Source organism: Ursus americanus, chromosome 1 (genome assembly GCF_024610735.1).
Source record: "Ursus americanus isolate L20-20 chromosome 1, mUrsAme1.1.p, whole genome shotgun sequence".
NCBI lineage: Eukaryota > Metazoa > Chordata > Mammalia > Carnivora > Ursidae > Ursus > Ursus americanus.
Window position 1 is genome coordinate 62,811,694 of NC_142127.1, and position 121,121 is coordinate 62,932,814.

Here is a 121,121-nt window from a genome sequence, read left to right on the forward strand (position 1 = left end):
TGTAAGCTAAGCATGAGTGGAATGGTCATCTAAGCAAGGAACTTATGTATCCTGACTGGGTTCAGGAGAATTAAATGATATTAGAATTCTGAGCTAGACATCAATTTCTAGACATAGTGTATAGTGAATACCACGTATGTTGATTCGCAGTCACATTATTTTTTTTCCTTTCAACTGTTGTCTGTGTATCTGTTTCTTTCTTCTGCTAGGAAGTGTTGCTAAATGTATAATCTAACCCATTAACACAAATATAACTCAGGGGCTAATGTTAATTAAAAATGCACAGTCACAAGGAGGAGAGGTTGTGAAACAAGAGAGTTTATCACCACACAATCTTTTTAATGATTTTCCTGAGAAGACATAGACATGCTCAAGAGAAAATTAAAGATTCCAGAGACAACTATTCTAATTTGGAGCAAGACTAACTGAATTATAAATGCAAAATCAACCTTCAGAATTTAAATCAATTGTAGATGGAAAGATCCCTTCACTCTTCATCTGTTCATATTAACATCTACACAATTGAATTTGAAAAGGTCCTGTCTTAGACAGGTTTCTGAAAAGTGACCTGAGGAGGAATAAAAGAAATAGAATGAGTTTTTTATTGTTACAATGAATCATTCATCACATGCATGGCAACTTAAAGACACTGAGTTTTAAGGAATGTGCATTTGAAAATATCAAAACTAGACACATTTACTGTGGTTTGGTTTCTTGAATACAGCATTCTGACTACTTGCAAATTTCTTTCCTAAGGATAAAAATGTGGTCATCTTTGATAATGATGTTGATTTTTCTATTGATTTATATCATTATCGTTATGAGTGGGGACAAACTGTTTAAGGTATAAATCTTCATACAGTGGATTTGCTATGCTCTGATAGCAAAAAATCATTTGAGCATTTGTTTTGAATGTGTCTGAATTTCAAGTTCTTCTGAACTATTATTTGCCAACATCTATATGATTTTTTAAAACAATTCTAGGCCTTGATTTGAAGACCTGCCTATTCTGTCTTCCACGCAATGCTGTTGCAGTTATTTACAAAGTGTGGTCTCTGGACCAGTTGCATCAACTTCCCCTGGGAACCTATTCTAAATGCAAGTTCTCAGGTCCCCCCAGACTGGCTGAATCAGAAACTCTGGAGATGGGCCTCAGTCACCAGTGTTTTAACAAGCTCTACAGGGAATTCTGATGCATGCTCAGCTTTGAGAACCGCTGCTCTGATTTACGGCTTGTCACTACTTTGTGTATATTTCACCCCTTTGGCAGTAATGGTGAAACTTATGGATCTTTTTGTCAGAATGATATTTTTAAATATCGAAAACAAAATACATAGATTACTAAGGAAATAGGTCATATTGAAATTCCTTTTTCCAAATATTAAAAACAAATTTGTGGCACACTAATACATGTGCTTCTTTACCAACACATTTAACTAACAAGGTTCATGGGTGAGTCTATCATAGTTTTAAAATATTGGTGATCAAATATTGGTGACCAGATATCTGCAACAATCATGATGTAGTATGACTGTATCTATGATTTATACTGGTGACAAAGTCATAGATATTGCTAATACTATTGCAGTTTATTCCTATATTCATAATTGAAGGAGATATTGCATTTCAGCCAGCAGTTAATGAAAATACAAATATAAGTTTTCTGTGCATCTAAATTCATGGGTTCCCCTGAGTTCTATCTACAATCTCCTGGGGGAAAAGAAGCCTTGCAAGATGGGTGATTTGCAGCCCATCTGAAAAAATGCTTATCTTGTCAAGTGATAAATATGATACATTGTAAAACAACACAAGAGACAGGATGTGAATCAAATGTGTTCTGAAAGCCATAGAATAAATTGTTCTCCCCCAGGGCACCTCGTGGTCTAACACCTGTGACAGTGAAAGCATAAGCTGATCTCAATAGTTTACTGGAAATTACCAACAGTGTTACATATTTTCCTGCTTAATCATACAAAAACCTTTGTATTTTTTATAATTTAAAATTTTTTTCCATATGCTCTTTGCAGATCTTTACCTGTCACTTTGTGTATTAATTGACACCTCCTGCGATTCCTTAAAACCTCTTAGAAACAGCAATTTTTCAACTCTTCATGTTGTCACTGCTAGCCCCGTTTGAGGAAATGGATATTCAAGGAGCACATAAACAAGTCAAGGCCATGGAGCACAATTCAGGGCCCTGACTTCCACTGAGTTCCACATTTCTGGTTCTGCGTTCTGGCCTTGCTGGCATGGCTGCAGAGGGGCATGCAGCCAATGAGACCTGGCCTGGCCACCATTTGAGATAGCTGAGTGGTGGTATCAGTTGAATGAAAAGAACAAAAAGGGATTCTTTCTATTCCAGCCACTGATGACAGACTACTCAAACAGGAAATAATCAAAGTATAAAAGGATAAATCTACTTTCATCATGAGACAGAAGAGACAATAGACTGTCAGGAAAAGAACATGCCCGTATTGTGTAGATGGGACATTGTACAATAGCACTTTTTGCCAATTCCTTATTTTAGAAGCCATTATTTTAAAGTCTTGTCTTTACCTTTCAGATCATTTTTTTTTTTTTTGAGAGATTCTTCCCCACACCCTGATTCTTAAAGGACATTAAAAGGTCTTCCGAAGGGCTTTCTTATAACGCATTTTCTTTTATGTTGTTTCTTGTTGGTTTGCATAGATTGATACTGTTTCTAGTATCAAATACTGACACTGATTTCTAGTCTAACTTTTATAATTTGGAAACAAAGTGATATTAACACAAATTTTCGAAGGCTCAGTTTTATTAATTATCTGAGGATTACATTTGCCCTACTGATTCAAATATAGTTTTTAATAGATGAAGGAAAAAAGAACGAATATTTATTGAGTGCCTGCCATGCGCCAAATTCTCGCAATATAGAAGAAGCAGTGTAATATAGGGAAGGGGGTAACACATCCAGTTGGGCAGGTGGAGGAAGGAAAAGAAAGAGAAAGAAGAAAAGAAACATCTGCAGATGTTACAGCTATTCAGGAAGCCAGAGGCTGGCACAGAAGACACAGAGCAGAGGACAGTGTAGGAGGAACCCATGAGCATCTTAGTGACAGGAAAGGGTCTGCAATGCGGAGTGCTAAGTATTCTCCTTCAGCTTTTGCTATGGGTATAGAAATGTCTGTAGGCAGCTGCAGATGGAAAATTTAAGAAAGATGGAAGACAGGACAAATCTGTCTAATGTGGAACAGAACGGACTGCATTTTTAAAGGAGAAAGAGGAGGGACATCAGTGTTTTCTGTTAGTTTCTATTTATCGCACATAATATCTATATTTGGAGAGTTGAATAAAAGCAGAGAGAAAAAGTGACAGCTTCTGTGCAGGAGGGAGTGGGAGGATCTTTCAGTGAGGGGCTTCTCTCCAGAGAAAGAGCAACTGTCCCACAACTCTGATGCTTAATTCAGGGTTTGGGAATGCAGTCGATATGTATTATGTTAATGCCAGGAAATAAATAATTAAAACGATCTGCAGAACAACAGTGAAGCTGGTTTAAAAAATGTATCAGTGGAAGAAGCTTATGACTTCCGAAGGAATCCTATTGCAATTCCATTTAGCAAGTCAAAGATAAAGATTGTTAGTTCCTTTCAGGAGTGGCCGTGCTTGACAGGACCATGAGGCATAATATTCGATCAATAGAGTTATTAGAATAGCACTAGTAAAATCAGTTATTTTCATGGTTATTGCCAAGAAATATTGAATTGTGACTGATTGAAAATAGCAGATAAATGTGGGGTGTAGTACACATAATAAAAGCATGAAATAGATCTCTGGGAAAAACAAAAACAGTCTTAACCATTTAATAAGTACTTTTCAATGGGGGCAGGGAAGGTTTAGAGTAGAAGTGAATTAGAGAACATATAATTCATTATCCAAACCAAGAAATGTTTATCTAAGAAAATTGCCCAGGCTCTTCCCTAATATCTGTGGAGCCTGAGGCAAGAGTACAAATTGAAGCCCATATATTTGACATATCTCAAGTATTTAAAGGAAGCCAGAAAAATACTAAGTAGCTTTCTCTTCTATCTTAACAAATAAACATCCAAAACACCCAAGAACATTAGTTTCAAATTTAGACTTCTCAGAATTCTTAGAGTTTTGGGCAGGGACATACCGGTATTGGGTAAACTAGCCCCTGACCTGTCCATCCTCAGCTCCTCCTTGCAGTGGTGGGGCCTCCCATACAGATCTAAGTGCACCCTTCAGCCTGCATATCTGAATCTATCCACTTCTCAGTATAAAAAACAATCCTACAGCTACTCCTTGGACTAGGGATGGGCATAGAAGAAGCAAGATCCTTTATCAGAAAGGGAAATCCAGCCAAAAGACTTGTGTAGTTCCAGGGTATGAGCATAAGCAATTGGGGCTGGAAACTCTGGGTTCGAAAGGTGCCCAAGACATGGTTAGAGGGGGAGAATTAAGCTCTAGGTGGACCTGTTTTCTTGGCTCAGATAACTTCTAATCACATGGAAAGAGGTCAAGCTGGAATAAGGCCAGAGTTGGGGTCTCTAAAGTGCCAGGACAAGAACACAGCCCCTTTCTCATGGATCTGAGGCCAGCACTGCAGATACTAAACTGAAATGGACACCAGGACAACAAGCAATAAACCTAGATTCTTGAGAAAACTGGAATGTATCGTTAGTTAAATTTATGGAGCACATGCTGGAGTGCGAACTACAGTCTAGAAAAGTGTCCTGGGTATGTAGACCTGGTTCAAACAGGTGTTTTGTAAAAAGAGCTCTTTTATATTACTGAAGATATAGAGCATTCTTATGCAAACTTTGAGTAAGTAACACTAAAAATAAGAGACAGATACAGCTGGGCAAGCTTTCTGGACACAAAATCAAAAGGAGAAAAAATGACTGGCTGCATCCTTTACATGAGCATGAAGAAAAAAAGGTTAAAATGACCTAAATGAACTTTAAGGAGGGAAAGTTTTGAAGTTTGTGAGAAAACTGGATGTCTTATGAAGAAAGAAGATCAAGAAGACAGCCATCAGCAACTATCTGGACGTAGACTTATGCAATAAGATAACTTTTACACAACCCTGTTTCAGAAAAGGAAGCATTACCTGATTTACAGGAAAAGTGTAAATTTTATTTTTGTTTCTGTGCTTTGTTTGCTTTATTATGTGGTAATGAGCAGTACACAGAGAACTTCTGAGGAAACAATGGGAGTTAGGAATTGAATGTTCATGTCTCCCCTGCCCAATTAATATTGGAGCTCTAACCCTCAATGTGACTGTATTTGAAGACAGGGTCTCTAAAGAAGTAATTAAACTTAAACAAGGTCATAAAGGTGGGGCCCTGATCCAATATGATTTGTATCCCTGTAAGAAGAGATAGCAGATTGCTCACTCATTATCTCTCCACTTGCCCAAAAAAGTCAAGTGAGTACACAGCAAGATGGCAGCTGTCTACAAGCCTAGAAAAGAGGCTTCAGAATGAAACTTTGGTCTTGGTACCTTGCTGGTACCATGATCTAGGGCTTTCCAGCCTCCAGAACTATGAGAAATAAATTTCTGTTGATTAAACCTATGGTATTTTTATTATGGAGCCTGAACAGACAACATAAAGTAAATATCAAGAGACTGAGGATTCGATATACAAATATATTTCCAGAAAATTTTGGACAATAGTGGGATGAAATATAACATATAGCCTGAGCTAAGATAAAGAGGTCAAGGGAGGGATGCCTGGCTGGCTTGCAACTCTTGATGCAACTGTTAACCTCAGATTCATAAGTTCAAGCCCCACATGGGGCATGGAGCCTACTTAAAATAATAATAATAATAATAATAATAATAATAATAATTTTTTTTAATTTTAAAAAAGAAGTTAAAGGAAAGTTAAAAAATTTTGAAGGACAAAGTGAAATAAAAATATTTAAGAAACTTCTTAAAATAAAATTACATGACAAAAATATTTGAGCTTTCAGGAAACCAGAGAAATGACTTCTAACTGGGGTCTGAGAGAGGAGAATGTAGATGGAATTTAGAAACAACAGAATATCAATTCAACTTTGCTATAAATATAAGCTAAGGGGTTTACGTGGGGTTCAGGTGCTCCTAGATCATCCATAGGTCTGGTTCGGCATCCCTGAATCTATTAAATCAGTGAAATTATATGCAAAATCTTCTATGCTTATACTTGTAACGTGAAACAGACAATTGGCATCTCCACTCCTCACCCAAGCAAAAATTAATGAGGAGAATGGCTTTTTTCTACAGACTTCTGTACTTAGCAGGTGATCATTTCAACATTTTTGCTCTATTAAACCAAGATAGCATTTTGGAGACCAATGAGAATGAAAACACGTTGGTCCAAAACCTATGGGACACTGCAAAGGCAGTCTTAAGGAGAAAATACATAGCCATCCAAGCCTCACTCAAAAGAATAGAAAATTCTAAAATGCAGTTTTTATATTCTCACCTCAAGAAGCTGGAGCTGGAACAGAAGAACAGGCCTAACCCACACACAAGAAGGCAGTAGATCAAGATTAGAGCAGAGATCAATGAATTAGAAACCAGGAGCACAGTAGAGCAGATCAACAGAACTAGAAGCTGATTCTTTGAAAGAATAAATAAGATCAATAAGCCACTGGCAAGACTTATTCAAAAGAATAGAGAAAGGACCCAAATTAATAAAATTATGAATGAAAGGGGAGAGATCACGACCAACACCAATGAAATAGGAAGGATCATTAGAAACTTTATCAACAACTTTATGCCAATAAATTAAACAACCTAAAAGAAATGGATGCTTTCCTGGAAACCTATAAACTACCAAGACTGAAACAGGAAGAAATTGATTATTTAAACTATGAAGAGATTGAAGCAGAGATCAAAAACCTCCCCAAAAACGAGAGTCCAGGGCCTGACGGATTCCCCGGGGAATTCTACTAAACATTCAAAGAAGAAATAATACCTATTCTCCTGAAGCTGTTTCAAAAAATAGAAGCAGAAAGGAAAACTACAAAACTCATTCTACGAGGCCAGTATTTTACCTTGATTCCAAAACCAGGCAAAGACCCCATCAAAAAGGATAATTACAGACTGATATCCCTGATGAATATGGACACCAAAATTCTCAACAAGATCCTAGCTAATAGGATCCAACAGTACATTAAAAGGATTATCCATCATGACCAAGTGGGATTCATCCTGGGATGCAAGTGTGGTTCAACATTCACAAATGGATCAGTGTGATAGATTACATCAACAAGAAAAGAGTCAAGAACCATATGATCCTCTCAATTGATGCAGAAAAAGCATTTGGACAAAATACAGCATCCTTTCCTGATTAAAACCCTTCAGAGTGTAGGGATAGAGGGTACATTCCTCAGTTTCATAAAAGCCATCTATGAAAAGCCTATGGCAAATATCATTCTCAATGGGGAAAAGCTGAAAGCCTTTCCCTTAAGATCAGAAACACGACAAGGATGCCCACTCTCGCCATTATTATTCAACATAGTACTAGAAGTCCTTCCAACAGCAATAAGACAACAAAAAGGGGTAAAAGGTATTCAAATTGGCAAAGAAGAAGTCAAACCGTTTCTCTTCGCAGTTGACATGATACTCTATATGGAAAACCCAAAAGACTCCACCCCCAGATTACTAGAACTTATAGAGCAATTCAGTAATGTGGCAGGATACAAAATCAATGCTCAGAAATCAGTTGCATTTCTGCACACGAACAATGAGACTGAAGAAAGAGAAATTAGGGAATCGATTCCATTTACAATAGCACCAAAAATCATACGATACTTGGCATTAACTTATCCAAAGAGGTAAAGGATCTATATTCTAGAAACTACAGATCACTCTTGAAAGACATTGAGGAAGACACAAAAAGATGGAAAAACATTCCATGCTCTTGGATCGGAAGAATAAACATAGTTAAAATGTCTATGCTATCCAGAGCAATTTACACTTTCATGCCATCACGATCAGAATACCAATGACATTTTTCAAACAGCCCTTAAATTTATGTGGAACCAGAAAAGGTCCCGAATTGCCAAGGAATTGTTGAAAAGAAAAAACAAAGCTGGGGGCATCACGTTGCCTGATTTCAAGCTATACTACAAAGCTGTGATCACAAAGACAGCATGGTACTGGCACAAAAACAGACACATAGACCAATGGAACAGAATAGAGAACCCAGAAATGGACCCTCGGCTCTATGGGCAGCTAATCTTTGACAAAGCAGGAAAAAACATCCAGTGGAAAAAGACAGTCTCTTCAATAAATGGTTTTGGGAAAATTGGACAGCTATATGCAAACGAATGAAACTTGACCACTCTCTCACACCACACACAAAGATAAACTCCAAAAGGATGAAAGACCTCGATGTGATACAGGAATCCATCAAAATCATAGAGGAGAATATAGGCTGTAACCTCTTTGACATTGGCCACAGCAAATTTTTTCATAACGCATCTCCAAAGGCAAGAGAAACAAAAGAAAAAATGAACTTGTGGGACTTCACCAAGATAAAAACTTCTGCACAGCCAAAGAAACAGTCAAAAAAACTAAGAGGCAGCCCATGGAACGGGAAAAGATATTTGCAAATGACACTACAGATAAAAGATTGGTACCCAAGATCTACAAAGAACTTCTCAAACTCAATAAACAAGAAATAAATAATCAAATCAAAAAATGGGCAAAGATATGAACAGACACTTTTCCAATGAAGACATACAAATGGCTAACAGACACATGAAAAAATGTTCAAAATCATTAGCCATCAGGGAAATTCAAATCAAAACCACATGGAGATACCACCTTATGCCAATTAGACTAGCAAAAATTGACAAGACGAGAAACAACAAATATTGGAGAGGATATGGAGAAAGGGGATCCCTCTTACACTGTTGGTGGGAATGCAAGTTGGTACAGCCACTCTGGAAAACAGTATGGAGGTCCCTTAAAAAGTTAAAAATAGAGCTACCCTGTGATCCAGCAATTGCACTTCAGGGTATTTACCCCAAAGATACAGACGTAGCGAAGAGAAGTGCAATATGCACCCCAATGTTCATAGCAGCATTGTCCACAATAGCTAAATTGCGGAAGGAGCTGAGATGCCCTTCAACAGATGACTGGATTAAGAAGATGTGGTCCATATATACAATAGAATATTACTCAGCTGTCAGAAAGAATGATTACCCAACATTTGTAGCAACATGGACGGGACTGGAGGAAATTATGCTAAGTGAAATAAGTCAAGCAGAGAAAGACAATTATCATATCATTTCACTCATTTATGGAACATAAGAAATAGCAGGAAGATTGGTAGGAGAAGGAAGGGAAGAATGAAGGGAAGGTAAACAGAAGGGGGAATGAACTATGAGAGACTATGGACTCTGGGAAACAAACTGAAGGCTTCAGAGGGGGGTAGGGGGGTGGGGGATTGGGATAGGCCGGTGATGGGTATTAAGGAGAGCACATATTGCATGGAGAACTGGGTGTTATACGCAAATAATGAATCATGGAACACTACATCAAAAACTAATGATGTACTGTACAGTGACTAACATAACATAATAAAAAATTATTATTAAAAAAATGATAATAAAATAAAACCAGGATAGCAACCATACCAGTCATGTGACTTGTTAATAGCCCTTTTCTTATCCAGGGATGGCATGTTTTTCAAGAAGCGAAAGTGAGAAAAGAAAAGACTGAATGATTCTCTGGGTGATAATGTCATTTCACTCCCTATTTGGATTACCATTTTTGGCTCTGTCTCTAGCAAAATATTCAAAAGAGTGCTATACACACTTCTTCTCCCGCATTCTCTCCGTCCTTTTTTCATGTGTTGTTAACCACTGTTTCAACTGTTAGTTTACAAAATATGTCAAGGCTTATCTCCTTCCCTGTTGAGAGCTTTCATGACTATGAAACTTAGAATCATCACATCTGGTTTCAAAATAATTATCTACCCTTATTTTTATTTGGATCATAGTTACTTTACAATTTATTTAGGGGAAACTGACATCTTTATGGTGATCTTCCTATTCAAGAATATCAGGTGTCTTTCCATGATCTGATTGATATCTTCTGTTGCGATTGTTCATAGTGTTGAAATGTATTTCACTCATTTCTTATTTGTTCCTATATATTTTACCTTCTCTTGATGCTGCTATAAATTTGCTCCTTTTTTTTTAAACTGTACAATTCATTGGTTTTTAATATATTCAGAGCTGTGCAACAATTACCACAATTTTGGAACATTCTCATTACACCCAGAACAAACCCTGTATCCCTGAGCAACCAGCCCCCTTTATCTCTCAACCACCCAGCCTTAAAGAACTGCTTGTCTACTTTCTGTTTCCATAGATTAGTATATTCTGGACATTTCATGTAAGAATCACACAGTAAGTGGTTTTTTGATAACTGGCCTCTTTTACTTAGCATAATGTTTTCAAGGTTCATCCATGTGGTAGCATGCAGACTGTATTTACTTTATTCCATTTTATAGCCAAATAATACTCCATTGTATGCACATGGTACTTTTTATTTATCTGTTCGTTAGTTGATGGATATTTGGGTTATTATGAATAATGCTGCTATGAACACTTGTGTACAAGTTTTTTTTTTTTTTTAGATTTTATTTATTTATTTGACAGAGAGAGACAACCAGCGAGAGAGGGAACACAAGCAGGGGGAGTGGGAGAGGAAGAAGCAGGCTCCCAGCAGAGGAGCCTGATGTGGGGCTTGATCCCAGAATGCCCCGAGCCGAAGGCAGACGCTTAATGACTGCGCCACCCAGGCGCCCCTGTGTGTACAAGTTTTTATGTGGACATATGTTTTCAGTTCTTTTGAGGAAATTTGCTCCTTTTTATCCCACTGCAGCTTCTACCTGGTTGTTACAGGTTTATACGGGAAATACTGATCTGTGTACATTTACTCTGTGGGTTTCTACATTTCTGACTTCTCCTACTGCTTAGATTAGCATTTCAGGTGTGTCCATATCTATCATCTCTCTTTATATATATGTACACACATACAAGTATTTATTGTACTTATTGCATATGCATCAAATTGTTCTCTCATCATATAGGCAAGATATATGTTAGAGTCATTAAAGTGTCCTTTCTAATGCTAGAAAGTGTGTCCTTTGGGGTTATCTCTGCTTTTTTATTTTGAGCTATTTTACAGATATATTAGTTGCAGAAAAATGATGATGATGTACATTATTCTTGATCATAGAAATATACAGTTATTCAGTAGAATGCAACTGATTATTGCCCTAGGAATGGAGCATTGATTTATAAATTCATTTCAGCATTTTTTGTATTCTTCTATATGTGTGATATTTTGAATTCTTCCATGAATTGTTGTTAACATCTTGTCCCTTCATTAATGAATGAACTAAACAAAATCTTTGACAGGTTTTCATTTTATATTTGTGAATCATGATTATGTTCTTTTTTTAAAATTATCTTTAAATAGTTCCTTTCCTTCTTTTTCTTTCTGCTATTCAAAACAAAACTATACAGTGGAATATAATGAAAAGAGGAGAGAAATCCCTGTACATTTTCCTATTTCTTGTCATTCTTTCCCTTCTTTCAGCCTAGGAAGGAATTTGACTATGTTGTAGTTTATTTGGAGTTTTCGAGCTTGAAAAACAAATCCATAATTTTTTTTCAAATTCATAATTTTTAAAAAATTGGTTTGTGAGATGTTTTACTGGTCATTTGAAGATTTTAAAGAGGTTAATAGAGGTAGTCATTGATTTTAAGTAGTATTCCACTGACAGCTGTAAAGAATTATGTTTATAAATTATTCAGCACTTCAGTACACAAGTGAAAATCATCTTTAACTCATACCTTTAATATTTTCATACAGTCAAAAAATAAAGATATACATTAAGTAGACATAACATGACTTATTTTAATTGATCAGAATATTTTGTTTATGACATACAGATAAAAGAAATGGTGGTTTCCATTAGCTGTTTAAAACCAAAAGAAAATTAAAATAAGTTCACATTTTTAAAAAATTATAAGCAATAATTACAGCACTACACCTACCCCTAATTCTTTGTACACTGGATTACATTTGAGCAAACACCAAATTTCAGAATGGATATTTTACAAATAAATGCACTGGAAAAAAAAACTTTAGAAAATTAAAAAAGGACCGATTAGAATTTTTTTTAATTAAAATGTGACTTTCACAAGTACAGAAAAATAGCAGATCTACATTTAAGTTAGAAATTCCCCCAATTAGTTTTTAATTACCAAAAAAGTTCCCTTTTAAAAAGTACTGATTTTATCTTTTCTTCATAAGTAAGATATAAAGGAGATCTTAATTAGCATTTAAGCTTTAGAGAAGCCTAATATTGAAAAATATTACTCATAAAAAAATTTGGGTACAAAACTAACACTGAGTAATTATTGGATGCTTTCACCTGAAGACTGTGCAATAGATGATTCTTGGCTGGAAAGGAAACCTGATCTGAACTTAATATGTTAAAAGCACAATAAAAAAATACTGGGAAATTACAGTATAATTTTAATAAAATGCTCATGGAGAATTTGACATTTTCTACTGTCATTTATGGTTGAGACTTGACAGTTTGTCTGGAAGAATGAGGAAATATGTGAACAGTATCAAGCAAAGGATTTGAATCTGTGTCTTTGAATAATAAGTAGCTAAAAAGTGAGTTTATTTAAAGGGATTTTTGTATAATTTAGACAGTAGCAAGTCCAGAACAACCTGCATTCCTTCTTAAGACAGCTTGCTATAAAATCCGTAAATTTGAAACTAACTGTAAAACCCTTGCATGTATACAGATAAATTATAAATTTATTGACCAGACCTTTTAATATGTTAATTATTACTAATTATATAATTTTCCTAGACAATTTCAAATGACTTCTGAACTCACCATCTAGTGACAGCTTAAGAAAGAAGCTGTGATTACTAAGTTATTAGTTTAACCCATTTTAAACAAATTAACACACTAGAGAACACATACACATAGTGATTTCTCCTCCTCAAATTGACTTTTACTAATTGAAGGCATTTTCATTTTTCAGAAATTTAAGTGGAAAATAACATTAGGGAAACTGAATCCCATTTAAATGTCACTTTAATTCATTAGCAAGGCTTTCTTCCATCTTAATTTAATTACTCCCTAGACATTCTAACAACAGTTCTTCTCCACTGACATATTCAAATCTTTCACTGATTTTTAGTATCGTATTTTAAATAGTCTGGAACATTTCCAAAGCCATATATATTTATACAGTAAGAGTCAGAAAAGTAATATTTTTACTTGTGTAAAAACCATAAGAATGGCAGATTGACATTTATTACCGTAAGGACCCTTTAAAGTTTCTGGATTAGAATGCAAGTTCATCGTCAAAATAAAAGGAGAAATATGTCAAACATACCTATTATTACGTTATGACTCACCTAAGCTAATGTAGTAAAACAGTGGCCTTGAGTTTTTTTTAATAAATATTTTATATTGTATCATAGATATTTCTGTTCTCTTGGTTCTCAAACAAACTTCTGATGCTGGCATCTGGTTGTCTTTAAAATATTTACCAAATATAGAATTCCAGACTCTATTTTATTATAAAATCAGCCCAGACACAGTATCAGATATTAACAAGCATACATTGTTACATTATGTATTTGTTTTTTTAAAAACTTATCTAGATTATATGCACTTGATTTGAGACTATAAAATAGAATAAGAGTATTTACAAGCTTATTTTCACAAGAATTTTTTTTTTACAAACTTCCAAGAAAATAAGAAATCCTTCACTGATTTCCTTCATGTAAAATAATTGCTAATTTGTCTACACAGTAGAAATGGAAGGGGCAAAGTTTCTATTTACAGATACAGGGAAACTGATTCCCTCCCACTTGTGTAGTAAGATAGGAAAGTAGCTAACAAGGTGTTTGTAACATCAACCAAAATGTCTCGCTAATGATAGCAAAGTAGGATTGCACGTCCTACATTCTAGTCATCAAATCTCAAAAACAGATGTGACGTTGGACATAACTGTGATGTATCAGCCAATGAGTAGCCAACAGCAGTTCTGCTCAGTCACTTTTCTTGGAGAGAAAAGGGTAAGCCAACAGAAATAATTACTACTTTATCTAGTCCATTTGAAAGGGTAGATACAAAAAGGGCTAGAATACTTTACTGGGTAAAAAAAAAAAAAATCAAGCACACCAATGAATATGGGATAAAGATTTTAAAAACAAACAAATGAAAAACTAATTTTCCCACCGAGTCTGGAGGCCTTACCTAGCTCTCTTTAGTCAATAAGAGTAGAATTGTGCCCAATGTGTATATGAACTTTTACAGTTACTCATTTGTGAATTCACGCGGTAGTGTACTAGAGCTGATACATATCAGCCTGTAAGAGTTGATTGTATTCATATTTTCCCAATTTCACATTTAGTAATGTCAAATTGGTAACCTGAAATCAGCCATGGTGGGAATACACCACAGAAACTGGAAAACATTATAAATCAGGGGTTTTTTTCTCCTCAAGAGCTAGTTGTTAAACATTTCACAACACACTACTGAATCGATGTGAGGGTTTTCTTTGTGGCATTCAAGAAATTCATTGAATATTGAAGTCTTCTGGTCATAAAGTCATGGATCCAAGTCCCTTAGTTAGGAGTGGCACAAAATAGTTAAGCAGTACTCTCTCGATTATCAATCATATAACTTTTCTGGTTTTAAGACAACATTTTCAATATCATGGATGCTTTTTCCATTTAAGTGTTCACTAGGACAGTCATGACTGTAACCTGTACCATCACTGATTGTTGACACTGTGTAAGATGCGCTTCGAAGAGCATCTGTATGGGAAAAGCTGTTTCCAAATTGGATTTTATATTGATTCCAATTTCTTCTCAGAATTGCTTGAACCTGTCAATCAAAAAGAAACAGGACAAGAGCAAACCATTATCTGAAATAAAGATATTGTATTTAAAACTACAATAAAATAATTAATGTAAAACTTAAAAGAAACCAAAAGCATTGATGTTAATTAGTGAATAATATTGCTTTATTTTCTTAATTAAATTGGGAACATTAAGAATTTTATATTTAGGAAATTCATTGCATTACTCTTTACTCTTAGATCCCATTAATATTTTTTATGCTCTATCTTTGAAGCTTTAATAACGCATATGAATGTATTATTGTCAAATAAGTAGTTAATCCAGACCCCCACTTGAAGCTTGCATGTGTTACATTTAGTTTTATATCAATATCTTAATAATAGAATGAGAAGACAATGAGTGAGAGTACAAAAGAAGAGAGAAAAGAGATAAAAGAAAAAAGTTAGGGATACACGGACTATAAATCTTCATTATCATCATCAACAACAGCAGCAACTACTTATTTTTGAGTGATTATCATGCGCCACATATTGTGCTACATTCTGGAAAAAAAATTAAGGTTTTTGTCCGCCTGAAATTTACTACCCAGAGGGAAGAAAGTGTTGGACAGGTAATTACAAATGATACAAGCCTGTGAAAATGTTTAGGAATATCAGCACTCTACTTTTGTGTGTTTGGATCCCCCTCGGACTGGGTGAATTTGATATTTAATGACTTCCTTCTCTAGGGATAGAGATCACATCTGGTAGGCCAGGTGACTTTGGTTTAAATTGAACATGAGACACTAAGGTGATTTTCTTCATATTGAGTCAGTAAGTGGAAATGAGAATATTCAAAGACGTCTCCCACTTGGTAACCTGAATATTTCCTGGTGTCTGATGATTGGGCAGACCAGTGTGGGGCTGTCTGCTCCTACCTTATGAGGGTAGTAGCCACATCCCTGTGACCTAAGCTAGGTCTGTCCAAAACACATCTAGCTTTGAATTGTCTTCCCCAAGCTCTCTGCTGCTCATTGACGCGTTCTTTGATTGCTTCTTCAGAGACAATCTGAGCATCACTAAAAGCAATTTCCCAGTAATCCATGTACTGTTTCCAGTACTCATGCAATAATTGTCTGCCTTGCTACTAATTATATATAATTCCTCAACTTTTCATTCACTGTATTCATGTGTAAAAATTAATAATAAATTCTAAAATAGAGCTGGTTTATTAAAGTCTACATTCTTTTGTCTAATAGATCTAGAAAACTTCTCCAAATTAAGACCAATCTATAACTAATAAGTATTCCCTGGAACTCTTTTAATGAGAGAACCCTGTGGGATACTTCAAAGTCGTTAGAGTCTCCTGTACTCTGTCACTTAAAATGAACACAAAGTTTTACTGTCTCACTTTACATTTTAGCATGTAGAAAAACGGAAGATACAATACAAAGTCAATGGGTTTCTTTAGTTAGAATTCAAAATGAGTTATTAGAATTTCAGGTATTAATTATGTAATTAGAAATGCAATAAATGTGTTTTAAAAGTTGTATTTTTATGAAATTCAGACCTTCAGGACTTTCAAGCTTATTTATATATATTAACTGTATCTGAAGGGAATAATTTAAATTCTTGTAAATTTTCTTTGAAATAATGGCATTTATAGGACAACAAATACATTTATTTTGCAAAAAATTATATACTACTGCTTCCTTCATGGTTTAGTAATGTCTTTCTTAATTCTCCAAATAGCATGTTTAAAGTAATTTAAAATAATATCTGCATATGTAATATCTTCAAGAGCATAAGCAAATGACAAAAGGAATGGCTTTAGAGTGTGCTTTTAAAATAAATATTCAAAAATTTACACAAAAATGACTTTTGGCCAATTATCTAGGTATTTCTGATGGGAACTGTTTTTGATCCTGATTTTCTGCTAAATTTATTTCTCTTCACTTTGTTACTAAATGATGGGCTGACTGAATACATTTACTATATAGTTTCTGTTTGAAAGGAGAAATGGAATGTAACTTTCTACAGAAGATTCTACATAAATGTGAGGAAGCAGCTGACAAAAAGAAATATCTTAGCTGTGAATATAATACTTAAGTTCTTAAAAATGAAAGTTTAAATTCAGTTCCAACAGTCAAAATGACTTTTGAAATATGTGACTGCTCTTGAAATATCTGCTTTAGGGGTTCCTGGGTGGCTCAGTCGTTAAGCGTCTGCCTTCAGCTCAGGTCATGATCCCAGCATTCTGGGATTGAGCCAGCCCCGCATCGGGCTCCCTGCTCAGCAGGAAGCCTGCTTTTCCCTCTCCCACTCCCCCTGCTTGTGTTCTCTCTCTTGCTGCCTCTCTCTCTGTCAAATAAATAAAGTCTTAAAAAAAAAAAAAAGAAATATCTGCTTTGATTACAATCATCACCCTATTTCTTCCTTACAACTAAATCATCAGAAAAATCATGGAAGTTCAATTTTCTGAGCTGTGGGGACTTATTTACTGAAGTTAAAAATGAACCTAATTAAAGACCCATGGGCCTTGTAGGCATCTGTTTGTTTATGTTATTCTCTATAAGGATTTGTTTTTCATCTGCTTCCTCTAATACAGTATCATACCTGTTCAATAGAATATTAAAGTGGCCAGTCTTAATACACTTGTAATGAGAAAACTGCAATGGGGGTAGTAGCAAGGAAAATTGCCATTGGAAGGAAAGATAGTCTGATGTTATTAAAGATATGAAAATGTTTTTCATTGTTTTACACAATGACTGTCATACAAATAGTAAGGTCAACTGTTTTTAGAATGTAACATTACAACTTTATATGCCCATTAGCACTTAATAAGGAACCAACTCTATACTCCTTAACCTAAATTAATTTAAAAATAGTTAATAGAGCTTCATATAAAAATGCTACCTAGATCTCATTACAGAATATAGCTTTGGTTATTCTCAATAAATCTTTTTGTTTGCTTTATAAAAGTATCTCTCTCAGGTGTTGTTAGATTTACCCCTGAGGCTAAGGAGGGCCCTTCTGATAACGAGATCTCTAGTTTATACAAACAATCCACATTTTTGGCTGAGTGGGTTAGAGATGAGATGAATGTGGCCTGAGCATTTGTCACGCCACAATTATTGAATTAGTGAGAAGTTGCAAATAGGAATATTTTGGCTAAAAAAACATAAACAAAATGTGAGAGTCAAAAAAAAAAAAAAGAATAAAAAGGTAGAGACTAAGCTAACGGGAAGCTACTTGACCTCCTGTGGAAAGTAAGAAGGAAACTTAAGCCTGAGCAAATGATTTTAAGAACTACATGACATAGTTGGAACCACACAAAATGAATCTGGCAGCTGTGTCTTCATGATATGAGAGTGGGAAAAACTAAGAGGCCAAGAGACAAAAAAGGAGGGATTATAGCATTTCTCAAGATGAGAAATGAGTCATGCACAAATAGGGACTGTACCTTGAGAGATGAAGAAAAGGGGACACATATTGGAGATGTTGTAAAGAACCAAAGGATTTGGCAACAACTAGGCTCAAAAGATTTTGTATTATTGTAATTTTTTACTGCCAAAATTTTCTCAATTTTAGGACATGGCAGAAGATCAAGGTCTGTGTCTCTTGCTTACACAGAGAGAGTGCAACAAGAGTGTTAGGCATTAGTTTCGATATTCCCTGGGCAACCTTTCCAAATAAAAAGTCCAATTTGAGATTGACTCCAATATGATTAATGCTCCCATTTGTACATATATTTTTGAAAATGAATGATTTGACAGATCTAATAAGGAACCTATAATGTACTGGTAATGTACTAAGATTGGGGTATGGTGCTAAAAGCTTTATTTAGATCCCTAGCTTAAATTAATCTTTGTGAGACTTGTGTAAGGAACTTGCTTTTATTTCCCTTTAATAAGAGTAGACACAAAGACTCAAGGAGGTTCAGAATATTGACCAAAGTATTACAGCCAGGAAAGAAGTGGCATTTTTGGGGTTTACATGCATTGCTGTATCTGTGCTTTTATTCTACACTGCTTCCTATCACTAAATATTTTACTAGTGATTATGATTTGTACATTTAGAAGTTACCCTTTATAAAAATGAAATCTTTCTGCAGGTGGAGAAGTATTGTTCATATTGTATGTATGTTCTTTGGCATGTTTTCCATTTCTCTCTCATCTATATTTAATTGTAAAATCCTATATGGACAGCAAATAGGATTGTCTAATTCAGCTCATGCAATCATTAATTTCTAGAGGTACATAATAAATGCTGTTTGAATATTATTATCAAAACAAATGATTTATATATTCTTCCTCATTGTATTTTGCATCTGTACTTCTCCTTGACTTCAGAAAAAGTCACTCTTGTCCACTGTATGGCAGAAGACTCACGGAAGCACCACTTACAGATATGAAATACAGCCTACTATGTTTAACAGTTTTATACTCCATTATGAAGAAATAAATGAAATAAAAATTTTAAAAAATCAAACATTAAATTTCATTATATGCTAAGAGAAAGAAGTAAACTATTATTAAGCAAAGGAAAGCAATATTTTATAGTTTTATACATGTAGATGATTTCCAATGTTGATTTATTTTTTAGGAATAGTTCTCATAAAGCTACACGTACTGGTCCATATGTTTCCCATCTGAAGCTTTGTGATAAGCTTCACGTTACCAAGTATTTGAGTCTCACTCAGTTGCTCCCTGGATTTCTAAACTTTGTTGAATTTTCCAAAATTCTTCAACTGGTTAAAATTTGTCAAATAGATTAAAAACAGATAAAGAGCTAAATCAGTATAGCTCAAACCACTGAGCTATAAGACTATTCGTATGTATAAGAAATACAGTACCAGTTTCTAAAACACCTGAAACTTTCTAATTTGGAAAGCCTTGGATAAAAAATCTTGAATTATCCAAGAGCACATTGCCATGTTACAAATTACAGCACTCTGTTCTCCTAAGTTTTCTAACTTACTACATGTCCTCCCTGTATTGCAGAGTTTAATTTTTTAAAGTCTTTTTGTAACTACCATAAAGCTGTTTTCCAAGACCACATTGTGAGCTAGGCAAAACAAAAAACAGAGAAAGGGGGAAAATGAAAATGAGCCGATTTTATTTCCTATTAGAGTATATGTTTTATGAGGTTAAGGATTGCCTAGCACCAGACTTACTAGGATTAGTGCAAAAGGTAAGTCAAAGACTACATGAATAAAAGTCACTGATGGACTATTTTAAAGTGAGGCTGGATTTGCCCTACTCTTGAACTCCAGTATGACCCAAGCTTTTGGGAAGAAGAGTTGCACCCATGAAAAGAGATTCTACATTTTTTTTCCTGATCAAAATGGAATTTGAAGTAGTTGTTCCTAGGGAACGTATAATTGTGTTTCTTTTTAAGAAAAAGAAATATTGCAAATATAAAACGATAAAAGGAATAAAAACAATCACCATACCTCTCCATTAAAGAAACAGAAAATTGTAGAAACCAAAAGACCCTGTAAAAGAAAAACAGAATTTTCTGATTCCAAATGGAAAAGATACATTATTTGTAACCCACTTACTACATAGTCAAAACTAAACCAAAGCTATATGCAATTTAATACCAAATTTCACAAGCTGCCTTCCTGACACAAGAACACCATACCTGATAGTGCATAAGGATGTGCATGATGTAGTCATATATCTCCTCTGCAATCCTTCCTTCAGGTCGCCATGGAATCAGCACAAATTCAATGCCGAGTAATGGCACCAGGATAAGTGTAGCTCTCACAGCTTTCATGTAGAGATTGGATTCTGCCTGGTGAGTAACTTTTAACTTGGTAATGAGAACACGTACAATATTTAATAGGAAAAAAAGATTCACCTAAAAAAATAAAATGACATATTGAAAATTATTTTATATTTAATATTAAGAAGCATTATTGAAGGATCTTTGATTTTATGTCTTAGATTATTTTCAATGTACAGAATATATTCTACTGCAGAGAATATATGCCTAATATATTAATTTGTATTTCTAGAATTGTGATTTATTAATTTAACAAGAACATCAATGTTAATGGACTTCGGTTTTAGAAAAATAAAATTATGGTGGAATTATTGTGGAACACATTCAGCTAAGGAATATCTGAATGTTTTTGTCAATTCATTTTCTTATGCAGTTTTTTTTGAACTTTGCTATGGACCAAAAACTAAGTCTTTTGAACATTTTCAGCTCAAAAAAGGAAAGAATTGTTCATAACAAATGCTAATTTTTAAGTGTCTCCTCTGTATCACTGTCCATACTAGTACTTTCCAAATACATATTATACCATAATAACCATTTTCATCTTTTTGGTTTCTCTTTCCTGTGTTTCTTTTTGTAACAGTAATACTCACAACTCCCCAAGATAGTACCATAAGCTTTATCATTCAAGGAAGCTGATCACACACTTAAACCAGCTAATGTTCAACCTAGATCATCCTAGAGTTAAAACAATTTTGGCATCCCATGGGGCCTTCCGTTAATTACTTTCTGTAATTACATATTTACTGTGTGTTAAAAACTTTCCCCAAGAGAAGTCATTCTCTTTGAAAGGGACATATAAAACTCAAGAATGTAGTGTGGATAACTAAGTTATTCAGGAAACAGAGTTCTGCTTTAATACGTCTCTCTCTCTCTCTCTCTCTCTCGCACCTTGAATACCGCTTTCTTATCTTCATCCAAGTCAATGTCTTTTATGCTTGTCTATTTTTTCTGTGCTCATATTTTACACCTTCCATAAGATTGTGGCTATTAACTCCATAAGAGCCCTAAGGCTCTTATGTTATTATGTTATATTCTCTTTCCTTTTTCTTCACCCTAACTTCTAGCATCTGTGCTTTAACAATCTAAAACTTTTAAACTACATGCTGATAAGTAATTTATATCTGCTTACCTTAATAAATTGGAATAATAATGATAGCACCACATTTCATATAGAAAACAGTGAACAAATAACATACATATGCTGATTTAAAGCACGTGTTATGAAAATAACTGGGCCTAAAAATATTCCACTACTATTCTTAGAAAATCTAATGGAACATATGCTCCAAAGTTCACTATAATCCCGATGGAAACACGTCTATGAAAAGTAACATGGTTATAGACACAGGAATGTCTCTGCTAAAGACAAAAGCAGAATAAGCCATTTCAACAGGTGTAAGAATGAAAAATGACAAATCAACACATCAGCTGTTATTCCAACCATCCTATTATATTCCCTTTCTAAGCACCCATTGCTGTTTTTAAAGTTTTGACTAAATGGAAATTAGTACCAGCCCATGGAAGAAAATATAATAATGCCCTTTTATCTGCTTATAAATTTGGAATATAAAATATTTTATAATCTTTACATGCAAAAACCATAAATTATAAAATCAGTAGAAATGTTGCAGTTTAGATGCCCATTATATGAAAATTTCTAAATGCAAAGTGCTTTTCCAAAATGGCAAATCTGATTTAAAATGTGAAAGTAGGAACTAGAAAATCATCCTACTTTATTTTCTGCAAATACTTCCATTTAGTTTGAGTAAGAGTAGAATAATAATTTTAAATTTAGATGAACTATATCTGAATCTCATCTATCTTAGAGCAAAACTAGTTAAGGGGAAGAAAAGACACCTGTTTTTACTCCAATATTCATAAAGATCATGTAAGTGGTAGGCACAACAGGACATTTTCATATCGTGATACCACACTTGGGTCATGAAAGGAAGCAGTGTATCTCAGTACAGTGACTGAAAGAGAATTCCTAGAAGCCATTCCCAGACTAGAACAGCCAGCAACCACTTAACTATACACTGAACTGACTTAAAAATCTCTCACTAAACACAAATTAAATGTATCCTCTCTCAACTTCCCTTTGGCAAGATCTCAAAAGTGCTGTAGCCACTCGAATACCACCCTGCTCAAGAGGAAATGTGACAGGGGAAGTCTGAGTGGAAAGAAATGGATTGAGGTTGAAATATTTTATTTATAAAAGTTGTACTTAAGCGTGTGACCACATAAACAATTGCTAAGGCCCCTCCCAAGACCTTGGAATCAGCCATAACCAGTGAGAAGCCCTAGGACTTAAACAAAGACAGAACAATTTATCCTGTTAGAAAAATAGGCTCCTGCTCTTTTTTGAAAGAAAATGGAAAACCTTTTATGCAAATAATGTAGATTTTCACTTTCTTTCTTACACAGCAGCTTGATGGGTTGTATTTCTATGTGATAGAATATCAGCTGTAATTATAATCTCAGGCATTAATTGCATTCTGGTCTCTAATGCTCTGTGAAAAAAAGCATGTTAATGTGGATGACTTTATTTCCCCACTGAAACAATGTAAAAAAAGCACTGAATGTGACTTCTTTTTCTGTAACCACACTTAAAAATGTCCAATTGGTGTATTTGTATTAAGTGATGATCATTATAATAATGAAAAAACAGTTTAACCAATACTCTCTTTTTCCAAATTAAAGTTTTTTCTTTATTGGAATGTAACTCTTATTACCAAAATAGGTGTGTAGTTTTTCCCATTTGCCATTCCCTCTCACTAGATCTATCCTCTGCCCTTCTCTCTTCTGCTTTGTGTCCCAGAAAACTCTGAGGCACCTCGAAGCACTGCATTCATGCCCAGGCTTCTTGCTCTCTGACATTTGCTGCATTTGGCCAAAGGAAAGAACCAAGTAATCAGGGCATAGGAAGAGAGAAGTTTGAGTATTTCTTCCTCATTCTTCTTCCCTGCCAGGCTGTGATTTGGGCAGTGCCTGTGTTCCTCTACTCAGGGCCAGACCTCTTGCTGGGCCACACTTCCAAGCACGGGCCCAACTCCCGTAACACTGTTCTGTCCCCTCTTTAGGTCTAGAGCCATTAACAGCTTCCCACTGCAGGTCCCTGGTGCCTGGCCATTCCTTATGAATTAGCTCCTTTCCTCTTCCTGCCAACACCTCAAATTAACACCTTTATTAAACTCTCTTCAATTAAACACTGCAAAAATCTCATTATGTCCACCAGGATCCTGAAAGATACCATAGGCCAGATGATTCAGGAAATAAAGTTGAACTATGAACAATGATGAAACAAAGAAAGTTTTTGTTACGTACCAGTAAAGCAGCACAAATTGGACCATGAATAATGTAGAGGAGATGGGTATCAGAACTGATCCAGCAGCTTGGGGAAAAAAACAGCAAAATTACGTTGAAGATTTTCATTTTATCTAGTTCCAATAGAAATCAGAAAGAGAGATTATCTTACTTGTCATTGTAATATAAGCTTCTCGCAACAGCATGTATACAAGCAGGGATCAGTGGAAATCCTGTAAACAACAAACAAAAAGAAAATTAACAGACAACTTTTTCTGTAGATCAAATTCCTAAAATGTATCATAAAATATGAAACTCAGAGGTACTCTGGGAGCAAAAATAACTGGTCAGTATACGTTTAATGAGTAAATATCATCTGTATAGTCAAGCAATAAATATGGTAACTATTAGGTATTTATATATCCAGGGTTGTGTGTCTGTGTGTGTTTTCTTCTAATAGAAGTCATTTTTGAATCAGTGGACTTCAAAGCCTAAGTCCATAAACGTGCTGCCTAAGCCCCAAGGCTTAGAAGAATTCATATATATTTTCTATGATATAGAATTGGCCAATATTTATTTGGTAGATGGTCAGATGTGGGAAGAAGTTGAGACTGATCAAGTGAAGAAAAAGAGAGGAAGAGAGAGATGGTTTATATCTTAGATATTTTGTATGTTTTTAGTATTCTAAATCAGATCTTTCCAACATGAAATGAAGAAATGTTTTATAAAGGTAACCAATACTAAATATACTGAATATACTAAAGAGTGTGTGTGTGTACACACGTACCTTCATATATCTGTATCTATTGTCTGACTGAATAGGTAAGTAGATTGATATATGATAGGTAAATTTAATCTCAGTTACATTTCTGGAAACTAGTCCAATTGAATTCATTTTCAGCATTTTATATTTTGAATTATTCTAGTTGTTTTTAAAAATATGCTAGAGGTACAAATCAAGAAACAGACTCTTGATTACAGAGAACAAACTGATGATTACCAGAGGGGCAGTGGGTGGGGGGATGGGTGAAAGAGATGAGGGGGATTAAGGAGTGGAGTTGCCGTGATGAGCACAGGGTGATGTATGGAAGTGCTGAATTACTATATTGTACACCTGAAACTAATATAATCCTGTATATTAACTAACAGGAATTAAAATTAAAACTGAAAAGACAGAACAAAAAGAAAAGAAAACATGCTAGGAGTGTATCCTTATTTACTTTGTGAATAATACCATGTCAGGAGATTGTGTGGAAAAATGGATCTTTTGTGTGCCTTTATTCAATTACTGGTCCCTCTATTCTTAAGATAAAATGGTATTTTTTAAAAAACAAACTTTTTTTGAGTGGAATTTCAAAGCTGGCTAAGCCCAATGCCCTCATTTTGCGCAAAGGAAAAAAGAGATTTGAACAATATGAAGACTAGATCCCTAATTCATGATTCTAATTCTATCGTGTTAGCCACTGCATACTTAGCCAAGATACACACTGGAATATTAAACAGAAAAAAACCCAACAACATTGTGTTATTGACCTGTGACTACTGAAAACAATGAGTCAGTGGTTCTTTGTTTAAATATTTCAATTTACAGCAATAAGCAAAGGTTAATCACCTGATGTTGTTTAAGAATGATTAATATAAGTATATTTTTATTACCAAGGAGCTCTGCATCCTCTAAGACCTTTCTTAAATGGTGAGTCAGCAGACACGCATAATGGCACTTACCCCAGCCAAGAAAATAATACCATATCAAGTGTTGCTTCTCCGCAAACACAGCCACCACAATGAGTGTGTGTAGGTAAATGCCTTCACAAAGCATCCAAAAGTAGTTACAGCCCATCAGGTAAAGGTGAATGAACTGAGACACTTTACAACTAACCTGTGAGAAAAAAAAAAGAAAGCCATCAATATTTAGTTGTTTATGAATTCACATGTAAAGCAATAGTCTAGTTTAGATTAGTTATATAGAAACATGGAATGTTCTCTCCTCTACACAAAATCTTATATACTAATGATTCAGATTTGTAAAATGCGTCTGCATCCTGATCTGATGGTGCCTCTAAAGTTTTTAACCACTGACTCTAAATATTTATAATGGTATACCTCCCAGGAAATATGTAAATTCCAAATTTATTACAGTTAGTGGATGCGTATTTTCCAAATACGTTTTTTTTTCATGAAAAGTGGCCAATAATTGAAAGTCTTGCATAGTACTGCTACCAATGCAATTACTTAGTAAATAATAATCTAATGGGCCGATATTTTATATTATTCAAACAAAAGGTTGAGGATTTCATGTAAGTAAAAAGAAGACAAAGTTATGGTTTCCTTCCTCTTTTCCTGAGATCTCCACTTTCTCTTCTCTATTCTTAAAGTGATCAGAAGAGGAAGGTTCAAATACAGGGTAAAGTAAACATGAACGAGTAAGAGATATATTTTGCTCCCTTAGAAAGGAGAAAATAAATTTAAAATTCTCCCAGAAATATATGGACAATTACTCCCAACAGCTCCCAATTTCTAGTCTGGTCAATAAATATTTAGTGACTATTATCATTATTTTTGAAATAGGTATTTTTTTCACTAAAAAGAAAACTGGAAGGGAGGTACACTAGAAAATAAATATTGGGTTCTCATAGAATAGTAATCATGACATGTGCATATTAGTTAGCTTAAAATATTTTTAATGTGTTATTTTATTTAATCTTTAATTCTGTGTGGCATAATTTATCACTAGTCACATATTTTATAGATAGAAAACTTGAGTACTGGAGAAGTTAAGTGATTTGCTAATATTCATACAATATCAATCAAAGATATACCCTGAACCCAAGTCTTGTAACTCCAATTTTGTTTTCATGATTATACACATTGCCTTCTGCCTGTAGGATATTTATAAAACCTATTCTTCCATTAAATACATTGGCAGAATGCATAACATTAAACTTTAAATAAAGTATCTTGATGTCAAACATCACGTTAAATTAACAAAGTCTTCTCAAGGGTAAAAATGAGTTATTTGACTATATCATAAAGAAATAACAGACTTCAGCTTCAAATTTTTATCTGTTCTAGTTTTTAGACATGCATATCTAATTGGGCTTCTTACTCCTGATTTCACTTAAAAAATTTATCTATAAGTCAATATGATAAAAAGAACTTAAAACATGCTTCAGAAAAGTATTATTATGAAGGGCATTGCTGATATAAACAAACAAATTTTCCAAGAATAAATTAAAAATATATTACAGCTTGCAATTTGTACGTTAAATACAATATCCTTATATCTAAATGTTAGCTTTAGAATCTCTTGCTCTGCAGCTTCATGACAAAATTTCTAATCTCTTTGCTCTAGAGAAAGTCATTCTAAAGTGGTAGGTCATTGGCCAGTTTTGTTTTTTTTTTTATGTTGCTAATTCTATCCCAGTGTGTTTCCTCACCCAGTGACGTTAGAATGGAACATACACAAGATTAAGCAATCCGGATACACATGTGCAAACAATGCAGGGAATTTTAGGATTTTGGAAATTACCCTAAAACACACGTAAAACACACAGGAGAGTATTGTTTATTGACCCACTGAGTGAAAATTCCTTCCCTTCCATGATTTCAGTAACCAGATAACTTCATCTTTAAAAAACCACTTTATGTACACCATATATATATATATATACTACTCCACAAATCCATATCCAAAACTGTAGTATGGATACTATAAACATTATGAAAGCAGGTAATTTTAAATACTTGAAAATATGTTTGTTATTTATCCAGATACTTTAAACATAGCTCACATATGCATATAATTTGCATAAAATATATACATTTATGTAAGTAAATTTTAGTTTATGTTTTGAAATATGGCTTTTATATTATGATGGTCTCTGTGCTTATTTTTACCTATCTTTTGATACTCATCCTAAAAATTATGCTACCAGAAACAGACCCCAAAATACAGAGAACAAACTAGGTATGGTTACCAGGGATGGAGGGAAGGGGAGTGGGAGATGGGCAAATTGGGTTAAGGGGAGTGGGACATACAGGCTTCCAGTTTATGGAGTAAGTCATGGGAATGAAAGGTGCAGCATAGAAAATAAAGTCAGTGGTATTGTAATAGTGATGTACGGTAGGTGAGCATGGCATGTGGCATTGTTGAATCACTATGTTGCACACCTGAAACTAATGTAACATTCTGTGTCAACTATACTTCAGTAAAAAAAAATTTGAAAGAAAAACAAATTGTACTTCCGAAGGAATTATAAGGAAACAATTTATAAATATTTGCTGAGATACTGAGGACTTGGTAGAGTCCTTTAAAAGTTTCATGTTAAGAAACGTTAACATTACACAGGGGGTGTACAATTCATTTTCCCCTGGTTTTATTAACTATTTAAAGTCACCTGATCCCAAATATATAATTTAATTAAAATTTTTCTTCTTTCACGCCTTGTGTTTTCTAACTACATCTGTAGTTAGTTGCTTTGATTGATTTTTTAAATTCAATTGAGTAAATGTTACTTGTCATAAACCCTTATGTCCCACCAGCAGGAAGACTCTAGCCATAAAATGAGGCGAAGATATGTGTAACATATATAAATAATTGAAGCAAAGAAATGTATTCCTCCTTTTGATTTTCAACCTTTATAACTTGGGAAAGATTGAGATGTATTTACCTTTACAGATTAGAATATGGATACATATGCTCTCTAGATGCATATATATACATATATATATATATGTACTTATACGCATTTACATATATCAGAACCCCCGACCCCCTACCCTCCGCCACCACCTTTCACATTTCTTTCCCTCTAACCTCTTGAACCTAAGGGCACAACCTCATTTTACTTACAGGATTTGTGGCCACTAAGGCCTGGTTGTTGGCCACTGCAGTGAGATGAATGATTGTTACAATAGAGTTACAAACGAAAGAGAAAAATAGATTTTTGTGCAAGGTAATCCTTTGGCAGCTTAGGCTCCTAAAAGGTAAGAGAAACCAAATATTTTATTTTTATTAATAATCATTCGAATACATTCACAATTCATAGTAGCTGCTCCAAATCTGGAAGAATTACTTTTTTCTCCCCAAGATTGACTCATGATAAAATCTTAATTAGGGAAAACCTATAATTCTTTAAAAGAGAGACGAGCGAGTTGCTTCAGTACAGGTGGACATTCATAGGTATAGAAATTTGCCCATACAAGACTTCTACATAGATTTCTTCTGTGAATCTCTCAATATGATTAATATTTTAATTTATTCCAAAAATGTAGAAACTGAGATTCAGTGAAGTTAATTGATCAAAAAACCATGCAGCTAATTAATTTGAAAACTTTGGATTTGCCTGTCAGAATCTTACACAGATAATGCTCTTTTCATTATACCACATAGGTTGTTCTGTTTATATAGCCTGTTTATGATTGTTTATGGTTGTTCTATTTATAGAGCCTCTGTATGTTGATAGCAATTATGCAGACCAACCATGAGAAAGATAACATTGTATTCAGAATAGATAAATTGATAAAAATGTAGACTTAGCAGCCACTGATGTTTGTTCAGCTTTACTGAATTTTTTTTTCTAATTGGCCCGGCCATATGTAAGATATAAAAATATTAGCACCTTTGACTGGAGCTCCTCCTATATAAAACAAAATTAAAAGGACTGGCTATTTGGAATTCATATAGAAATAGGAAAAGTCATTATTAATGACAAGTAATGCCACTCCTCGGATTGTATCCACATCTACCCTACCAGATTATCCACATATTACTGCCCTACCAATGTTCAAAGACCAACTCAAGTTCTGTCTCTTTCATGAAGCATTTATTTGAATGCTTATGTGTAAAGTTTTAAACTAATAGAAAGGAATCCATTTGAAACGGAATACTAATATCAAAACAAAACACATATGTAGGAAGGCAGGAATGATTTCATTACAGAGACTTAAAAGTTCATTTTGTATTTTTGCAAAATTATGCAATTAATATGGTCAACCTAGATAATCCACCCTATTTAACACAGACTAATGACTTCTACTTTGGAAACTTCAAGATTTTAACTTAATTTTATCACTGTGTCTCCTTATCCTAAATAATCTGTGTGGCCAGAATATTATAGTTAGGCTGGAATGCCAAGGTTTTCTATATTTAAAAATGCAAAGTTTAAGCTATATTATCTCTGAAACTTCTTCCAGCTATAGATCTGTGGTTTTATATATAGCTGTAGTATTTTAAAGGATCTAGAAGTGAATTCAATACAAACCGTATTTACTGATTTTCTGTACATGCCTTCCACAGAATGGGTGCTGTGAGGGAAACTATGAAAGACTTCATTAATGAGATGGCTCTTGGATCAGTCACTGAGCATAAGATAGTCATATACGACAAGTATGTGAAGTGCAGCTGGAGTCCTTCAAAATAGAAATATCTCTGAGAGCTGCTAGTATTTTTGTATTAGAGAGTCTTTGATTTGACTTTGCAGTGTATGAGAGCAGTGAGAGGCAGGCAGGGATCAAACAGTATAGATGATATTCTGTAGAAAAGAAGAATCTTTGAAAGTTTTTTAACAGAGAAGTGGCGTGACTGCTGTTACTATTTAAGTAAAGTCAACTTCGATACAAAATGGCTCTGTTTTGATAAAATACTGCAGCAGTGGGGAGTGTTTTGTGTTCACTGTGAGTGAAGAAAATTAGTGAGTGTGAGAAGAGGTCTAGTCAAGAATTATCTTTTCAGACCATTTGTATCATGAATGGTTTATTTGGTTTTTTTGGGGGGTGGGGTAATTGATCACTCTTCCATGATGAACATTATGAACACATAAAATTTGTCCACATGGTCTTATTTTGAAATGCATTCCTTGAACTTATCTTCTGTCTATAGAGTGTCAACTCTTGTTTAGGGAAAAACTGCCTACCCCATGCAAATACACAATTTTTTTTTTCGTAACACAATTTGAATAACTCAGATACCATCGTGGGAAAAATAAAATAAAAAATGTTTTCTTCAGCTGGGCTATTTTGCCCTTTTCTGCTGAATGCACTAATATTTAGGTCCATTGGTTAAGACATATATATAAACAACAAAATTTCATAGTTTTCAAATTATGACCAAAATACTGGGAGGGTTTGCTTAGACAGCAATTAAGAAATGTTTGTAAAGAGTAAATTGGAACGAAGGAAAAACAAACACTAAAGAAGGCTTTTAAAAATAGCAATTCACGATAGAAGAGCCAAAAGATGAACTAAAGAACATAAAATGAATAGCATTTATATTATGACTGTTGGTGTTTGTAATATTCACATGTGCAAAGATTAAAAATAAGTAAAATGAAATGCTAACTGCAGTTAGTTGAAAATAATTTCAGTTTTCTTTGTGTACACTTAAACTTCCTTTTCTCCTCTATTAGAGTGTGTATTTCTGCTCCTCTCAGAATTCCCACTTTTCTGATGACTCTGCTCCCACCTCAATCTAGTTTGAAAGTTAAGGACTTAAAAATGAGCTGCTGGTATCTACTCTCCTCTAAAGATGTAGTTATCGAGAGTATACTAACAAAAAAAAAATGCTTCTTACTCTGTGATAAATGGATATACCACATCTTCCCCTTGGAGAGCCAAAATATGCCATATAATGGGCAAAATTTTGAAATAATAAAATGAAATCCTATTATAAATAAAATATTTAATATAAAAACCAAACAAATACTTAAGAGGATGCATGAAGTCATTTCAAAACAGAGATATAAAGCTTATTTTGAGTGTTACAAAATTATCTAAATAATATAGATAGATAATCTACCCTATATAATTCAAACATAGATAATCCACCCTATATAATTCAAACCAAATACTTCTGCTTAGGAAACCCTGATATTCAGTTTAGCTGTTCATATTGTAGTGTGGAACTGAACCACTGCAAAATAAATTAACTTTGTGTTGTGTAAATCTGTCCAATTATCTATAATATTAGCCTATGGCTATTGTTTTAGTTTCTTCCATTTCTTCCTCCAGGTTTTGTGCAACTTAAATGCAGACAGATGCTATCTGACATATGTTTTGTATCAATCTCTAACGGTAAAAATGCTCAAATTTTTCTAGTGATGCATATTGTTTTTCTCTAAACATATTCATTAATGCATGTAAGTTCATCAGTACGAATAAAATCAATTGATAAATGAAAACCAAAATATGTACCTGGTAAACACATTGGTTTGTTCAAATAAAACCCTGAAGGTATCCAGGTATTTTTTCAAATGTTAACCTGAAACCAGTTTCACCTACTCTAAGTTTTAAAATGTCTTTATCTTACTCAAAATATTAAAACAATTGTTTCATACACTTGGAGAAGGTTTTACAAAAAACTCTCTGCTTTCTTTATAAGTTATAATATCCCTTCCTATCTGAGCATAACCACAGAATAGAGAATGTGGTTCGTGGGTTTGGATTGTTTCCATTTCATATTTTTACATATAATTATTTTAGAATACTACTTCAATATGCACTTTGACAAGCAGAGTGATAGAGGCAGTTAATGTAAGCATGTCAACAATCCATTATTCTTTATGTGTAAGGTGCCTAAGACTTTCAGTTCTCTGTTGGAACAATTAGGAGTAGGTGGCATCCAGTCCTTACACATACTTCAAAGTGGGTTTTGAAACCTGGCCTGAGAGTGAATCTGGACTATGTTACCTCCTGACACTATGACTTTGGGCAAGTTATTTTAAAACTGTAATCCTTAGTTTCTGCATCTGTAAAATAGGGATAACAATGGTACTTCACAGGATTGGCTGTAAGGTGAAATGAGATTAATCTTGTCTAGTGTTTAGCATAATACCTCACCCATGTTAAGTTAGCTATTATTTTTTTGGCATAGTTATCATACGGCTGATTTTAGTCAAGTTCTCTAAGGATTGTCTCTCACAAGTAATAAAATAACATTAAGGTTCACCTTAGTAATCTAAAAGTGCCCATATTTTAAGTAATACAATGAAACAGTGAATTGCCATCTTTTTGTTACAAAGCAAAAGAATTTAGCATTGGAAAGACAATTTCCTGTGATGCAGAGCAATAAATCAAGCAAACTGAATTATCTCCCAAGGAATTTCATCCTTTCCAGGGTTGTCTCCAAATTACCACTTTCGTTATCATACAGGCCTCAAATATTAAAGATTTATGTATTTATTTATTTATTTACTTGAGAGAGAAAGTGCATGCATGCGTGCCTGTGGGAGGAGGGGCAGAGAGAGAGGAAGAGAGACTATCTCAAGCAGACTCCCCACTGAGCACGGAGCCCAGTGCAGGGCTCAGTCTCACCACTCTGAGATCATGCCCTGAGCCGAAATCCAGAGTAGGACACTTAACCGACTGTGCCACCCAGGTGCCCTGTTCAGGCCCCAAGCATTATGTTGCTCCGAAGTTCTGCCACAGCATGAACAAAATACTTGCCTTTGTTTCCCACATGGTTTTGACCTGAGGTAAAAATTTCCAAACTACTTTCACTCAATACTAATCCTGAGCAAAACTAGTAACTAAAAGAGGAAATACAAGCAATATAAGAACTGCCCAGCCTACAAAGTACTGCTTTTTTATGCTAGTGTATCTAATTTAATTTCCTAAGGCTCAGCTCTTTTCCCAAGAAAACACCAACCATATATCTGGGAGGAAAGCTCATGCCAATTGGAACACTGCCAGAAAAGCAGGCCGAAGGCAGTAAGTATATTAAAAGGAAAAGCAGTCCGGCTATCTTTTGTCTACTGAAGAGAATATAACTTCTATCAATAGCTCTTTTTTGGAGGTTTCTGGTGATCCATCTGGTCAGATTAGAAAGAGTACGAGAGTGTTTCAACCAAGGTGATCAATGAATGTCTTTCTGAAGGGAAATGGTTGCTCTTGCTCCATCACGTTCCCTTCTCCCTTGCCCACCTGTCAGGCAGGGTTCCTTATTTACGATAACATGTGAATATGGGCTGCATAAGGAACAGATGGGCACGTTTTGTGTGGCCAAATGGTTTTCTCTCATGTGTGAGCTGCCCCATGCAAGAGCGCTTCCTGGTCTTCTAATGGGCAGGAAGCAAGAGAAAATATAGGCTTTCTGAATGCCTGTGATTCTTACACTCCCCAAAAGTTTAGAGATAAAATTCATAATAGTAGCTGCCACCATTTATTGAGCTTTTAGAAAATCCCGGACACAGAGATAAGTACTTCACATTCATTATGTGATATAATAACCCCTTGAAGTGTCATTATCCTTTAATAAAATGGAAGCGAGTTGCTCCAGATCACAATCCTATTAAGTGATCTGGCGAATTTGAATGTTGAATTTTTAGAAAATATAAGGCTTTTGTTTAATATTTATTTAATCACATAACTATTTATTGATGCATAAGTAATATATTGTGCACTATTTCTAGATTTTGAGGAAACACTTCTGAATAATATAGATGTCATTCAAGTGACAATAGAGGGTAAATACATAAATTACATCGCATAATTCCTGATAGTGTTATATGCTTTTTAGAGATTAAAATAGAATTAAGAAATAGATAAAGCCTGTGGCCAGAGTGAGGGGAGACCCAAGATAGAACTGCAACAGAAGATAGGGGAGAAAAGCATTCCAAGCAGATTAAGAAGTTACTCTAAGTCAAAGTTTCAAAAAAAAAAAAAAATTACGCTTAGAGTTTTTACAGGGAACGAAGAACAACATGAATAAAGGCATAAGACAAGACTCCACATTGTTTTTTTTCTATTCTAAGATGAAGAAAATTAAAGAGCATAAATTACTAAAATACTTTTTGATTCTGAAGCTCATACTCATTTGTGTTACATTGTAATGTTCTATTAGCAAATGTTAGCAGCATACTATCCAGTTATTTCCAGTTTTTGTTTTTCCTAACTACTAAAAAATGCTACACTTTGGAGGTTTACTGTGGCTTTCTCCTAATATATAGTCATATCTGTGGGTACAGTCTAGCAAAATAAAATATGCCCACAAGAGTGGAAAACCAAATTGCTAAATATATTATGACTTTGAGGAGGGAAATGTTACATTATTTATGTTCTCTATTTCAAATCATGAAGTTTTAATCCATTCAAATGACCATAGTTTTAACCTCAAGCAATGGATCATTTGTTTTCTTAAAATGATTTGTCATTCTATTCCCATGAAAATTTTTATGCTTAAATAGCACTTATGTTTCAACCTGCTCAAGAAAAATAGATTACACTTATAAAGAAGTTGCATATCCATCAAAAATATTAACAGAAATGTGTGATCTTTAACATTCAGTTATAGCTTTAAATAATAAATTTGTTGTTTAAAGTAAGTCCAGAATCTTTAATTCAGTTATTTACTTTATATTTCCATACCTGGGACACTTCACCATAAACCAGTAATAGCAATTATATTATAGTGGAACTGGTTTTTATTAGAATAAACCCATTAGTTCTTGCACTACTCTCTCCTTATTCAAATCTGATACCCTAATGTGGAAATACAATGCTTTTATTATATAATTACAGTGAACATATTTAAAAAGCTTTCCAACCAAGACTCACATTACTGAATAGGAATGTTTTCAGTTCTCACCATGTGTAGTTTGAGGGGATGGATTTTTCAGCACATTGATCAAAATTTGTTAATTTGAAAATAGACGATGACCTCATAAAATATTACATGAAAATTATGGTTATTTAACCAATATTCAGTGTTAAGATGAAGGAAGCCTAGGATGCATAAAGCAGAATAAAATATGTCTTAGAATCATACTGCCTAACAAACTTACAATGAGTGAAATGCACCAAAGAATTGAGAAAGCCAGGATGATCCTGGATAGGAACTAAGAGCTATGTTATTCAGGGACCACTTGAGGACTCTTTCTGAACTCAGTCATTGTCAAACCTCTGATGGGGCAAATTTGCCAGATTTTAAAGAACTTAAGAAAGTGAAAGTTCCAGTTTGCCAAAAGAAAAACATCAGGATATGATTTGTGGAGTAAGACTTTTTGTTCTCCATGTTCCTATGTAGGATTTCTTTAAATAGTTAGCTTTGTTTAAAATAGATTTGAAGATTGAATCATGAACAGTTTTCAGGAGAAAAGTCATAGCTTAAAGAAGACAACCATACTTTGTTCTAGTCAAGAGTTATATGAAGAAACTGGAATTGAGATAAGTGTTCACAATATTGATTGAATATATTCAGATATGATCTAAGAAAAAAGGTGAGCTTTGGATCATTTGTTCTGAAAAGCAGAAATATAAGTATTAAAGGATTATTTTATTAAGGAAATTTAACCTATCAACTGGATAGATTTTTGCTGAATTTTATTTAGGACTTTATCTCAACTACCTAGAAATGATATCATTGTCTATATAGTTGCAAATGTGCAAGTTGGCTTTGAAATTACTTGGAGTCAGTGTCTGAAAGGTCAGCAAAATTAAGATGTCAAAAAATAAAAAGCACCATTTTTTTCCCCATACAAGTCAGATGTTATACGTGCTCTTTTATGTGCAGGAAGATGGAGCCCTTTATCTGGGTTGAAAGTAAGAGCAAGATTTGCTATGCTCTCAAGTTTTAAACAGTAATTAAAATATAATTTATAACTAATTCTGGTAAAGTTTATTTATTTTTTTTTATCTAAAGGGTTGTGCTTTGTTTTTCTAAGGATCATTATGAGTAAGAGTCATTGCCTCTCAGGGCTTGGCAAATCCCAAAGCTCTGTCTCTCTGTTCCCCTCCCTCTGGTTCCCTTTCTTTTTATCTCCCACTCTGACTCTTTCCTTTAATTAGCTCTAATATAAAACTGAAGTATATCTGGTAAATAGTGTTTTGAGTTCTCTGTTTCTAATTTAAAGCATGGATGAGTAGGAGACTTTTTCTTTTCTCTCTCTAAATAAAAATAACAAACAGCGCCCTAAATCAACTTTTTTGTTTGGTTCTTCGTTTTTATTAGGATGGGTCAGTAACCCTGAATTAACAGACAAACAAAAAATGTTACCTCTACCCAAAACTAATCAAGAATGACTGCAGTATGGGGAACTGGGTAAGAAAGCAGAAAAGAGATATCGGTAGCTTTTCAATGCACAATGCTTTTATGTGAAACATCAACTCCTACAGGATGTTTCCAGGTTGCTGGGAAGAAAGCTAAAATTTCTAGTGCTCTTGACTATTTGAACATGGTTCATTAACCATTCAATTCAGTATTTTCTGAGGTGGTCTTGGTCTTCCTTCAATCTAGCTACAGAGTATTCTATATTGTTTGACAGATTCTCCTACTGATTAGAATTTTAAGGAGTCTTGCTCTAATACCCTTCTTGGTTGATGGAGACAACAAAGGCCAGACAAACTCAAAGGACTTGTCCAAGGCCATAAATAAGTCATGGGAAAGTCAGTCTTAGAAATAAGCTTCCAAGGCACTTCATGTTTTTCATTCCTCAAAAATGTATTAAGTGCCTACTATGAGCAAGGCCTTGTGCTAAGCCCCGGAATGTGTTTAAAAAAAAAAAAAAAGCAGAAATGATTTGTACTAACACAGAACTTAACTTTGTGATATTCTTCCCATTACTTCCTGTTTAGTGGATAGTTGTTTTCAGTAAACAGTGGCTTTTACTTGTTTTGGTAGATAGTTTTGAGGACTATGTAGAAGTGTCTTAAAATCAAAGGCTATAAGTTCTTTAATATAGTTTAAAGTACTGAGTAAGCTAGATGGTACCTTGTAGGCATAAATGGTTTTATTATTTTTGACTAATTTATTTAACCATAATTTTTTTCTGATAAAATTATACTAATTTATTTATAAAATTTTTCATTCACTGTTTACTTATTTTTCTACATGAACATTATAACAATTTCATTATAAATGTGATACATATAAGACTAAAAATTGTGTTCTTTAATTTTGTTTTTAAAGTGACCACTGGTAGAGTGTGCCTATCAGGGCTAAATGTTTATATAAAAATATTTTAATGGACTAATAAGAAAGAGTGATAACTATGTCAGTAATAGACAATGTTTCCAAATTAGACACTCCACTTAACACTGAATATACACTATGTTAGTCCTTATGCTCAATCTGTGATATAGATACCAATAGAATAAGATGTGAAATTGAGGATTACAGAAACGAAAGAACTTGCCACACAGCAAGTGAATGACAAAGGTAGTATCTGAGACCAAAGGTGCCTGTCTAGAGAACATACTCTTTTTTTTTTTTTTAAAGATTTTATTTATTTGACAGAGAGACAGCCAGCGAGAGAGGGAACACAAGCAGGGGGAGTGGGAGAGGAAGAAGCAGGCTCATAGCAGAGGAGCCTGATGTGGGGCTCGATCCCATAATGCCGGGATCACACCCTGAGCCGAAGGCAGATGCTTAACCGCTGTGCCACCCAGGCGCCACTAGAGAACATACTCTTAAGTACTCTCTGTGAGTCAGGATGTCTAGACATACAAAAAAGTATTTCAAATGCTATACCTGGGTCTTAACTTGAAGAGGGTTTTTCATGTTTTACGTAAAGCCTGAGAATGTATAATAAAAAAATTAATTTGTAGTTTTACTTCTTTCTGTTCAAGTGCTCCATTTTTAAAAGACAATTAAAGTCAAATAAAATTACTAAACCAAGCAGAAAGAACACAGATTGGGAGGAAGTGTGGATAACTTAGTTAACTATTTAGAACATAAAGAAAATTAGGTGTTGGACTAGGTAATGTCTTCATTGGTTGTGGTTTACAATTTTTAGCTGTTGAAATTTTACCCATCATTTAACACTTATTTCAGTGAGATTATCACTTTAGGAATCTTCTGATTCTATGAGTCAGAATGAGTCTTTCCTTCCTGTCTTCCCGTAGCTCTTTGTACCTTCACAGTAGCTTTTCTCCCCCCACTTTGTATTAACTATTAGATAGGCGTAATATTAGATGACAGTATAGTGAGTGCAGTCGCCGTTCCTACGTGATGGATACAGTCCAGTGACACAAGTTGTACCTCTTTCTTACCATTTATTGAGAGATTGCTACATGCCAGGTACTATGTAAGTCTTCTTTGCCTTTTAAACAACATTATGACTCATTAGAGGAAACCAAGGCTTACTGAAAAGCAGAATCAAGCTAAATCCGTACTATTAGTAAGTGGTGATGGCAAGATTTGAATATATTCCACATTTTAAATTACTGTAGGACACTATACACTAACGTTCCTCATGGTGAATCACCATTAATGATTTTTTTAAGTTCACCAGAGAATGAACAGTTAATTGTACTTTCTGCAAAAAGTTTAAGTATAACCAATGTATTATTAATTGAAAACCTTAATTTTTCTTTAATGTAGAGGCCAAATTCCAATATTGGCAAGACGCTCATTGGTTTTGCCTATGTAGCATGCTAGATATCATTTACAAAAGCATAGGAATTTTAGCAAATAGTAGATACATGGATTTATTGCATACAATAATCTCAATTAAAAAACTTGCTTTCTTTCTGAAAGAAATAAGGCCTATTTATATTGAAATATGAGGACAATACTTGAAGGAACAAGAAATTTCTAGCTTCTCTTTTAAAATGAGGTATGTGGGGGGCCTGGGTGGCTCAGTCAGTCAAGCACCTGACTGGGTGTTAAACTCTGGTCATGACCTTGGGGTTGTGGAATGGAGCCCAGGGGAGGGCTCTGCGCTCAGCATGATGTCTGCTTGATATTCTCTCCCCCAGCCCCTCCCTCCGCCTCCACTCTGCCCCTCCCCCTGCTCACACTCTCTCTCTAAAATAAATAAAAATCTTTTAAAAAAATTAAAAATAATAAAATAAAATGAGGTATGAGTCTATAGATTCTACCTTTAAACCTAAAGTACTTAGCATAATATACATAATTCCAATTTTTTAAAAAATGTTTTTTCATAGAGAAAATAGATTCCGAAGTTTTAAATTTTAAGGCTTCAAGTAAAAATTAAAATTACTTGTGAGTATTGATTGAATAGTGTGCATTTTTAAACAGAACATACCTAAATACAGATATAAAAATGCTGATCCAGATTTTCTTGAAATTCCTAATCAATAATAAAGTTTTTCTGTGTAGATTGTTCTTAGCTTGCAAAATACTTTCACAAATGTTAACTTCCCTGATATTGAAATTATGTATTTTGATTTTAAAAATGTTAATTCTTTTATTCTAATCCTCTTTACTAAATTACTGCTCATTCATAGATTTGGGTTTGGAAGTAGCATTACAGATCATTAGGACTAGCTATGAACTAACCCAGTATGGGAATCCCCCATTTCAAAATTCCTGATAAATTGACGTCCGATTTCTGTCTTGAGTGACAGGAAGGTTGATTGGTCAATTGGTGGTTCATTCTGTTTTGTTTAGCTGTCAGAATTTTCTAGATTTTTTTAATTGAGCCAAATTTTCCTATGTTATTATATAAACTTTTATTATATAAATTTCCAGTTACAGTCATTTGGATTCTTGCAGTCATCTATTGTACCCCTATATTTTGTCTTTCTCTGGCTTAATATTTTTGGTACCTTGACTCCCTGACCAGTGGACATTATTTTCTTCAATTGCTTCAATGTCATGATAAGCCAAATCTTCTGACATTCTCTTTTTCTCTTACAAAGTCAATCCGTAGTGGACAGGGTAAGAGACTGGTCTGATTAGAGATTTGGAATTGGATACTTTGCATTTACTGGTATATTCTAGCTTGTAGCATGGTTTTCACTAGACAGTCCCACTACTGCCTCATTAGTTCACAACAAGCATTTGCTCAATTAAATCACAGACTCTTCATGAAGAAGCTTTGTTAATTTTACATTTGACTTTATGGAATTAGTGCAGGACTTTATTTACATCCTTGCTAAATTCAAACTTGTTTGGGACAATAGGACTTGGTATACTAGGGGACTATTGTTCTCTTTTTGATTACTGATTTTGGCATGCAATATAACTGCTATGCTTAGCTTCATGTCATGCAGATATTTAATGTACATTTTGGCTTATTAGATGGAAAATAAAAAGAGGTTATTTAATTTAAAGGGTCTCAATTGTATTAGTTTTAATCTACAGAGATAGGTGATCTAAATGGTAATTAAAAATTCACTCCACATCCACTGTAACTAGTTGCAGTTTTAGAAATGCTACAATAAGGAATTCAGGAAGATTTCACTGAGGAACTGATCCTACAATTTAGATCTGAAAGTTGAATACATTGAAGCAGGCTGGGGGTGGGAGGATAGGCAAGATAGTCAATTATAGGATACATTAATGATTTTGATTTTATATAAATTACAGTAGAAAGTTTAAGATTTTTAAAGTAAAGGGTGATAAAATCATACTTGTATTTGATCTAAAGCTGTGAAAATATTCTGGCTGCATTGTTTGGACTTGAATGAAGGTGGTGAAGGGGGACTTACTGAGGCTAGGTAACACAAGGGTGGGGGTGGTGACAGCAGACGTGAAACTGATTGCATACATTGGAGGGCTGTTGCAAGGCTAAATCCACAGAGCATGAGGAAGAAGGTCAGGGAAGAAAATTGAGACGATGCCACAGATTGCTCCTAATTCAACTAGCTAGCTGGTGGTAGTATTCTCAAAGATGGGTCACTCTGGAAGAAAAACTGCTTTGGCTTAGGAGGAAGTACATAGTATGAATTTGTTTCAAACATGTTTATTTTGAGATGCTTTTTAAGATGATGTATTTCAAGAACCATAAAAAGATATATACCCTTTGACCAAGAAATCCCAAGTCTCTGGGAATGTAGCCTAAAAAAATAGTGCAAACTATGGGAAAAGTTATGTCTGAAAATGTCCATTGCAGTGTTTTTTATTAATAGGAAAATTTGGAAGTAATGTTAGTGCTGAGGAATAATTTAATAAACCTTTGTCAACTTATTAAATGGAATATTATTTAGCAAATTAAATGACTAAATAATAAACTAAAGAGTTTTCAAAACTCTTCAGGGACATGGAAAGAATTATATAACACTAAATTATAAAATAGTTAACATGCTTTGTACATAACAAAACGGTAAAAACAAATGAATATGAAATAAACTGCAAAAATATAAGAAATTGCTCAATAGGATAGTAAAGTTACGGGTACTCAATAGGATCTTAAAATTACAGGTGTATACATTTCTTTTCTTTATTTAAGTAATGTGCTTAAATTGTTTTTGATTTTTAAAAACTATTACAAATTTAAGTGCAAGTCTTGTTTCTCAAGATTATAGTTTGTTTTTAATTAAGGAGTGAATTCTTTTTCCTGAGGTTAGAAATAGTTAAAACTTGTAACTTTTCCCCAAGATTTGTGAAATAGTACTAAAGAACTCTTATTATTTCTATTTTATGCTTTTAGGATAAAGGCTGATCTTTGTATTCAGTCATAGTTGTAAGAATTTTCATGTTAAAAGAAAAAGAAACTTAGTTAATATTAGTTATATTTAAATCCATTCTCTCAGTGTGTTTGTATGGTATGGTGTGGTGCAGTAGACATGTAATTTTCATGAACTAAAAATCTGAGTTCTAGGAGTACTGCATAAATTTAATGGCATTTATTTGCATTATTTAGTTGTAAGAGCCAAGAGAGTAATATTTTCAAATTTAGACAGTTTCTATTTTTAAACTGAAACAATTCTGTCTTCACGAATAAGAAATGAACTGTATCTTTGTGAAACTGTTAGTCATTTTATTACACTAAATGAGAATTTGAAATTTTAATTTCATTTTGTGTTTTTAAAGTCACTAAATATTAGCTAATTTTCATTGCCCTATTTTACCAGTAAGTTTGTTAGCATCAGCAACATTGCTTCACTTTGTCAATTAGCATAAATTATATATTACTATGGACCAGAGGACTTTATTTAAAAATTATCACTTTGGGTGCCTGAGTGGCTCAGTCAGTCAAGCATCTGCCTTCAGATCAGGTCATGACCCCAGAGTCCTGCAGGCTCCCTGCTCAGCAGAGAGGCTGCTTCTCCTTTTCCCTCTGCCCCTCCCCCTGCTCATGCTCTCTCTCTTTCTCTTGCTCTCTCTCTCAAATAAATAATTGAAATCTTTAAAACAATTAAAAATAAATTAAAAATAAATAAAAATTATTACTTTGGAAAATGGTTTATTTTCTATTTTTTAGAAAAGACATTTTTAATCTATTATATAATCCTAATAAAGTTTTTCCTACTCCAAAGACAGTATTCATTTAAAAAATCTTGTGTAAGGAGAGAATATATTTAAGAGTAAATTCATGAAGTTTTATTAAGCTATATATAAGCAACTGATATGACATAACTAATTATAAAGGCATTGACTAAGAACTGGCGATTCATTTTGAGCAAGAATCTTTTGATAACTTGTTGCAAAATATAGTATAGTAAATTTAATTCCTTAAGAAATGTTTTCCATATTTTAGGATAAAAATTCTTTTCAACTGACTTTGATACATTTTTACATAATTTACTAAAGAAAACGTCAAATATAAAAAAGTACGTGAATGTTTAATTAGCTTTATTCAGAGGGGAGTTGGGTTTTGTTTTGTTTTGTTTTTGTTTTTAAGATTTTATTTACTTATTTGACAGAGAGGAAGCGAGAGAGGGAACACAAGCAGGGGGAATGTGAGAGGGAGAAGCAGGCTTCCCACTGAGCAGGGAGCCCAATGCGGGGCTCATCCCAGAACTCTGGGATCATGACATGAGACAAGGCAGATGCTTAACCGACTGAGCCACCCAGGAGCCCCTAGAGGGGAGTTCTTAAAGTCACTTTCTAATGGTGCCTATATAATGTTATAAATCATTAAAAAGTATCTATGTGGATTCCTCAAAGTAACTGATACTGGAGATTTTTTAAAAGGCACAGTTTTCCAAAAATAGCAATTCTGGTGCAATCTTTAGATCCTGTGATTTTGAAGCCATGAGAGACAATTTTTGGTTGGTTCATATATTATTCAATATACTCTGAATATCTGATGGACTGTGGGCCAAATCTGGTGCTCTAGTTACATATGTATCTAGCATCCAGCTGCCTGATAATTTCCGGGTTTGGATTATTGTGATGTGCTACTACTCTAGCTGATTCTGAAGCTACTAATGTTCCAAGACAACTACTGAAGAAAGAAGCAAAGAAGGAGGAGGAGGAGGAAGATAATGACAATGGTAATGAAGATACAATAAGATACAGCTACTCTTCACACTGCATTCTATAATTATTGGTAGTGATCAAAATTATGAAAACCACATTAATGCATAAAATATTGTATGCATGTTTTGGAATTTATTTTCCTGTCAATTTAAAACATCACTTGTTGATTAGTTAAATCAAGAAATTGGAGTTGACTCTCTCTCCCAAGAAAAGGAAGTAAATTTCAAGTAAAATTCAAATATATAAGCTAACTATATTAATGATGACCTCCCAAATGAGGAAAAGTTATCTAACAATATATTTCTATTACTAGATTTAATAATATATACTAAATCCCATTGCCATTATCTGCACAAAATACCAGTTTCTCTACTGTACCATGTATACTGACACAAAAATTGACCTAGAAGTTGAAAATTCGACTAAGAAGACCTATAATATCTGACAATTTCTGAAACAAATACAGATAAATTTACGTAATGATTTTGGCTCTCTTCTCACTACATGACTTCATTCTTATATGTCTACTAATTTTGTAAAGTTGAGCTTCAGTTTTCCACCAATCTCTGCTCTATATATTTTACAAAGTCATGATAAGATAAATATATTTCAAATTATTTTAAACGGTCAATTTATTTTAAATGTTATAAATCATCTATATTTCATATATTTTATCAGCACATGACATGAACACGCGCAAGACACCGCATTCACCAATGACAACTGGTAAATTAAAAAATATTTTACATGTACTTACTTGAAATAAAAGAATATGCCAAGCGAGATAAGTAGTGAAGCAATAGATAATCCATGTCCAATTATAGTCAGGTAGAACAAATTCAGTGCAGTCTATAATTTGTGTGGATAAAAAAACAAGTAAGGCTCATATGAGTACTATAATCCTCCATGCACATAAGCTCAAATCAGTAGAATAAATTGTATTTTTAAAAATATGTGCTCTGATAGTCTTACCATTTAGCTTGCATTAGATATTTGAATACATCTGGAATGAAGAGTATCTATGCAAATTTGTTGAGTGACATCAAAACTTATAAATTGTATGCCCTTTTTATTTAAGAAATTAGAACTCATAGGATAGGAAGGAATAATTTTATTGATCTAGGTTGTGTAATATATGAAACTAGCATTTTATGTTTTGAAAGATACTGACAATTTTCACTCATCACTTTTGTGCACATTAAATCAAATGCTATGTAATTATTTTTGTGCATTTTCTTTAGGTAAGGCTTTCTTTCCTACTGGGTTTTTCTTTTTCCTATGACAATTTGAAACTCCAAGACAAATCTCAATATAGTAATTATAGGAGCCTCATCTGAACGTACAAATATGTTCTTTTGCATGGTTTTGACTTTTCCTCTGACTTTCTTATTTTTCTGTATTCCATCTATTATAACTTATCCTTTTATTGTTTTTATAATTCTCTTTAAACCCTTCTCTGAATAAGCAAAGAATACATTATTTATAATTATAATGATAGCTGACCGTTATCAAATGCTTATTCTATGCCTGTAGTTTTCAAAGGTTTTTCCTTGTATGAAGTCAATCCCTATGAAAACCTTGAGGGTGAGTTTATTGTTATCTTTGTTTGATACACAAGGAATTGAGGCAGAGAGAGGTTATAGCTTGCCTGAGGTCATCTAGCTGGTAAAGAGCAGAAACAGGAAGTCAGATTTCAGGACTCAGTTTCAATCACTGACAAACTGCCTCTACCAAAGTTTAATTGTTGTGACAAATTGTGACTAACCTTGACTTTAATGTATAGTACTAAAAGTGGGAATGTGAGTGAGAATCACCTAGAAACCAGTGGGAAGGACAGCCTTCTGTTAGGAACAGAGAGAGCTGTTTAAACCCTGCTGGGCTTCCCTTGTTTACTGGAGCACAATTCTTGAACTTAGTTCTCAAAATTCCAATACCAATGAAATGTTCCCTTTTCTTATACTTTTAAAGCATGTTTTCTTTGGGAAACTTGAAACTCCAGTACTGACACATTGACTTGTAAATACACTATTACCTAACAGGATTGCTTCCTCAGTATCATGACAGAATGAATGATTATTTCCACAAAGATTTTTCTCCATTGTTTTCTCAAAGTATATTATGAAAAGGCTTTACAATAGAATGGAACACAAAGTAAATTTTCTCCAATACTGTATCAGCAACTAACTTTTTGAACAGACAGTGTAAATTCCATACCTTGACTTTCTCCTGTGTGTTAACATTACACTGGGTATAATTTGTCCATGTTCGGTTGCTTTCTGGATGTCTAAACCAGTTTCCATCTTGGTCACAGATCTTTGTAACTTTTTCTTTAAAATTAAAAAGGAAAGAAGAAAACAGTAGTTTAGCTAACTTAGGGTTTATTTAATATCAAGCAGATCTGCATATAAATTTCTGCTTTTACCTGATGGGTCAAAGTCCTGAAAGTAATCAGGGCAGTGCTGTATTGACTCGGTTCCGGCGGCAACATCATTCCAGCATAACCACCCATCCCAGGTTCTGTTGCAGTAAATGCCTAAAGGGGAGAATAAACATCAGCGACTACTAGTCCCTCTAGTTATACCTGAAGACATAAAGTCTTACTGGTGGGTTGATACTGACTTGAAATACAGACCACCAACTGAAAATGAAGACATCATATAAATCTATAGCTATTACTTATATTTTTCACCAAACAATTATTGGAATAACTGCTAAATTCAATTTAGAAATATCTATAAGAGTATATTGAAAGTTTAACTTTAATTCCAATTCTCAAAGGTAGCTATTTATTCAATAAATCAAGTGGTCTTTGCTGGTTATCCTTAACCATAAAGGTCCCTACACTTAAGATTTTTTTTTTTTTAAATATGGGAAATTGGAAAATATGCTATCTTAGAAACTGTGTTCTTAGGGCAAGGTGTTAATATTTTCTGGGGGAAAAAATGAACACTCCAACATTTCCCATTTCACCACACTGACCCTAACAGATATTTAGACCCCTCTACCAAATTCTAGCTCTTACTTACCTTCCTTTACTTTCCAAATGGAGTGGAGTGTTTAACATTCTAACAATTTCCTTTTAACAACCTGAAGAGAAAGAACCTCTTACATGACAAAATGTAATTTTTAGTAAAGGCATAGAGAAATAAAATGACCAGTGTTCCAATGTTTTAATAGTCTATAATCAAAGAAAATAATTTTCCATCTTATCAGGCAAGCACTCATAGATAGAAGCCCGAATGTTGTATGAGATGTTTATTATTTTTAACAGATTTGTGCCACAATCTCAGAATCAATCTAACTTTTATGGGAGTAGGGAAAAAATTCTATTGGCCTGAAAGTATAAATACTTCTGATTTAAAAAAGAACTCAGATAACATCAGTTTTTTCTCCTGTGATTTTTCAAACACTATTATTTAAATAGTCTGCATTCATGTATTACTAAATAAAATGTATTTTATGACCTATCTGAGAAGAATTCCCTGATAGAAAGCATCTTAAACAAGTCCATATCGCTAGTCCAAAAGATTCTATCTAATTAATGACAACACTGGCAGTATAATAGATTGCAAGGTCCAGAAACTTCCAAACTGTGCTGTATGGCATTTGAGTGAGACAGGAGTAGGTAGTCCGTTAAAAGAGTTTCTATGGTCAAAAGATTTGGGAAGCACAAAGTTAAAATAACACCAGTTCTTTATTGCAAGACTTTCTAGAGTGTTTAAAATTACAGTGTGTTATGACGCTCCAACAGGAAGATGGATTACACAATGATTCTAAAATGATTTTATCACCAAATTATCTCATAAAGATATTCCTGTTGTTCAATTAGATTTGAAGCCTACTTTTACATATAGCTACATGATCTGGAAGGGGTTAATTCTTTCATTTTAAACTTAAAACACTTAGATTTTAATGGAATAAAGTGAGAAGCCAGATGGATTAACACAGAATTTGTATACAGTTCATGCACTTGATAATTAAACCCCTATTGACATAATATCAGATAGTTTGTCATTGTATATTTCAAAGATATTTTTGACTGAATAAATTTCTCATAATAAAAATGTTTGGATAGATATATCTAAATACTTCTCCAAAGATAAGCAAATTATATTGTTCAGTTAGATTCTTCAGTAAGAAGAATTGTTCATTAAGATTATAAAAGTTGCCCAGTGTGGGAAAATCACTTTTTTTCTTACAGTCAAGTTCATTTTGTCAATTACAAATATTAATAATACCCTACTTTTAACATTTTGTTCATATATGAAACATTATATATTATACCATCAAATATTTTTCCAAAAATTTTAAGATCTTTGTTTCCACTGATAATTTAGAAATATCGAAAGTCTTTTGCTATGTTTTGTTGTGAATTTTGCGTTTTATATTTTGAAGATATTCCCTGTCTTTAGTGTTGCCAGATAAAATACAGGGCCTGGTTTTGGTTTTGACTTTTGATTTTGTTTTTGTTAAGTCTGGCAACTCTAATTGTGTTACTCATCTGTGTATATTCAGAATCAAGGCAGACATCTGGCATTTAACAATCCCTCAGTAATGTTACAAAAATATCTAAAGAATATCTTAATAGAAACAGAAGCACTTAGACTTCATTAGCATTGCTACCAAATGTATTATGCAAAGCACATGTTACCCACAAAAAATTATAATTTTATTGTGCAAGCTCCTATCAAGCAGCTTGTGAAAAAAAGAAATACAAATTGCATAAACTGAAGATCAACAGCCACTATTTAATTCAAGGCACACATTTGATATTTTAAATATCTTTGTACCATAAAAAAATGTTACTAAAAATATTCCTGTTACACATACTTTTTATTAGAATTTTTTAAAAGAAGCAAGATAAATTATGTCATAAAATGTTCATATATAGTTAAGAATGCACACATGCCAGGAAAGCTAACAACTAACCCATTTTTAGTAATGGACCTAAGGAACCCATTAATGATGTAATGGAGTTTTCTTTTAAAAATATATCAAATGAATTTAAAATTAAAAAGTCATGTTTACCTTCTGTTTGTTGAATAGGGTCTTGCATAATTTTTTGGTAACATTCATATTGAGCTGTCATGATTTTATTTCTAGTATAGACACCCAACTGACTTAAGTCTTCAATGTTCTCTTCTGATTCTGCTATGTCAAGAATCTAAGGGATTAAAAAAAAATTCAAAATTGTGAGAATGTCTGTCAGAGGCAGTCTGTAACCGTGGAAAACCGTCATTGCAGTGATATGCTAGATGGTCATCTGGCTCTGGTGGGGGGGGGGGGGTCTTGATCTGATGTATTTGCCAGTTTTCATGGTTTAAATATCCCTGCCATGTTCAATTTCAAGTGCCCCCAAACAGCTGCCAATGGCAGCTCTGGGAAGTATAGTGTATAGACGGTTCTCAGAAGCCTGTGGGAGCTGGCTCTAGGACATGTGTTCTGGAATATGGACAGAGCTGTAGTCAAAGTCCACCTCTACTTTTTCACCTGCTCTGTGACTATAGGCAAGATATTTAAGGCCCCTAAGCCTCTGCTTTCTTATTGTAAAATGAGATAAAATAGACAGAGGGAAAGTATCTGACACATGGCACATATTCAAAATTGTCATTTTTATCATCATATTTTGATAATCACAATATTGAGAATATTCATTTATGTGTGGTGTGGGTAAACAGAATTTTCATTGTATGCACATCAATAAATGTTTTTGGACAAGCTATATATTCATGATCTTCCAATTCAGTAGCACAATTTTAAGCTTCACTTCGGTGGTAATATTTACATCACTTTTTGTTTCTGTTTTGTAATATGAAGCCTGTATAATCTCTCTTCAACCTTATTTCTTTTTCACTTTTCCATTATTTCTATTATTTTCCATAAGCAGTAATTTTCTACTTTTATTTTGTCCCCTTATTCTTTTTTTTAGTATAAATTCAGTTAGCCAGCATATTGTACATCTTTAGTTCTGATGTAGAGTTCATTATTAATCAATGAATATTGTTTCATTGCATATAACAGCCAGTCATATCACATGTTCATCATATCACATGCCCCCCTTAATGACCATCACCCAGTTACCCCATCCTCCCACCCACTTCCCCTCCAACAACCCTCAGTTTCTTTCCCAGAGTTAAAAGTCTCTCATGGTTTGTCTCCCTCTCTGATTTCTTCCCATTCAGTTTTCCCTCCCTTCCCCTATGATCCTCTGTGCTATTTCTTATATTCCACATATGAGTGAAACCATATGATAATTGTCTTTCTCTGCTTGACTTATTTCACTTAGCATAATACCCTCGAGTTCCATCCACGTCGATGTAAATGGTGGTTATTCATCCTTTCTGATGGCTGAGTAATATTCCAATGTATATATGTACCACATCTTCTTTATCCATACATCTGTTGAAGGACATCTCGGCTTCTTCGCAGTTTGGCTATTGTGGACATTGCTGCTATGAATGTTGAGATGTAGGTACCCCTTCTTTTCACTACGTCTGTATCTTTGGGGTAAATACCCAGTAATGCAATTGCTGGGTCATAGGATAGCTCTATTTGTAACTTCTTTAGGAACCTCCAAACTGTTTTCCAGAGTGGCTGCACCACCTTGCATTCCCACCAACAGTGAAAGAGGGTTCCCCTTTCTCTACGTCCTTGCCAACATTTGTTATTTCCTGTCTTGTTCATTTTAGCCATTCTAACTGGTATAAGGTGGTATCTCGTTGTGGTTTTGATTTGTATTTCCCTTGTCCCCTTATTCTTGATTCTCTGTTCTCTAGCCTGAATTTGTATTTAATGAAGTCTAAATAGTAATATTCCCTCAGTGTGTGGCACCACTCAATTTCACTATCTCCTGCCCTCCATTCACTCTCTCTCTGTCATTCTGTGATTAGTTTTAATTTCCTAGTAAAGATTTATGCGGCATTTGTGCTGTACAAGCAATAAATGTAAATTTACAGCATCAAGAAAATTGACATTCTTCTCCTGTTCTCTGGAAGTTCATCATTTTTATTCTTAAAAACTCAGATTTGCACACTGTCTGAATGAATTCAAGAAAAATGGTCACAATCCTTAAATTGCAATAATCAGATTGGTAATCTGATACAGAATTACCTGCAGGCAACCAAAGTTGGCAGGTGCAGCTCATTGGCACGCTCAGTGGAGGAAGCAGGCTGAAGAAACAGAAGTCCTGCTTCTTGAATTCTAGTCTATTTACCTAAGATAACATCTAAGAAGTGCAGGATTTGGACTGCTCCTGTTTTTGAATACAAATGCTGACAGGAATGTAGTCTTGCTTTTTTCTGTTTAGGTTTTCTATATTTTTCTTGAGTTCCTTTGTTTGAATCTTTTTATGGGGTTTGCTTGAAAACACCACAGGAAAATTATTTGCTGGCACAGAATTAGATGAGATTACATCTCTCAGTTTCTAATACATATAGTGAGATAAGAGTACCATCACTCTTTTCATGTGGGACAGAGAAAAATGTGAACAAGACATTTCTGTCAATAAAGATAACATGATATGTATAAGGAATGTGACCCCTCCAGTACAGTGATAGGTTCGTAGTCATTCTTAGTCTACCTTCCACCTCTAGCCTCGCATTCCCTGCAGATGCACGCAGGGGCACGCATGTGTGCATACACTCACAGACACACCTGCCCCAAGCATAGCATCAATGACTGTCAGAAAACAGACACTTAATACTTATTTGGATGAATGGATAAGGAAATTACTTTAAAAACAGTGCATGGTTTCAATTAATGCAAACCAATCAGTTGGCAGAATGAGAGAAAAACCAACAGATTGGAATCTGCTTTTTAAATAGATCTAAGAATCAACAGGTCTGGTTGAAAATATTTTCTTTACTATGCATGACTACACTATAGAGCCATTTCATTTTTCTTTCAAACTCTAATAATTACCTTCCTCTGGTGTCTTTTACATTTTATCATTGATCTTCCTCACTTTGCCATCCCACCCCCACTGCCTCAGCATCCAATGAAAGTGGATGCTGAAAGATAATAGAATACTGCTTTGTTGATTAAAAATGTACTTAATTTATGCATCAAATAACTGTATGTCATTCTGTTGTTATTAACCCTTATTAATTATAGGTATATTGGAAGTTAAAACAAACAATCATAAATAGGGAGTTATATTAGAGGAATTTATGCTTACCATAAAAAAAGGCAAGATTAGCAGTAAATACAGGATACACTTTTTCTCCATCATTGAAGCCAAAATGAAATACGCTATTAAATATAAATCAAACTGCAAAGAAAATGACATAAATATAATTAATCAATGTTTATGAAATACAGATGGTACTCAATAGTAAATTTTTTAAAAGTATACAATAATTTGGCTTTAAGAATTTGATTAATAGGTGTATGTATTACAAATGTTAAGAACATTGGAGTCCTGGGTGACTCAGCCAGTTAAGCATCTGCCTTCAGCTCAGGTCTTGATCCCAGTGTCCTGGGATCAAGCCCCGCGTTGGGGTCCCTGCTCAGCTGGAGTCTGCTTCTCCCTCTTCCTTTGCCCCTCCCCCTGCTTGTGCTTTCTCTCTCTCAAATAAATAAATAAAATCTTTTAAAAAAATGTTAAGAGCATTATGGCTTAAAGTACTAAAGAGCCTAAATACATTTTAGTCTTACAAACAGGAAAGCTTCTTACATATATATTTTTAAGTAATTAGAAAACATCTTGCTTTCTTTGCCTTTGCCAAAATTGGAATAAAATGCTTAAAGTATCAAAATAAAGACCTTCACAAGGACATAAAAGCACAAATTTTGATAGTGTATTTTACTATAAAGCTCACCTTTATTTCCTATAAATATTAATCTCATTTTTAATTTTCTGACTTTTCAGTAATTTAAGGGGGAAAATTGTTCTTGGGCCAATTTCTTGAGAATCAACAACCATATGTCATAAAAATGGCCTTATAAATTAATAGAAATTCATCATTTAATCAGGAAATAAGAGATTCCCTAAGTCATCAATGTTATTAAGATAAGGTTACAGGAAATGGACAATACCACATAAAGTATTTCTGTTAAATATTTCTGAAGGTAGATACAATTCTGAGCTAATGAAAATGGCCTCTAAAACAATACCCCTAACTTCTTAATTCTTAGAAACATTGCTGGGTTTGCTTACTCATTATAAACACCATGAACAACCTACTTTGACAGTAATTTTATGAGATATAAATTATCATGATATAGTCATAATATTTACTTAACTGAATGTGTAAGAAGTATTTTTCAAGGCAAGGGAGATTTAAAAAATCTGGTCAATAGATATTTGCCAGAAAACTATGAACTTAGATTTAATTTTGTTAAGAAACTTGTCATGATTTTTATTATAGGGCCAATGTTAGAGTAAGAGTTATAAAAACCGTTTCCACATATTATACTTACTATTTTTATTATCACAGGCAACGAGAGCACACCAATTTCTAGAACATAGAATCTATGTCATTGCTTGCCCTCATTAATGACTCACCTAGACACAGCTTTTCTTTTTAACTATAGCAATCTTCCAAATCACGTTTTTTCTTCTATCAGCTATACTGGGTTTTTATTATTAGTTGATCTAAAAAAATATATAACCAAAAAATCAGAGGCATTGTATCAATTTTAGATATTAAAAAACATGTTGTAACAGAAGGAAAACAATGAATCAAAGTTTTTGCAATTTAGTAATTAATGCGTTGATATTTTAGTTTTTATTACATTTTACCATGAGAAAATCTAATTTTCCAATACTTACATTCACAATTGTCTCCAGACTCAAATCACATTTTCCCTCGGATCATATTGGACATTGTCCTGAAGAATTTCTTAAATTCAAGGTCATGACCTGAAATATTGATTGATGTAATAATTTAATGTTATTTCAATGAGCCAAAATAATTTCCATGGTAAGTTGAAATTTTCAAAGAAAACACCATTAAAATATTTTTATTAAGCTATTCCAATTTTTAAAAATCTCTTTTGCTTACAATATATTTGAATTTTTTCACAAATATTTGTTGTTTTCCATTATATGGAGAAACTTAAATTTATTTTCATTCATCTAAGATGGTTAAGATACTGAAATTTTAAATTAAACTACAGTTTATTTTTCCTTTGAATGACTTTCTTTAATAACGTCTTGGAGTGTGTTAGTTGTCTTAGTTACGTATATTCATTTCCCTTGCCAGTATGGTTTCTCAAAGCCAGAAACCATATCTGATTGATCCATGTAACTTTGGTGACTGGCAGTTAATTTACGTTGGCTGTATAAATGAATGAGTAAATGAATGAAAAGACTAAACCAATAAACTACTTTAGGATTTAAAATTACAATCAAGAAAAATAATTTTAACTATTAAGTAACTGCCATTTCTTCTATTAGAAGGCTTTTGATAGTGTTGGAATATATACTGACAATGAAAATTGGGGGAGAAAGTTCTTATATCAGCACTTTTACCTTCTTAAAAAAATAATGTCCTGAAAAATATTTATTTTTCAAGTTCTGTGGTTGTTTGGGTATTGAATAAACAGTAGTTTACTCTATTGACTTTGGGGCTCTTCATAAAGGTTAAGCCAAACTTAAAGCATTAGTAGTTCACATTTCTCTATATTAAATATATATAATCCAGAAATACACAAATAAGAATGTAAAGAAATGTTATTCTATCTGGAAATCAGATAGGTTTTTTTTTATGAAACAATGCTTTGATGACTTACACATGAGTCAGGATTAAACCAACTATAATATGTACCTGTGCTCAAAAATTGAAAGGAAAAAGTGTTTCAAAATCATGTTTCAGGTTTTGCCAAACCCAGTATATTTGAAAAATATTTCACCCAACACTAGCATTTATTTGTGTCTCTTATCTAATCAGAGGCTTCAAAATCAGGGTTTCAAAAAGTATGTTAGTAAAATACCTTTTAATGTTTACTAGATTATCCTGGCACCCACAATTTAAAAAGACGTTATTCGTTTCACGAAATATTTACCAATGCAAATAATTCCACTTTTATAGCTTCCCTCTTTACCCTATTCCTTAGTGATCTGGAAAATGTGTTACTAGTAGCAAGGTTGTTTTTTGCACTGTGTAAACTTGTAGCACTCCTAATCAAGGGGCAGCAAATTTGGGCGGCAGTTTTTCAAACACACGGTGGACACCTGTGCTCTCCATGAAGTCTAACAATGACCATTTTAAGTGGTGATCCAAGTCATTTGAGTCATCCACCTGACAAAGGACCTATCAAATTTTCTTGCCATCAGACACATGTGGTGAGTGGTATTTATGGAGGAATCACCACTTTCGCCAAATGTTCTCAAGGTCAATAATGGAGGGCTCATGATTGCGCAAGTAGGTAACGCCACTGAAGATCCATCTGAAGGTCAGTTCAGACTGAGTCTCATATTGGTAGATGTAAAGGCATGATTGTTATCAGAAGTATGTTCAATTGTATTCCTCAGTTTAGCTCAGTGGTTCTTTGCATGCTACCTCTAATATGTTCCTTCAGCAAGTGGTTCCCTCTTCTATATTTAGCTTATTCCAAATTTATCTTTGCTAAAATACATTTGATATTAACTGACTAAAGCTGTTAAGCAAATCACTGTAAATCTTTCAGATCTTGTTAAATTATTTACTGACAACTGAGTTGCATGTTGCCTTGTGAGATATAGAAGTTCTCATCCAGTTCTAAAGAGAGATGAAGTACACAATGAAGGGTCAAGTTAAATGACTAAATCTGCCAGTGGGTTTTTCCAAGTGTCCTTAGGTTTGTTTAGTAAGAAAAGAGCTTATTCAAAATGAAGAAAGCTCTAATTTAAACTCTTAAATGAATTTGTAGTCATAATGGTACTAATAGTAGTTACTGGCATTTTCTCTGCTAGCCTCATGGATCCCATCAGTACTGTTTTATTTTCACTTCTCAAAATTAATCAAAATGGAAGATTTGGTTCTACTGGTAGAAACAAAATAATTTTCTTTACTGTACATGCGGAATTAAAAAAGTAGTTTATTTCCAAATAGTCTTCATTTTTCTGGTCCAAAGACCAACATAAAGTAAAAATGACTTATTTCATCACAGAAAAAACTTTGAAGATGAAGAATGTTGTAAAACCTCAAAGAACTTTTGAAATATAGCTTCCTAGTCACTCAGGATTTATGTAATCTCATTCTGGTTTCATTTCCTAAAATGACCATTGATCTGTACCATAAAACATTTTTCGTGGATCTACATTTCCAAATCCAAAACTTTTAACCAATCTTTTTTGCTTACTTCAGTGTAAAGCATGTCTTATTCTGCATTAAAAAATTATATATCAATGTGACTTAATCAATACTCAGTTATCAGAACACAGAAACCTAAATCCTGTAAATGTATAGCAGTGCCTTGCAAACCTTCTTATTTTCTCAAAATTTTATTATTCCTATACACATTTTTCATTAACATGTTTTTCTTTATAACAGTTCTTAGTTTTAGTTACCTAACCCTGATACTAAAAGTATTCACTCCAAGATTAAGGGGAAAAAACAACTTTTTTACTTCCACTCCTCCATTTCCAAAATATCTTGGATTTCTATGGGCCCTATGCCATATTCTCTTCTCCCCTTACTTATCCAGTCACTATAAAGTGGGCTAACAGAAGCATTTCCCACACATACCTCATTTGCCATCAGCCGTCCTGAACCTTTGTGTGAATAGAGTAAGGATTTTCTATTTAGTGCATGCCTTTCCCTTATGGCATATTCAACATGCTACATTTCTTTTTTTTTTTTATTTGAATTCAATTAATTAACATATAATGTATCACCCAGTGACCCCCATCCCCTCTCCCCTCCAACAACCCTCAGTTTGTTTCCTATAATTAAGAGTCTCTTATGGTTTGTTTCATGCTACATTTCTGAATCAAAATAGGGAATAAACACTCTTCTCCAAACCCAGTTTTTCACACTTGGATGGCAAATGGAAACATCTTTCTGTCATTCTACACTATGTAGAAGAGATTGTGCCACTGAGGGAAAATGTCAAAGTACAAGATCCCAGTTACCTTTTATTTTCTCCTCACTGCTTTTTTTTTCTTTCTGCTAGAATTATTCTTGCAAATTACTGTCTTCACTTCCAATAAAATCTTTAAGAAATACATGCAGTATAAGGTTTTAACTCCCTACCCCCATCCTGGCCTGGAATGTCCTTAACACTTTCAAATTAAAATATAAGGACCTCTTCTTCTTAAATATCTGTTACGGATGTAAGAAACTCAAATATAAGTTTTTTTTTTTTTTTAAATAATATCACTTGGGGCTTCCATAATTTTTTAGGCTGCTGAATGAACAGGTACCAAATCACTGATGTAGCATAAACCAGTGTTGCTCAAATTGTGGGTTCATGGATCACCTGCATCAGAATCACTACCAGAACCTGCTGAACATGTTAGAATGTCTAGACCCCGCCACACACCCTCGGAATCATAATCTTCAGGAGAAGAACTGGGAATCTGAATTTTTAGTAAGACTTCAGGGAAATTCTTGGCCTATTAAATTTTGGGAAACACAACATAAATACAACAGCCTCATTGGACCATGCTGAAACCTGGACACACTCATATTCCTCTGTCTCTAGTTACTGCCAGACTATTTTTTTTTAAGATTTATTTATTTATTTACTTGACAGAGGTGGGGAGGGGCAGAGGGAGAAGGAGAGAGAGAATCCTCAAGCAGACTCCCTGCTGAGTGCAGAGCCTGAGCATGGGGCTGGATCCCAAGACCCTGACCTGAAATCAGGAGTTGGTTGCTTAACTGACTGAGCCAGCCAGGTTCCCCCTGCCAGGCTGTTCTAAAAATAACTACTAAGGGGGCACCTGTCTGGCTCAGTCAGAGGAGCATGTGACTCTTGATCTTGAAGTCATAAGTTCGAGTCCCACGTTGGAAGTAGAGCTTACTTCAAAACAAACAAACAAATAAATAAATAAATATCAAGTATAAATCAAGCAAAATATTCTGCCATGTTCCCAGGCACAATAAATGTCTCAGAACTCCAAAAGCAAATTTTCAAATAGCTATTTCAAAATGTATCTGGTAATGTTGTAATTCTTTTTGTGTGTGTGTCTGTTTATGCCACTAGATTGTGAGAACAGTAAAAATAGGACATGCATTGTATCTACCTTTATAACTCCAAACCCTAGGCACAAAGAGAGTAAATAGAAAGTGTGTTTTGAATGGATCACTTAAAAATGAATTTAATTAGGTTGAGGAAACTGGTGTTTGGGGGTGCTCTTAGCCCTATGAAGCACATTATAAATTCTGACACCTTAAAAAAAAGTCATTGACTGGATTCTACTCCAGGAAATTTGTGTTCAGTTCATCTCTATTGGGGCCTAGGGATAAGCATTTTTTTCAAGTTTCTAAGATGATTCTAGTATACAGCTGAAGTAGAGAACCAGTGGTACACATAGTAGAATTCCATGGTAGGCAGAATAATAAGCCCCCACGTATTTCCATGCTCTAGTCCCCAGAATCTGTCATTTCAAGGTTATGGACCTTACAGATTGCTATGAAGTATCCTGGTAGGCTAAACTAATCATTTGACCCCTTCAAAGTAGAAGAGGAAGGTTGAATGGTCAGCTGTGGAGATGCAACAGAAGAAAAGGAAGCAGAAGAGACATGACACCAGAGATGGCTTTGCCAGGGAGCCCACATACAAGGACCGGAAGGAAGCCTCTGGGAGATAAAGGTGGCTCTCAAACTAATAGCCAGCAAGGAAACAGGGACTCTGGCTCTACAACCTCAAGGAATTGAATTCTGTCAACAACCTGAATGAATCAGGAAGTAAATTTTCTCCCAGAGCCTCCAGAAGAGAATTCCTTGATTTGGGCCCTGTAAGACTTGAAATAGAGAAACTAGCCAAGCCCACAGGACTTCTGACCTATGGAGCTGTGAGATAATAAATGTGTGTTGTTTTAAGCTACTACATGTGTGGCAATTTGTTACAGCCCGTTGAAGACAAATCTTCACCTGGTCAAAAAATTATATTTTCCCATCAGATGTAAGTGGTAACTTTCTGCTTCACAATTGGCCAGTCATTCCTCCTAACTTTAGCATACATTTATCATAGGGCAAGGCAATCACATGAGCTGCAGAATTTCTTCCAGCTGTTCCAAAATTGTTAGGTGATTTTAAGAAAATCATTTCAACTCTTTTCTGCTTGGTTTACCAACTAGAAAATGAATACTTAATTTTTAGCTCCCTCTTCTATACTGCATACTTATTGAAAGATGTGTGCTGGAGTCAGAGAGGCATAGCTTCAAACTCCAGTTCTTATAACACTTAAACTCACTATTTTCTGATAGGGAAAGGAGTACACAAATAGTGGCTTGGTTGATGTTGCCTAAAATTTTTATCATAATTCATCTTGTCAGGTTGTTTTAAGTGTTGAATTACATCATAGATACAAAGAACTTATAATAAACACCCAATAAGCATTAGCTATTGCTATCATATTTATTACTCTATAATTTTAATTAGTCATGGGAATATTACTCTTATCTCGTATCTCATACATATCTTAGTGACTTGGCCAAGGGCACACAGATGCTTAGGGCTGATCCCAGTCTAACGACTCAGATTCTCCAACTCTAAATCTGAAGCCCTTTGCCCAAACTCTATTGACTCAGAGAATTGAGCCTTTTTTTTTTTTTTTTTTGGGTAACTAAAATATAGAAAGTGGTGCAGGATACATTTCTGTTTTGCTTATTCAGTTATTTTGCCTAACCATCCAATTTTCACATTTCATTTCACTTTCATTTATCAAACGCATTTTTATTTTTTCTCACGCAATTTCTTTTTTTGATTCCTTGCCTTAGTAAGGCTGGGATATTTTACTTTTTTTAAACTTATATTAGTAAACAGCTTTACAACTCAGACTTGCCATTCTGTTAAGATGCCAAGATAAAACCACATGCATTTTAATTTAAGAAATACTTCTGGAAATTTCAATTAGTCATCTTACCCTATTTATTGAGCATCTACTTTCACCTAGTTGTGTAGGGAGATGGAAGTGAATATAAGTTAAAATTCCTCAACAAAAATATAAAGTTAGAGAATAATCTTATTTTAGTGGTTTATTTCATTACTTTTAAACAGAGTCCATAGGACTCACTCATAAGGTTCTAAAGAGGGATGATTTCACCAACATTTAAGATAGGAAGTTAGTCCTGGTGCTCAGTCAATATGTGGTCATTCAATGAGCTTGAGCAAGTTACATACCTTCCCAGGTATCTCACTTGTAAAATGAAAGAGTAGAATAAGATAATTTAAGCCTTGGGTAAGGGTTCAAAATTTATGTAAAAGGCAAGAGGGACACTTTTGTTCAAACTAACCCAAATCCAAAATATCCTTGAAACTGAAACTTTCCAACACTGTTTTTTCTAGGTCAGGAAGATTTTCCCCAGGTCCCCTCCTTCTAATTGCCCAAAGGAGTTTGAGTTTGAATCTAAGACAGTGGAATGTAGACCCATGATTTTTTTCTCTTGCTACATGAAAATTCAGGGAAAAGGTATTTAGGCCAAAAGAAGTCACATCTTGATTTCACCTCTTCATATACTGAAGAGCTGTTCTCACTTTTGAAAGGCCAGTTGGGGTAAGTCTAGTTCTCTCTTCTCCACCGCAGAAAAATGAAATTAGAAAAGCAAACATATGTTTTCATAATCCCCCTTGCCAGACTTCTTCAGAATGGGATCGGATTAATTCATCTAAGCCAAGTTATACTTATCGTCATCAACATTGAAATAGCCTAAATGCTCCTGGGACCGGAAGCCAACAATTTATGAATTTGGGATACATTGGGTTTTTATCTCTTTTGCATTTAACAGGAAATGACATAGGTAAAAAAAATTTAAATTATACAGCTCCAGAAATTACAAGACATGTTAAGGAATGATTCAACAGTCCATAAACTCAACAAGGTAATCAATAAAATAGCAAGAAAGATTATTACATTTAATTCATCAAAATATTATGACCTAGTATATAAAAGCACATCTAATAGCCAATTTTAAAAAGTCAATAAAAACCCCCAGAAACTATTTTATTTTGAAGAGGCATCTGAGTTTAACTACAACTATTAAATTCTACATGCTAAAAAAATATATATTATAAATGTTGCCCTTCTGACCAATGATACAATTTTCCCTTTTCCAGGGAGATAGTAAAATAAAGTAACATCTACCTGGTATTTAATAATTAGCCTAATAGAGGGACAACTGTGATAGTAGAGGCAAAAGTTGTACTGGTTACAAATTCTGATTTGAAAACCCAACTCAACCTCACACTTTCAAGTTAAATAACTTCTGTAAGAATAGTTTTCTCATTTGCAAAATAGCCCCTACACCAGAAGGCTATTGTGAAAATAAAATGAGATAATGTACAGACTTTTTAGAACTCAGTAAAGTTAGATATTATTGTTATTACTGTTATTATTATTCTATCACATTAAAATTTTTAGAAACGTAACCAATCTCATACATGTTTTTAAGTTATTAGCCACAATTTCTATAGCATTGTAAATGAAAATTTACCCTATATTTCAAGGGGTGGTCATATGCATTGTGAATTTATCTTCTTTAGAAATAATACGTTTGGGGTTTTTTTCTGTCATTTAAGTCAGTTATGAAAATATCAAAGTGAATGGTAACAAGTATATTCCCAAATATGTCCATTTAGTTAACATAATTGTGTATTTCCTAATATTGAACTTATATAAACTAAAGTTCTAGCAAATTGTTTGTATACATTGTAATCAAATAGTCACATCTTAAAGAATATAACACGCTAATCCATTAAAAACAAGATATAAACTCTCCCAAATTTGAGTACAATTTTAGGTTGACTATAATAGTCTTTACTGATCTGTATTGGAGCGAAAAAAAAAATATTGACTCTTATGCTTACTTGCTTATCTAATGAACATTCCAGGTTGAATAGCTGAATAGCCATTAAAGACAGATAAAATTGTGATTAAATTTGGGGCTTCATTTTACACTCTGAAGTATGTACTCATGGGAATAATTTTCCCATTGTGGGCATGATTAGCCATTTTCCGGTGATTTTGGTCACCTTCTTTTTATTTGAAAGAGGCAAGTGGCCAATTCTCAGCCCAATTAGTAAAAGGTGGGAGGGAGACTGAAAAAAATGCTTTGTACTTGATGGAAACACTCTCCCTCCAGGAGATCTAATATGGAAAGAATTGCTTGCTCAAAGAGCATAGAAACAAAACATATCTTTCCAGGTCTTTGGACTAAGAGCTTTACACCTATTTCCCTTTCACAAAGTCAGGAGTCAAATTCTATGTGAAAACATGTTTTCTTCCAAAGGCAATAAAATCAGAAAACGTATAATTCCCCTGGAATTTTAATTTAACATAATAGCTCATCATCAACACTGTATTTCTGTTATTTGGGACCTTCAATTTTTCTTAAAAAATCAAATTTACACGGTACCTCCTAGGATATCTCAGTATTTGGGAAGCTCAAGAACTCTGATGATACTGTCAATCCAGCACAATTTCTTTTTTTCCCTGATAAAATGAACCCCTCTTTCCAGTAGAGAATCTATACCCTCTGGTTCAAGTAAGTCTGTCCTCCTGGTCACTGAGGTAGGAAGTCACTGAAATCTGGTCAGATTAGCATAATCCTCTGATTTTGGTTATATGTATATATCTGACAGAAATGAAAACATATGTTCAAAAACATCTTGTACATGAATATTCATAGTAGTATTATTTTTAATAGCTGAAAAGTGGTAACAACTCAAATGTCCATCAATTAATGGATGGATAAATAAAATGTGATATATCCATACTATAGAATATTATTTGGCAATAAAAAGAAAGGAGTAGTAATACAACATGGGTAAACCTTGTAAACATTACACTAAGTAACAGAAGCCAATCACAAAAGACAGATATTATATGGTTCTATTTATATGAAATATCCAGCATTTGGCAAATCTATAGAGACAGAGACCAGATTAGTGGTTGCATGGGGCTGAGGGAGAGTGATGATGGGGACTGATTGCTAGTGAGTACAGGGATCCTTTTTAGGGTGATAAAAATGTACGAAAATTAGATTGTGATGCTAGTTGCACAATCCTGAGTATACTAAAATCATTGAAATATACAATTTAAACTGGTGGATTACATGGCATGTGATTTATACATTAATAAAGCTGTTTTTTTAAAAAGTAAATGCAAGAAAAAAAGGTATGTGTATATAAGGAAAGATTTGTGCTGAGCAGAACATCAGTTTCCTCTCTCTCCTTTGTCAAGAGATAATGTTCACACTGTAAAACAAAACACAAAGAGCAAAAGCCTGCCTAATTTACAGAGCATCCCACGGATGTAAACTCTGAATTGTTCCTTCAATTTGATGCGTTAACTTTATTTTACATGTTTAGAACTATTTTATTTGTAAGGAAAAGTACATTTTCCTCGAAATTTGCTTTCAGAAACTACTTTTCAGCTTATACACAAAAATATTATATTTCCTTTGAGATAAAAATTCTAGTTTATAGAAAATAACCATTATGCATAATTGGGGCAAAAGTTATTGTGATAAACTTAGAAAATATTCCTTAGGTTTAAAGAATTTATTATTGTTTATCTCTTTTCTCCTGTCAGTAATTTCTTTTCTTTACATTTATACAGTCTTATTTTATTTTTCTTACAGGGGTGGAAAACTGACAATTTATGTACAAAAAAATTGTAGGTATTTGTATTCCACTTGTGACATATTTAAATTGTGTTATTGTAAACAATAACAAGAAAAAACAAATGGGAATATTAGCAAGAAAAATTAAGGAACTTTAGTTTATTCTTTGAAATTAACCCAAGTTAAAAGGCTTACGTCCCAACTGTTTCCCTACTATGAAGTTATTACTAGGTAAAAGAAAAGTGAAAAAAGGATGGAAAAAAGAAAGGGAGGAGCTAAGGGAAAAGGTAGAGGGAGGGAGGAAAGAGAAATATCAATGGGTGTGTCTCAGGTAAATGCACACTTTATTTAAAATTCACCACATTTTCCATTATTTTTGTAAAGAAGCAAACAGTGTTGATAACACTGAAAAATTTTTAAAGATTTTATTTATTTACTTGGGAGAGAGAGAGTGTGTGCCCGCGCTCCTGTGCATGAGGGGGGGGAAGGGCAGAGGGAGAGGCAGAGGCAGACTCCCCACTGAGCCCCCCCCCCTTGCAGGACTCAATTCCAGGACACTGGGGTCATGACCTGAGCCCAAGGAAGACACTTAACCAACCGAGCCACACGGGCACCCTGATAATCCTGAAATGTTTTCCTTTACAGGGTCTCTATTTTACAATCATTAAACACAGTTCCACCTTTGTATTTTTTAGTATATTCATTTATTTACTCATTCATTCAGACATTTATTTAGAACCCAATATATTCCAAAAGCAATGTTAAGTGCTGGGGATCCAGAAATGATATAATTTTTGCTCTTGGAGTTGGTTAAAGCCTTGTAACAGAAGAAAGGCATGTACAAATTTGGATAATGAAGTGTTATAGATAATAAATATTTTTTAGTGTTTGATCAGATGGAATGATGCATTTTACATGGGAGTGGTTTATGTATGAGTGTGTGTGTGTGCACGCACACATGCATGTGGAGAGAGTGAGAGAGACAGGAAATATGACACTTGAGTGGAGTTTTAAAAAATCAGTAATTTGAAGTGCCAGATACTTGAAAGATGCAGGTACATAAGAGATTGAGGCATTCCAGGGAGACAGAGAGGCAAATTAGAGATGGTATTTTCTGTCATTTGAGGAGTTTTTATTTAATGCTCTAGACTAGAGATTTTCATCTAGAATGCCTGCTCTGATGTGCTGTGGCTATGATTAGCAGGACTGTGATTAGCAGCAATAAGCTTGAGTCTAGATTCAGTGAGACGCACTGATCCATCAGTATGTCTGCCATGGCCACCATCCTAAGGAATAACATGTATCCCAAAGATTTGCTAACTCTGCTACAAATAATAATAATAATAATAATAATAGAGCACTATGATAAGTTTTTCGTTTTAGAAAGCAGGAGGATTGGGCACCTGGGTGGCTCAGTTGGTTAAGCAACTGCCTTCAGCTCAGGTCATGATCCGAGTCCTGGGTTAGAGTCCTGCATCAGACTCCCTGCTCCGCAGGGAGACTGCTTCTCCCTCTTCCGCTCCCCTGCTCCCCCTGCTTGTGCTCTCTCTCTCTCTCTGTGTCAAATAAATAACTAAAATCTTAAAAAGAAAGAAAGAAGAAAGAAAGAAAGAAAGAAAGAAAGAAAGAAAGAAAGAAAGAAAGAAAGAAGATTAATTCAAAGGTGGCAATAAGGGTAGTTGGAGAGAGACAAAATACCGTAGTGACTTGTAAGTAAGTGAAGCAAGAAAATAATCATGAAGGCTAGAACTAAGAATAATGATAATGGGGACAGAAAGGAATATTTAACAGAGATATTAAAAATATTTAATCTGTGAGAACAGGAGAATTTAGGGAGTATAAGAAACCTAAACAGAGTCCCCAAATTCTACCATGAGTATCTGAGTAAGGTCCAATCACTAATATAAGGGATATGGCAGAGGAAAAGGGGTGGTAGGAAAATATCTGAGTACAGAGCAGACATTTTGAAGAATAAAGTCCGTGGGAGTTTGTCTAGATGATTCTGGAAAGCAGTAAGGGAGGGCTTTGAAATGGAAAGTTCACACCCATTGTCATATAATAGAATAGCAAATGGTGAAATTTCCTCCAGAAGGACTGTCATAACGGGAAGGGAGTAGACAGTGTATTCAGAGATGTGTATGTGAATGGAATCAGAGCACATTTCAAAACATTAGTGTTGAAGAAACTCAGTGTAAGAATGTGTGTTGGTAGAAGACAGAGGTAGAGTTTCTAGGGACAAGGAACTAGAAAAACAAAAGCATAGGTCCAGAATGAGCAAGGACTGTATGAGTGAAGGTAAAGGTGCAGGCCTGCGAGGAACTCGAGATTCTTTGGGGAATTAATGAGTGGAAACCTTGCTATGTCTTTTGGACCTTTGCTAGGCACAGAGTCCCATGATGCACTCTATAAACTGCTGTAATTTTGCACATACCAAGCACAGCTTATTTTTAATTATTTACTCCTGTGACTAAGTCTGGGTTGTAATTTAAAAATAGATTTTCCAGTGCAAAAGCAGTTGCACAGGAAGAAGCTCCTTGCTGAATTAAGCCTTGCTTAAGTGAGAACTGCTGCTTAAGAAGAAAGCGTTCCCTGTGAAAAAAGATGGCAAATCCATTTCAGTGAGTCTAACCTTTACTGAGTGCTATTATCAACTCAATTGTATGTTTTTTCCTGTTTCACAAACATGTTCCCAAAAGACTTTTAAAATAGCTTTCTTTCCTGCTAAATTGTTGTGTCAAGCACTTTTTCTGAATCTCAGCCTTCACTGGACCAGGATGTGTTAAAGAAAAAAATGCCCTGTCACGCTTGACATGGTGTAGGAGGACTTAACAACAATAGTAAAACATTTTCTTAACCTGACTGCCCCCTCTTTCACTGCATCCTAAGACAATGCATTTCGTGAAAATGCAAAATACCCTAAAGAAACAAGAGGCGATTTCCCAAAACACTCAAGTGTAATATCTGTCCCCTAAACTAGGATTTTTTCCTAAGAAAGAGAAAAAAAATCACTGTAGAGAATTAACTTTTTTAAAAAAATAAAAGTTAAAATAACCTAAAATAAAACTGATTCATCATATGGAATGGTTCTCTAAGTACCTAATAGGTTGATCTTTTATTTTTTCCTTTTTTTGGAGGAAAAGAAAAGATCCATGACATCCTGAGGTCCAACTTGGTCACTTCAAATAATCTCATGTGTTGTTGGGGCCAGTTTCTCAAAGTGCAACATGGGTGGTAGTACTACGTGTGTTTGTCTTTCTAATCAGGAGTGTTTCCCCCCCAAAAGTTCTTTCTGAGCCGTAATAACCCTGGTAATCTCAGGGGAAAAAGAGAAGGCGATGACGAAAGTCAGTAAAAGATAAAAACAGTTCAACAGCCATCTTGATGGAGCTCTGGCTGGAAAACTCACATGTGCCCTTCTGGGGCAAGAGTCAATCCACCTAGCTGAACAGTATGCTGCTTTTGGCAGCTCATAACAACAAATTTTTTTTAAAAAAAAATAACAGTACAGACTTGAATTGGGAAAAAAAAAAGACAGGAAAACGGTAGAAGGTAAGATGCAGGGCAGAGAGCACAGCTTATTGCATCCCTGGTTTTGGATGCTAGCTGCCATATCTACTAACTGGGAGTGCAGGCAGAAATTTAACCTGCAAACTCTCCCTGGGTTTCTTTTTTTTTTTTTTAAGATTTCATTTACTTATTTGAGAGAGCTAGCAAGAGAGAGCGCAAGCAGGGGGAGAGGAAAAAGCAGGCTCCCTACCGAGCAGGGAGCCCTATGTGAGGCTCAGTCCCAGGACACAGTGCTCATGATCTGAGTGGAAGGCAGACGCTTGACTGACTGAGCCACCCAGGTGCCCCTCTCCCTGGGTTTCTTTAGCTCTCAGATGCATGATACAATGTCACTTAAATACATACTCACATAATAACCTATCACATTATGGGATGTGACAAATATTTAAGAAGTAATCTCTTTCCCCTGCAGCAGAGAGGGAATGCCTTGGTTCGCTTTAATTGGTCCCAGTGACAAAATTTGTAATTTTAAGTAAAATTGTATATGGATATTTCACAATGCCAACTCCCAGCTTTCTTTACAAAAGGACTTTATCAGCCATCATAGGCATGGGATTACCGTATTCAAGGGAGTGTGACAAAAGGCACTGTTTTCAAAAGCACTTGTCTTCTTATCAAAACTACTTTGCTTGGTACATAAGACTGCTGACCGTTGCTCTTATGCCTTTTCCCATATATATTAGGACTTTCCTTTAAAAATGATAATAAATACCTGTGGTTAAATCTCTCACATCATTTCTTTAGATCCCCAGAACAACACTATGTAAGAAGGGAAGTCTTTTATGCTTTTCACAAACACATACCTTAAGAAGACTTGTTTTGCATTATCAACTGTTTGCTTTTATTTGCTTAATCAATTCCTGGATGAAGAAACCAGTGAAACTGAAGGTATCAGAGGCATTGATAGCAGGGAGACATTAGTTGGAGATAAAATGGTGCAGGCGCAAAATGTAAATGGTTCAAGGAGAAAGAATGCAAAGCCTGCAGCAGCTCTTGATTTAGCTTATTTTGTTTTCCAAAATAATCAAAGCGTAATAATATACACATAAAAAACACTTAAAATAATTAAATTAATAATTTGTTATTAATTAATGAAATAAAATTTATTGTTTTGTGTTTTAAAACATAATGTTGTCTTTTAGTATAAAATAGTGCCAATATGGGGTTGTGATGCAGTGGGGCTTTATCACTTCATACTTATTGTCAAAGCTTGATTCTGGACCACCCACTACCATCCCAAGGGGAAAAAAAAAGTTGATATGTCTGTGTGTGGCAAAGAAATAATAAAAACAACAAAATGATTTTCAAGCTAAGAAATACTTTCTTATTCTGTAAAATTGCATATATTTTGACTTAGTTCTTACTATTTTATGAAAATTGCTTGTAAGAAAAAATGTGCTTTTAAAAATGGGGAATGAATTCTTTAGTAAAGATGTACAGAATATTCAGTTTACAAATGAAACTGAAATTTTCTGCTATATATCTTCATCATGAAGAAAATCTTAGGAGGATACTGCCTCTATATAAGAAAGGGTACCAGTTGGTAAGAAAACGGAGGGAAAAAAAGGAAGTATAGGGGAACCTAATATTGTTCCTTGGTTGGTTGGTTTCTATGGATTTTTAACTAACCATAGTTTGTAATGCTATGGTTAGTACTTAAAATAAGCGATCAAATAAGTCTCTGAAAAAAAATGTGGTTTGGTCCCCTTCTGCAGATTGTGTGTGTGTGTGTGTGTGTGTGTGTGTGTGTATGAGAAAGAGATTGAGAGAGAGAAAGAGAGGGAGCTAAAACTAGAAGATAGGACCTATTTTCCTGTTTTATTTCCTACTCGGGGAAGGAGTGATGGAATCAACATTCCTAAAAAGACATGTTAACTAATCAACTGGAAAATCTTTTCGTCTGATGTAAGAAGAGGAGAATTTTGGAAAAAAATAAACTTTTATATAATAATGCTAATACTGCTTTATGAAGGATCTCATTACTGTCTTTTCAGGACTTAACTTTAATTTGACCATCCTTAAGAAATCTGTACTTATGCTAGTAGTCTCTCCCCCTCCCCACGTTATGCCTGCACCACACATGGCTTCGTGGTTCTTTTTTTATGCATCCTCTAATAGTACGTTGTAACACTAGATTTGGTGAGATCTGATCTTTTGCCTTCCCCACTAAATGTGGGGAAGTGCTATTTGAGAGCACTGCCTTCCTAATCTTTAGGTCTCTAGGGCATTGCCTGGTGTGTAGTATCCTTTGGTAACTTTTTTAATGAATAAGTAAATATTAGCCATTACCAGGTATGTGTCCATAGTTATAAAAATTAACCTTGTTTTAATGATTTACAAAACCTGATCAAAGTAAAATTCATGTGTATTTAGGAAGAATAAAAGTTAAAATGGTTTGTCCCATCCATTTGTTTTTTTGTTTGTTGTTTTTTTTAGTATTTTTTTTTTTTCATAATCTCTACACCCAATGTGGGGCTTGAACCCACGACCTGGAGATCAATAGTCGCACACTCTTCTGACTAAGCAAGCCAGGCGCCCCTGTCCCACCCATTTGTAAAATAAAGAAAAACACTATTAAACTAGTCAGAAAAGTGTTCTTTCATGCTTCGGAAAACAATTTTTTAAAAATGGGTAGGTAACTATATGATGGCAATCAAAAATGGAGAAGTTACCAAGTTTCAAATGAACTATTATTTCTAATTCTTAAATAGTGCATATTCAAAGTTTAGTAGTGTATTTTAACCTGTTAATCCTAGAAATTTGTGATAACATTGATTTCGTATTCTAAGAGAAAAAAATACAAATTTAAAAATAAAAGAATGAGAAGTCTTTGGGCATGAGGTGAGGACTGAGATACAGTGAGATATAAATATATATGATTGCTATTAAAGCTTTCCTTGGCAGTAAGCATATATTTAGGTAAAATATTGCTTTAAAGAAATTCAAATAGCATCTGGTTAAATATGAATAAACCCAGGGTTCAGATTTTAACCAAACCTGAGGATCACAGAGGAAAGGGAGTGAGGGCTGGTTCTAGCAACAGTTGTGACCTATGGCTTCTTGTGCATGGTGCATTAAGGTTACTAATATTCTCACCTCCACCTGTTGTCTTGTGTTCTGTTACTAAACAAGCTGTATAAAATTTGAGCAAATGCATTTATCTTTGGTGGTCTCAATTTTGTTTTTTTATTTGTAAAATAAGGGTATTGGACTAGATTCTTAAGGTTCTTTTTTGTTCTTTAATTCTATTGCTCTGAGTGGAAAATACTGTTACTATATTCAAGATATATATATTCATGCAAATACATTAAGTGTTGAAGGCCAAACTAAAAAAAAAAAAAAAAAAGGAACTCTTCCTCACCTATTTATTTCAGATATGCAGGCAACAAAATATTACAGTTTGCAAAATAATGCTATTTTGATATTTATTGATATACTTAAAGAACTTAATTTTGGATTTTGTTTTTAGCTATAGGGAGTTTTTTTTTTTCTGCTTTTCTCCTCAAGGACATAATTAATAAATGAGTTGTCAACACATCTAGGAAACATTATTTAGAAATAGAGAATCTAGAAATAAACCCCAAAGATGCCTAAGATGATGCTCATAAAATTCTATAATGTGCTGTATACCTTCCTTTTGATAAGTTAGGATGATACAGATGCCCAAAGGCCTCCTGCAGAAATAAAGAAATGAATTCACTATAATCTAGCACTGGAGTACTTTGTTCTGTACAAATGGAAATTTAAAAACTCTCTTCTGCACCTAGTTTTATTTTTTGCTCTTATGATAATCCAGAACAACTTTTGGATTTTATTGTAATTCATCTACAAATTCTCCCATCTCAGAAAAGTTACCAATAAAATTTTAGTAAAAGAAACTAAGTATTTTAATCACTGTATAGTGGATGAAGTGATTATAACTCCAGTGATAGCTAAGACCAAGAACAAGCTAGACCAAGAAAAAAATGAGATTAAAAATGCAGTGTTTTTTTAACATTTTTATTCTAGCCTCTCATTTTCCATGCTCTATACGGTTTGTAATTAAAACGTTTCATGGAGATATATAATTTGGTTTTTCCTAAATTCTTTCCTAAAAATTAAGTAGCAATTACATTTTAAAGAGAGTACAAATAAATTAATTCAGATCTTATAAAGTGTTTACAATTACTCTTGGTTAAAAGCCTATCCTTCTCCTATTTCTTCCTCCCCTCGTTCTGCCCCAAGACTCTAACAGTCACTGTGAGCTCTTTGTAAAGAAATGTTTTACATGTGAATGCCTTTAATTGACTCGGTTTACCAAACAATGATGGATAATAGCCCCGAAATCCCTGGGAAAATGTTTGAAACATCAAAGATTTCCCCCTTCCACTGGATCAGTTTTTCAAACTCATTTGTTTTGATTCAGGAAATAATCTTAGTTAAGATCAGGATTTTCCTCTGGACCAATAAAGAAGATACTATTGTGATCTAAGCAACTGTGAGAGAGAGGGAGAGGGAGGGAAGGAGGGGGGAGAAAGAGAGAGAGACAGCAAGAGGCTATTCCAGAAGAGAAGTAACACCGGCAAAAAAAAGTAACAAAAGACAGGGAGAAAAGCATGAATATCAAATAGGCATAATGCTAACATACCATAATTTCAAATTCCAGAGATTCAAACATTCGTTCTGTTTTCCTTGACAACTATTACATGTGATTATTGTCAGCTGTTATATTTTAAATCTTATAAGGTAATTGCTCTATCTGATGACTGCTCTACCTATAATTGTTAAATTTTTACAAGTTAAGTAAAATCTATCTGCCCCCCCATAAGAGGAAAGCAAGAGGATGGACTATAATATCATTTAACACACTGTTATTCACACACCAAAAAGATAAAAGCAGGTTTGGGGCAGACTGTTTCCAGCAGGAATAAGGAAATTATTTTTCTCTTTTGCAATTCTGATAGAAATCTATGGAAAGTAATTGTCATTGGCCTTACCTTGAAATAATCTTTTTTATTGAAGGTATAACTTGTGTGCTGACACACACACAAAAACTTTGATTTATGTCTCAATAGATATAAAGTACCAGAGAGGGCAACCCAGAGTTTGCTTTGTTAACATTTACATCTTGGGAAAAGTGAGAAAGATTATTTTTTAGAGTTAGTCATCGATTGTCTGTGTTGATACTATGTATCTATCAAACTTAGCAAATTCTTTTACCCCTATAACCTTGATCTCTACGTAAAATGGGGATAATGATATTATATCCTATTTAGAGCTGATGTAATACATGAAAAATTTGTATGTAGTAAGTTTAGAACACTTTCTGGCACATTAGTAAACACTTAATAAATGTTAGTTATTATTATGGACCATTATAATGCAAATTTAATATTGGGTATCATTAGTTGTCACCCAGCAGGAGGAATAGAAAGCTAAATTGGGACATCAGTAAGCACATATTTTATTTATACAAAAATTTCACTTTTGGGAGGAATGTTCTTTCTTCCATCATGTATTATTAGAGTGTGAGTACGGGAAAGTTGCATAATTGTAGTTGCCCAAGAAAGTCCATTAGTGTATTTTATCCAAGGAGGTTTTTCAATTCCTTATTATTTGTCAACCATATTTCATTTATAAATATAAAAGTTACTTTAAATAATAACGTTATAAGTAGATGACTATATTTTAAATTCACTGCTCACATATTAATGTAGACAGCAGCATGTCGTAATGGACTCATTTAAATCCACTTTTATTAAGAAAAGTCATAATTATTAGCTGCCAAATCTATATGAGATTGCAAACATGATCTTTCTTTTATCATAATGGAATAAATCATACCCCAAATCAAAGTACATATGTGAATCCTGGCTAAAAATTGTGTCTGACTGGCAACCTCTGCACTGTATGCCATCTGCTATCTTGATGCCCACTCCGCATTGACTACACAAAAGCTGAAGAAAAACCCATGGAAACACTGACAATTAAGACATATTTTTCCAGGACTATGGAGGGATTCTAATTAATGTAGAATGGGATTCAGAAACAATCATCACCTACTCAACAGACAGAGCTGACAAACACATCATCCCCAAATTACTGTCTTTTCTGAAGCTCATACGATTGAGAGTTGTGCTTATCAGGAAATTAATAAGTATAAGTGGTTTTGTTTTTTTAAGGCAGCCAGAGAAATGAGTCTATTCCTTTTGTACACAACCTCTACCCCCCACTCCCCCATCCTCCACCCCCCACCTCCATTCATTCTGGAATTCCACTTCCTAGAAAATAAAATACATTTTGTTTGTTGATTGATTGGTTGATTTGGTTAGGAGTTAAACACTGGTATTGTCCCAATAATTTCAGTGGTTAAGAGTTAAATCTAACAAATCAAGCCCTATAGGGAAGGAAGGAAGTAGCAAGAGCCCCAGTAGCAATATATTGAAGTTCCTGGAGAAGAGGTTATTATGCATTCTATTATTCAAAGTGTAAGAGCTCTAGATGACAGGATATGGGATATATATAGGATATGAGACAATTCCACATTAGAAAAATCTAGATAAATGTTTAAAAAAATGCTTCCTAAATGTTGGGGATTTGGCTAAAATCAGTACTTATAGGCTTGCCTTTGAATTTCTGACCAGAAAAGACATTTTGGGAACCCCTAGAGAACAGTGAGCATTTCTCAAAATGTGTATGTCTGCATGCAGGTCTATCTTCAGGCCGTGATCAGCAAACAAAATAAAATAAATTTGTTCTTTAAAGGGGCATGCTTGAAAAATATTGAAGAACTAGGGAAAGAGAAATCTTTTTAAAGAATCTAAGGAAGAGTATAGATCTGAAAAGTATGCTTCCTAATATATAGAAAACTTTTCATAAACCATTGTGGCATTTAATAGTGTCTCTGGGAGGAAACGAGTAGTATTTCTGATATCAATTTGACATTCAGTCATAAAAGGGTTTTTAATTATGTCTAATTCATGAAATATTTGGCTGAAAATTCTTTTTGAAGGACTGATATGTAAGAAGTTCTTACACAACAATTTAAATTGGGGAGTTATTGACATATAGAGGACATGATGATTATTTTCTACTTAGGGATTCTACTCAGTTATTATCTGGGATAACTTTAAATTTTTAAAATAACTCTTACCTATTACATCTACTTCTTTGAAATAATTTCTTAGAAATTCGCATTGTGGACTAAATTGTTTCTTCCAAAAACTTACATGTTGAAGCCCTACCCCACAATGTGACTATACTTGGAGATAGGGGTCCTTAAGGAGGTAATTAAGGTTAAATGAGGTCATAAGTATGGAACTGGAGGAAACATCAGGGATGCGCACACACAGAGAAAAGGCCATGTGAGGACACAGTCAGAAGGTGGATATCTACAAGCCAAAAAGGGAGGCCGAAAGAGAAACTAAACCAGCCAACACCTTGATCTTGAATTTCCAGCATCCAGAACTGTGAGAAAATTATTTGTTTAAGCCTCCCAGTCTGTGATATCTTCTTATAGCAGCTCCAGCAGACTAATACAGTTAGGTTTTAGTCAATTCTCAGAACTTGAATCATCTAAAGTGAAACCAGGAGAAAAATTTCCAAGAACTTTATAAATGGTGTTATTATAAATTATCTCACTTTAAACACTTTCTTATTGATGAATAGGCCATTTCATTTATTCAAAATTTAGAACAAAGACATATATTTTAATTTGCAAAAGAACAATTTGTGAGGTTAAATTAAAATGCATTCAAAAGGCCTTCCTTAGATTATTTTAACTAGTGGCATAAATCTATCTCTAGAGGATCCATGGTATCTGCCTGAAGGCATTAGAAAGATGAATAGCATAGTATTAAGCCATTAAATATAGCAGTTTAAAAAATGCTATGATTAATAACTCTTAGTTCTGGAGTCACATGCTCACCTTTTTGGGAGCAGAGACTGGCTCAAATGCCAACTTACCCTCTGTTTGCCCTACTAATCATTGAACCTTCAGATGTGATTCCAAAATCTATAAAATTTAATAGATGCTAACATTTCTAAGAGAGCTTTCAGAATAAGAACATTGAAAATCATTTTCATGGAGTGCTTGAAGTTAATCAAATCTGTTATTTCATGTTTTTAAAAGATCATATCTTTCCAAGATAGTGAATATAAGATAGAAGTTTGTCTTTTGTATCAAGAATCAGTTTGATTAAAAGAATCATTTATTTTTTTAAGATTTTATTTATTTGAATGAGAGAGCAAGAGAGATTGAGAGAACAAGTGGGGGGAGGGGCAGAGGGAGAAGCAGACTCCCCACTGAGCAGGGAGCCTGACATGGAGCTCCATCCCCAGACCCCAGGATCGTGACCTGAGCTGAAGGTAGACTCTTAACTGACTGAGCCACCCAGGTGTGTCCCTTAAAGAATCATTTAAATAACTAGTTCTGGATAAGATCAAAGTTCTTTCATGACATTATGACTTAATGTTCATAATGCATATCTCAGAAAAATCTCTTATTTATTGAACTATTATTTTTTCAAAGTGTAAAAATAGCATTATAATAAAACTGGCTGAAAGTATACCTCAAATAGGGTAATGCTGATAATTATTTTTCTTCTTCTTTTGATAATTTTTTAAAAGAAAAGAAGTGGACCAGTAGGGAGAGGCAGCTCTGTGGTGAAGAGTATGCATGATGCCTTTGCCAAGTTTCACATATTTGCTTATAGCTACAAAGAGCTCTTTAAAAAAAAAAAAAAAAAAAAAAAAAGCAATCTTTTGGAAGAGTACATTGAAACTGACTACGAATTCTTGTCAACTATTTCCAGGAGGAAAATAAATTATTAAGGGCTGCATGTGGCTGAATTGGGAGTCCAAACTCAACAGGAGATAATATGAGCTTACTTTTCAAGAGTATATATGTTTGAGTGGTATCTTTAGGAAAAGAAAAAGAATTTTGAAATGTACAGGAAAGAGATATAAGACAGTAGAGTGTGGGTGAAGGCTAATGTTCAGACAAGAAATGGAAGAAAATTTCTAATATCTATTCTTAAATTGTTTACACATAAAGATATCAATCATACATGCTTAGAAGTTAATCTTTAAGTAGGACATATCAAATATTGAATGCTGCATGGGTTTTGAGAAATAATTGAGTTAAGTGTTTCAAAGCCATTGGAGAGTTTCCTCTGAACACACTAAATGCTGACTTGTGAGTGCTGACTTACAAGAATTTACATGTTGCCTCTTAGCTAGAACTATCTTAACCATGAATAGATTAATCCATAGAACATAGAACAGTAGCAAGACCTCCCAAGTGGAAGGAGCTATCCTCATTTTTTCCTATCTGAAAATAACTTTATTAGGAAATATCATACACTTTCTTTATTGCCAAGTGATTCACATGAAACCACAAGATACTTTGAATCAAGCAGGTAATCCCACAGCTCACTTACTATTTCCAAAATCCAAGCACTTTGAAACCTACTCTTGGTTCCATACTATTGAAATATCTTAATTATCAATAAGACTAAATAAAGACTAAGACTAAATAAACTCTCTTTCATGTGACTGAACTCTTGTTAGGCCCTGGAAGCCTATGGATATCAAGTCATGTTATCAGTAAACCCACAGATTTCTGATTTTGTCTGCCCTTAGAACATAGGACCTCCAGCATCTTGCGAAGTCTCAAGTGTCTCTTGAAATCTCTAAAGCGGTGCTTCACAAGTCAGTCTCTTTCATAGCACCAATCCATACCTTTCTAGCATTCTGACTTCCTTTGTCTGTGCCTTCTGCCCTTAGAATCACTGTAAATGATCTTAATCTAGCCATGTCTCACTACTTCAACTTGACAATGATATCACCAAGACTATACCTTAATCCTCTCAAAGTCTTCAAATCTAGAGGTGCTTCTGTGTTCTGTGCAGAAATGGTAGAAAATGACCTCTAAGAAAGAAAAAAAAGGCCTCTAACTTTGCTCCCTGCTGCATTGCCCACCTGGGCCCTAAGACAGCACAATTCCTGACCAGAGTTTTACTAATTTTCTCATGAAAATGTTCCCTCCATCTTCCTTAGATCCTTAAAATCTCCAAACCAGTTCAAATGTCCATTAAGTATAAGCACCATGCCATGCTCTGAATCTTTATGTCTTCCTCAGCCTAAGTTAGGTCTCAGCAAGACAAATCAACCTCCTATTTCCTTCTTCAGCAACATTCAAAGTTCCTCTGTATATTTTTCAAGCATATACATGCTGGTGGAGGGTAGTAGAAAGTGGACAAAAGAAGGGTGTTTGGACCAGGCATCTCATCCTGGTTCCTCTAATTAATAAAAGGAAAGCAGAAATTGTCAGGAATTCATTGAGGTAGCATTCAATAATCTATTATCAAAATATCAACATATAGATATGCTATCTAAATATCTAAATACTATCTAAAATAAATAACTATGAACCAAGGTTTAATTTGATGTTATTTATAGCAATTGCAATCAGGATTATAGGATAATTTACATAGTAATAACTACCATTTATTGTTTACTGTGTGCCAAGCATTGTCTTAGGCACTATAAGCATACTATCATATTCAATTCTGAGGGTAACAAATTATTACATTCTCTCTCTTATTTTTTCCAGATAAGGAAATTAAAGCTCAAAGTCATCTCACTAGTGAAGTGAGCAAGCTAGGATTCCAACCTAGAGCTTCCTGACTCCTAAATATACTCTGCTAGCTAGACCTACCTCTGGACCCGGTTATATTTCACTCCCCCAAATAGTCACTGGCTATATGGATATTTATGAGTACTATTCTGAAGTTAATATGAAGCATATGCTCCCCTCCCCCCAACAGAACCATCACTAAAAGATCCGTGTTTGTGGAGCACTTGCTTACTCTGTGCCCTCGACCACGGTAGATCCTACAGGGAGACGATATGAAAATAAATAATCCTTACTTTTCTTTTACATTCAACTTGGTTTCTTTGCTTATAGTAAGAGCATTAAAGTATACTTCAAGGAAAAAAAATGGACCATATTAAATAATACTATGCAACTGCATTGAAATTGTTCATTTTAACAATCACATACAATTTGAAATCTTTCTGACTCCAGAAAGTATCTTTTTTTTTTTTTCAGAATTAGTGAAACAGTATGTAACATGATTTTTGGAAGATTATGTAGTGAGGTATCTTTCAGATAAGTCATACATGTGTGACCAGTTAACAGTTGAGGTGAATTAATCATAGACGACACTTTTAACTCAGTATTTTGTCCTGATACTAGCTATACACAGTAAGTCCCCATATTTTTACATTCAATTCTAGAGAAACACAAACTGTTGAAATGATTCAAAACGGAACACCATCAGCCAAAACGGAACACCATCAGCCAAAACTGAACTCAATGCCGTTCATAGAAATTAAAGTTAGAAGGACCTCATGGTTTCATTAATAATAATAGTAACAAAAGCTTTTATTTGATGAGAACAAATTATATGCATTTTGTGTTTATTATTCTCTTTAAATAACATCATTTCACAATATAAACAAGACCAAATAGGTACCAAACCTTTACTTTATAGATGAGAACACTCAGGACCAGGGACGTGAAATGTCCTGACCACATTAATGCAACTAGTCAGAGGCAGAGGAGAAACTAGAAACATGTCCCCTAACTCAAATCCCTATTTGTTATCCTATGCTGTCTCAGGGAAATCATCCCAGATATACAAAATCCTGTGAACCGAGCTAACAGTATTTTCAAGATAAAATGTGAACCACCAATTATATCCACAAATGGTCATGTGCTCTTTATTACTGAGATTTCAGTAGAAAATATATATTTACCTATGGGTTCAGGCAGATTTAAAAATCAATGACTTAAAGGAGTTATATTTAATGAACAGAGTCTGTGCTTTCTCTTTATTTTTGTCTACTTCACCAGTGTTTGAAGTCAGCTTGATGCCCCTGCTAAGTCCGGCTTTATCTTCTGTAATAAAATAAATTTTATGTCAAACATTTTTCAATATAAAACTTAATGTCAATATAAAACTTAAGACCCTGGTGCTAAGTAGGTTGCTACATAAAGAGAGAAAAATACAATAAAATAGGCAATTAAGAGACCTGGAATAAACACAGTGGCTATAGTCTGTATGCACATGTGTGTGCTGTCAATTGGGTAGCATTTTCATGTCAGGGTATGGAAAGCAATTTCAAAAATTTGATAGGTCAATTTTTTTCAACAGGGATACAATCATAGTACTTATTTGAACAGAGTTTGCACTATAACTACATGAAAGATCTTGAGGCAACAACTATTTTGAAGTTTAAGATACATCAGCACATGATGTGAGTCAGTTAGAAAATAACTTGACAAATTCAGCAGACACTGGATTGGACATAAACCTAAAACAGGGTGATTTCTTGAAGTCCAGACTGAACAGGATGTGACTGTTTGGGGGTATCATGAAAGGGATTTATCAACTCTAACGTAGTGATCCTAAGGATAACAATATCCTTAATCAGAGAATGCTTCAAGTTCCAAGTTCACCATAGAAGAGAACATCCAGAAGAACACAGAGAAAGAGTAAGTTTACGTGAAGAATGGAGTGTTGCTTATAGATAATTTCTAAAATCATGATTATGTAGTTTGTAGTCATCTTGTAGAATAGTCAATACAAGTATATTGAAGAGAAACAGATATTAATTTTTGTTGTGACACCAGCTTACTATTTTCTTTCTCTTAACCATTTTTTTTATTTGCCTGTTTCTCTGTTTTTCATTTCAAAAATGTAGGGGGTTGTATCAAAAATCTGTAAGTATACTTCTGGTCCTACAAAGCTATAAGGCTAATATATTAGAATATTGAATATAAGGCTTTTTAAAGCTCTGTGCACAGAAATGGCATCAAAGACTTCCAAGTTATAGAATTGTAATAGAATAGAATTTACAATTCACATTACAATATTCAGGTAATAGGGCTTATCAGAGAAAACACAGCTATTCCCTGTTCACTTCTAAAATTTTGCAAAGATTAATTTGACCTTTATTTTTTTTTTTTTTAAAGATTTTATTTATTTATGTGACAGAGAGACAGCCAGCGAGAGAGGGAACACAGCAGGCGAGTGAGAGAGGAAGAAGCAGGCTCCTAGCGGAGGAGCCCGATGTGGGACTCGATCCCGGAACGCCGGGATCACGCCCTGAGCCGAAGGCAGACGCTTTAACGACTGCGCTACCCAGGCGCCCCTAATTTGACCTTTAAAGACAGTAATAGAAAAATAATAATAGAATGTAATAGAATTTTTCTTTCTTTTTTTTTTTTTAAGATTTATTTAGAGAGAGAATGTGTGTGTGTCTGCAAGCAGGGGAAGGGCAGAGGGCCCCACAGAGGGAGGGGCAGAGGGAGAGGGAGAGAATCCTTAAGCAGACTCCCTGCTGAGTGGGGAGCCCCACACACGGCTTGATTCCAGGACCCTGAGATCATGATCTAAGCCAAAATCGAGAGTTGGATGCTTAATTGACTGAGTCACCCAGGTACCCCTAGAAGAATTTTTCTGGTTACAAAGATACATAGACCTTTCCAAACCAGGCATTACAAAATGTAAACCCAGAAAATAGTCTTATGCTTTTTAACTTCATATATCTGTGTGAATACACTTCTTTCTCTTCGTTTTTATTGCATGAATTTTTTTCTCAGAATGCATTTGAAGTTCAGCTAATGTTCTTCAAAGTTACATATATGTACGTATGTATGTTTGTATGTAATTTTCCACCAAATAGTCTAGCAAATGTAATGTAGAATCTGAGATGTTATAGAAGTATTCAATATTATTTTTCCCTTGTAAAGCAAACACAAAATTTATCTTAATAGGATACTGTTGAGGAATATTTTTAAGATCTGGATATAACCACAAATGCTAAGGTCTGCTATGGTTCAGAAAATTTACACTTAGGATGGGAAAATTCATTCTAAAGCATTTTGTGATTTTATATGTGTGTGTGTATTAGTGTTAACAGTGATGTGGCACCCTATGTGTCATAGCAACGTTATCTGGATCCTTTATTAAATGTCCAAAGTCTTCGGAAAAAATTGAGAGTAAATAGGGAATAATAAACTTTTTCTGGAAATAAGTAACTAAGATTAGCACACTCTATAAAGTGGAATCCCAAATGATTTAAAGTATAGTTTGTACTAGTTATGCAGTAAATATGAAAAAGAAGTTTACTGTATTTTGAGATAATAAAAAATAATAAATTCAGCATGGCATAATTTTTTCCTTATAGATAGGGGCTATCCTGCTTAAAGCCGCATTAATAGTAGCCAACTTTTATTTTTATAATGTGATATGCCCAATGAGGTGATTCTTTACAGTGGGAATTGATAGTTATTGGTTACTTAAATTTCTTACTTTTTGGTGTCATGTAGACAAAACATTTGACAGAAATGTTGAATTTTCATCTTAAGGTTTTGGAGTCCTATAAAACAGCCTAAAACAATAAAAGTGGGCCTAAATGCGGCTTGAGTTAATGAATTGTCACCAGGTCTATTTGCCAGGTTTATTGAATCATAGCTTTAGTTTCCTTTAAATCCAGGTTCTGTTTCTCATGGCAGGCAAACTTTGGATTCAGCAAATTAAAAGCTACAACAGTTTGTGTTGGTTTTCCTTTGTCTTATATCTACAGCAGTCTGAGAGAGCAAAGGACTTTTAGCCACCGCAGGAATTTCCTGTAAAATACAATAAATGACTGTGCTTTCCTCATATTCCACATCCTTTTCTAATTCCTAGGTCCTAGGCATTTTTCCACTACTTTAGGTAGAAATTTGCTCACTTTTACAGGAAGCAATACATGTAAATGTTTTTCAGTTTTTTAATAGCTCATAGACATATAAATAATATATCACTAAATATATTAGCAGGACGCTATACATTAACGGAACAAGCCAGAAAGTGGAAGGCTTGCCCAACTGGCATTTATTTTTTTTTTTATTTTTAAATATTTTATTTATTTATTTGACAAAGAGAGAGAGCCAGCATGACCAGGGGGAGGGGCAGAAGGAGAGGGAGAAATAGGCTCCCTGCCTGATGCTGGGCTAATCCCAGGACTCTGGGATCATAACCTGAGCAGAGCAGATGCTTAACCAACTGAGCCACCCAAGCAACCCCCATCTGGCATTTATAAGTATATTGTGACGGATGGGATAACAGAAACAGAAAATGAGATAATCTCAGAAAGATATAAAGATGGGCAGTTTAGAAAGAGCGGCCTGGAAGCTAAGAACTAGCTCGTTTACAATCCTGATAGGTATAAATGAAATAGCATAGTCTAACTGATAATTTTACTTTGTCACATTCAGGCTAAGGTCTGCATATTTTGGGAAGAGGAAAGATTTTGTCAAAATCGATATATTCCATAAAAAGATAGCTAATTTGCTTTGAAAGGAAGCTTAAGGAAGGCCTGGGAGATAGGATCGAAGACAAATGAAACAATAATAAAATATCTAAGCAAAACAAACAATGTTTTTTGTGGGGCTGGGGAGGTGCTTTCTTTTAATGTGGGGTTTTCCTACATAGGGGAAATCCACATCGCATCAACTATTAGAATTCATCTGGAGTCTGATGGCCTCTGGTTGAGATTTGGCCTGAAGGGTCTGATTCTTAATCATATTAAGTATGGGTCTCTCCCACTGAACAAGCTTTTCAAATATAAAAATCCCTTCAATATAAGTACTCTCTGTGCAGCTGATTGCTAATTTTATGAGTCAATGCATCCCTGTAAAAGGTTAGGGAGGTTTCCCACATCTAATGGCAACCTCTTATGTTTTTGCAAATGCATAATGTTCTTCATTATCAAAAATAAAATTTCATTATCAAAAAATAAAAGTAAGCTATTTGTTAATGATCATAAATTACAAATATAAGTTATTACACATAGAATTATAAGCCCCAGGTTCAAAGGAACTTTCTTAACCTCCTTATAATTTATTATCCTTAATAACAAAGGAGAAGCCTTTTGGGTATGTTCCAACACATTGCTTATAAAGCCTTACATTTATTTGCTTACTAGTAGCACGAACAGCTCACCTCCATATGATATATGCAGTATCTAGTCATGTTATCCCAGATCCAATTAATTTTATTGTAATTAAGCCAGAAAGATAGAGGCAGAAAATAGATCACTGAGTGAACAGGACATTTTAAGAACTGCATTGTTTGTTGTCCTCCCTTTCCTTTGAAGTGATTGCGTGGCTACTATGCAAACCTCTTCTAATCTTTTCATAGGAAAATTTTCAGTGAAGTCTTTCCTGCTCAAAATCTTCTATCAACAAAATACGCACCTTGGTGAAATTTTATTTAAAAAATTTCCCGTCCAAATGACTGTCAGTGAATGTTTTTAAAAATCCTATTTGATTGCATTACCGTTACAATTTCTGCAGGTACAGCCATTTTGACAAAAATATATAATTATTTTATAAACATAAAATAATTTTTAATAAGTAGACACTGTATTAGTAGATGCAAAACTAAAACATATGAAGATGCTTAATTATCTCCCAAATAATCTATAAATGTGATGTAATCAAGGTAATGAATAATTCTAAAGTTTAAGTGAACGAGTAACAAAAAACAAATGGACCTTAGAATCCAAAATAGTTTTGTTAACAGAATTTAGTAAATATAACACTTTAGTTTAATTTCAAATCAGTAATAGAAAAGATTATTTAATGAAAAGTGTTGATACACCTGTCCATCAATTTGGAGGAAAAATTTATATCAGAGATTCAATTTCAGTTAGATTATGACTTAAATGTGAAAGTGTACTATCAAATTATTAGAAATTTAAAAATTAATATTGTTGCTATGTTGGGACATGAAAGAACTTTTAGTAAGATTACTAAACTGTAGTGATAACTGAAACAGATCCTTCTATTGCCAAAATTCAATCTAGCCAGAGATATTCTTCTTATTTTTTTCTTTGTCCCACCTCTTAACCATTGGTCAAGTTTCAGAGTCTTATCGATGACTATCTAAATAAAGCAGTGCAAAAATATTCAAAGTTAGAATTGAGCTATTACAAATCAGTTTATTTGTTACAAAGAACTTCTGATAGTATTTTATCTCGTTCCTATCTTTAATTCAGCGTAGTTACATTCAGAGGTTCGAGAATCTCAGAGCTGAATGGACCTGGGAAGTCATAGTGAAAATTGCTCATTTTACAGATTTGGAAAGTAGGAGTTTAGGAGACTTTTTGCCTCCCATCTCACAGCCAGGGTAGATGAGCTAATACTAGGAGTGCCCTAAGTTTCAGTTCTGTGCTTCTTTCATTAGGTTAAAATTAAACCATAGATGAGTCAAACTAATATGATAGCAAACTGCAATCCTGGTTCTCATTTAAATTTTTTAATCTCCCCACAGACAATTTTTCAACAACTTTCCTGCTGAAATTTAAACACATATTTACTTTCAACTGTACTTGTTAAAAATAAAATTTTAAATACTACAAAAGAGGCAATAAACTTCTCCCAAAAAATCTTACCAATACTACTCAAGTCAGAGATCAATCCAATGAAGAGAAAACAGTTTAAATTTGTACCTTTCATTTTCAAGCCACTTCCAATTTATCTCCTTCACAGTATCCAATAGATGTTAAAATTTATAAGTTGGAAAGACACTTAGAAAAAATATTATATAAGCTTCTTAATTTCCACATGAAGATGACTGGTACACATAAACAATGGAGGTCAAAATCAGTTTTTGCCTAGTAAGTGAATTTTCTTCCATTTTATGCTCTTTCCTATATGTCTGCATTAAGCAAAATTAGGGCTTATAAAAATTGATCTGGCTCCACTTCACATAAAAAATCTCAGGAAGAAAAATCCAGCTGTCAGATATAAGCAGGCATTTTGAGCATTCAACCTTGCTCTAAGGAACAGTGAGTCATATAAAGTGTAATGTGCAAAGGAAGCTGACACGTAAAAGGATAGAACAACAATGATGAGTTCCCAAAGACATGCTGTGGGAAAAAGAATAATTATAGAGGGCCTATTTTTGGGTCCAGCAGAATGACTTGGGAATTTAAAAATCAGAAGAAGGAATTATGTCACTTAGCTTTGAATTTACGATAAAATTATTTAGGAGCCTTTTTTCATTAATGTTATTATAGTTAATCGGGATGATACATGATTGAATTGTTAAATACTTTGCAATCTAAAAATAAGTGAGGACAGGAGAACTACTTTAATTTTGTCAGGAAGGGGGCTGTGAGGTGTAATAATAATTGCATAATTAATATGTTATCTGACATGGAAGTATAATGCTAAATATAAATAAAAAGACATATCCGTCTACACCAGTGATGTTTTTGGAGGCACCAGTGCCCCTGAAGCTTGTAATTAATGCCCAGGATTGAAATGGAAACTGTTTGGCCAGGGAGTTCTAAAAATAGTCTCTAGAACAACTTAAATCTTTAGAACAGCTTACCTCCCATTTTCCTGTTCCCTTATTTATAAGTGTTATCCTCTTATTACCAACTATGGGAAAATTTTACAATCATTTATAGGAATAGAACAGTGACTCTATGATTCAGAAAAGAAAGAAATCTACAGAGGAAAGTTATTTTGTTCAAATGAGCAACTTAGCTCTATTATTAAACAACATTAAACATAACTTGTTTTCTATGTATGTCCATATAGAAATATATATATATATATTTATAGTTATAATAAGGTGAGCTACAGACATTATATATATGTACGTACATACATACATGTATGTTTGTGTGTGTGTGTGATGTTTGTGGCAAATATTAACAAATTACTGATATACTAAATCTGATAGGACCCATTCAAATTAATTTAACACTCCTAGTTCTCTGGCTAAGGGAACAAGAATTTGGGGGCTAAATGCATACCCTAAGGTCCAGGAAATGACTTCATAAGGTTGCCAGATGCCCATAAGTCCATCTCTACCAGTATTTTGTTAGACTACCCTTCATTCCTTTATTCGGGAGTTATCTGACATTAAGTTATAAATCATTCTGTGAAATCTTTCTTACTATTGTTAACATTTCATATTATTCTCAACCTCATTGGAAATCCAGCATGTTCCTTTCTTTAGGTCCTGAATGTTCTTTTGTAATGAACGCAATACCTGAAAGTAGGGCCATCCAAAGTTTTGACAGGTGGCAGCACAAGTGGTTGGTGTATCATCGTAGAACCCTGGATGACAAGAGAACATTCCTGTGAATTTGGTAATATTATTAGTGAATAATGGGATTTTACAGAATTTAACTTAAGGTTATGTACTAGTGTGGTTTTTTCCTTCAAACCATAAACCCCTGTATTTTAAGTGTTGAATTTTAATGGGAAGTTGGTAGGAGATGTATCAGGCACTTTTAGGTTACTAGGTTGCCATCATGCTAACCTGGAGGTAATCAAGAACTTTGTTCTTGGCACCTTATTTTTTAATAATGAAGATTTTAAGGGGCACAAACAAGAAGAATGGTCCCTGTTGTTCAAGATCTTAGCAGTAGGAAGAGGTGGATGCCCTGAAATGTTCAGGAGAAAGGTTGTTCCTGGAAGAAGGGAAGTATTGGTCAGTGGTTCTGAGGATGGAATGACGTAGCCAGTTCAAAGTACAGAAGGAAGGTCAGTGTGATCAAAGTGGAATGAATGGGGGCAAAGAGTGTCATAGACCTTGTCAAAGAGGGAGGCAAAGGCTAGATCATGGCAGTTTAGCATTTAACTTTCTTTAAACATAGGACATTACCAAAACGTGAGATTCACCTACCACTGAACAAAGACTTAATGAATGTAAATGGGGTTTTTATGCCTCTTTTCAGACTCAAATGTTGAAAGGAAAATATAGCTATAATCAAATTTAATCCAACTTTGCAATTACACGGTATTTGAACTTACTGAACTTCAAAAATGTCAAATTTGTGTTCACAAATTATTTATCTCCATTAGTTCGTATGGCGATTTGAGAGGCTTTTATTGAACTTACTTTTATGGATCATCAATTTGTTGCTATTTCTAACAACAACCTTTGAATTATTGTCAAGGATTTCTATGAAGTCAATAGGGATATTTACATGAAAACTCTAAAGTTAAGAAAGCTATGTTAAAAGCAATCTCTGCAATCAAATTTCTGTGACAAAAAACATTTTTGGATTACTTTGTGAATTTGTACAACTTCACATATTTTTAATAATTTATTATATATTATTATAAATTGTGGAGTATATGTTACAATTAGGATCATGGACTAGTCTTACTAAGGAGATGTGTGTTTTTATGCCAACAAACACTGCACATTTTTAGAATCTGGATTTTCTACAAGCTATTTTGGAAAAATGAAAACTCTTGTCAGTCTCAGACTTTACTGGCATATACATGGAATTCAGAAGGTTCAAAGTTGAAGTTTATTTTGAGTATTTTCACAACTTGCTAGAAAATAGCACATGAAATAGAAAGGACCATGAAGTGTTATTGGTTTTCTTCTGCATGGCTCTAGAGATTTTATTTTCACTCCAGCTGAAAATGCTATGAAAGAATCTTTCCACCCTTTTGGTGATTTGGGATAAGTAGAAAACAAATATGTCTGTAGTTTCTTCTAGCTATCAGAAAATTTACTGATGAGGTAATTTTGATTAGTAAACATGTTGTATATGTCTCTTTTTTTTAAAGATTTATTTATTTTAGAGAGAGAGAGAGAAAGAAAGATCGAGAGGAGCATGGGGAGGGTTAGAGGGAGAGGGAAAGAATCTCAAGCAGACTCCCCACAGAGTGTGGAGCCGTTTGCAGGCCTCACTTTCACTTGAGACCATGACATGAGCTGAAATAAACAGTTGGGCACTTAATCAACTGAGCCACCGAGGCACCCCAATGCATTGTACATTTTAATGTAATAATGCATATGTCAGCATGGTCTTACTTCCACTCTTCTCTGAAAAATATATGTATCTGTAGTACCAAAGGTTAATTAATATCCAAGAAGAAAAGACGCAAAGAAAACATAAACCCTCTAGATAGATATATCTAAAGAAAACTCAAAAGAAAGTTAATTTTGTTCAAATAATGCCATTGGCTGAACTGATTAGACAATGATCAAAATCAACTAAACCTTAAAAACAAAGAAAAGAAATGTGGCAAATAAGAATAACAGATAAGCGTAATGTAATGTCATGGTGAAGCACAACAATTGAGCTAAAGAGATGTGAATCTAGGTATATTTAGTAAGAGGAAATCAAAACATTGAAAAAGTATATTGGTTAGATTCACCTGATGTGTATAAAGGCAATCAGGTGGTTTCCAAAATGAGGGATTATGTGAAAGACACGAACTTCAATGCCTTCTCTAATGTTTTCATGTATAAGAACTAACTTTTACCACAGTAGAGAGACACTCTCTTTCAAGACATTTGTAAGCTCCATAAGTGATTTTAACTATTCAAAAGATTATAAAAAGCATACAACACGTCAGTATACGTTTGTCCAAAGTCATAGAATGTTAAACACCAAGAGTGAACCCTAATGTAAACTATGGATTTGGGGTGACCATGCTGTGTCAACTATAGGTTCCTCAGTTGTAACAAGTATGCTACACTGTTGATGTTGATAGTGGGAGACGCTGTGCATGAACGGGGACAGGGACATATGGGTCATCTTTGTTCCTTCCATTCAGTTTTGCTGTGAACCTATAACTGCTTTAAAAAATAAAGTCTATTAAAGAAAAAGTGCACATGCATCTGAATGGAATTAGTCATTTTCTTCCTTTATTTATTTTTAAAAGAGGTTTTGATGTGTATTTGATGGGATGTTTGAATAAAGGAAATGGGAAGTTAGAGATATGATTCTAGGCCTTATCAGTTTGTGTTCTTGTCATGCTGAGAAATGCTATTTATATCTTCCCAGTTTTAAAAGTAATAAAATACACTTTCTCCTTTTCCTGGACCACCTAACCGAAACAAGGTAGTCAGTCCTTCTCTTAAATAATTACAAGCAAAAGTGACTTATCCATAATTCTACAACATCAAGTTACTGCTACCCAATTAAAGACAAATGTTTCAGAGAAAAATTTTAATTCTTTTTACATCTAAATTTGCTGTGATTGATAATCAGGGCAATGCAAATTAAAATCACAATGAGATACTATATTACTGCCACCAGTCTGGCAGAAATTTAAAAGTTTAGTAATAATAGAAAGTGTTGGAAAGGATGTGGTGCAGTGGAAACTTCATACACTGTTGATGAGAGTATAAATTGGGACAAGCACTTTGAATTGCCTAAATCCTGAAATCCCACTTGAAAGTCTATTCCTTGAAGAAACTCGGGCATATGTGTACCAGGAGATTTGTAAAAAATACATTTGCTGCTTCATTGTTTGTATTAGTAAAATGGTGGAAGCAATCCAAATGTCTCTCAGCAGTAGAAAAGAGAAATACACTATCGTATAGTCATACCATGGAACACTGCAAAAGTGAAAAGAAAGAAACAGCTACATACATTAATAGGACTGCATCTCCAAAATGTTAAATGAAAGAAGCAATCTCTGAAGTCTATATTCAGAGTGACTGCACTCTCATAAAAATAAACATAAAAACAGCAAAACTAAATAACACATTGCTTAGAAGCATGCACGTATGTGTTAATGCCATAAAGAAAAGCTAAGGAATAATATACAAGTTTTGGTTAATGGCTTACTTCTGGGGCCATGTGTGTGACTTAATTAAGAGGAACATGATGGGGGCGCCTGGGTGGCACAGCGGTTAAGCATCTGCCTTCGGCTCAGGGCGTGATCCCGGCGTTATGGGATCGAGCCCCACATCAGGCTCTTCCGCTATGAGCCTGCTTCTTCCTCTCCCACTCCCCCTGCTTGTGTTCCCTCTCTCGCTGGCTGTCTCTATCTCTGTCGAATATATAAATAAAATCTTTAAAAAAAAAAAAAAAGAGGAACATGATGGACAAGCTGGGTTCCATGAACAGGCACTTGTTTATTTAAACAATATATTTATGCTATGCATAATCTTTTGTATGTACGAGATTTTTAAAGTTAGAAAACATTTTTGTAGAACACTCTGAAGAGTATGATTCCTTAATCTGGGATTATGTATTTGTTGATTTATGGACCAAAATTTCAAAATGCAATGTATTTGGGATAGGTCAGAGCCCTGGGGTGAGGGAAATGCAGCTGCCATACACATCACCAATCCAATTTGGAAGTTTACTTACTTTTGTCAAGATATTGTAAGATTAGAACCCCTTTGAATACTTCACGGTTAAATCATAGTCCATGAACAATTTAAACACTTAGAATTTTATAAAAATGATATCAGGTGTATGAATTCTATTTGACTTTAGGTTACTTTCCTAGTTGTATGGAGGAAATTTTGGAACACCAACAATGAACAGCCCATGAATCAATTGTGTGGGTGTGGGTGTGTGTATTTACCTCTGAGTCCAGTGAAAGAGGGAAGGGTCTTGTATTTTGGACTATTACCAGATTCTCAAGACTTTTAAGTTAGGATGATTCAGACAGGGAAAATACACCCACAAATCACAAAACTAATACTCAAAGTGAAAATTAGAAGAAAAAGTAATATGTATGTCTTATTATTTGTATGTAGTTCATGTGAATTAATGCTTGTTATTTTATTATTTAGAAAGAGAATCACTTGGTTAAACATGTGTCTTGTTAATACTTTTATTTTGTTATTGTAAATTTGGACCTAATTGTGTTTTTATGTCTTAATTCTCACCATATCCAGAGTTCAATAGACAGAAAACTATTTTCAGGGCACACAGGGATCATTTAAGCATTCCTCCCTCTGTATGCTGAGTGATCTCAGCCTGATTTGGTAGATTTGGAATGAGCCAAGGGGTTCATATTTTACCAAATAGTTCTGGTGCTTTAGGTGTAGTATGATTAATATAGCCCAGTATCAGGGCTGCTTTTTGAGAAAGCGTCCTAGACAGACCAAGACTTGCCAAGAGGTCAGACCCCAAGACCGTTGAAAGTGCAGTTATTATCTTGACCAATAGGGCCCAAGACTTAGAACATGATTATCATCCAGGAGGTGGTGTTTGCCTCTCACAACTTCTCATAAGCGCTCCTCACCTCTTATCAGAAGGAAAAACTTCTGGGCTTAACCCTCAATCCAATTTCCCAAAGGAATAGGCAGATAAAGTTTTCCTATCTGAACTGTTAGATCAAGCAGCAGGAAGGCATTTGCATACTAACTTTTTGTCCATGGCCATGTATTCAAAGTATCTCTGCATCTTAATTTATGCAGTTCAGTGCTGGATTTTTATTTTCTAACCTTTCTGGCAAATAAAATATCTTATTAAACCAATTTATCTTCTTTTATTGCCTCCCCTTTTATCTTCTCTCTCTTTTCCTATTTTGTTCACTCCCTTTTCTTGATCTAATTTCTTTTACTTTCAAAACCCATCTCTCACTCTGGTTTTATGTCAGTCTGTTTACTCAGTGAGCAATAATTCCTAAGTTAATTACATTCTTACAGTCATATATATATCTGTTCTCTAGATGAAAAATTTTCTGAATCTTCTCTTTTCTCTGTTTTCCAGATTGGCCCTTCACTCCCTAACTTGTTCCTTTCATGTCTTGTTTTATCAACTTCTGGGTCAATCTTCAAACCCTTCATCTTGCCGTTTACCAAAGATACTGTCACCAGACCTGTAACAAAATGCAGTGTTCTGGATTTATTCCAGGATGGGATGCATGTAAACACAGCACATTTGTTCCTTTAGAGACGTCTGAGGGGAGGACAGCTAGAAAGAATTAGTTAAAATACGACTAATTAGAGAATTGTTAAATACGTTTGTTTGGCCAACATCATGAACTACAAAATTGATTTAAGGTCCTATTTTATGCTGTAGGCTAGCTAGCTATGTCTCTGGTGTTACAATCAATCTCCTGGAATAGAGATATTCAACACAGTCAAGGTGATCTAGCTGATATAAAAGCTGAAAAATTACTAATATATATATATATATGCATATTAGGATATATCTTTGATTCCACTATGCAGTGGAGAGCCAGTTGTAATATTTAGTGAAACTATTTTAAATTGACAGCAATTTTTTACATCATGCAATTATTCAAACCTCAAAACAGCCTTTTTCATCCTACAAGTTGCACTATTAGAAAAGGCTCTCAAGAATATGTGGTGTCTCTGCTGAATCTTGATGAGCAAGAACAAGTATTTTGGCACTGCTTTTACTGAATCAGACTACTGGGAGTCTCTATTTGTCATTGTAAGGACTGATACTAGCTTGAGAAAGCATAAAGTGTGTCTGCTCCCTGTAAGAAATTAGTCATTATTGCATCATATTTTTTAAATTAATTACTTATTTTTTTAAGATTTTATTTTATTTTATTTTAAAAGACTTAATTTTTAAGTAATCTCTATACCCAATGTGGAGCTTGAACTCACAACCCTGAGATCAGGAGTCACATGCTCTTCTGACTGAGCCAGCCAGGCTCCCCTGTACAATAATTTAGTACAAAGTACCTGAATTGAAATTTCAATTGGGGATTTTATTAATGTAAAGTTTATTTTTAAGTGCTTTTCCCACCATTTTGCCAAGCTCATCTAGATTAAAAATTGTCAATTGTCTGTTGGTCTCAGCTTTATTTTATTATTATTAATTTTGTCTGTTTTAAGCTTCTTGGGAAAAAGGAAATGTGTTGTAGAATACTGGGTTGTGATGCTGTATATAAACATACCAGAAATAAATTGAATGTAGACTAGTCCTTAAAACAAAATGCAGCTTTTGTCAGGGCATTGTTATCATTTATGTTTTGCAATCAGAAATTTATTATAAGTACATTATTTGATAATGACCATATCCGATAAAGTCTGGAAGTTCAAGAAGAGTTAAAGAATAGGAAAGGATGGTGGTAAAAAGAAGCTATTTGACAATTTGCTTTTATGTTTTGAGCAATACTTCATTTCGGACAGAGAGTTGTTTAATCCAGACTAGTTTTGCTGCTTGTGGTTTAAAATTCAGCCAGTGTGTTATTAGATAATACGTTGAAATAAACAGCAAAATAACTTCAAAACATTTTATGTACATATTTTCTCTGAATAGTATGAGCATAATTTGAGAAGCAGTCTTTTTCTCAAAGGAAAATTATGACATGCATATCGCCCAATTATGATATTTCTAGGTAAATGAATGATTAGCACTCTGTTTTAAAAGAAAATAAAGTTAGCTATGTGAATCTCAGCACATAGAGAATCTAAATGTAAAAAGACAAGTATTGTCATAACTTATGAGGTGAGTCAATTCAGAAGACATATTTTGTGAAAATCCATCATGAAGCTTTCAAACAAATCATGACTTTATTTAAGGACAAACATATATTTCAATTTATAAAAATGTCCTTTGGCTTTATGTTTGGAAAATTTCCAAAACTATACAAGGATGAAAGGGCATTGACAGTTGGTATTCTCTTTAAAATTATCTTTAAATATTTATAAATTAACACTTAGAAGCTTAATAAATTACAGATTTTCAAGCACGTAACTCATCACTTATCAAATAGGTGTGTAATTTTTTGTGAATTAAATGAACTTGTATTCTACATATATTTCCTTAAAAGACTGATTTTTTTTTCAATTTCACTGCCAAGTTTTTTTCTAGAACTTTCTATAGACTTTTTAGTACTATTGTCCAGAAAGGCAATAAGTAATGGAGTTAGACTTTTGTTGGGAGGCAACAGTTGGCAGGTCTGCCAGTTTCAACAAGAAATTCTGCCAAGTTCAGCCATTGTTTGGCCATTTGGGGAAATGCTTCAACATTTTGTGTTAAAATACCAAGCAACCTCTCATTTACCCTAGTTTGAAAGGTCATTCCTTGGAATTCAGTGAAACCTGAACACTAACTGCATTACAGAAATCATCTTTACTAATTTATTTCCCTTTACAAAAGCAGTGGAGGGATAAATATTAGGTTGACCTAAGAATAATAAAATGATAATTAGTTTCTGAGTATTTTCTCTTTGGCAATGGGTCATGTGTCTAACACCTTCAAAATTTCAGCTCTAGCATCTATTTTATACTCCAAACAAAATCACAGAGTCACTATCTAGTTTTCAGAGACTGATACAAAGAAACATATTCATTCATTTAATTATTTATTAAGCAATATTTAAGCACCTACTAGGTGCAGGCACTTATCTAGATGCTTAGGATATATTAGTGGAAAAAAAGCAGGCAGAAGTGCTTGTCCATGTAGAGTTTATGTGTTAAAGATATGGACAGAAAATAAACATAGTTGATGGTTTGCTGCAATGTGATTGATGTTATAGGAAAAAGCTAGGACAAAAGAAAATAGATGAAGATGAGCAAAGGGGTTATGGTGCTATAGGTGTAGCTGACTTTAAATAGTGTCTAGGTTAGGTCCCGAAGAAAACTTTGTATCTGAGCAGACTCCAGGGTGGAAAGGGAGCTGACATGGATTTCTGAGAGAAGAACATTTTATGCTCTTTGAGAGAAACCCACAGATAATTTTTAATCTTATTTCAGATAATGTGCTTACCATTCCTTAATTTTATGCTAATTGATATCAGAAGTACTAATGAGAATTAAATTTGTCTGGAGGTGAAGGAAGAAGAAATACGAAAATCTGGAATCCAGGAACTATAGGCCCACAAATAAGGAAGATTAGCGTTTTTTTCATATTCAGGTGCTGTAATGGTGGATATGTGATGAAGAGTAAAGGAAACACGATAAACTTAAAAAAGTTACTCAGCTAATTCATTCAAATAAGTATTATTTCATTAATTTCTATTATCATCTTACATCAATAAATATGATGCACAATAATCTTTGTTGTTTATTACAAATTTAATTTAATCCTAAAGAGTTATCCAAGTAGGAATTGATAGAAAAGCTAGAAAAGCTCATACATTGTATTTACAGTCTGTGTCCTTCCCTGATTATAAAATTATGCAGTTATATCTGGAAGTAAAATCATAGGCCAGAATGTAGAACAATCCTTGAAGTCTACATGACTTTGAGTAATTAGGAGCAGAATGGTGTCTAAATGGAGAAATCTAACTTTTTTTTTTTTTTTTAAAGCAGATGCTATTTCAAGATCTACATCATTGTTACACTTAATGAAACCCTCTGAGGACACACAGAGCTAGAGTCTCCTATTTCTGTTAGAAACCCATTAACTAGATTTCTTTACCTTATTCAGGACTCTAGCTTCAGAAACCATATGTGACATGAGAAGTTTTGAACATGTAGTCCTTTATGGTACAGATAGTACTAGAATTGATACAGTCGCAAGCTTGCAACTTTAAATATGTAGTCTTTTACGACATTGAGAATTTAGTGAATAATCAGCTTTCAGGGTTAATCTGAAAAATCATACAATTAGTGAATTTTTAAAGGATGTTTGAGTTATACAATGACTCAAACATAAAAACTCTTTGTTAATTTTGGTGTATTAATTTGAAAGAAGTAGGCTGGAATCTGGTTCATTAAATATGGACATATATTAATTTTATGATCAAAGAGATTCAGTAAGTGTTTTCTAATAATTTTGAACTGATAACATGGAACATAGCACAGGAAATCCTTTTGGAAAGTGTATAATTAAGGAAGTTAACTCATGTGAGGAATTCAATTAATTAAAATATTAAACAATATTTAGGAAAATCATTTTGTGGGCTTCACCCCTGTCAGTTTGTTCTAGACCTTAATACTTGTTCATATCTCATTTGAAGGTCTTCCTGTTCAAATTAATGAAACCAACTGTATGGTGACTAATATAGCAAAATAAAAATTATAAAAAAAATAAATAAATTCACTTAATTCAATAAAAAAATTAATGAAACCAAGCATTCTTCAAAGCTTTATTCTTAGAATATCTTTCTTTAACTACATTCTTTCTGTCTTAAAAATGAACAGTTTCTGATACCCAACCATGATGTTTGTGATTGATTTCGATGCAAGGAAATCTTTCTGTTGACGTACGAATGATCAAAGTTACGTTAGAAGCAGTTGTAAATTAGATATTTCAGAATATCTTAACCAAAGCACATACAATTGTCAATGAGGTAGAGTCCATTAGACTGTTCTTTATTTCAGGGTTGCGTTTTTTTTTAATATGTCATCTGTAATACAAGGTTTCCCAAATATAATAAATATGTACAGAAAATATCTGATTTATCAAGTTTTGTCATTTTAGAAAACATCCTACTTCAGGCTTTCAGTCCTAACCTTGTGACAAGATGAAAAGCTGAGTGGCAGCCAGCACTGTAGATGAAGAGTTCATACTTTAATTGGCACTGAGCACTGAGGTGGAGCTGACATTGTCCAGAGCAGGGGTCCTGTCTTGCTTACCTTTAACATCTAGCATTGGGCCTGGCACATCGTGAGTGCTTGCTAAACAGAGGATCATTCTGTTTAACCCTAGCACCCCCTCAATAGCAATAAGTCATATAACTTAAAATACAACTGTTCTTTGATAGGATTAAATTCTGGTGTGAACATAAAGTTTCCCAAATAAGATACGCAATGAGAGCAGACTTTAATTACATAAAAGAAAGAACAGTCTGGAAGGTCTTATGTGAATCATGTAGAGGAAAAACAAGCTACCTTTTTTTTTTTTTTTTTGGAGTGTAGAAACCTTATACCTTTTCAACCTCCCTCATTTATAATTGTTTTAAATATTTCTTCTACCTATATTTAGAACCAAATCAGACTCCACCCCTCTTCAAAAAAAAAAAAAAAAAAAAGGACTGAGTAACTGGAGAATATATACCATGCTCATAGTTAGATGACTTAATGTTAAGATGTTAATCATTTTCAGTTTAACTAATGAATTCACTGCAATTCCAATTATCATTCCAGCAGGAATTTTTAAAGAATTTCCAAAACATAAAAACCTAAATAATTTTGGGGAAAAAAGCAAGTATTGGGGCACCTGGGTGGCTCAGTTGTTAAGCATCTGCCTTCAGCTCAGGGCGTGATCCTAGCGTTCTGGGATCGAGCCCCACATCAGGCTCCTCCACTAGGAGTCTGCTTCTTCCTCTCCCACTCCCCCTGCTTGTGTTTCCTCTCACGCTGGCTGTCTCTCTCTCTGTCAAATAAATAAACAAAATCTTAAAAAAAAAACAACAAAAAAGAGCAAGTATGGATGAATGCCCCTAACTAGTTGTAATGGTTAACTGTATGCATTAAGTTGGCCAGGCTATGGTGCCCAGTTTGATCTAGTCTGGATGTTGCTGTAAAGGTATTTTGTAGATGTGATTGACATCTAACATCGGTTGACCTTAAGTAAAGGAGATTATCTGGATAATGTGTCTGGGTCACATCTGATCAGTTGAAGGCTTTAAGAGCAACACTGAGGTCTTCTGAAAAACATTTCTTCAAAATTTTTGTTTTCTAAGCTACTTTTAACTACTAGAGGCTAGAGAGTAACTACTGGGCATTTGGTTTGGAGGAAGGTGAGGGCTAAGCAGGTATAGATGAAAGAATTTAGTGGAAGGAAATGTATACGGAAAGAAAGATGGGAAATTATAAATTGCAGATTTTACCTCTTATATACAGGCATTTCTCATTTTATTGTGCTTCTCAGCTATTGCATTTTTTATAAATTGAAGGTTTTGGTGACCCTGCATTAAACAAGCTTATCAGTACCATTTATCCAACAGCATTTGCTAACTTCATGTCTCTGTGTCACATTTTGGTAATTCTCTCAAAATTTCAAACTTTTTCATTATTATTATATTGTTATGGTGATCTGGGATCAATGTTCTTTCATATTATTATAGTAATTGTTTTGGACACCATTGACCATGCCAATATAAAATGGCAAACTTAATAAATGTTGTGTGTATTCTGACTGCTCACCCATCTCTGTCCCTTTCCATGCGCCACCCTATTCCCTCAAGATACGACCATATTGAAATTGGGCCAGTTAATAACCCTACAATGGTCCCTATGTGTTGAAGTTGAAAGGAAGAGTTACATATCTCCCACTTAAAATCAAAAGCTAGAAATGACTAAGCTTAGTGAGGAAGATATGTTGAAAGCTGAGATGGTCAAAAGCTAGCTTTCTTGCACCAGTTAGCCAAGTTGTGAATGCAGAGGAAAAGTTCTTGAAGGAAATTAAAAGTGCTACTCCAAGGTACACACAAATGATGAGAGAGGTAAGGAGTCTTATTGATGATATGAAGAAAGCTTCAGGGGTCTGGATAGATCAAACCAGCCACAACATTCTCTTGAGCCAAAGCCTAATCCAGAGCAAGGCCCTGACTCTCTTCAATTCTATGAAGTCTGAGAGAGGTGAGGAAGCTGAATAAGAAATTTGAAGCCAGGGGCGCCTGGGTGGCACAGTGGTTAAGCGTCTGCCTTTGGCTCAGGGCGTGATCCTGGCGTTATGGGATCGAGCCCCACATCAGGCTCCTCCGCTATGAGCCTGCTTCTTCCTCTCCCACTCCTCCTGCTTGTGTTCCCTCTCTCGCTGTCTGTCTCTATCTCTGTCGAATAAAATAAGTAAAATCTTTAAAAAAAAAAAAAAGAAATTTGAAGCCAGCTCAGTTTGGTTCATGAAGTTTAAGGAAAGAAGCCATCTCTGTAACATAAAAGTGCAAGGGGAAGCAGCAAGTGCTGATGTAGAAGCTGCAGCGAGTTCTCCAGAAGACCTACCTGAGATAATTAATGCAGGTGGCTACAGGAAACAACAGATTTTCAGTGTAGACAAAACAGCCTCCTATAGGAAGAAGATGCCATCTAGGACTTTCATAGCTAGAGAAGAGAGGTCAATGCCTGGCTTCAAAGCTTCAAAGGACAGGCTGACTCTCTTGTCAGGGGCTAATGCAGCTGGTGACTTTAAGTTAAAGCCAATGCTCATTTACCATTTTAAAAGTCCTAGAGCCCTAAGGATTATGCTAAATCTACTCTGCCTGTAATCTATAAAATAGAACAACAAAGATTGGAAGATGGCACATCTGTAGACAGCATGGTTTACTGAGTATTTTAAGCCCACTGTCAAGAACTACTGCTCAGAAAAAAAAAAAAAAAAGATTCCCTTCAAAAGATTACTGCTCATGAAAGATACACCCAGTCACCCAAGAGTTCTGACACACAATGAGATTAATGTGCAATGAGATTAATGTTGATTAATGTAGTTCTCATGCCTGCTTAGACAGCATCCATTCTGTAGCCCATGGATGAAGGAGTAGTTTCAACTTTTAAGTCTTATTATTTAAGAAATACATTTTGTAAGGTTAAAACTGCCATACATTGTGATTCCTCTGATGGATTTGAGTAAAATAAACTGAAAACCTTCTGGAAAGAATTCATTTTAGATGCCACTAAAAACATACATGGTTCATGGGAAAAGGTAAAAGTATCAACATTCACAGGAGTTTGGGAGAGGCTGATTCCAACCCTCAAGGCTGACTTTGAGGGGTTCAAGATTTCAGTGGAAGGAAATAGCTGCAGATGTGGTAGAAATAGCAAGAGAACTAGAATTAGAAGGAGAGACTGAGGATGTGACTGACTTGCTGTAATCTCATGATAAAACTTTAACAGACGAGCAGTTGCTTTTTGTGGGTGAGCAGAGATAGTGGTTTGAATGGGATCTATTCCTGGGGAATATGATGTGAAGATTGTTGAAGTGACAACAAAGGATTTAGAATACTCCATAAAGTTTGTTGATAAAGCAGCTGCAGGGTTTGAGAGGACTGACTCCAATTTTGAAAGTTCTGTGGTACAATGCTATCAAACGACATCTCATGCTACACAGAAACCATTCATGAAAGGTGTCAATGGATGCAGCAAACTTCATTATTGACTTGCCACAGCCACCCCAACCTTCAGCAACCACCACCCTGATCAGTCAGCAACCATCAATATCAAGGCAAGACCCTCCACCAGCAAAAAACAAAACAAAACAAAACAAAAAAAACCCTCTTCCACAACTCACTCAAAGCTCCAGATGATGGTTAGCATCTTTTAGCAATAAAGTATTTTTTTTAAATTAAGGTATATATGTTGTTTTTTAAACATAATGCTATTGCACTACACTATTTACATAACTTTTATATGTACTGGGAAACCAAAAAGTTCATTCAACTGGCTTTATTTATTATGGTATCACTTTATTAAGATCACTTTATTAGAACCAAACCCTCAACATATCTCAGGTCTGCCTGCCCTTTAACCTAAGGTTCTGGAACGAGCATCCATTCACACTAGGGGTGACTAGATACTACCAGCCACCAACAGGAAAGGGAAGCAGGGTGGTTTTATTTATTTATTTATTTTTAAGATTTTATCTATTTATTTGACAGACAGAGAACACAAGCAGGGGGAGCGGCAAGCAGAGGGAGAGGGAAAAGCAGGCTCCCCACCAATCAGGGAGCCTGATGCGGGGCCCCATCCCAGGACCCGGGGATCATGACCTGAGCCGAAGGCAGCCGCTTCACTGACTGAGCCACCCAGGTGCCCCAAGGGAAGTGGGGTGGTTAAAAGCGTGAGCTCTGGAGTCTGGATTGCCAGGATTAAGTTCCTGGCACCTCCACTTGAATAGCTATGTGATTGGGGCACATTACCTAGAAGCTCAGTGCCTTGGTTTTGGAGTTTCTTATCTGCCCACAACAACAACAACAACAACAACAACAACAATTCCTGAGGCTTTGGGTAAGGTTAAATGAGTTTATACGTGAGTAATTAATCACGTACATGGCCGAAGGCAAGTCCTCAAAGAAATCAACTAAATAATCTCAATAGGGCAAACCACCCTTTAAAAAGGTGTTCTCCTGTATTAGTGCAGTATGGAAAAATTCATCCGCTGCTAAATTGGGAGAGAGAACTGCAGCAGGGAAGGCAGACTCTCTTGTCTGAGGCAAAAAAAAAAAAAAAAAAATTATTTGTCCCTCAGGAATATGAAGATATGTGCACTCATCTAATAATGTCAAGGACCAGAGGCTTAAGCTGACAATAAATATATATATTTACCAAATAAGCCTGACAAGTCCAAAGATATTTTAGTTAGTTAACTGGGAGTTTAATGAAATTATGCTTAACAGATTTACAATGTAGCGGCATCCTTGTAGTAAGGATGAATGCTGTCTGAAGTATACTCCATTTTAGGCAGCTGTTTCAAACAGGGATTATACCTACATTTCCAAAACACAAAGGAGTGAGTTATATTTTTTGCCTTAGCTAAAAAGTATATTGGCATGTTTTGAAAAAGATTTAAAATAAGAGTTTTATTGAAAATAACTTTTTGAAGAAGACATATGTAGGCTGATTAATAAAATATTTAAAGATGTCAGTCTAATATTAGGTTTCCATTATTCAAGTAAAAGTCTGCTCTTTGCCTCACATTTGAAAACAACTACAGAGTTAGGCCAAAAAAAAAAAAAAAAAAAAAAAAAAAGCACACACACACATTTTGTTTGACAACATTCTTTTCTCATAGTCTTAATCCTCCTTATTTTCAGTTATAACATGCTTTATTCTTCTCTAGTACTTACCACATTTCTGATTTTCCCTTCAAATTATCCTTGGAAAGAAGGCAAAATGGAGGTTTATGCACAAAATATCTAAGCAACAATTGGTATCATGTTCATGGAGATGGATTCGATTAATACTCAGTTGCAGATTTTTGAAATTGATACTGGGATATAAGACAAATTTATCTTAGTTTTGATAAAACCAAGCCTGTGTGCTCCTGAATATGCTAATGAATCTCCAAGTGACTAAGCTGTGAGGAGAGGGTCGCTCTCGTAAACCAGATAGTTGCCATTTACTGTATCACTGTTATTTAATATACGAAGGGACATACTCAGGAGTCACTGTGGTTTTATAAGAAACACAGCTGAGCTCAGGTTCACCTAAACCCGAATAGAAAAATAATGACAGATTTATACAAAAGTTTATGCCATATTAACATTTTTATTAAAAAATACATTCCATATTAATGGGAATAAGATTTCTCTGAAAATTGGGCTCCATCCAACAATCTCAATAAAGTATAGAGTTATAGTGTTAATACCATAGGAGTAAGTTGGTTATTTATTTATTTACTTATTTGTGTTTGTGTTGGGTTGAGTTGAGTTGAGATTTTTCTCCTTTAAGTTGGTAGTGAGGTAAAAAACATACATTTAATTAAAAGCACAAAGGAATAAAAAGATACAACTTGTTTTACATTTTAAAAACAAATTCACTATTTTGGTCATTTTTGCAAATGATAATATATTAGTTGTTAGTTTTGTAGAATACTGTCTCTTTTAAGTAAACAAACTAATTTAAAGAAAAAAGGAAGAAACATGTTCTAGGAAAATATTTGCAATTTATCATCTGATAAGTAATACTAATAATCTCATAAACATAGACTCTAACTCAGTTCACAGCCAGTGATTCTTTTTTATTTTTAAATAATAGTAAGACTTTTATTGTGTTATTAAAACTTAATTCATTTCATTTTTTTGTAAAATAATTTATTAAATTAAGAACTAATTTGATTTCAAGATTACACAAATATTGGAAATGCCAAAATTATTGATTTAATGCACAATATTATAATACTAATTAGACATGAGAAAATAACAATCTAGATTTATTGAGGACTTTTCTGTTTAAATTGGAATGGCAATATAATGTATAACAATGTATTTCCTATTATTTAAATGGTTGGCTGACTTAATTATTATATATATAATTATATGTTCTTTTATCCTAAATAACACTAGCTCAATATTTACATTCCAAGTTATATGATTAAATGTATTCCACCTATTACTGCTTCAATTTTGTACTAATTAAGACGCTATATCTTCAAAATTACAAACCAAATTATAGGTAGGTAAACCAAAATTAAGATGTGAAAACTATCTGGATCATTTGGGTTGTGTAACTGCTATTGATGAAGAAATTTGGGCAGGAATTCCTATGGGAATCCTATGGTAATAAACGGGAAAATCATTGAAATATCTGGTTAGTATGTAGCCCTGATCTGTTTCTCGAAAATTTTTATTTTCCTTCTAATTTCATCAGAATATTTTCTTATATTAAACGAGAGGATTTCTTGAAATAATGTAATAGTGCTGCATGGTAGATGTACTTTGGTAGAAAAAGAGAGCTTTCCTAAGAAATTATAAATGTTTATAGTTCATGCATGGACTTCAAACCCAGATACAGACAAATGCTTTAAATAGCTATGTACTGACTTTTAATCTTAAGAGTATTCTCTAATAGTCTGATTGAGTCAAGAACTCAAGAGGTGTAACAAATTTGACACTGAGTATCTTTCATTAATACCATTGCAATGATACAGCTTACATTTTTGGATTAATACCATCTCTGAATCCTAAGCAAAGATAAGATAGAGAATAAAGTCAATGATTTCAGATAATGTCCTTTGAATATATTTGTTTTTTGAGAAGTTGATACCATAATCATGATAGCTCTAAAAACAGAATTATTTTTTCAAGCTGTGTTGACAGTCATACACAGAGTATGAAATCAGTTTTGTTTAGTGAATGTATTATTTTGATCCTTTAAAAAATGCTTTGTTAATTTTTCTATAAATATCTCTAAGACAACTCTTAAAAATCAAGTTACTATCAAATTTTAACCATGCAGCTAAAAATTGAAAGCGAAATAGTGTTATAATGTTCACAAAAATGATGTAAGTTAAAAATATATAATAATACTATTAACTGAAGTTTTATTAGTTTTATGTGTTTATCAAAGAATTTATCCACATTAGCATAAAGCATCTAAGGTCTTCTTTCTTTGTCTTAATATTATTTTGAATTTCTTACTGAAATAAATTCATTACGCATAAAATAATGGCAAAATCCATACAATGAATGTGAAGGTTCTCCTAAATATGCCAGGGTTTTGGTTCCATTTAAACTTACGCTAGGCATCACCAGTGAGTAAAGTACATACACCTTGGTCATTCATTTCACACAATTCTTAGAATTCAGAACCAATTCTGATTTCTTTTTCTTTTCCTGGTTTTCCAATCTTTGTTTTTCAAAGTGGATGAATAGTTTTATATATTCTAAAAGTTTACATATTTTAACGAACAAAACAATATTTTGGGATGAGCTAAGTTATGCTAGGAAAAAAAGACCTTGTAGTAATAACCTAAAGCATATTTCTTAAAGATAATGGAATATTACAGGTAAAACGTACTTCAGCTCACATTATTCTTATGGTTTCTGAATCCTACGTTTCATAGTTAGAACTGGCCTTAGACTCTGCATTTATTTTATCATCCTATAGCATCTAGAAAGAGAAGTTAATTCTTCATAGCTGAAAGCATGCATTGATCCTCTGATACTCTCTTATCATTAAGGAAAGCAAACTTTAGAATATAATAACATGAGTTCTTATTTCAAACTTTCAATTATTTTCTCAAATAAGTCTGCCTAATGACCTTCAAAATTCAGTGCCTAGTGGTTTTTAACAGTATTTTCTGAAAATAAAAAACTATAAGTCATACTATTAGTACAGTTTTAAAATTTTAATTTAATTATGTAAGAAAATTATGGGGAGTTCCTTATTATAAAATACATTAACTTAATATAATACCTTCTTCTAAGAAAATAATCTAAACTAAAAATAATGCTATTTTAATTTTTGTTAATAATCCATGGCATTAGGTTAGACATTTAATGTGTTCTTTTCATTTCCTTCCCTAATTATCTAGTGACTATTTACAAAGTCACCTTCTAAAAACACCTTTTCCATTTCTACACATGTGTCAAGGAATTCAATACAATTAGTGATTGAAAGGAAATAGGAAATCAGGCATAATTTTTTTAAGAATCACAAAAATAAGACTTAATTGAAGTTTCCATTATTAGGAGAAATTTGTGGAAAAATTGAGTAGAAAATTATGAGGGAGTTACTCAGAATGAGTTTGTAGTTCACTGTTTATGTGCCAGATTATGGGTGATTAAGTACAGGATTTCTCCATTGAAGGACATTTTGCAAAGTATAATTACATAGGTAAGAAAGAATATATATATATATATATATATATATATATATATATATATATATATATATATATATATATAAATTATGTCAGTCAATATAATTTGAACCCAAATCTGATGTCTAATTTTTATATAAATAAATTATATCAGTCAATATAATTTGAACCCAAATCTGACATCTAATTTTTCTTAGCAACAAATATGTGATATCTCTATACCAACACTTAAGTAGACAATAGTTTCTTAACAGTCCAGCACAGTCTGTACTGGTGAAGGAAGCATTAACAGATGTTTCATCTCAACATTACTGTAAGTTTTTCTGGACATTCTTGTTTTTTTTAAATACACACTTTAATTTTTCTGTTTACTAATCTGACATACATATTTGGGAAAATTTTGCTACTTTTCCTTATTCACAGTTACCTCTATTTCACATCCTCCCCGCAAAAGCTTGCAGAGGGATACCAGACAAATTGAAGTAATACGCTGTTAGCTAAAGAGTTGTAAAATTACAGTTAATGTACAAATAACATTTTCTCAATCCTAGCGGGTTTTTTTTTTCTTTTTCTTTTGTAGCCCACCCATGATCCAATACAGCGGAAACAATTCAGGGTTAGCAAGATAGAGACTTAACCACGTCTGGCAACAATGAACAATGAAAATTCTATTAGTTCAATAGTTAGAGATATATGTGTAAAGAAAGGTGAAAGGCAAGTAGAAGACACATAATAAATCCAAAGTGATTTCTTTTAATTCTCCATTTTGTTCAACTACAGAGAGACCAAGATTCTGGGACCCCGTGAGTAGTTACTCTTTCCCCCCTTTCTCAGAGTACTGACTTTATAAAAAGTTTAAAGACCCTTCCTGGGGGGAAAATGTTTTCCAGCTGTCAAAATTTAAGCTTAGCTAACAGTAGAGCAAATTTTAAAAGACATTGTTCCCTGATTAAGTTATTTGTTTGAAGTATGCCTTTTAATCCATTTAGATTTTTATTACTTGCTGAATTTATCTTCTAGAATATCACTGTACATAATAATATCTAGTAGTAATAGATTTTGTATACATTTTCGAGTAATACACTGTAGTTTCTTTCACATACAAAACAAGTGAGAATATGTTTCAATATTATTTCAATATCACTAAATTCTACCATAGAAACACTGCCAAATTAAATGAGAATACTACTCAGAATACATATATTTATTCTGAATAATGTACTCACCCAGCACAGCTTCTAAAGAAATTCTTGGTGAAATATTCTTAGGATGGAATTTGATTTTCTGAGATTCCGCAGAAGAGATTTGCCTCCAGGCAAGGTGAGGAAGAGTGAAAGCCTTGCAATTTAATCCTGCAGGCAGGCTGAGGTCCAGTCAGCAGGGCTTGATGATCCTCTATCAGGAGGTGAGACTCTCTGCTGGAGAGAGAGGGTTGTTCTGAGTAGATTGGAAGTGTTGTCACATTGTATGTGCTCAGCAGCAGAAGGGAAACATCAGAGCTTCCTGTTACATCACTCTGACCCCGCCTGCAGTTAGTGTTAGGTTACTTTCTTTCTCAAATAGCATACCCCAGGAAAGCAGCACTCCTTTCTTATTCTGAGACATGAGCAAGAAGCAGCCTGAACAGACAGAGATCATATGCTGTATGAATACATTGTTAGCAGCAAAAGCTGGCTGGATTTCACCTTGACTGAGTGCTGTTAGAACTTGCCACACAGAGCTGCCTGTGATTTGAAGGAAATCTGAATATAATATCCTGCTCCAAGAATTAAAGGAGTTAGGGGAGTGTGTGAGTGTGGTGTGTGTGTGGAATTATACTTTACAAAGCATTGAGGAACTATTATCTAACACGTGTTTCTTCATAAGTGAACACAAAAATAATACCTACATCTATCATAATTAACTCTGTGATCCAACTCATACTGAATTCTAATAACCAGAGCTATTGCCTGATCAGTTTTTCACAATTAAATGATGACATTTTATCCTGTAGGTTTTTTTTAACTTTTTTTACTTTGTTTACTGTAACTACATGTGTATGTGTCATAAACAAAACCACTGTGTGTGTATGTGTTGTGTGTGTGTACATATGTATAGGATAGTTTGACATTATATGTAGGTATATATATTAGGGAAAATAATCTTTTGAGAACATATTTATAAATTTAAATACTTGCACGTATTTAAAATATTTAACTTAATTATCTTATCACCTGTGAAATAAAAAAGTAATTTATATCACATTTATCCCTCAAAATACCCTTACCAAAAATGCAGATAACTTATAAATATAGTGATTATGTAAAATATGTAACATTTTCTAATTTTTTAGAAAAAGTTTTCCCTCAAAACATAATTTTATTCCAAATGTGTTTAATAAATCGTTGGGCATTAACTGGGTAGAATGCTTTAAATTTGAAATGCACTTGTCTTTTGATAATATGGTAAGTGTGTGAGATACAACAATAATCATAATTGCTGAAACCTAAACAGCACTGGGCGGATTCTTCATCTGTAAACTAGAAGGGATTAATCAAATAGTATCTAAAACTGCTTATATCCCTAAGAATTTGAATCAACAAATTATGTAACATTCAGAAATAGATAAGATACTGTGATAATTATTCAATCCTTAGTAAATTTCAGATCAGAGGCACTGGAAAAATCAGTAAATTACTGCAAAATTCAGGAACAAAATGAGATGCTCACACTTTTTCTTAACTAATAAAGGAGGACAAGTCAACATAAACTAAAGGGATACCATGTTCTGAAGCATTACGCTCCTGTTGACATTTTTATTACCTGGATCCATGGAAGAAACTGATTATACATCTTTGATTTTAAGATCAATAGGATCAAGGTGAATAAAAATAAGTACATACAAAAATAGGATATAAACTAATCTCTGTCAGTTATAGTTAAAAGACTTGCAAGAAAGTGAGTGTTACACCTTTGGTTATTGAGAGACAGAAATAACCAGAGGACTTAAATTGTCAGGTTATAGAATATTGTATTTTCAGTTACAGTTTGGTTAGCTTTGCTTTGGGAAGCTGCTGGGACGTACTTCATTTTGAGCTATTTCTTTCAGCTCGTTAGAGGAAAAGTCAATGCTGCAGATTATGTCTGGCTCCACAAACAAGGGTTCTTTAATCGGAATGCTGCTGTAGATAATCCCAAGTGAAAGCCTGACTGAATTCTGCTATGGAGGGAGGACACTGCTCTGGGAACTACTAAGAAAGAAGTGAAAAGCACTGGGATTGGACCAGAGACATGAAATTCCAGTCCTGCTTCTGACACTCTCTAGGGTGACCTTTGACAAAACTTTTTAGGTCTTGGTGTTCCCATCTGAAAATTCAGAGTGGAATCAAGTACTAGATTTAATATCTGAAAGATCACTGTCTATGTCTTCTCATCTTCCATGCTTTATATAATATCTGACCCCTAGAAAGAGATTAATATAGCTTTTGAACTTGTTATGAAAAACTAAAACTTTTTCCAATAAGTTTGCGAAAGCATTAGTATTTTTTCAAAGATTCATTTATTTCATTTCCCCAACACTAGTAAAGTCTAGTGAATAAGAAGTCTATGCTTTGAACTTATGTCTTAAGACTCTTAAACCAATGCTCTTTCCCCTCTACTCTACATCAAGTGATATACTAAAGGTTAATGGAGGTTATCATATTCCTTTTTAAGTGATTGGTCAGACATATGGTTATAGTCTATGAATACACTTGGATAATTCTTCCTGGTATCATCTATAAGCCTTATTTAGGCATAATGGGTAAACTGCATCCCACCAATCAGATCCTTAAGAGTTGCCATTTTATAACCCCAGATGAAATCAATGGCGTGAGGACTTCCAGGGAGCCCCTCTGGGTATGGAGGGACAAGACAAAAGATGGATGAAGCAAATTTCTCAAGTACACACTGAAATATGATGACAAATATTTAAGAAAATGCTGTAGAACAAAATGAATTATTTCAGTAATCAATGAGGTGATTCTTAGGCAATGTGACATTAATCAATCAATTAATTCAGTATTATGTGTTTCATATACATATACATATACATATAAAATAATCTTTTTCCATGCAGATTGAAGACACTGGCGACCGTTTAATGATTAGTGATCAAGCTTATTTTTTGAGCTACATACTGTAATAGTTGTGTTGGGGAGTTAAGGAAAGATAGGATGTGTCCTGCTCTGTAGTTGTTTAAAGCACAGATTGGCTACACATGAGGATTTAAGCACCAAATTCTCTGCAGTTAGCAGCAAAAGCTACAGACAGAGCCTAGATGTAGCCATGCAGAGATGTCAATAGGGTTTTCTATAGAACTGAGGGATAAGAGGTGCCTGGTTGGCTCAGTCCTTAAGCCTCTGCCTTTGGCTCAGGGTGTGATCCCCGGACCCTGGGATCAGCCCCACATCAGGCTCCCTCCTGGGAGCCTGCTTCTTCCTCTCCCACTCCCCCTGCCTGTGTTCCCTCTCTCGCTGGCTGTCTCTCTCTCTGTCAAAGAGATCAATAAAATCTTTAAAAAAAGAACTGAGGATAAGGTATAATTGAAAAATGACATATTTAATGATAAATAGTCATAGTTGTCCATTTTAGAGTCCTATACACAGGATTGTACCTACATTTGTAGTCCCAGGTAAGGCTCACAAGTACCGTAGTCCCACAGTAATGAATACCAATTGCCATGTGAAATGCACTTTGACACATACTCAGGAGGAAGCTAACTCAAAATCTCTGGATTACTGTTTATAGTATTTTACTAAGTTAGTCAAATGGACCAAAAATGTGATTTGGCAAATTTAGTTCTCTACAAGCTGCACTGATCGCTTATTCTGAATTTGTGTAGCTGCAGCCTTGGAGGATGGTTCTGCCACAAAAATAAACAAGACAAAACAAAACAAAACACTTTTACATAAAACATTATGGACAGACTACTGAGGAGAATGTAAGAAAGATCTTTACAAATGATTTCTATGATTATGTTGTGAATGAATATATTATGTTGTACATTAATAATTCCTCTGTGTTCTCAGTTGTCTGAAAGTTGTTACACTCAGAGATAATTTATGTAGTCAACAAACCAAATATACCTTGCTTTATTAAAAATTCACCAATAATTTTAAGAGAAACACATAATTTTTATAATCTTTGCATCAAAAAATTCTAGGAAGGTAATAAGTTGACCTGACCTGTTATTATTTTACCTAACAATTGCTTAGTATATTTAAAGTTATTTCATTACAAAATGAACTGTATTCAGTAAAAGGACCAGACCCGATGACTGGGCCATTAAGAGTGAATATGCTGTTTTCTGTTATTAAAACCAAAGAGCTGACCTTTAAATCTATTTGTGCACATAATTTATCATCTTGAAGGAAATTATAATGTTATTTTTAAAATATCTACTATGACTACAAATTTGAAAAGAGCAGAAAACTTTAAATTTGAAATGAGTAACATTACATCCATATATAGGTAAATAAAACTATTTTACTAATCTATAGCTAGTTTTTCTTTTAGTATTTTATAATGTGTTCCCCCAAGAGATTCAAACAATGTATCAAAAACAGTTGTCTAAAAATCTGCCTATTCTTTTCATTATTCTCATTCATTATTCTTATTCAGTTCTGATGGATTTGGATCTCCCAAGAAAATCAATATGTTTTATAGATATTCATGATCGTTTGAGCCTCTCCTCCTCCAAAAGGAATAGCGCTTACTAAAAGAAAGGGCTAACACTGGCAAATGAGATACATCATGGATGAATTCAAAATGAATGCTTCAATACAACAAAATTATAAATGCTCACTTAAATAAGGGTACAAAATGAACTTTCTGAGAGTGAACATTGTTAATTAGGGTGATTGTATGCCCTAGTTTGCTAGGACAGTCCCAGTTTATATTTCCACACTCAAAAATGTGATGATTTGAATGGAAAAAAATATATGATCACTGTAGCCATGCTTATCCATATTGCACTGACAAGTGGTAACATAAATATTGGCAGTGAGTAATGCCTTTGGGAAACTTGAGTCTCCAATTGCCACAAGAGTTTAAAATTGTTCTTCCTACTTCTAAGATAGTTTTAGTTGGCATTGGAAAAGATGCCCTTTTCGTCTCTGCATATGTATTTATTGTGATTTTATGCTGAATTTCTTCTTATTTGCAGAATATCAATTTTGATTACCAGAATAAATGATTTAACTTTGAGTTTATGCGTGTTGACGTAAGTAGCATATGATTAAATGCCCATGTCTTAAGTTCTAAAGATGCCAAATAGCATGAATGTTTTCCCACCAAAGACTTTTTTATTCAGCTATTGTAATATTGATATAATTTGTAAAGTTATTAATAATTTATATTTTTCTCTTCAATAATTTACTCATATTTAACATCACTCGGGTGTTTACAGTTAGAGTTTTTAAACAAAAAGAAATGTGAAACTATATGTAGTGCATATATTAAAGAATAATACAGTGTATTTACCTAAGAATTCTCAACACTTTGAGAAAAGTAGCAGATCCTTTTCATGCTTGGTTGAGGAATTATGTATCTATGGTCTCATCCTGCCATCTAGTGTTAAGTATTCTCAAATTGCAAAAAATTGCTCTCTAGCTCAATAATGAAATTCTTTTTTTCTCTGATTAAAAAAAAAAACCCCAACAACTAGGGAAGATTACGAAGAAAATATCCTGAAGCACATGATAACCAGAGTCACAATGGGCAAGTGCTTACTGTAGACTATACAATTAAAGGATCAGCTTATATATAGTGAAAAATTACATCATAAAATATTTAGAAGCAAAGGCAAAATAATTAAATGTTAAAACATAATATAAGTAAAAATACAAATTAAAAAGACCTACCATCTTTTGCCTCCCAATAAATATATATATTACACACATAGATAATATATATATTTAAATATTTGAAATGATCTAAAGCTAGACAATTCTGAAGACTATGGCTAGGCTAGAGTGGATTAACTCTATGTATCTGACCAGGAATACAAATCAAATCTTCAAAAGCTTACAACAAAGTGAAAGTGTCTCTAACATCTGTTAAATCAGTCCTTCACTATATGCAAGCATAAAAAATATATATTCCATCACTATGTGTTAGAAAAAAATCAGTCACTAATTGGCTATACTCCTATTCTGGCTAAATACAGCTGACATTTGAGAGAGACATTATTTGGGGGCATAATTATTACCGCCAAGATCTCTCTCTATAAACATTCGTATCATAAGAAAGCAAGGTTTCTGAACAACAGCCATCCATTAAACACATATTAGTTGATCACCTACCATGTGCCAAACATTTGGACTGATACTAGAAGTACAAAGTGGTCCTTTTTACATTGTCATGTACAAGAGATATGGTCCTCGATCTTAAGGAATTTATTTTCTATCCTCAGGTAGACATTTAGAAAAATACACTTATTTTTTGCTTATATTGCTTAAATAACTCAGATTGCTAAAAAGCAGTATGTTCAATGACTGAAACAAATCGGGCTGAATAGATAGGAAGGTAGGGTGGAGGGAGAACATATTTCCTGTAGAAAAGCGTTTCTCTGAAGCTAAGAATTACTCTGGAACCTGGAAGGGAAGAAATATGAGACATTCCATAGATTAGAAAGAAGGATTTGGATGCCAGTAATTTACTGAAGCAGTGCTCTTTGGACTTTAGGCAAAAGCATTAAGGGAACAAAGCCGATTTGGGAAAAGGATGAGGTGAGCAAACATGTGGTCTCAAGTAAAATCTGATTTTGACTTAAGCAATAAATTGCTTGATCAGGGTAGGGCTTTGGAATATAACTTGCATGACAGAGTTGGCCTCCCTTGATGCCAGGGAATCTGTCTTTACTGACTCCGAATTAGTCAGTCATTGTGTGAGCCACTCTGGGAGTGGGGAACATAATTTCTAGAGAAAGAACTACCACCAGCTGAGGACAATTTGGAGAAGGTTGCAGCTGAGGCCTATGAGCAGCCAATTCTCCCAGCAACTGCGAAGTGAGTACACTGGCTTAATAAAAGGCATATGGGAGGGGTCACCAAAATAGAGTTTGCTGGAAAACTATTACAAGCAAACAAAACCTGTCCAAGTGCTGCACCTAGATTATTTGTAGAGTCTGGAGACCAGTCAGTAAAAAGAGAATCCCGCATGAATCCATCAGGACATAAGTTATAGGACCTTGTAAATTATGGTAAGGAATTTGTATTTTATTCTTTGTGTGACAGGTCATACAATCCAAATCGAGTTTTATGCTTCGTTTTGGTGTGGTTGGTTCTGACTGGGGTGGTGGGGCTGGTGGAAGTTGGCAAGTACAAAAACTTCCTGTGAAATATTGCCACGTCTTTCTGCAGTTATTAATAAAGTTAATGTCCACAGCGTTAACCATGGTTCCTTATATAAGGTATCCTTAAAATTCCCTTCTCATGGGATTTGTGGATATTCAGAAAATAAAAATATTACAATTGAAGAAATCTCCTTTTTTGGATTAGTTGTAAAGCATAAAAACAAGTTCAATAATGATTTGTAGTGATTAGCATATCTTTAAGTACTTAACATCTAGTAGTGCTGCTGGGTCTCTGTGCTGTTTTAGAAGTTGAGGAAGAAAAGTAATGTTGATAACTGGCATTTTTTCAGATATCTGCTATATGCTTTAGATATTTCCTTTAACTCTGTGAGGATTTTATTCTGACTCTTCAGGTAAGGGAATGGAATCTTAATAAGTTTATACAACTGGAAATTGGTAGAACTGGAACTTGAAACCTAACTGGTTTAGTTTTTAAACGCCCTCCTTCTTTACAACATTACTGGCAAAATAATTAATCTGGCAAACTACTTCAGATACTTTTGGAAGAAAATTGTATGGAATATAAGTCAGGTGATGTTGGCTACTGAGGCTTCAGTGAGATAATTCCACATAGAAAAAAAATGAGTATTAGCAAGATAGGAAAACACAGCACAGTGTTTAGCAAATTCACATTAAAGCTTCCCCACTAGCTTAGCTATTTTTCTATTTAAAATATTTGTATTTTGGTTTCTATCCAGATCATGCATTTTTTAATATTATTCATATATGAATGCTAGTATAAGTTTGAATATTTGAAAGGATGACACACGGAATAAGGGTGGTCATTTTTTAAACTCAAAATTTCTTAGAAACAAGACATTTAAACTTTGTAAGGTAAATTTTACCTCTGTAAAAGGTAAATTTTGCAGAGAAATAAAAAGAATATTCACTGATTATTTTTACCCCCTTTTTATCCATGTTATGGAACTTATTAAAAATATTTTTAGCACCTCTTAGGCAATTATCTCAAAAACAAATTCCTAAAAGTTTTTTAAATTCTTAAATTTGTAATTTTTACATTTTTCTCAGTTAATCTTAAAACCACTTATGTTAATTCCATTTCTCATTTTATAAAATTGTTACTTTATTATTATTTATAATATGTCAGTCACCATACAGTACATCATTAGTTTTTGATGTAGTGTTCCATGATTCATTGTTTGTGTATAACACCCAGTGTTCAATGCAACACATGCCCTCCTTAATACCCATCACCGGGCTAGCCCATTCCCCCACCTCCCCTCCCCTCAAAAACCCTCAGTTTGTTTCCCAGAGCCCATAGTCTCTCGTGGTTCAAGCAAACAAAAATTTGCCTTAAAGTTCCTACTTTAACTTTTACTATCTGACTTATTTGAGAAATTGTTAGAGCTCAGAGACTATATTCTGAAGCCTTAAAATATTAAATATTTAACAAATTGTAGTATGAGTAGTTAACCATTTTATTAAAGGCTTATGATGTAACAAACACTATACTGAGTACTTTACATGCTCTCACTTACCCTCATGATCATATCACAATAAAGCGACCATTAGGGATACCAAGGCTTAATAAGGTCGAATCCAAGTTGATTTGAATCCAGATTCTATGCTCTTCATTATTTTATTTTATTTATTTTTTCCACAGCCTTTAAGATATTACTCATCTGTGTTTGACAGTTTATTGAAGCTGTGAGATTTACTACATTTTAAAGATTTTCCTCCCTGATTGTGTATATGTGTAATTTGTGAGGGGGAAAAGGAGAATATGCAGAGTTAAATAAAAATTTTCCTAACATGCTTACTTAGCTTTACAGTTCCAAAGCCTTTTTCATTGAATAATGTCAGATATTTTGAGTTAAAAATGGTAATTGTTTCTTTCTTCTCTGGAGTAGCAATTTCTTGGCGAGATGGATCATTTAGGTAGCTCACAGCTGTTCACATTTAGAAACTCTGGAAATTTCCCTAGAGTGATTTGCTAAGTTTGTGGAACATTTGTTAAGAGTAGGGAATATGTTTAAAAAATAGACTATTAGAAAGTAAAAATTCTTGCTTTGTAATTCCAAAAATTGGTGAAGGAAGAAGGAAGTAGCAGTTTCCTCTGGCTTCTAACTTGAGAGCACCTGCAGCTTAAGGGGTCAGTCCAATAAAATTACAACCTTTGTGAAAATACAGATTAAAAATACATTAAAATCCTCCCCAAATACTCAGGTTCATAATTGATTTAGCTGATGTTATCTCATAATGAGAAGAACAGGAAATGAAGAACAGCAAATCATCAGTAATGCTGACAGGAATGAGTTAATTCTGTCTACAATTGGATTTAATTAAAACTTGTTAAAATAAATTTTATATTGAAATAAAAGATTTGGGTACTAGGGATAATTTCTTTTCACTAATTTTTGCTAGTTCCTTTATGAATGATTTTTAAAAAATGGGTTGCCTGGGTGGCTCAGTCAGTTAAGCAGCTGACTTTTGGTTTTGGTTCAGGTCATGACCTCATGGGTCCTAAGGTGGAGCCACGCGAGAAGCCCCGGGGCAGCTGTCAGTCTGCCTGAAGATTCTCTCATTCTGCCCTCCCCCAACTCTTGCATGCACTCACTGCCGCTGTCTAAAATAAATAAATTTTAAAGAAGAATGATTTAAGAAAGATTAAACACTTTTATAATTATTTCAAAGCTTTCATGAGCTTAAAATGCCTTGATGATTTAGTGTAAATCAGAAGCACATGAATTATTTTCTCTAGTATGCGTATAATCTTGAGAGAGGAAAAAAAGTTGATGTTTCAGAATCTTTTAAAAATCATAAGCAAAACCACAATGTTAAGGCATTCAGAATCTATAATAAATTGGAAGCTTCTCCTAAAATCTTCTGATGTCTGGGAATCAATCAGGCACTGAAAAAGAAAATGTTAGGGATGTGGTCAATTTGGATATGGCAAGCAGTATCAACATAGGCCAGTTTTGAAGGAATATAGCCAACCACTGAAAAGGATCACCCTATGCTAGAAGAGACGTGGTTATTACCAAGAGAAGAGCCTGGCCAATGTTGATTTTTATTTGTCTTTCTGATCACAGAGCATCTTTACCCTTTTTGGCATACTGTGTGTTGGAGTTGAATGCTTTTAAATAGACAACATTCCCATAAAAACCTAAAATGACAAAATTGGAAGAATTGTTATAGACAGTCTAGTCTAGTCATTCATTTCAAATATGAGTAAATGTGAGGCTAAAGAAATAAGATGACAAATTCACCACCAAGTAGGGTCAGTATTGGTACAAAAAACAGTATCTTAGGTCACACTATAGAATTTTCCCCAAAGCCTCTGATGGAAGGTGAAAGCATTACACAACTCTACTTTAATTAACGTTTGTTTTTCTGGGAAAGCACTACACGCATGTCATTGAAAGATCAATTAGCATTAAAGCCTTTTAACGAGTAAACAACTATTACCCTCCCTCAGACTTTCACATCCAACTTTATTCTGGCTTCCTTCATTCTTGCCATTTAGAGATACAATTCCACTTTATTTCAACTGCTCTGTGATTATTCCCCCACATTCTTCTCTGTCCTTTAAGAATCTTCTCTTCATCACTAGTATTTGAAATTTCCTGTGTGTGTAGGTGTGTGCTGGATGGGTTTCCCGTTGTTGGTTATGGCACACCATTTCAATAAAGGAAACCTATGTTGTTTATGTCTTTAAAATTTCTCTCCCCTCTTTTCACCACTCTATTTTTCTGGACTTTCTACTACTTCAAGGTTGGGCTCCTGAATTAATTTCCTAATTTTCTTATTTTTTATTATCCAGTTTTCATTTGTATGTCTCTCTCTTTTTAGCTTAGAGATTTTCTTCGCTCTTCTATTTCTTAATTTGAGAAATGCTTATGTATTTGGGCACCTGGGTGGCTCAGTTGGTTAGGTGATCGATTCTTGATTTCAGCTCAGATTATGATCTCAGGGTTGTGAGATCAAGCCCCATGTCAGACTCTGCTCAGTGCAGAGTCTGCTTGGGATTCTCTCCCTCACCCTCTACTCCTCCCCCCAGCCCCCCCTGCCCCCTGCTCATGTGCTCTCTCTCTCTAAAAAAAAAAACAAAAAAAACCCCAAGAAAACCAAACTCATGTATTTTAACATTTTCTTCCTTCATAATCTTATGTTCTTGTGTCCTTTCTTTGCAAATACTAAGGGCTACAATAAATAGAACGTTTAGCCCTTTTCATATCCCTCAACATATTTGAATTTTCTCTAAAGGATTAAAAAAAATTTTTTTTTGTATACATCTTTTGTGGGCTTTGCTGTTACGTACATTAGGGTTTTTGTTCTTTTGTGGCTAGTACATATTTTCTAATTTTCTATTTAGTGTACAAAAATGCTCTTGATTTCATGTATTGAACTTGTATGTAGCCATCTTGCTATACTCATATTATTTCTGTTTTTTATTTTCCTGGATTTTCATTTATGCTAAGCATATTATATGAAAATAATTGTGATATAACATACTTATGCCTAATTTCTCTTCCTTTTTGTTTTGGTGTAAAATTAAGACTATCTGGATATGTTGAATAATAATGGTAATGGAAAACACCTTAGTCCTGTTCCTGAGTTTAATGGGAATGTTTCTGAAATTTTACCACTACTTATCATGTTGTATGTTTTCGGTAGATTTGCTTCATTAGATAAGGAAGATCTTTATTTTGCTCAAAGTTTTAAATCCTGAAACAAGTGTCGAATTTGGCCAAATGAACTTTCTTTATTAAATGATAATTTGGTTATTTTTTCTGTTAATATTTTTATTACACTAAATAATGACCAAATGTGAACCAACTTTATATTCTTAACAATCATCGGTATTAATTGATTCTTTTCCTTTTGCCTCAGATTCCAATATGGCTGTTACTGAGCCTGTCTTTTTGATAATTTTGATATTTTCACCATGAATTGCTTTATTTTTTAAAAATGCTGCATTACAATACTATTTATCTTGGTTACTGATTTTTTTTTATGTCTTCTCAAATTTGTGCCTGAGGCCTCACTCTAGGCCCAACTCTAACAGTCAGATCACAGATTTCAGATAGTGCTTATGCCAGTAGGATGTCTGGAGTGGACTTGTGAATCAAACCTGGTTACTCAGAAAGTCAAAATTCTCTAAGTATGATATTTGGGTCAAGGCTGGCCATAAGATATTTGGGTCAAAAAGAGTACAGCCAGGATTTTTTTTTAATAAGAAAAAATTTTTAGAGTTTTATGTTCACAACAAAATTGAAGGAAACGTACAGAGTTTTCCTGTATATTTTCTAACATGACACATGAACTACCTCCTCCATTGTCACCAATCCCCCAGCAGAGTGGTACATTTGTTAGAATTGATGAACCTCCATTGGCACATAATGATCATTCAAAGCCCATAGTTTATATTGGTTCATTCCTGATGTACAATCTATGGATTTGGACAAATATATAAATGACTTCTTTCCACCATTATGTTAACAGATAGGGTATTTTTACTGTTTTGAAAATCCTCTGCTCTGCCTATTCACCCTCCCTTTCCTACTTACCCCGGTAACCACTGATCTAAACATTTTCATAGTTTTGCCTTTTTCCAGAACATATATTGTGGATCCTACAACATGTAGCCTTTCCAGATTGGCTTCTTTCATTTAATAATAGTCATTAAAATTCTTCCATGTCTTTTCATGGTTTTGGAGCTCATTTCATTTTCACATTGAATAATATTCCATTATCTGGATGTAACACAGTTTATCCATTCATCTGCCGAAGGACATCCTGGTTGCTTCCAAGTTATGGCCATTATGAATCAAGTTGTTATAATATCTGTGTGCAGGCTTTTGTGTGGACAAACATTTTCATCTTATATGGGTGAGGAATAGCAAGGAGCATGATTACTAAATGTTGTAGTAAGAGTATGTTATATACTTTTATAAGAAACTGCCAAATTGGTTTCCAAAGTGGCTATATCATTTTGTATTCCTACCAGGAATAAATAAGAGTTGTTCTTGCTCCATCCACATCTTGGCCAGCATTTGGTCATGTCCGTGTACCTGATTTTAGCCATTCTAATAGATGTGTAGTAGTAGCTCCTTACTGATGACCGATGATGTGGAGCATCTTTTCATATGTTTATGTCATCTGTAGATCTTTTGTGAAGTGTCTGTTAAGGTCTTTGACCTATTTTTTAATAGGGTTGTTATTTTTTACTTTTAAATGTTCTTTATATATTATATATAGAACAGTCCCTTATCAGAAGTTGTCTTTTGAAATATTTTCTCCCGGTTCATGGTTTGTCTTCTAATCTCTTGACATTATCTTTTGTAGAGCAGAAGTTTTTAATTTTAATGAAGTCCAGCTTATCAGTTATTTCTTTCATGGATCGTGCCTGAGGCCAGGACTTCAATTCTTAGAGGTAAGAGAGTCTAAACTTTTCTAGAAAACTTAATCTGAGAAGATATGGGCCTTAAATTCTAGAAGTCATCTTGAAACCCTGTGAGATTAAAAAATAAAGGCAAAAAATGTTGGGCAGAAGAATCAGGACGAAAGACTGAGTTTTTCTTGACAATGAGCCCCTGAGTCCATTTATTACTGAAGTAAAATACCTTTGGCCTTTCTAATTTTGCAATCAAATATATCCCCATTTTGTTTTAGACTTTGGGGACCAGAATTTTTTTGGATGAGGAATTTTGGCTAGAATTTTTGGATGAGGAAATCCTATTCATTTTCCTAATGCTCTATTTTTATTATATTTGATGACCAAATGCCTGCACACCTCTCTCTCTCTCTCTCTCGTGAAATGAATTACCATGCATCACTATTCCCTTAAAAAGTGGTCTGAATAATTCTAGCCAAGACACCTATGTGTCTTGTAGCTATGTGGTTGTAGTTCAGAGATTGGTCCTAAGGGACTAACAAGATCTGCTCTGTTCCATAGAGCAGAATACAGGAAAAGCAATTCAGGTATGTTCATGCTAAAGTTCTCGAGAAAGAACTGAAAGTCAAAAGTTGGAAATGAAGTTCAAACATTAACTTCATAAAAAGGAGACAAAAACAGGAGTGGTTGTTAAAAGAACTCAAGATTTCTCCCAAATAGTTGATTAATGTCATTTTCTTCCTTCTTCTGGGATAGAAATGGGCCAGGACACCTTCAATAGTCAAGACTGGAAGTCACTTATAAAATGTATAGTTACATGAAATATATTTAAATATACACATCATATTTATATAATCATGTGAGGTGATTGGTAGAAATACATATGGAATGGAGTATGGATGGTAGAGCATAGTATATTAATTTGTTCGACAAATAAGATGTCCTAGTATATGAAAGCACATTTGTAATTGAAAGGAGATTATTAGCAAGTTCCAATAAAAGAGGTGAAAGTCAACTGGAGCTTATGGAACAATTTTTTTTCTTTGTCTTAGGACTCAATCTTTGT

At 34.1% G+C, this 121,121-nt stretch overlaps 1 protein-coding gene across 3 annotated transcripts; it reads right to left on the reverse strand.

Annotated features, from left to right (window-relative positions):
- Window positions 1–11,848: 11,848 nt before the first annotated feature.
- CALCRL (calcitonin receptor like receptor) lies at window positions 11,849–106,796 on the reverse strand. Of its 3 annotated transcripts, XM_045806279.2 has the most exons (17): window positions 106,550–106,796; window positions 86,471–86,538; window positions 79,170–79,311; window positions 53,862–53,951; window positions 53,595–53,684; window positions 52,266–52,358; window positions 49,118–49,253; window positions 46,512–46,622; window positions 46,304–46,416; window positions 44,847–44,938; window positions 28,838–28,964; window positions 25,711–25,864; window positions 24,158–24,218; window positions 24,007–24,073; window positions 20,539–20,757; window positions 20,348–20,389; window positions 11,849–14,939 (listed from the first exon to the last, which is right to left on the reverse strand). In XM_045806279.2, the coding sequence occupies exons 6-17, from the start codon at window positions 52,317–52,319 to the stop codon at window positions 14,724–14,726; spliced, it is 1,392 nt and encodes a 463-aa protein (XP_045662235.1). In that variant the 5' UTR covers window positions 52,320–52,358; window positions 53,595–53,684; window positions 53,862–53,951; window positions 79,170–79,311; window positions 86,471–86,538; window positions 106,550–106,796; the 3' UTR covers window positions 11,849–14,723. The 3 variants fall into 3 exon arrangements, with proteins under 3 accessions (XP_045662235.1, XP_045662234.1, XP_045662236.1); XM_045806278.2 differs by lacking the exon at window positions 79,170–79,311; XM_045806280.2 differs by lacking the exons at window positions 79,170–79,311; window positions 86,471–86,538.
- Between the last annotated feature and the right edge of the window lie 14,325 nt (window positions 106,797–121,121).

What these genes read in the sequence shown, in the direction of transcription:
- CALCRL (XM_045806280.2), bottom strand. Translation starts at nt 52,319, where the DNA reads ATGATGGAGAAAAAGTGTATCCTGTATTTACTGCTAATCTTGCCTTTT. An exon ending in CCCTATTCAACAAACAGAAG is followed by an intron (nt 46,623 to 49,117) that starts GTAAACATGACT and finishes TCTCCCCTTTAG; the next exon opens with GCATTTACTGCAACAGAACC. An exon ending in AGCTTATATTACAATGACAA is followed by an intron (nt 24,074 to 24,157) that starts GTAAGATAATCT and finishes TTTTTCCCCAAG; the next exon opens with CTGCTGGATCAGTTCTGATA.